The sequence below is a fragment of the Dermacentor albipictus genome, chromosome 1, assembly GCF_038994185.2.
Source record: "Dermacentor albipictus isolate Rhodes 1998 colony chromosome 1, USDA_Dalb.pri_finalv2, whole genome shotgun sequence".
Taxonomy (NCBI): Eukaryota; Metazoa; Arthropoda; class Arachnida; order Ixodida; family Ixodidae; genus Dermacentor; species Dermacentor albipictus.
The window spans coordinates 307,426,190-307,570,368 of NC_091821.1; the positions used below are offsets into that span (position 1 = coordinate 307,426,190).

General features: G+C 46.4%; 3 protein-coding genes across 6 annotated transcripts; 2 read left to right on the top strand and 1 right to left on the bottom strand.

Moving 5' to 3' along the window:
• The first annotated feature begins 3,648 nt into the window (after positions 1 to 3,648).
• On the top strand, positions 3,649 to 18,476 carry LOC135907255 (zinc finger matrin-type protein 2). The gene is made up of 6 exons (XM_065438951.2): positions 3,649 to 3,908; positions 4,046 to 4,123; positions 4,182 to 4,319; positions 12,515 to 12,659; positions 14,342 to 14,487; positions 18,288 to 18,476. The coding sequence occupies exons 2-6, from the start codon at positions 4,109 to 4,111 to the stop codon at positions 18,420 to 18,422; spliced, it is 579 nt and encodes a 192-aa protein (XP_065295023.1). The 5' UTR covers positions 3,649 to 3,908; positions 4,046 to 4,108; the 3' UTR covers positions 18,423 to 18,476.
• A 1,064-nt stretch (positions 18,477 to 19,540) lies between these two features.
• LOC135907253 (mitochondrial outer membrane protein SLC25A46-like) lies at positions 19,541 to 67,482 on the top strand. Of its 3 annotated transcripts, XR_010565947.2 has the most exons (11): positions 19,541 to 20,057; positions 20,224 to 20,266; positions 20,392 to 20,449; positions 20,518 to 20,595; positions 21,148 to 21,248; positions 21,308 to 21,364; positions 26,270 to 26,606; positions 37,284 to 37,390; positions 39,332 to 39,373; positions 39,459 to 39,554; positions 66,616 to 66,753. XR_010565947.2 is itself a non-coding variant. In XM_065438948.2 (10 exons), exons 1-9 carry the CDS (start codon positions 19,856 to 19,858, stop codon positions 39,348 to 39,350), a joined length of 1,002 nt encoding a protein of 333 aa, XP_065295020.1. In that variant the 5' UTR covers positions 19,541 to 19,855; the 3' UTR covers positions 39,351 to 39,373; positions 66,616 to 66,738. The 3 variants fall into 3 exon arrangements, 2 of the variants coding, with proteins under 2 accessions (XP_065295020.1, XP_065295019.1); XM_065438948.2 differs by lacking the exon at positions 39,459 to 39,554 and having other exon boundaries at positions 66,616 to 66,738; XM_065438947.2 differs by lacking the exons at positions 39,332 to 39,373; positions 39,459 to 39,554 and having other exon boundaries at positions 19,542 to 20,057; positions 66,616 to 67,482.
• On the bottom strand, positions 67,285 to 103,590 carry Rlb1. Of its 2 annotated transcripts, XM_065438949.2 has the most exons (8): positions 103,278 to 103,589; positions 103,109 to 103,197; positions 102,922 to 102,988; positions 102,054 to 102,125; positions 87,542 to 87,939; positions 81,710 to 81,796; positions 68,928 to 69,208; positions 67,285 to 67,394 (listed from the first exon to the last, which is right to left on the bottom strand). In XM_065438949.2, exons 1-8 carry the CDS (start codon positions 103,302 to 103,304, stop codon positions 67,312 to 67,314), a joined length of 1,104 nt encoding a protein of 367 aa, XP_065295021.2. In that variant the 5' UTR covers positions 103,305 to 103,589; the 3' UTR covers positions 67,285 to 67,311. The 2 variants fall into 2 exon arrangements, with proteins under 2 accessions (XP_065295021.2, XP_065295022.2); XM_065438950.2 differs by lacking the exon at positions 102,054 to 102,125 and having other exon boundaries at positions 103,278 to 103,590.
• Positions 103,591 to 144,179: the final 40,589 nt, after the last annotated feature.

Consider the following 144,179-nt stretch of genomic DNA (forward strand, 5'->3'; position numbering starts at 1 on the left):
AGGTATAGTGCAAGAGCGGAGGCGGTAGAAGGACAGCCAGGCGCCACACAGCCAGATGCGACAAATGCCACTGAGGAACACACCCCGCAAGCGGGGGAGCGTGAGACGCGGCTGAGAGCTGTACAGCCATATGACGCGGAGACGGAGGAGCGGAGAGCCGTGGCAGTGCCGCGACAGCGGGACTAGGCACGGCGAGGGCGGAGTGGACGGTAGCGTCGAGAGCTACCGCAGCTGTGCTGCGCGGAGGAAATGGGCTAGAGGATAGGCGACAACACGTGATCCGGCTTTGGAGGACAAAGGGAGAGCAGAGCTCGCGCCGTGCGCTGGCTCTGGCTACGTAGCTGGTTACGGCGAGGTACGACGGCGACGTAAAACGCTTGAATGGGCGCCAAAGTGCTGCACTCTAAAGAAAAGCGGCGCGGTAGCTTAGTTAGTGGCTACATAGTGGATATAGCGTTGCGCTGCTAAACTCGAGCTCATAGTCCTAAACCAGGTCGCGGAGGAGGAGGAGGAGGAGGAAAAACTTTATTTGCTCTAATTTATTAGAAATTTGCGGTGGCAGATGTGGTCGGCCGTCTTCACGGTCTTATTCCCCATCTGCGCAGGGTCGACGCCCCTATTCCAGGGCACCACTGAGGGTGGCTACTCGGTGAGCGTGCCTTTTTTACTAGTCCATGCTGGACTTTCGGGTCGCTGCTGGAGAGCACCCTCTCACAGTGCTCCGCACTCGGGTCTTTTATTTGAAGGAATTGTTGATTCTGAACGCATTCTCATGTAATGTGGTATAGGTGGGCTTGGCGCCGCACCAGGGGCAAATGTCTCTATACTGGGTTGGAAACATCTTGCTTAGTGTGCTTAGATTTGGGTATGTTCCTGTTTGCAGCCTCCTCCAAGAGGTTGCTTCATGCTGATTTAGGCTGTTGTGGGGTGGAGGGTATTTGATTCGGACCCCCTTATAGTAATTCAGAATGTCTGAGTAGCTTGGGTTGACTGGTATTGGTTCCTCATGGTCGGTGAATTCGATGGAAACGAATTGAAAAAAACAAACAAAAAAACTTGTGTACTTCTGTTTAGGGGCACGTTAAAGAGCCCCAGGTGGTGAGAACTGAACAGGGTGCCTCATAAGCATATCGCCGGACCTTCGGCTTTTTTCTAGGGGTGTAAACGAAAGAAATTATTCTTGCGTCTGATTTCTGAGAAAAACAAGTTACGCTTATCTTATATTTCATACCTAAATGTAATGCCGTTCCCGTCTGTACGTCCACTAAACTATATCTGTATTATAAACGGCTGCTTTCAGTTATCCGGTGCACTATCATAAGGAAAATAAAGAAGCATTCAAAGGAACGGCATGCCTCACATACACGTAGAGGTATTTGTAGATCTTGTGTGTTCGCTGAAGAAGATAAGTGTGGTACTACATTGGGCACCCAGTTTTAACGGGCTGCAGTCTTGCAGACATGGTGATACTCAAAAAAAAAATTTCCTTGCCTGAACCAAGTTTGCAGATGTACAGGATGTCCCAAAACGGGGTGTTTATATTGAACGACTGCTGTTAAGAATGACGAGCTGCAAGGCAAGATTGCCACCCAGTTACGACTGGGGGACAAGACGCGCATCCCCCACTCACCGTCGCTGCAGCTAGGAGGCGTTCGAAGAAGCGGCCTTTGTGCTGAAAACCGCCTCCTTCCACCAGCCCCATCGACATTGTGACGGAACGAGTTCGGTGTGCGAACAATGGTTCCGGAGTTCTCCAGCGCGGACCTGATCTGATACGCATGAACAAGCTGCCGCGGGAAAGCCGTATTTTGGTGCTTCCCATGCCTCGGCCAGACGCAAAACAACGAGCTACCTACGATTGGCACCGATACTTCCCGGAACGGCACCCCTCCAACGCCATCGTGTGTGCCTTTGTGTACGTAAACTGTTCTGCGGAGGGGCGGCGGGTTGGCGATGAGTAAACGAACAGTCGCCGCCTCGTATGGCCGGCGGACCGATTGTATGAAAACTGTTGTTGTGCGAATGCTGGACACACTTCTCTTGAGCGGTCATGTTAGACTGATACACTTCCCTCGTGCAGTCATGTTGGACTGACACTCTTTTTCTCAAGCAGTCATGTTAGACTGATTTAATTTCTGTAAATAAACCCTTATTCCTCGTTCTCGATGAGAAGCAGTTCTTCACTTCATCAACGTCCTCAGCGTAAATAAGTTGGACGACGGCATGGGCCAGCTACCTTCGAATTCATGCCGTACTCCAATCTTGGCAAAGGACCACGGGCGATAGGGATTGAGCCCCCAATCCTGACACTGCTAAGAACTTGTTCAGCAGAACCGATTAGCACTCGCGCGTTGATTCTCTCAGGAACTGGTGTGCCTCTGCGCAACAGCCACGACTCTCCACTGAATGATTGTGCTGCGCAGCACAATCAGTCAGAATAAGCCTCTTCACGTGCATCGGAATTAAAGTGCTGTTATTTGTTAGATTCGAACGCAAACGGCTTTTCAATAATTTTTAATAGTTTTAATAGTAAATTCTGAAGTCGAATATGATCTGAATAGCAAATACCATCTGATTATACTGTATTTTTCTACTTCATATCGACTGCTGGCACGTTAAAGGAGATCACCGGGCCACGGAGATTACTGTGGTAAATACTTCCCGGTCCCCCCGATTCAGTCTGAGTACATAGGAAATATCTTGTCCATAACACTGATGTTAGGGACAAGATATCCAAGACACCAACCTCCAATAATTGCTTTGGTTCCTTTTCTCGGAAAGTCGATTGGTTCACTTGGGGCTGGTGCAGCTTTTAAAAGATACACGTCGGGAGTTCTGACTTCTTAATTATCTCTCTCTCTCTCTATCTATATATATATATATATATATATATATATATATATATATATATATATATATATATATATATATATATATATATATATATATATATATATATATTGTGTGTGTGTGTATACCCTTAGATTTACCCAGAAGTGCATTGGCCTTCTGCCTCTCTTCAGGCCACGCAGTTAATGAACCTGGTTTATTTCACTATAATATTGTTTTCTTTGATCGTTGCCCCTGGTCAATATTCCATCAACAAGAAGCGCGCTTCCAATGACACGATATCAATAAAATTTTCTTGCATAGCTTCATGTTGCAGATAGGCGGCTTCTGTGCCAATAATTACGTGTTACCTTTAGAAAACAATTTTAAAAATAGCAGTTCACTTCGCTAAATCTACAATTGGTGCTGGCCGACAAGAGTCGTGGGCGCACCAATGCGAGCAAAACCATAAGAAAGCTTACTATAGAGACTTTCTGCAAGAAAAAGTGGACGTCGGCAAGCGTCCGCGTAACGAACGCGCGCTCGCTAGCAGACGATGCACTTGACAACGAAATCAAAATTGAAGACACGTTGAATAACCCATACCTCAAATATTTATACGTAGCAAAAAAGGTGTCAATATAGATGTGCAATGGAAATAAAGCACTATTATAAGAGCGTATGCGCGCAACCGGTCTCAGGGCTTGCAGCAAAATGACGTTGAATATGCCGCAAAGCGCATCTCCGCCCCAATCCAGTTCGCTCGCAGCGCCCTCGCAAAAATTTTCTACATGCGGCGCCTCAGCGGGAAAGCGCCAACAGGGCCGTTGGGCTCACTCGACCTCTAATTTCGTCTTTATCCAGCGCTTGTTTTAGTTCTCGGAAAGTCGATTGGTTCACTTGGCACAGAACACCTTGTGGAAAATATTCTCTGTGAGTTGTGCTAGACGAGCATGCTGACGAGGGATATTTAACTTGCCCGCTCCAACCTTTCTGTTACTGCCGCATTCCTCGGGCAACTTCGGTGTGTTCGTGAACGTTGCACCGTGCAAACTGCGCGCTGAGACCGAACATAAAAGGTATGTACTTTAAGTACTTCATTTTTGGATAGTATGTATTTAGTGTACTGTAATAGATCTAATGTCATGTACTGCGAAACATTCGATTGTTCTATGTACTGAGCATTGCTGAAATCACTTCAATGCTATTTACGCAGTCGCCAAACGTGGTACAAGAACAGTGATCATCTGCTCGCACGGTGTGGAGCAACGCCCGACCGATGGCTAGTTTGCCTGTTAGTTTTCGGTTGCTGGCAGATACGAACGCATGTGCTAACATAAGGTTCTGTGCAGAGGCCGGCGGATCACCGGAGGAAATGGGACCGCGAGGAGTACGAGAAGCTCGCCGAGGAGCGGCTTCGACTCGAAGACGAGGACGAGGAGCCGTTGGCCCCTGTGAAACGAGACACGCTCAAGCCCAGAGACTATAAGGTCACTGTTGTGTGCAAAATTTCGCATCATTTAGGCTTTTGGCTATGTGCAGTTACTTTGAAGCCACGGCGAAGCGTATGGCGTCTGCCTGTAGAATCTTTCTAAAATAAATTTTGCCGGCAGTTCGACCCTATTGGCTGGCTTCGACCAGGCCGCGACGAGCTACTTAGTGTAACGTGTCATTATTTGGCATGTTTTATTGGCGCCTCCAGAACACCTAAGGTGCATCGGGGATACGAAGACTTGAACCTGGGCTGGTCCGTTGGTTGAGGGCACGACGAAGCGGGTCGTCGCGAGCAGCCGATCATGTGTGCGAAAACCATCCGGCATGTTCCGGCCTTGGCGGCCCCAACGCACTGACCTCCTTGGATTTAGCTTTGATCTCCCTCACTGCTCCCTAGGTGCCCTCAAGACGCTCCGCCGCCCTCTTGATTATAATCTCGTGCTCTCGTGAGGCCCCCGTTTGACGATATTATTTACAAAGTACCGGCAAATATTTCTTTAGGCGACTTTGCCTGCATTAGTAAGGTGAAGCCAATGAGAACAAACTGCTGGCAAAATATTCAAGCAACTCTTCCGGCTGCTGCCAGAATATCCACAAACTTTTCGATATGGCATCAAGTCGGAGTTTGTGTACTGGTGCTACAAGACACTTAACAAGCTTTCGTTCAAATGTTGCAAAAGTAAAACATTTTTTAAAGTGGCAATTGACGCACGCATGGTTGCAGAAGTAATGACACGTGCAAGAAGTATGCAAACGAGGCAGAAGGAAAAACATAATACAGGTCTTGAAAAGATAAAACTATAAAGGAGTGAGATGCAAAATTAGAAAGAGATGGGAGTCACACAAGGCAGAACATCATGTGGCAAGTACGGAGTGTGTTTTCAAGTCATAAAGGGACCCTACAACATTTTTGTGACTGCCATCTGTAGTACTAGAGTGTGTTTGTAGTGTGTGTTTATTAAGGAATACTGGACACGAACACAAAAACTTCTAAATGTTTGTATGCAGGAACTGAAGGTATTCATTGTCAAAGTTCAAAATCCGAGCAGATGATGGAGGAAGCTTCCCCTTTTGCGGTTCACTTCCCTAGTGACCTTACTGGTTGCTTCCAATCACTGTGCGCCTCTTATGTGAATATCCTGGAAGTCTCACCTCATGGTGGCTTTTACACATCTCCTTTCGATGGCTTTGTTTCCATGGTTACAACGAACCACGTGTGAACTGTGGCGTGGGCGTACAAAGGAATGTGCGGCAGTGTCTGCAATTCTTCTTGCATGGTGGTTCATATGCAATTACCACAGCCCAGAAGGTATTATGCTGACATCGAGAGCATTCATGTTGAGGTCTGTGGTGCAAACCATTGGATAGCACCCCTACTGTCAAGTTGCAATCAGTTTCAAAAATATAGTATTCAGGGGTGTAAATCCTTTTTATTTATTTATTTACTTATTTATTTATTCAGAAAGCCACAGCGCAATAATATGGGAATTATTGTAGAAGGGGAAAACAAAGGTAGTACAGGTAGTACACTGCAGCACAAAGAAAGAATGTAACGCTATGATTAAAGATAATGCAACATTCACTATGCATTCACACTAAGAAAGGTGGATACAAAAGCTACTGTTGGGCAGACAAAGTTCCAATGTTACATGATACCTAATTTAAAAAAAATTCAGCAAGAGCACCGCCAAAGCAAGTCGGCGACATGGAGGCAATCTCTTTTGGCAGGCCATTCCATTCATGGAGTGTTTTCGGAAAAAAATAATGTTTGTAAATGTTGATTCGACACTTATATTCTTGCACCTTTAGGGAGTGATCAATGTGGGTAGACTTGTAGGTAGGATGAAGTATAGATGTTTCTTTCCTTAGACCTGTTGCGTCTGCAAAAATTTTGTGGAATAGCTTTAGGTGCATGAATTTCCATCTTTCTTGCAAAAGGGGCCATCCTAAATTGATTCTTATGTCAGAGGAGCTTTGGATAAAGTCATAGTTCAAGGAGACAGATGTGCTGAACACTTTTGGATGTGCTCTAATTCGGCAATATATGTTTTTGTCAGGGTCCTAAGCGGAGCATCCACATTCTGATATAGTGCGCACGTTTGAAAAGTAAATAGTTTCTTTTAAAGGGGCCCTAAACCACTCTTTACCATAAAGAGGAGAAATGCATTTGAAGTTAAAATAGGCTATTTCAGAAATACTTTGCTGCACAAAGTACTTCAGTGCATTCAGCAAAAGCAGAGTTATTGGCAAGCGGAGCGGGGCATGCCCGCAACGCTCTGCCTTCTAAATGTCACCATGGTGTGTAGTTCAAATTTGCTTTTCGATGTTAATATGGACGGCACTATTTCCTATCTTGGTGCCTACGATGTGCCAAACGTAAGCCAAACACGATTGTCGTCGCCCAAATGACTCGATATGTGTTAACGTTTCCTGATTCGTCAACGGTAGCTCTGCACAGTGTTTCGTATCTTCGAGCACCTCGACAGACCGGGCACAACAATGCCAAAAACAAAATGCAGTGTGAGCTGTGCTTGTTCCATTGAGCCCATCGCCACGCTCCATCCGTGAAGTGAGCGTGTTTTGATCTGTTGTGGCGAAAAGTCCGAACACGAAGCTTCCTCCAGAAAAACAGTGCTTCATGTTGCCTATAAGCAGTGTGTCAGCACGGAACGAAAGCAAAAGTGGAAAAAGAAAAGTGAAAAAAATAATGTTTGACCAGAACGAAAACGTAACCGAAACGTTATTTATTAGTTTGTTTCAGAGTGAAACTGAAATATTTTTGATTGGTTTAAGTTCTAAGAGAAAGTCAGCAATCCGAAACAACTGACGTCAGGCAATGTCAGAATTAGCGCATATCTCAGGAGTCCGCATAAATGCGTATCTTGGGCAGGGATAGTGCGAGCGATAGCTGGTCAAGCACTTCACTAATCTAAGCCTGCCACTCGGTACACTTGCAGATCGGTATCGTAGCAAAACCCAGGGCTTGCGCGCTGAAGAGCTTATTGTTTCACTTTCATGGGTACAACACTTTGTTACTGAAGTTTTATTGTTCATTTATGTTCGTTTTATCAGAACAGTGATCTCCCATTTCGGCGAGTACACTCAATGACCTGCTGCTTCTGAGATCGTGCTCGGTGCCTTGTCTCAAGGCACCGAGCACGATTTCAAAATTCATAATTCACTTATTGAGAAAATTAAATACTATGTTGCTTCGAAAATTTTTACATGCAAACCAAAGCCACTACGAACCATTATGGATAATTCTTTTTCATTCCAGAGCAGAACCGAAGCGGAGCAATTTTAGTGGAAACTAAAACCAGAACAAAAAGCATTTCATTCCGATACCCTGCCTATAATGTTCTGAAAGCTCGATCATTTCTATACTCTTAGCATCTACGAGGTGGCTGGCAAGTGAAGTACAACTTTGCTTCTTTAGATTGCATTCATCACAACCGTGGCTCAAAACGTGTGGTCGCCCTGCTGCACGCAGGTGAACTGATGGGTGCTAGCAGACGACATGTGGCATGCACTGTTTCGCAGATGCGCTTAGTTTTCGCCGCTTCCCATACATGACATTGTGTGGACCGTGAGCCATGTGCTTGCGTGTTCCTCTAACACTGGATTGACCTGTATAGCTGGTGTCTTCGATTCCTTCGGGTCTCAGTGTTCCCTCATTGGGCTCAGTAGTGGGCAGCTGGCATAGCTACGAAATTACATTTATGGCTTTTTAATCATTTCGCCAACTGCCTGATTACCCTCTTTTCAAAAGAGGCTGCACCAATGACTCCCTGAAACATTTAGGCCAGACCAAGGAGATATACCAGAAGTACTATGTCCTAATTTGTCAAAATCCTGAAATAGCTGCAAAAACATTATCACCATTTGTTGTTGCGAAGTGTCTTACTGAGAAACTAGGTCTCAGCTACAAGGTCATGAAAATGGCCAGCGGTGATCTGCTGCTCCAAGTCCATGACAAGAATCAGTCTGAGAAACTGTCCGGGCTTGTTGAACTTGATAACACCCCTGTCCCAGTAAACCTGCACCATTCTCTGGACAGTACGCGTAAAGTCCCATCTGAGCAAGACTTACTAGACTGGAGTGAAAACGGAGCTCCTTGAGGGCTGGAAGGAACAGCACATGACAAATGTTCAAAGAATCAAGATCAGGCGAAATGACAAAGAGATCCCAACAAAACGCCCAATTTTGATGTTCTGCGCAAGTACTCTGCCCGAATATATTGAAACAGGCTATGTGAAAGTCCAACTTAGACACTACCTTCCCAACCCACGGTGCTGCTTAAGTGCCAGTGATTTTTCACAGCTCCGAGAGGTACTGGTTCCGTACCCCACGTGCAGTGTGTGCATTGCAGCATCATCCTGCTGACAACTGTGCTGGGACACAGCACTGTGCTACCTGCGACAGTGACCACCCCGTGCACTCCTGATCATGTCCTTCTTGGAAGAGGAAAAGGAAATAAATTATGTTGAAGATTAAAGAGATCATTTCCTTTCAGGAAGTGCGAAAGCACATTTCCTTTCGTTATACCATAGGGTATGCTGGTGCGGCGCATAAGAGGGCAATGCCGCAGCAGACTCCGGCATCGGCCTGGCCCACAAAGAGTGTGGCCGAGGCAGTGCCACCAGCCCCCCAGGCGACATCGGCCAGTGCTGGAATGCTGTCTCTGAAGGAGGGGCCCATCAACTTTTGGGTTGGTGACCTCCAAGGCCCTGCTTTTCGAGGCAAGGCCTAACAGCCCGCTCGCATCAGCTTAAGTCCAGCGGCTCCTAGGAGTCGATGGACACAATTTCAAGCCAGGTGGCACACCCAGCACCTCAAGAGTGGCGCGATTCTTGTGAATGCTCCAAGAAACACAAACCCTGGATTACAGGGCTTGGAGATGCTCCGTAAGCCAACTTGACTCCTCTTCACACACAGCGCAAAAACATTAACAACATGGATACACAAGTATTACACTGAAACATGAGAGGTCTTATCCTCAACCTCTATGAGATTAAAGAACTTCTACACATATACAATCCAAAGGTGCTGTGTGTTCAGGAGACGCACCTAAAATCAACATAAGGAAACTTCCTCAAGCAATATGCCATCTTCAAAAAAGACAGCAACGATGCACTCGCCTCGTCGGGCGGCGTTGCAGTAATAGTGGACAAAGGTGTTGCTTCCTTAAACTACCCTTGAGGCAGTTGCAGTCTGAGCAGTGCTCTTTCAGAAGTTGGTCACCGTAAGTTCTCTATACATCCCTCCAAACTATCAGGTTTCCAGAACAGACGTTTTATGGTTTATCGCTGAACTTCCTGAACCATGTATTGTTGTTGGAGATCTAAATGCACAAAGCACTCCGTGAGGTGACTCTCGTTGCAATGTGATAGGGTGCCTAATTGAAAACTTGCTCTTCTCCACATGTGAGTGCTTGCTAAGCAGAAAAGAGCACACTTTCTACAGCAAGGTAGACAAAGCGTACTCGTCTATAAATATCGCATCAAGTACACTCGTGCCATATCTGGAGTGGAACGTCATCAAGAACCCACCCACTGTAGTGTCTCAGCAGCTGTGGTGTTGTGCTGCTAAGCACAAGGTCACGGGATCAAATCCTGGCTACGGTGGATGTGTTTTGATGAAGGTAAAATGCAAAAATGCCTGTGTCTCATGCATTGGGGGCATGTTAAAGATCCCTTGGCGGTCAGAATTAATCCGGAATCCTCCACTATGGCGTGCCTCATAATAAGATCGTAGATTTGGCACATAAAATCCCAGAAATAAATTCAATTCATCAAGAACCTTTACGGGAGCCACCACTTGCCTATCGTTTTAATGTTAACAAAAAGTGATGAAACCTCTCCTCGTGTTCCCCAGTAGAAAGTTGACTCTGCTGACTGGAAAGGATACAGAGAGCTCACGCACCTAACCTGGGGCGACATTCGTGCACTGAACATTGATGACGCACTGGAATGTAGTGTCCATATGCATCCCAGAAGCACAAGGATTGCATTCCACGTGACATGTTCCTGGTGGAATGATGATTGTAGGGAAGCATGAAGGAAGCAAGATAGGGCTTGGGGTCACCTTTGTGACTCTCCGACCATGGAAAATCTAATAAACTTTAAGAAAACAAATACTGAGGGTAGAATAATGTACCGCCGTGCCAAGAGGGAAAGCTGGAGAAATACACGTCAGATGAAAGAAAAGCCTGGAACAAATTAAATAGCTAGCAAAGCCACCCTCTAGCATTAACAAACACCCAGGGAAATGCTCCTGAAGACCTGGCTGATTTTCTAGGTGCTCACTTTGAGTGTATTTCCAGTTCAGCCCATTACACACACATTTTTACGCTACCAGCGGCAAGTAGAGCGATTCCCACTGGATTGGAAAATAACAAAGAATGAATCATACAGCTGTCCATTTAACATGGTGGAGTTTCAGGCCTCACTGAATTGTTGTAACAAGTCGGCACCAGGAAGAGACGGAATAGCTTATGACATGATCAAACACCTTGCACCCTAATACCCACAAAACACTTCTGTCGCTACTTAACTTCATATTCCGTGGTAGTTGCATCCCGGCTGCTTGGAAAGAGGCAAGAATAATTCCTATTCTCGAAGAAGGAAAGGACCCGACATCGGCCAGCAGTTGTAGGCCTGTAGCTCTAACAAGTTGCCTGTGCAAACTCTGAGAAAATGACTAACCAGCACCTTATTCATTTTCTCGAAAGCAAGGAAACTCTAGGTCCCTTACAGTGCGGTTTCAGGAAAGGTAGATCCACAACAGATCACCTTGTCTGCATCAAGACAAATGTATAATGTGATGTCTTTGTGCATAAAAATCTTTCGTTACATGTATTTTTATATATGGAGAAAGCGTACGACACCACTTGGCATGTTGAAGTTTTGGAATCCTTTGCGATCTGGCTGGAATGGGTGTTCGAGACAACTTGCTGACCGTGATTCAAAGTTCTCTCTTGAACTGCGCATTCCGTGTTCAAATTGGTGACGTCCTATCTCATCCATTTATGCAGCAGACCGGTGTACCGCAAGGTGATGTGCCGAGCTGTGCTCAAATTTGTTGTAAAAATGAACTCTCTCCATACTGCCATACCTCGCACAAGGTTTTATTTTGTGTATGTGGATGACGTGCAAATTGGTTACAAATATTCTAATCTTGCTATCTGCGAGCAACAGGTGCAGCTTGGCCTAAACAAACTGTGTTCACTTTCTACTTGGACTGAAAGTGGCTACATCAGTCAGCTTCTGTTTCCTTCATGCTGTTACCTTGGTTTTGTAACCAGGCTGCTTTGCATAGAAGCATTGGTTCCTTCCTCAGTGCTGCCAATTCTTTCACTCATGGGCAAATGTGCTTCATATGGATGTAACAAGAGATCAGAGAAAAATATGCATGTCCCATGCACCGTGTCAAACAGTAGATGCATAGCTTCTCAATCACTTCTTTCACACCTTCAATACTGAGACCCTGTTGGCCTTGCGATGCATGTGGAATTGCAAGTGTAGGCGAATGTATGGAGGAGTATGAAACATAATACTTGACATTTAATGTGTCGGCACCCCTTGTGCAGACATGATCAGTTGCACCTCTTTATCGAGATGTTCGTAAATGTCCTTTGGGGTCACATCGAGCTATGTGAACACCGTGTTTAAACATATATACCAGCGCCACTGTGCAGGTGCCTTCTCTCGGAACTTCTTGCTAATGTCAAAGCTGTTCTTTGTGTTAGTATTCTCTGTGCATCTCGGCTCTGTGACAGACCCCTCACTAGATCTACTCAGCGAGACACTGGCACCAAAACTGAGAAAAGTGGCAAAGCAGCTAAGTCCACATGCTACACGCAAGCGTCAGTAATGTGATAACATTATCATAATTGGCCCGCACATGCCTTCGATTCCACTACTTGCAGGATCGGCCTGCATTACAAATTGCATTAAAATGCTTGCAAAAGCACGTACCGTACGCTGGTATCAGGATCAGCCCGCAAAGTCACACGTTTGATTATACTGCCCTTGGGACCAGCCCAATTTACTTGCTGAGGCACATCACACCCCAAACCCCGATGAGGTAGGAAAAGAAAGACTGTGAAGCTGCATAGTCTTATGCCACATACATTCATCTTTGTCCTAAATGAATACTGTGCAGCTCTGATGCAATTCTTCTAATATTTCAGGTTGACCTTGACTCGAAGCTTGGAAAGACGTGTGTCATAACAAAAACAACACCAGCTTCCCAAGCTGGGGGGTACTACTGCAATGTCTGTGACTGTGTGGTCAAAGACTCCATCAACTTCCTGGACCACATCAATGGCAAAAAACGTAAGTGAAGACCAGTTGCTAAAATGGTGTAATAGATGCAACAGTGGGGCTCTATTCTATATTTGTTGTTGAGGTAAACCACCCACATCTTCATTGAAGGACAAAATGTAAATTTCTCCACAATATTCTTTAAGAATCTTGTAGTGTTCGATGCCTTTCAATGCTCAAGACTGCCATGCTGCTAGCATTTCAGAAGTGACACTGATGTGCCGGAAGCTATGCCCATGCTAGCTCCATGCCATGGTCATTGCTCAACATCAAACAGTCCAGAATTTAAGCATTAATATCTGAAAAATCTTGCACCAAAGTGAACTTAATAAGTACCTAGTGTGCAAAAAACTGCAAATGGATATAACATCAGGAGAATGAGCAGCACATTTGCATTCATGTACACCCATGTTTGTTTTAGGCAGGTGCACCCAAAAGTGCCAATCACTCTGCTAGTGAGCACTTCTCTCTGTTGGCAGTGCTATACCCATGTTCACAGGATATTTTCATGTAGCGGCATGTACTTGTCAGTGGCGACATAGTGTGTGTGGTCAAGCTGTCTGCATTGCCTTTGCCAAATTCTTTCCATGTGAGTTAGCTTCTGCATTTGTTTTATTTTCCTCTTTATAGCAAATCTTAGAAGTATGCGTTAACCCATTTTTTTTTTTGCCTTGATTTGCTATATGGCTGCTTTTAGCTTACACTTTGCATGTTCCCTACATTTCTTTAATTCCGCTGATGTGTGGAATTGCCACAGTTTTTGTGGAGCTAATTCTAACATAATGTTGACAACCACTGCAGCATTGACTTTCAGCCTTTTTCTGTCTGCTAACAGGTTTATATAAATATCAATTATAGTCAGTAGCATAATTCTGCTTCTGCACGTGCAATATGTGGAATAGTGGAGGTAATTTGTATGACAAATTTCATCTGAAATTAGCTGACAGTTTTGTATCATTATTTTTTATTTTGGCATGCTTCCACATCTCAATCTTCTATTGTACAAAGCCATTTGGTTCTAAAATATTTCTGCTATGTTTTGTGTCTCGACTTGACTTATTTTTCAGCGCAGTTCGTAATCCATCTGCCCCATTTCATTAATTGAGTGGAACAGGACATGGTGTGAGTGAGCAATGTGACAGTAATGTTAGCAAAAGATGATAAATCTTAAGAGTGCTGCTCAAACAGTTCATTACCTTGCTAGAGGAACCAACACAGCTAGCTCAAGTGTCGGTCTAATTGAGGAGGCACGAGTGTGGTCTTTGCTTTCTCAAATGAGCAGATGCATAGACGATATGGATGCTGATTGTAACAGTGTATATTATGACCGTAAAGTACTTCATAAAGTGCAATGACCTAGGAGTATCATAGGCTGCAACTATGCACTATTAGCATATGATCTAAACAATATCTTTTTTTTTTTAACTTTGAAAGTATAATTGCAGTTTACTGGGCAAGTTGTACATGTATGTCTACCTGAGATAACTAAAGGCATAACTGTAATGTTGTTAGAAGTTTTGTGTTGAAAAAAATAAAAGGGGCTGTACAAGTAACTAGTACAGTTGAAAAGTGCTGTAATTTAAGAACTGCTATGACCGAGATAGAAACTACATTTTGCACGGACTCACTGGGGAACATGTACAGTGTTGTGTTGGTGAGAATATGCTTGTCTGCATCATTGGCGTCATTTGCAGACCAGCGTAACCTGGGCATGTCCATGCGTGTTGAGCGCTCAACCCTGGATCAGGTCAAGCAGAGGTTTGAGGTCAACAAAAAGAAACTTGAAGAGAAGAAGAAAGACTATGACTTTGAGCAGCGTATGCAAGAGCTTCGAGAAGAGGTAGAGAGACGTATTATACCACTTTTCAGGTGCCTGTTTATGGATTGCAGTGGTCTTAGGTATCAATGGCCATTGAAGTTGAGCATGTGATGAGTTTTACTTTGCTCTAAAGAGCCATCACAGGAGTGTGGACACAAAATTCCCATGGTTGTAAGGGCTGTAGCATATTCTTGTCAGGTATACAAGTATTGCACGCATGAAACATGGCAGATGAAAAATTGACATTTCAGTATTGAAATCCAGAAACTTGAGCTGAGTGACAATGGCAGATTTATCATAATTTACGTCATCGTAGCCGAACATCAGGTCATTCACAAATGCAAAAAGTTGGGGAACTGCTCATGCTGTACTTCGAGAAAATTTGTGAAAGTATAACTGTCCCTGTTGGATGCTTTGTGTACTATGATTCATTTGTGTGTGTGTTTTATAATAGTACCTTCCAGGCCTGTTGATCAGTACTCGTTTGTCTGACATGATTATTGTCTATGTTAGGCCTGCCCATTACGGTTCATTCCTAAGCACCGATTGTGGTGCATCGAACCACCGACTCCTACGTGAGCCATGTGCCAGTACAGAAAGACATATTTTGAAGTAGATGCATTGTTTTATTTGATTTGCTGTACAGCCTACTAAGACTTTGCACCATAGCAACAAGCTTGCACATTATTTCACTCGCCAGACTCGGACCGACCAGTGAGTCAGAACTCCATATTCTAGAACTTCCCTCCACTTAATACTCCACCATGACTCAAGAAAGTTAATGGCAGTGGTGTCCCTTGACAAAAGTGGTCACTGCACTTTCTATGACACTCCACGTCAATTCTTAAAAAGCGTAGAGGCGTCTTTGGTTGAATGGTGGCACTGTACTCAACTCATTGGAGAGAAGGGACATCTTCAGGTCAAGGATTGTTTGAGAATACAGGGGTGAATAAACTGAGGTGAGGCCAAGTGAAGTTTGAGTCTGAGTGAACCGAGCTGAGCCCGAAAGGTGTGATAATACCCAACTCTGGATTGGGTTAAGCAGAGGTTCGAGGTCAACAAAATGTGTCTGAGTGGATCGAGGCGAGTATGATTAGGTGTGAATCTGAGCCTGTGTGAGTGCGTGTGAGTGGCCTGTGTGAGTCGAGGCGAATCTGATCGACTGCGAGTCTCTGAGTTTAACACTCCTGAATCACATGTGATCACAAAACTACATCTGAGGATGACTTCAAATTATTTTCAGCGAATCTAACAGTGTGTCCATGAGCGGTGTTAATTAGAAACAGTGATCCTGAATTAGTAGATGTGAACAGTGGACTTTTGTCCAAAATAATAATCATAAATAAATAAAATCACAATTGTAAGGTGTCAGGACATAAAGTGAATTGTGCAAGTCTATCTTAGTGAAATATCAGTTAGGTGTCTGTAGCTTGTAATCTGGTTGGTATTGAGTTTGCTCATTGCGCTTAAGTACAACTTCTTCTGTGGCTAAAATTCATAGGCTGGCATACTCAAGAGTACACTCACTCATACTCAACACCTTAGCAGTGTAAACAAAGAAGGATATTAGTAGAAACAGCAGTGCAAGTGAGTGAGGGGACATGAATACGAATGTGATTGACCGTCAGTGAATGTGAGCAAATGCAAATATGAATGCAAGTGGCTCATACAGTAGAACCTCATTGATATGATCCCATTTCATAAAATTTCCCATCACCAACGTTCATAATCAAGAACACAAAGAGTGACCCAATTCAATCATGCTTCTTTTACTGGTTAATACGTTCCCGAAAAACATGACCTTTTGGCAAGAACGTTGAGTACATCGCCAAACTGCAGTCGTATGGTATGTTTTCTGGCGGCAAAACGTTACGGGGCACGTGTGATCAAGAGAAGTAGGCGCCCGCCACAGCAGCTTCTCCACAGCACTCGTCTGCCTGTGTCACATGAAAATGCCAGCATGCACTGTTTTCTCTTCTGGTGCCAGCAGATCTTCTCATGGGTAATCGCATGTTGCATCTGCAACTGGCGCCGCCAACCTTATTTGTCTTTTTACTGAATGTATGGATGAGGTTATACTGTACATGAAAGTACAAGAGCAAGTGAGTGTAAAGGGATGGTGTGAATATGTTCCAGTGGAAGTCGGAGCAAGCGTGAATGCCGATCAGTGTGAGTACACATGAATGAGTCAATGGTGCTTTGCGTGAATGGATGTGATTGTAGCCCTTGTGAGTGCCAATGGCAGCTGGTTGCGAATGATGGCTTGACTGCTCCGAACTCATTTGTGAATCTAAGTGAATGAGTGCTGTTGAGTTAGAGCCCAGATGAGCAGAATCTTGGCGAGCGCGGCTCTAGAAATTTGGCGAGTTTGAGTGAACCCAGCTAAGTAGAATTCTGTTTAGTCTGAGTGGAATTTTTGGTGAATCTGAACCTAAGTGAGCCCTAAGCAAGAAATATATTTTGTCCGTGATTCTAAGTGAGTTCTGTTTATCTTACGGACCAAGGCTGTTAAACAGATCTCACCCAGACTGGCTTGCAAGTTTTATTTTTAACTTAGGGCTGATTAAGACTGGAAATCACCGAATTCTAGTCATCAGTGCCTGCTTAGACTCTGATTCACCAAAATTCTACTCAATTTGGCTCACTTGAACTTGGAATCAAAATTTTTACACAGCTGGGTTGACTTGGACTCGGATACACTAAAGTGCTACTCAGCTGGGCTTACTTGGACTCGTCTCTGTGTTCTATAACGTTCCACCTCTTAGCACTCCACCTTGACTTGATAAAGTGGATGGCAGGGCTGCTAAGTCTGCTGCCGCCGCACACAGGGCCAAGTACTGCACCCATGGGAGGCTGCGAGACAGTCTGTGTCGCTAAGCGTGAAAATGCATTAACAAAGGGGACAAGAATAAACTGTTACTTTTATTTCTGTTCTCATCACTCTTATGCTGGTTTCTTACGTAAAATAATGTGGCACCCCAATAGGCCCAGCATTATATGCTACTAAATTTCAATTTACTTTTGGCAGTGATGTGCCCGGGAAGTGGCATTTGGCACATGCCAAGAGCGTGCCTCTAGCTTAAGTTGTGCTACGTTTTTGACAACCCTGCATGTTCAGTAACCTTGTGAGAATTTTCAACTGTCAGTCCCAACACAAGCTGATCAAATTGAAACTGATGTATTGTGTTTGTGCGTTGCAGCTGAACATAAATTAGGAACAAACTAGAAGGCATCTCCAGCCAGTCATTGAATCTTCCTCCTAGCCACGTTAGCCTCTGTCGCAGCTGTCTAGAGCTCTGTAGCCTTGTGCTGTAAAGAAAGTGTAATTGCACAGCAACTACTAGGTTTAAGATATAGTACTCGAAAATATTTGGTTTGTAGGATCATGTTGCTTTGCTTGAGCTCCAGGACTATCTCTAGAACCTGCCCTTAAATATGCATGATTCTTCCTTCAGCAGCAGATTTACTATACCTGCCATTTCTTGCTAATTTTTATGTGAAGTTCACGAATTTGGGCTCATTCTTTAAGTATGTTGCATCAACTATTAAAAAAAAAATAAAACATGTGGAAAGATGGGATGGTGCAAGATTGGGGAAAAAAAAGCAGCAGTGATATCTGTACCACCTTCTGTTGGCACAAGACAATTGTATACGGCAAGCATAGCTTCCTATATGCCTACGCACTTTTCAGTGTCTGTGCAAAAGCCCCAGAGTAGCAGTCTAACCTGCTTTCTTTCTCACCGACTTCACAAATGTTTGTCTGTAGGCCTGTGTAACAATGCTCAACTAAAAGAAAAAAAAAATGTATCCTACGACTGCAGGAAGAGAAGCTGCGAGAGTATCGCCGTGAAAAACGCAAGGAACGAAAGCGAAAGCACCAGGAGTCCTCGGAGGACGTCGACCCCGACATGGCTGCCACCATGGGCTTCTCGGGGTTTGGTTCGTCAAAGAAGTAATTGAGCACACGTACACTTACAAAATAAAAGAAAAAATTTTTACTGCTCACATGACCACTGATCTCTGCAATGGGAAATATACTGAATGTGTACAAATCGCACGACAGTGCTCCGAGGTTGTAGGCTAACAGGTAAATGACTGAAGAGCCGTTAACACAGCTGGTTAGGGTTGTTGGCTGTGGGAACAATGCAAACAGCCTCTCGTAACATGATGCACTAACAGGACGGTCGGTGACGGCGCAACGCTTCAGTCTAATCAGCTGCAGGATTTTCTTTTGGCTTCCACCATGACGAGTAAAGTACTGACGGCCGAAGCGGTCACGTCCAGAATAGGATGCTCAGCGCCATGGCGATGCAGCATCCAGCAACCCACGGGCTTTTGCGCTCGCCTGCGAAACAAATTACCGTCAGTATATCGCGTCGAATTCAAACTTTGCACTCATCAGACTTATTCGTGCGTACTAACCTATGCGGGCACACTTCCAGAACACGCCAAGTAGCCTGTGCCGGTACAAATGAAAATAATAGTAAAGTTCGCGTTATTATATCATAAGCAGTTCCTAAGTGTAGGTCGTACCCTTCTTTATTCCTGTCTAGGAGGCTCGGGTAGATGGAACGAATATATGCGCAAGTGCATATTAGCAATAGTACCACTGTCAGCAGGCTTTGGAAGTTGAAGAGCGCAGACTGAAAAGAACAGTGGCACATCAGTAATGTCACAGTACCAAAAAAAATAATAATAACGACACTCCAACTCTGCGTTGCGCTCGCAACCTTACCATTGCATGCCAAAAAATTCTAGCAAGCTTCACTGACAAATTTTCTAAACTTCGCTGGACTTTCGACACCTCACCGTAACTGTCTACGGGACGCGCTGCGTGCACCACATTGGCGTTGACCACATCTACACTTCACACCCTTCACACCTCGCATTTTACGGCTACGGCCGTTATTTGACTTGGCTCTTATTGACCTAGCACCGGCAGGTATAAAACATTATAGCATTATACTAACTAAAATAACGCATTGAATTTACAAAATAGTTAGAAAATAAAGTAATGCAAGTAACTGTGTGCTGCAAGCATACTTAAATCATGCTTAAATCGGAGGAGACGTTTCTTGTAGGCGCCAATCAATCCACGAGCATCCATAGCATAATCCATCAGCAGTCCGAATATAAGGGAGACATGGGGAGACCTGCGGCGTAAAGCCAAGCAGCTTATGGGCATCGGATGCTTTCGGTTGTAGTGGTCGCTGGTTTGCGGCTTACGTTTTGCGCTCAGTAGAGTAGCCCTCACTGCAGTGACGTGTATCTTATCGGTGCGTGTTTCTCAAAAATTTTTACTGGCGAAGTTAACAGAGGCGCTCTGCTCATGACCTGACGGGAGCGGTCGACGGCGGTGCCACGGGCAGTGCTTATACGCGGCTTCAAAATGCAGCCAGATCCTCAGCGAACCCAGAGGCTACTGTCTGGGACTTCCTCAAGCGACTATGCTCGAGACGGGGAGTTGCTGCGCCCTATACCGGAGTTGACTGTGGGACCGAGCATACGCGCGCGAACGCACTATGACTACCCGCAGATAGCTCCTTCGCCTCGGGGAGATGGAGACCGGCCAACTCCTCCGAAGGAACCAGGTGAGTGACAGAAAGACCTCTGAGCTCTGTCGAGCTTCTCGTTGCACGTCCGCAACGCAAGTGCAGTGGGAAAAGTATGCGACCAATGGACGTTGCTGCATCGTTTTTTTTTTTTTCGCATTCATTCTGACTCGCCTTCGTAATGAGAACGGTATCCCCATTCCAGAGCCCGTCCAGCCGCACTCCGAAGTGGCCTTGCGATTAGGGAGGTACTGCTGAATACCATGCTATTATCTGCAAACACACGTGTGATTTAGTTCTAGGCGTGCATGGTTCACAAAACAAAGTCGCCTTGTGAGGTCACGTCTGAAATCGGAATTTTATTGCATTTCAGCATTCTTCTTGACAACTTGGTGGCGCAGCCATGCATAGTGCTGAGAAGACAATGCCAGGTGACATGGTCGCCACTATTAGACCTTTCACCGGTGAACTAAGTTTATTCATTTTTTTATAAGTGCAGGTGCATAGGACTGCCAGCAAGTACCATTTGACACCATGGACGCTGTTTCCTATCATTGCGAGGTTGCAGCAGAGACAGGTAACGCTTGTGTTGCAAGTATTTCAGACATTATATTAGGCATGGCAGATTGGAAAACGGCGAAAAGCCGTGACTTGTTGCTGTACCTTGTAACTGAGGTGGCGAAGTGACTATGTGACCATACTATGCTCCTATATCCATATGATACATCTGTGGTTAGGCAATCGTGATCATTTCAGAAGCAGTGAGTGATTTGTCTTGCAGCACTTGATGCTTGACATGGCTCACCAGGGCTCTTATGTGGAGTTTTGTTTGCCACAGACTGTCTGCGGCAAACATTCACCCGTGAACAGTCATACGGACGCACTTCAATCCTTGTGGCAGAGTGCCAAGTGGAGCCAATTACATGTCAGATGGTTGAGGCTCAGGATGAACATCACTTTGATTTTAAATGTCGGTCTGCTGAGTGTGTTCGCAATATTTGAAGAGCTGTGGATGATGTAGCATAAGCAGCACAAGTCGTCTGTTGATGTGACAATTATTTTAGTATGTCATCATTTGTTTCATTATATTCCTTGACTTACAGCTGTGTCGTGTGTTCTAACTACACAGGGCCTGATCACCCTCTGGAAAGGTGCACCAAGCATGTTTATTGTACGTGGCATCGTTGTGGTGGTGGAGACTGTCCTCGCTGAAACAACGTCACTTCCTCGGTGAGTGTTTTATTGGAAAGTCTACCTCATGACTGAAACGTTTTTTTTTTCTTTTCCAGTGAGCTCACATCGCACAGCTCTCTTCGTCAGCTTTGGCAGCATCTACTTCTCAAAAGGTATTTGTTCCAAAACTTCAAAGCAGAAAAATATTGACATAGACTGAACATAGGTGATGCTTGTGCGTCAGTAGTGCTTTTTTTTTTTTTTTGACCTTAACGGCTTCGATTTAAAGAAGTATCTAGCATTCATATTAGCAGTGCTGCCGAAGCACCTTTCATTTTGCTGACATGCACAGAACAAAAAATGTTGTCCAACAGTTAACAGCTTGGCTAAATGGGACTTGCGACTATGCTTATGTGGACACAAAAATATAGGAGCTGGATGTGCAGCATGCAAAACAGCTTTTTCTTTTGTTAGTGGTCAAGGGAAGCATAAAACATACATAAAGAATACAGGTTTTTCTTGTGTTGAGTGATGCATATACTGAAGCTTTGTTTGGCTTTGCAACATTTTAATTACAAAACGTTAAACATAACATTGCCATTATCAAGCATTGCTGTCAACTGATAGCTGTGCTGCTTATTTTTTTTTTTCAGCTGCAGTTGTGTGTATTTTGTTTGGAGGATCCTCCTGACCAAATTGGACATTGTGTGTGTTGTGCAAAAAGACAAGAAAGAAAAAAATATTTATTATGCATGTCATTTGATTTTACACTTACTGTGCCATTTCCAGGTTTGTGACCGTGTTCACACCATTGTTCTGACCATTGTTGATATGGCTAGTGCAGTTTTGTTTTAAAATTACATTCATACCAAACAAAACACTTCATTTATGAAACAAGGTAAATGCACAAAAGTGCCATGCCACGTAAAGAGCATGCAAGTTTAAAGAATGTGGCATGCTCATTTCACATTCTCAGCAGTTTTGTGATCACATGCTCGATAAACGATCATTAAAAGGATTGCATGGTCGTTTTAATCTTGGAAAAAGGTTTACATGCCAAAGGTTCATTTCAGTCCTTGCAAAAAAAATCATCATTTATGTGCAATTAATGAAATGTCAAATGTGTTTGTGATCGATAAATGATGCGTAAAGTGGCAAAGGACATTAAAATTAGGGTTGCCAACATTCGATTGGGCAAAGTTAGGACAGCAGTGGGTGGGTAAGGTGGCGACAACCAATTCTGTAAGTGCCAGGAGCCGCAATTTTGTTGTACAGGAGCCGAAATTGTGTATGTGCAACAAAGTTTAAAAATTTTTTGCAGTCCTACCATGTGTCGATTTGAACATTGGCAGGTGCAGTAGTTGATTGGCTAGCACGGCTACCAATAGAGATAGAGCTACTAGGGCTATTTCTTTTTAACCTGCACTTCGTGCAGGCTCATGCAGACTATTGTAGTGCCAGGCAGAGGTTATGACGTTGTGCGCTGCACTTGGCTGACTGGACTGTAGCCAATCAGAGCAGACTGTGCACATTCTCTATAGGTAGAAAGAAAGCGCATGACTTCGTACCTGCTGGCTGCGTATATGCCCTTGCCCGAAATGTCAATGTACAAGTTTCCTATCGGCAACAAATCTATACAAACATCGGCTAAATACATTACACATGTGCAGCGCATAAGACTATGCATATAATACAGTGCGTAGTCTCAGACAAGCTGCACCATGCATCAGTAAGATAATTTTATCTTCTTGGAAGATTAGCGCACCTTCCTCTGTGACACACAGTCACGCCAGCACTATGCTGCTGTCCCTGCAGCGAACATTCACTATCGTCACCATATCAGTGCCAACAGTCAGACAAAATGACGCCATACATTTGCAACACCAGGCCGTCTGCCTGTCGTCTGCTGCCTACATGTGCAGTCATCGAAACTGTAGTGTAGAAAGTGTAGTTTTCGTGCTACACTATTGCTATAAAACATAGCTTTGTGTAGGTGCATGGAGCTACTTTTTCTACACAAATAAAAAAACAAGGCGACTTCCTACTCTTGCTATATACTGATGTATCTAGCGTGCTAAAAAAAAAAAGAAAAGAAAAGCCCTTCTGTGACTGGTTCGGGCCTACAGCAGAAATAAAACTGCAACAAAAATCAAACTGCCTTTATGTTTATGGTGATGCAATAGATGCAATATTTTCACTTTGACTTGGTCAGTGACTGCAATTTCTTCATCATCATGTTACCTGACCAGACAAACTTTCGTCCAACTCCTGACTGCTAGAATATAAAACAGAGGAATGTGTGACTGAGCTGTCAGGCATCATAAGAAGGAAATCTGATTTATTGTTTTTCAGTGGAAAAACAAAAGTTTGGACATTTACTTAAATGTTGGGACTGTCCGCTAAATTGGGTGGTTGTTAACCCTAATCATAGTGTGTGTTTGCCTTGATAAGGTGGAAGCTTGGGCGAGTTGGTGATTCGATACTGACATGTGTGCACAGCACAAAAGATGAGAACTGAAGGAAGAACACAACACAGGCGCTGTGTTGTTACTGGGTCGTTGTTGGGCTAGTTGGTGTTTGCTTACCAACATAATGTAGTGCGAAGGCACAGTCACAAACAACAGACACAGAATACATCACAGGCGCTCACCTTGTGTCTCTTCTTTGTAATTGTGCCTTTGCGCAACATTATGTTGGTAAGCAAACACCAACTATCCCAACAACAACCCAGTCAAAAAAAAATTTGCTCAAGCCAGTTGGACATCTCCAATTGAAATCAATTGGGTATTTATAATTGTGTTTTGGGAAACCCATTGGAAAAATCCAACAGGTCCAGTTGGACCAACTGGCATTTTTGAACACAATTGGACCCAATTGCTCTTTGAATTAGACTTGCGACCTAGTTGGCACATGCCTTGGAAAAACAAACTGTGCTGAAAATGGGGTCAAAAAAGAACACGACAGCACACTGTTGTGTGTCTTCTTGTTTGCAGCCCAGACTTGCTGCAGCTTATGTAACAGTGCAGATGAGCATTGTTTTCCCGCCATGACTTTGTATGGAAGAGCGTGAGCACTATTTTGCAAGTAGCCTATCACTCAATGGTGCTTTTGGCATTGGAGGCATTCTATATTATTCCCCATTTAAATATTCAGAGATGAGCCTTTGCGCTAGAACATCTGTAGTATCATATGATGCAAGTTTCACTCACTTTCGGTGCCCTGCTGTCCGACTTGTTTGAAGAAATGAAACAGAAAATTTTTTTCGTCACCTTTGTGCCCATGCCTCAAATATGTTTGCAAGCAGCAAGGTCAGCCTGTGCATCTCTTATCCACAAAGGAGCTCCTCAGTGGTGCACTCTGTGTGCGCAACTGGTTACAGGCACAAAGCAAGGACTGGTCATTCTGCAGAGAATGGCAAAGTCATCATTCTTAGAAAGAAAAATGTACTGTTGCTTGAGAAAAAAGTTTGAATGCTTGTTGATTCTTTCCTTCAATAAAGTGTTTCTCTCTCTCTGCTTTCGTAATTGCTATGTGCCCGTCATAGGCATACATGCCAGGGGGAGCAGCAATGTGGATGAACTTGTGTGTTCACTTCAAAGATGCCTCAACACTGGTTGTGAACGAAGCTAAGGCCCCCAAGATTTCTGCAATCTTACTAGATACAATAGCTTGTTGGCTTGCGTTTCTTCTATTATATCTTTTTATTTGCTTGAGTTGCCTTGTGGCATAAGATCAGTATGAAACTAAATATATGCATGCAGATCCGTTTCATAGAGATACCACAATAGTGACTAATAAAATATGTTGTCCATAATCCATCATTCATAGTCTTCAGCTTGATTACTGTTCAATTTCACACATTTAAGTAGACTTTCGTGCCTCCTGAATTGGACTGTCTTTATTGCCCACTAGCCAGTGTGTACCCTGCACGAGAGGCGAAATGTCCAAGTAAATTGCCCTAATGCTCGCTATTGTAAATACTGTAATCATTGTAAATAGGCCGTTTGTACTTTCTGGCTCCCTATTCTGCGGTTTCTCCAATTCTCTTCCCTCTTCATTGCACCATCCCCCTTCCTGGCCAATGTTCAGGTGTGAGCCATCGACGGTGTGGCCAACAAAATTATTTATCTTCAACCAGCACAAGTGTAGACAGTTTTTTCCCGATCAGACTCAAGCTGATTTGGATGGGGGCACTTTTCACCTATTTGTTTTTGGGGCGACGGCAAATTCGTTTGTCCATGTGCATTGGAGAGGGGATCGGCCCCATGGCAACGCCCCCCTCCCTTCTGACCGCCAGTAGCTCTTGACTTGCTATCGCATTCATGCTTACCCTTTCATCCATGTCGCTCTTTCTAAGCCCACCTCCTGAAACTTTCTGTTCTGTGGAGAAGGAGACGGAAGGGTTCCAACGCCCCCCTGGCTACGCCAATGCCTGCTGTGGTGGCATAGTGGCTTTGGCACTATGCTGCTAAACACGAGGTCGTGGGTTCAAATTTTAACAGGGGAAAAATGCAAAGATGCCCATTTAACGTGCATGTTAAAGAAGCCCAGGTGATCAAAATGAATCCGAATTCTCCCACTACGACGTGCCTCATAATCATATTGTGGTTGTGGCATGTACAACCCCAGAATGTAATTTTTAATGTCTGTTTGCAAAACTTTCAATGCAATTTCTTTAAATGGGAGAAATTGTGACAATACTTGCATACTTAGAATTGGGAGCACATTAAGAAACCCACGATAATCAAAATTAATCTGGAGCCCTTCACTACAGTGTACGTCATTATCCACTGTGCAGTTTTGGAACGTTAAACCCTACAATTTATAACAGTCTTGGTGGTCCACTGGTGATGGAAAGATGGTGGTAAAGTATTATGTGCTGTGTTCATTTATATTTCAAAGACTACATGAGTACTTCCATATTGTATAAGAATGATGTATGCTTGCCACTGATCAGGTCAGCTGATTGTACACTAAGGATTGGCTTCCCTTCGAGCCAAGTAGATGGATGGAGCAAGTGTGTTTGCCTCTCTCTGACTTCTACCTGGAATGTCCCGTGTCTACCTGCTATACAACAGTGTGGCCGTGGCTGTGGCAACGCCCTTCAGCTGTGCTAGTCTGGTGGAGGTGGTTCAGTGCGAGGCGGCCAGCGAACGACCAGGCTTGTTCGACTGCTTGCGTGAGGGTCTGATGCGCTTGCTGCCACGAGGAGGACCCAAGCGTGGTCGAATGCTGCCCCTGTGGCGCCTCCTGGGGGCATCGGTGGCACATGGCCTCGCCCACTACCTCCTCACTACTATGGTGCGATGGGCTGCGCTGCAGCTGCTGCGCATGCACCGGCACAGGCAGCACCAACAGGTTCTGCTGCTGCGGCAGCAGGCTGGCATTGTGCACGGCCCCATGGGTGATGCTCTGGTGAGCCACATTTTTTTTTCAGCAACATGCTTATGGGCACACATACAATGAGCTGTGTTTTCATCCTGGTAGTAACATTAGAAAAAAGATTTCTCACTTATTGCTGCTTTGTTTTTATTTATATGTTACAACAAGATCACATTCTTTAAATTCATATTGTTCAGTAAAACTCTAGGCAACTTGGCTTTGTAGCTTTCCTTATTCTACTGCAAAAAGCAGATAACCGCCATTGTAGGAAAGTGCATCTTGACATTGGAAAAACAAGCTGCTACAGAGAATCTGATTCCATTACCTTTCGGCAACACTTCGCCAGCAGCTGCAGAGTTTCCCGAACCATAGCAGCACCTCGCCTACACCCACTGCAATCGAGGGCTGTGATGTAGTGCACCATGAAGTAGTAAACAATGTGCAGTGTATTGCGGTTCAATTGAACAGACCTATTGAATGATGAGAACCAGAAAGTGCAATCTTGTTGCAAATATTAAGCAACAATAAAGCAGTGGCAAGTGCAAAACCGTTAAAATTTTTTAGAATTACACAGTTTGCTGTATTTGTGGAGCTATAAGAAAATGACAGTGTTGTTGAAGAACCACAATAAAGGTACTCGTTGCATATTGTTACGAAGAGTTGCGAAGAAATGGTTTTATTTACAGGCGAGGGACGATGATCGTAGCGTGATCGTAGCGCAGCCCGGCGTCTCAAACTCCTCGTTCTCTTCATCTTCTCTTCTCTCTTCTTGTCCGTGCCTTTCGTATCCTTTACGTTTCCCCGCAAGCAGACGAAGCCCGTGGGGCGAGTCAGGATGGACAAGCAGGGTAGAAAGGCTTCAGGCGAGCAATATGAGTCAGCTGAGTTCTGCTTGATTGCCGACCATTGCACAGGAGGCGAGCTATGACGTAAGTGAGTTCGCTCAGTTGGTGCACAACTACAAATGGGCCTGAATATTGTGACAAGAACTTTTGGCACAATCCACGCTTGCGTTGCAGTGTCCAAAGAAGGACCAAGTCGCCTTTTTCCAACGATACTTGTACATGACGGTCGTCGTATCGCTCTTTCGAGCGACTTTGCGAGGCCAGAGTACGAAGACGAGCTATTCGACGGGTTTCTTCGGCGACGCACAATGTCTTCAATACAGAATCGTCACTGTGCAGTACAAAGGGTAAGAAAGTGTCCAGAGGGCTTCGCGGTAACCTTGCATACAGGAGATGAAATGGGCGTAAGTGATGAACGGAAGCACGTCATCCCAGTTCTTATGATTGGAGGAGACTTACATGGCAAGCATGTTAGTCAGCGTTCTGTTTGTCCTTTCAACGAGGCCATTGGTCTGTGGATGATACGGCGTGGAATGACGGAACTGTGAAGTGCACAAACGAAGTAACTCTTCAATGGCATCAGCTGTGAACTGGCGACCACGGTCGCTGATGATGACACGTGGTGGGCCATGACGAAGGACCACGGAACGCAGCAGGAAGACCGCCATGCAAGCAGCAGTGGAAGACGGAATGGCTGCAGTTTCTGCATACCGTGTGAGATGGTCTACACAGACAATTATCCAACGGTATCTTGTTGTTAGATAATGGGAATGGACCCAACAGGTCAATGCCTACTTGCTCGAATGGTGTACTGGGCAGTGTCAATGGCCGAAGGGGACCCGGGGCTCCGGTGGTCGGTCGCTTGTGACGTTGGCACGTTTCACAACTAGCGACATAGCGCTTGGTTGTTTCGTACATCTTGGGCCAGTAAAAGCGCTCCTGCGTGCGGTGCAGCGTTCGTACGAAGCTGAAATGGCCGGATGTCACATCGTCATGCATGGCGCGTAGAACATCTGTGCGGAGACTCGGAGACAACAAGCAGGAAACGCGCTCCATGCCCATAGTAATTAGTTTTGTAGAGCAATTTATCACGAACAGTAAAGCAACCGCTGCCTTTAGAAGTACGGGTGGCGACAAAAAGCGGATCGAGGATAACATCATTTCGTTGTTCTCGCTGAAAGTCTGCCACGTCAGGGAACGTAGAAGTAACAGCAGCGAGACAGTCGTTAAAATTCTCAGCATCGCAGTCGGTAGTCGCCAGAGGAATCCGAGAGAGGCAGTCTGCGTCAGCGTGATGACGGACACTCTTGTACGATACCACAAAGTCGTATTTCTGAAGGCGCAGCGCCCAGCGTGCGAGGCGACCAGAGGGATCACGCAAACCGACCAGCCAGCATAAAGAATGATGGTCGGTGATAATCTTGAATGGTCTACCATAAAGATAACACCGAAACTTTTGTATGGTGAAAACTGCTGCCAGGCATTCCTGTTCCGTAACCGTATAATTGCGTTCAGGTTTGCTCAGGCAACGGCTGGCATATGCGACATGTTCTGCGCCGCTGTGACGTTGTACAAGCACCACTCCTATCTTGATTCTACTAGCATCAGTATGAACTTCAGTCGGGCAAGATGGATCGAAGTGACGCAAGAGATGTGCTGACGTTAGTATAAACTTCAGTTGAGAGAATGATGCGTCACACTCTGGTGTCCAATTGAAGGATGCATTTTGTCGCAAGATACTTGTCAATGGGTAAACGATGTCGGCAAACCGAGGAACAAAACGACAAAAATACGAACATAGGCCAATGAATGAGCGGAGTTCTCGTGCTGACTGCGGTGTTTTGAAGGAGCTCACCGCTTCAATTTTACGAGGATCGGGTCTGACACCATCCTTGTCGACTAAGTGTCCCAGGACCAGTGTTTGACGTTCGCCGAACCGACACTTTTTTTAGTTTAGAACCAGTCCAGCTTTCTCAATGCAGTCGAGAATGAGGCTGAGGCGTTCGTTATGTTCTTCAAACGTGCGGCCAAAGATTACAACATCATCGAGGTAAGACATACATATCTCCCACTTTAGACCACGTAATACTGTGTCCATGAATCTTTCAAAGGTAGCAGGAGCATTGCAAAGGCCAAAAGGCATAACATTAAATTCGAGTAGGCCATCTGAAGTCACGAAAGCAGTCTTTTCCTTGTCGGCAGGGTCCATAGGTATTTGCCAATACCCCGATCGCAAATCAAGTGTTGAGAAGTAAGAAGCAGCGTGTAAGCAATCAATGACGTAATCGATTCGCGGTAGTGGATAGACATCCTTCTTCGTCACTGCGTTTAGATGTTTGTAATCCACGCAGAATCTCCAGGAGCCATCTTTTTTCGGACCAGGATTACTGGGGCTGCCCATGGACTAGACAACTCTTGAACGACACCTTTGTTCATCTCCTTACTTGCTCTGCAATAACTTTGCGCTCGGACGATGACACTTGGTAGGGCTTCTGGTGGATGGGGTGTGCTGAGCCGGTATCTATTCTGTGACGAGCACGGCACGACGGTAAATGAAGGGGTGCATCTCCATGTGTGAAGTCGAATGCAGCCTCATGCCTGGCAAGGACCCGTACTAGTGCTTGCCGTTCCGATGTACTGAGAGCCTTGCTAATCATGCCAAGCATTAGCTCTTCAGAATGGCGATTATCGCAAGGAGAGCAAGCTGTAGAGACGTCTGTAGTTAGTGCCGCTATTGAGCTACATGCGGCTTTATCGAAGAGAGCGATTTTCATACCCTGAGGAAGGACAACCGGCGTGGCGGAACAGTTCAGCGCCCACAATGTAGCGACTCCTTTCGTCATGCACACGACAAAGCAGAGCACAAGTATATCTTTTTTAGCACAGTTTATGCGGAGAGGCCTAACTACAACGTCAACACAGTCAGCATCAACAGTAGTTGCCGAAACACGAACGGGCATCAGGCATCATGATGGTGCAATCACTTCATCAAGAAAACTGAGTGTGTCTGTGTCCCTGTCTTCACCAGCCGAGCTTTGTTCAGAATGTGCTGATGTAAATAACTTGTTCAATGATATTTCGCCACAACCACAGTCCACGGAAGCGCCGCACTGTTCAAGAAAATCGATACCAAGAATAACATTGTGCGAACAACGAGAAAGAACAAGGAATTCCGACACAAACACTTTCCCAGCCAACAAAACACTCGCCGCACAAACACCAAAGGGATGAAGCCACTCGCCGCCTACTCCACGAAAGGTAATACCGTCGTTCCAAGAAAACATAACTTTGTGGCCTAGACGTTTTTTGAAAGCGAGGCTCATCACAGACACAGTTGCCCCAGTATCAACTAACGCCATGGTCGGTATTCCGTCAATCGAGACATTCACTTTGTTTTTGTACATCACAACAGGCAGAGCTATTTCTTGCAAAGACCGTCTGGCGACCACACCTCCATTGGCTGTGGATGCTAGTTTCCCGGCGGTGGTGAGGAAGAACGGCGCCGAGGGGACGGAGAGCGACGGGGACGGCTATTTGGTGGCGTCAAACTCCACTCAGATGCTGGCGAATTGCTGCATCTGGTCTCGTGTGAGAAGTGATCCCTTGGAAGCAAATCGGTCGTCTGCCAGTCATGTGAAGTGCGGGTTCTGGGTGGCGAGAACATCGATGGTGTCCTACGTGATTGACGAGCTTGGCGACAATACCGAGCTACATGGCCTGTGGAACGACACTTGTAGCACACGGGAGGGTCGCGGTTCACAGTGTCTTCCTCGAAACGAATGGTAGACGGCTGCGGGCCTCGTTCTCTTCGCCTTTCGTATCCGCTACAATATTTAACCTGTTCACTGCAGTGGTAACTGATTAATTTAACTCAAATTAATTCTTCTTCACATTATATGCTCTGATCGTCATTGGTTTCATTTGCCAGGAAGCGAGGATCAGGATACTGCCGTCGTAGTAGCCTGAACAGTGCCTTTGTTTGGGTGCAAGTCTCCCATGCATTGGTTTATTTCTAGACTTAAATATGGTATTCGAAACTGTTCAATGCACTATTTTACTCAAGAAGCTAGAAATGTATGGTGTACAAGGAGTGGCTCTAAAACTGTGCAGCACCTATTAAATTGCTACCAATATCTCTCTATTAATTCTTTATTGTCGAATAAATTGATGATAAATCAGAGAGCACGGCAAGGCTCTGTCTTAGAGCCTTTGCGGTTTCTAACTCATGGTAATGATATAACAAAAATACCTGATTGCCCTGATATAGTGATGAACACAGATGATACCAATGTCTTTGTTAGCAGAGTGAAAATGTGGTGTTTAGAAAATAGTGCCAATGTTGGAATTACGAGTAGCATATACCAAATTTGTACCTTCAGGAACTGTCAAAATGGTTACACATGAGCGGCTTCAGCTTGAATACAAAACAAGACTAAATTTATTATTTTTGAACCAGCTGCAACAAAAAATTGCAGTGCTTATTAGCTTAACGTGTGAAGGCTGCTTATTGGAACAGGTCAGTGAACAGAAATTTTTAGGTGTGTGATTTAGAGATGACTTTTCTTGAAAAGCACATTAATAATCTGGCAACTGATCTATCTCGAATTACAGGCAGCATATATAAAATACACAAACTAATACCTGTATGGCTAAAACAAATGTTAGTTCGCTCTTTTATTTCAGAATTAGCTGCATAACCCTTGCATGGGGAACAAGCACGTCACCTATGGAAAGCTAATTCTTCTTTTAAAGAAAATATTGCGTATATTACATTTGAATATGACACTGCAAATGCACGATGTATAAATGCAGCCACACTTTCCAATGTTCAAGATGCCCCAGGTTCATCATTTCAAGTTATAACCAGGGATTTACAAAAATGCCCTCTATGACATGTCTACTCACAGTTCAACCACATAGCCGACTCATCAGCCTAGACGAAGAATGTCAGCTGTACATTTATTCAGCTTTTGCTCTAGACACATACATCATTGTGTGTTCAGTTGCATGCACTGTATATAGGGGGCCAGGGCCAAGTCGGGCAATATATTGCCTTTAGCTATGGCCTTCTCTTAGACTTTGTCTGGGAGTCAAATAATGAGCAGAAAAAAAAAGTGAGGCATTGCATAGATGTTCCAGTGTGTGTATTGATTTTGGCTCCCACTTGTTAGTGCAAATGCCGTTGCAGGGATATGTGCTATGTAATATTGCTTCAGAGGTTGCTATGCATTGTAAATCAAACATGTGGCGTCGAGGCTTTTTAAAGCTAGCAAGCTGTCGATTCTTAAAGGGATCCCAAAAAGATTTTGATTTTGAACAAACATACTGAGTTATGGTAGGTGCTTCCGATCATAAAGCGTTGCATTTAAGCTTTCTGCGTAAAGCGCGTAATTTATTATGAAGTTCAAAAGATGTTCATTGCTTCTGATCACACCGGCGCCGCTTGCCTGAGTTTCCAGCCGCCCCCTCCTAGTTGACATAGTTAGCCCAATTGATGTCAACTGGGCAGCTACAAGCACTTCCGACACACTGCAAGTGTCTGCTTTTGTTGCAGTGTTGTCCGTGTTGACGTGAGCTGTGCGGTTAGTGTTGGTCTCGAGCTTGCTTTTCGCAAGCACAAAGGATCGAATGTTGTGGGTTGTAAATCTAGTAATCGACAACATGTCAAGCTGTGACATCGTGTTTCTCTGCAAGGCAACTTGCAAGCGGAGTGGCTGCAGCGCATTGGGCTGTCGATCCAATCGTGGCCAGCATCTGTGCTCATGTGGCTATCACTTCATGGCGGAGGATTACTACCATAATATAGAGATTTAGCATGTACGATGTTTGGGTAAACACAAGCGCAAGGGAACTGTGCCTGGTCGTTATGCCGGATGAGCAGAGGCACAAACATGAAGAGCCTGCATGGCGCAGCAACCTGGTTCCACAGATCTCCACTAGACAAACACAGAGCTAATATAGCAGTAACCAAGTCTATTCTACTTAGCTGCTGGGGTAAATTTTTGGCAGGAGTGTCATCATGAACATGTTGTCTCTTTAAATGCTTAAAATGTCTTGCACTTCGTTACAGCAATAGTGGCTATGTGTTTGGCTGGTTAAGCTCTGCACCACCAGGTTGCTGCACCGTGCAGGCTGCTCATGTTTATGCTAAAGCCCCTTTGTCACAGTGGTATTGTTATGGAGGGGCTTTATTTTATGCCTCCATCCATCCATCGAAACACCCAGCTCGCTTGTGGATACCGGAATACCAGACATGCTCAGTTATGCGACAGAATGCTCGCTAACTCATGCTGTTCTTATAGCTCTTGCGGGGTATGTACAGCCAGGTGGCTAGTGGAGCCGTTGGAGAGCGTTCGCGCGCAGGCTCCAACACAACTGGGAGTAGACAGCACGACATCACATCATGACGTAGCGAACGAGTTGAGGAAAAAAAAAAACATGTCTAACGAGGAGGGTAACTTGTAATCGTCTGTAGCTCTCTTAATATGAGACACTTCACTTAAATTTTAGCACGAATTATTTACTGTAGCTGCCCCCTACCTGTCTACAAAATTTATCGAAGCCATTTCAGGGACACTTTGAAAATCAAGTTTTTGTATGAGGCAGTAAATTTGATAGTGCTGCCACATGATGAGTGGCCCAGCATATGTGAGAAAATAAACTACAAGGACGACAACTTGTTCTCAGCATTGTGTGCCCATGCACTCTCTTCTCATAGGTTTTAATGCAAAAGCCCTGAAAGTGGCTGATACCACAGTATTTTTTGAAAAATCTCTAGCCCTATAAACTGGCTCAAACATTCTGTATATGAGGTCACGGGAAAGGTGCTTCCTGATGAAGCTGCCTACAGGCAGCCACACATAGTCTTGCAAGGAGCTACATATGGCTGGCAAGTTGTGGTTCTCCGTCCCTGTGTTAAGCTATGGTACCCGAGTATTGCAAGAGTTTAACATAAAAGATAACATGCAGCAGCCCTGATCACTTTGAATAACTAAAGCAGCAGATAACCTGCACTCAGATGGAAATTGTGAATTGTGTAGCACTATGTGGCATTTTTGAATATCTGTACTTGTTGAATGAGTACTTCTGACCTCCATCAAAGCACATTCTCTGTGAAAAAAGAGGGAACTCAAGCCTACTGTGTAAAGATAATAGCCAAGTCATAAGAGGAAGCTTTAGGCCAGGGGCTCCTATCTAAATACCTATCCCATGCATTTAGATAGGAGAAATTGTTTTATGCGAAGCATATCACGAGAGCTCAACCCAGCTCCTCAGGCGCGGCGGTGTCGCCTTCAATGACCTTTGACCCCATGCCATACCACGTGACACCGTGACGTCACGACAGGGGAGAAACGAGGCTCCAACTCGCGCCGTCGCTCAACTCTCGCAAGATGGGCTGGGTGGGAATCGAACCAGGGTCTCCGGAGTGTGAGACGGAGACGCTACCACTGAGCCACGAGTACGATGCTTCAAAGCGGTACAAAAGCGCCTCTAGTGAATGCGGTGTTGCCTTAGAAACGAGCTGTTTCTAAGGCTCAGGCGTGCGTCGCTTGCTCAGGCGCACATTTCGTTGCCGCGCCGAACGCTGCGTTGCTCGACGCTCACCGCGTCCAATGCGGGGCGCGTAGTCGCTGGCGGGTCGACGGGAACGCTGTCGCGTTCCACTCTTGAAGGCGAAGCAGAGTAACGCATGAGTTGTTTCTTCGTCTAGCCGAACCAAATATAGCCAAGCAACAGCAGTTCACCAGGCTAAACAGTGGTTCAACAATTAAAATAAAGGCTAGTATGCTTCGCATCCTGGGCTTAACCTTAGCTAAGCCACAGCCATCTTTTTCTCGGCATCTAGTGCACCAAATTTCATGAGGTTTGTTGCATTTAAAAGCACAAGTTAAAATGTAGTGACTATTGGCTGCAAATTCTTTATTTAAGTCAAAAACTTTTTAATAAAAATTGGCAAAAATCGAAAATTTTTGGAATACTATATACAATGAAGTTTACAGCTCTGTAACACAACAATGAAAAACGATATCGCAGTTTTGTAAAATCGCACCTAATAGTACAAAATTCGTTTTATACATGGCTCTCAGAAAAACCACTACTATGTAAGTACTGTTACGTTTGACCGGCGGGGGCTGGCGATCTTCGGGGAAGCAACCGTCAGAAAGGCGCCACCATGTCTGCTGTGAGGGCTCGCTTTGAAAGGACGGCAATACGTCAGTTCCCAGCCCATCGGCGCAACCATGGCTGTGGTGGCGGCTCGTTTTGTAAGGAGGACAATGCGCCGAGTCAACAGGACATCGGCGCCACTGTGGCTGCGGCGGCGGAGCACGTATCGTTAGTGTGTGCGCCGTTCCCGGCACGGTCTGTTTGGAGCAGGGGAGCTGCTGGAAGATATTTTGTGGTGCCATATCATGCAGCTTAGAAGTTGTCAGTCAATGGACAGACGCGGCGGCTGCTGTCTGCAGAGTCGACTCTGGGATCAAGAGACGCCTGCTGGGGGCAGCACCGTGTCTGTGAGAACCCACTCACCTTAGTGCGGTCAGTGCAACCTGTGCGGAAGTGAGTGGGTAAACCCTCCCCCTCAAAGGCAGGTCGGCTGCAATGACTTTGGATGCTCCGTTTGGTCGAACAGCCATTTTCCTTCAGTTAGGGATCTAGGGAGGACAGAGTGTTTATAAGCAGCTATGTTGTGGCTGCTGAGTGTGTTTCCTCTTTCAGTCATGTTAGACTGATGAACTGTAACGTTGTAATGTAGGTACTCTAAATAAATCACGTATTCCTTGTTCTCTATGAGAACAAGTCTCTCCCTTCAACAATGTCCTCAGCGTCGATAAGTTGGACGATGGCATGGGCCAGCTACCATCTATTTCATGCCTGGCCCCAACCATTAGAGTAGAACTTTTGTAAAGCCCTTGTGAACAATGTAAGAAATTCACGCAAGATATAAATTGACCTATCACATTTATCCGCTTTCGATGCTCTCACGGATGCAGTTTACAGACCTGCGATATTTGTTTCTGGTGCAGAGCTACGAATTTGTAAACTTCATTCTTTTACTTTTTCGAACTTTTGAATTTAAAAAAATTTTTTTGAAATGATTCAGGTCCTAAATCAAAATTCTGCTAGCAACAGTCACTAGAATTTAACTTTCTCTTTCAAAAGCAACAAATTTCATCAAAATTGGCCCTGTGGTTATCTCATCAAAGCGTTTTTGCGTTTTATATGTATTGGAATACGCGGTATCGGAGTTGGGCCCGAGCTAAAGCTTACTCTTAATTGAGCTCATGGAGAGCACTAGAAGTTTACGAGAGACTGCATGTGTGGCTGATTTTCCATGGGCACGCTAGATGATACTACAGTCTCTTTGTTGCTGCAAGTGAAAAAAATAAATTATACTTCACAAATTTGCCATGACTTCAGAAGTTCTGCATTTGGCGAATTTTGTACTGGGACTAGTGGTCCAAATTGTTTTTCGATTTAACAATGCTGTTGAGCTGAACATTTGCTGAAGCACCTACATGGTCCTTCAAAAGGCTGCGTCTTTTATTTATCTTTGATATTCACTGTAAAACCTACTAAGCAAATGTGACTTACCCTTACCTTTACACTAAACATGCTTTTGGTGCACATGCATGAATAAATAGAGCAATTGGTTGACTCTAATCGGTGGCCACATCTGGGTTATGCTGTTGGCCAAAGTAGAAGCAACAGACCTCGAATCATGTGAGCCCAGAGCTTTTGCAGCTCTTATAAGCTGTTCATTACTGTTGTGCATTTATGCTAAGTCAGCAACATTGGGTCTGTTTTTTACGAATGCTTGAGCAGTGTACACACAATTATCAAACCGAAACTTTTGTGGTTGCAGGAACTACCGTCAGAAGGTGCCTCATTTCTCCAAGAAATGGTAGCATCACTCATTGGTTCACTTGTGGCAGATGTGCTGCTCTTCCCTTTTGAAACTGTTCTCCACAGGTGAGCAGCAGCTGCTTCCACTTTCTCATTTCAAGTTATTGGTGTCTCTAAAAGACCAAACAATAAATTATTTTGAGGCTTTTGAATCACCAATCTGATATGCCTGGGTAGAGTAACCAGCTTGACTTTCTGCATCATCAAACCTGTGCAGTCATGTGGGTGGAGTCGTCGAATTTGCCATAAGTAGAGGCCCAATACGTACACAGCAAAAGCACACATAAAGATGCTTGGGATGAACAGGCGCTGCTCTGTTTTGCAGGTGTGGGTGTCTCTGGAGGCGTCTGCACTTGCAATCAGGCCAGCGATTTCTGTGCTGCCGTACAGCTGAATTCTCAATCCGACTCCATGCACATTGGCTTAGAAGCTGCTACTGTGGTTGTAGTAGATGAACAATATGCACCGAGTGAAGTGGCACAAATAGTAGGTTGTTTGATGCAACACAGAATGGGCCTCAAAAGCTTTTTTTTTTTTTTTGCTGACGTTATGATCTAGCCACGAGATGAAAAAGCCTAGTGAGTATGTGACCATGTTAAACTGTTGCAAATGAAATGCTTAATTTCTTTACCTGCCATGGCAGCCAAGGGTATCCTGCTGCTGAGCACAAGGTTGTAGGCTTGATTACTCGTCGCATTCCAGTGGAGCAAAATGCCAAAACATTTGTGCACCATAATTTTGGTGCAGGTTAAATGAACGCCAGGTCAGAATTAAGCCAGAGGCCCCCAGACTACATCATCTCTTGTGGACCACAAGCTGGTTTGGAACATTATCGTATTTACTTGTGTAAAGGCTGCACATTCTTTTTCTTTTCTTTCAGATTTTTTTACTGGATGCAGCCCTTGCATGAGGCTGGCTTATAGCTATACTCACCGAAGCCACAAACGGCACGCATACTTATGCAAAATAACGTAACCACTGACAGCTGACCATAAACACATTTATGGTCGCTGACAAATTTTTCAAACTTGAGAAAATGTCTAAATAATTGGCAATCCAGAAAAAAAAAAAAAAATTGATGTGGTGGTAAAGCTGATTTCATTGTTTTTTGGAGTGCCAGTGCAGCATAAAATTCATTTACAGATTCTCGCTCAGTGTTGTGCTACACTGAAATAAAAATTGACATTTCATGACAGCCGATCGAGGCTGTAGGTACATTTTGTGTTCAGCCATTGCGCAGCCCGGCGTGCGTCACAGGTAGTCGTGAAACATAAATACTGCACATGTGGCGTTGAGTCCGCGACATTGTTAGTTTTGGCCAAGCTGCTCAAAATTAGTTGGGAGTTCTTTATTGGCTTTATACCTGTGTGGGCAAGCTTACACTATTACATCCAGTAAATGCACACGTGAACTTGGTAAGGGTTTGCGGTACGTGCCGGCTGATCACCCGTGGACCCAAACTTCTCAACACATACATGGCTGTCAGTCTAACCCAGTGCATGTGATCTCATGCCCGATGGCTGATATAGTCTGCTGGTACAAAATTTTTAATGGCAAATTTCCCACAATGACTTGCCTCCAACAACACCTGCCAGCTAGGCCTAACCATGCAGCACCACTTCATCGGTGTCATCTGCCAAAATTGTGGTTCGGTGCTGAGTGAGGGATGTGGTGATGTTAATGCCATCGCCAGAAAGGCAACTACAGTCAACGACTGATTTTCTGGACGCCCAATTTTTCAGACACCTTCTTGACACCGCCACAATAACCCATAGAGTCAGTGTATGGGGAACATGCAATGAACTGGTGGCGCCGCAGTGCGGAAGCAAGTAAAAGCATCTTGTATGCTTAGTGAAGCAGCAGGCCCATGAGTTGAGCCGTGTCAGGTTGTCAGTGGAGCTTTGCAATGTCGCGTATGAATTTCTGCATTGTAAACTGTGCTAATAGCTACAGGATCTGCCCACTTGGAACTAAGTTTTTCAGTTTTCCGGCCCGACCATGTTTCAGAGACAAGTGGGAAGGCTGAATTCGCAGTGTATGCTGTGTGAAGTAAGTAATCGTGGACATCTACAAACTGCATGCTATCGCTAGTTCGCTGTGAATTTACGCTCCATACAGGTTAATATTTTTACAGTCAAGACGGAACCGAATGGCAGCCGGCAAAGTGGTCACGAGTCTGCAGTCTACATTTTGTAGGCGGAAAACCATTGGCGGATCCAGCTTCTCCCTCGTACGCTCCTGTTCTTCCATTGACCTACCACAAAACTGCACGCATGTTTTTAGGCATAGACCATTGACTACATATGGGTACCCTAGTGCAAACTGACAAATTGACAGGTACATAAGAAGAGGCATCAGTCAGTTGGGTGCAATTCAGGAAAAAGATACGCTACATGCTACGTATCAGCAGACTGCACAGTTCATAAAGGCGAACAGTAAGGAAGGAGCCCCGGAAGCATGGCACAATGCATCAGGGACTGCGTGAATTTTCGCATTTACTCCACCACTACTGCTTTGGTCCCTTGACAGCTCTGCGCATAAAAGTGAAGACGTGCCACACTTGTGTTGTGCTACGTGATGGCTTAGATACCATGTGCAAAGCTGGCACCTAACGTTAACGCTATAGTAATCGTGTGCTAAGAAATATTGGCGTAGTTTCAGTTGCTACACAGCCAGATGCGTGTCGAGTCCGTTTAGCAGGTACAGATGACACTTCATGGCGCCAGACCGAGACCAAAACAGAAAATCAGAAACAGCATGCTTCACCTTTATTACTCAAGCACTCAAGCCGCCCGAGCAACTTTCACAAACAACTAAACTACAGCACAGAAAGCTTCGCACAACTGCTGCGGCATCATTAATTGCAGCACCGTTTGGAGATTGTACGTTTTGCTTGCACCTATTGCACTCGGTTGTCAGATACCTTTAAGATCTGTTACACCACATGTCGGACGCAAGTGTCATCGTTTACTCGGTAATAAGCAGAAAAAATAAGAATGCAACTAACCTGGATGGTGACTGCGTGTGCTTCCAGGTTTACATTGGCCTGTGGCACGCATCGCCCTTTCAGAACATTCAGTTGCACGTCCGCGCTTTCTTCTGTCACGTTGAAAACATGATGGCTTCAGTATAATTTTTGTCCTTTCTCGTCGTTTGAGGCCCTAAAACATACTACACTCTTGAAACCTACTCGTTTTATCACACCTGTCGCCATTGCACACATGCACTTTTATGCAATGCCGGCGTAGCAGATGGAGAGACAGCAGTTCGTAGCACGCAGGTGGAAACTGAAGTGGCCATTTGTGGTACTGACGCACTGAATTGTGAAGTGAAGCATACTGTTGTAGTTCTGTTACATAATACTGGAGGGCGCCACAGGTGACCCTTGGTTGTATATATTCTGGCGACTAATCGAATAAAGAAACCTTAGTTTGGCTGACATTGTTGTGCTAACTTGGGCTGAAGCCTGCTCGCCTGTGCCAGTCGTAGGTACAATAGATGGCCACATGAGTCAACAGGATGACTTGAATAAATTTGAAGATGAGCTTTTTTAGGCTTTAGCACAGCTCAGAAAGAGCAAAAAGGAAGGTGGAAGGGGTAATGAAAAGGAACGGAAAACAGAGTGAGCACAAACTTCCAACTGGTGGTTTATTTTGCGACACAGAAGGCTACTTATTTTATTTTATTTATTTGAACATACTGCTATCCTCACATTTGAGGCTGTTGCAGGAAAGGGGCAGGATACATATTCAACAGAACACAGATCAAGTAGGTGCGGACATAGATAATTTTGGGTGATCAAGGCAGTACATATGCACTCTATATTCATTATACAATTTCTATAAAAGGAGTGGGGAAAAATAGTAGTAAACGCCATGTTGGAAGGTTTAGCACACAGAAGAAGAACAAAGAAAGAAAATGTAAATATATTGGATGTGCAATGCGCAAGAGACAAGATTCAGCAGGTATCTATATCAGGGCAGAATACAAGACACTGAGAAGTGAATCGGAATGCCATTGTACGACGCAGCTCACCTATGTGCAGATCGCAGCTACAGAGCATTGTTTGATAACTTGGCGATAAAAGTTTCGAGTGATGTGCAGGTGACAACGTCATCAGGTAACATGTCCCATTCACGGATTGCATTTGGAAAAAAAGGAGTACCTGAGTATGTCGTTGTGAAATCTGTATTCTGTTAAGTGCTTGGTGTGTTTCGTTTGAGAAGTATGTCTATCTGTCCGTAGTAAGTAGTCACTCGCATTGATTTTCATACTGCCATTAAGAAGGAAAAGAAACTTATGATAAAGTAGTCGAGCTCGATTTTGTATAGTGGGAAGTTCAGCTTGCCTTAATAGTTCTGTGGGGGAGTCAAGACGGCGATACTTATTAAAAATAAATCTAATCAGTTTTCTTTGTATGCTCTCCAGTTTTGCTCTATACTGTTTACGGAAGGGAAACCAATATACTATTCCATAATCCAGTATAGAGCGAACTAGTGACAGGTATGCTAAGCGTTTAGTATCTATTGATGCGGATCTAAGCGAGCGTGGCACCACCATGGCAACCTCAGTCTCAAGGTCAGCCAGAGAACACTGAATAAAAAGAAATTAAAAAACCCCAAAAGATGAGTCTGCTTCAGCCAGCAGAATTTCTACCAGCGGCAGGAAAGCCAACCATCCCGTGGAAGCAGTGGCATAGGCTCCTTGAAAATTATCTGCTGGCCTCACGGAACAATACCCACCCAACTGCTCGCTGCAAAGTGCTCTTTTACTGTTTGGGCGTGGAAGGGCAGCATATTTTCTACGCATGGCCGGAAGCAGAGGTGTCAGTTTCGACAAGAAAAGAGCAAGACACGGTCATGAGCAGTCTGGATGAATTTGACTTCGCCATGGCAAAGCTTGAAGCTTACTTCGTTGCTACAACTAATGTCATTGTCAAGCGACAATGGTTCCGCCAGCGAGCTCAGCTGCCGGGGGAATCGGTGGATTCATTCTTCACAAGCCTTCGTGAGTTGTCTGTTACATGCGAATTCGGTACGCAGGTAGACGAATTGATTCGAGATCAACTCATGGAAAAGATGACCCACTGCCAGCTACGGGAGTGACCACTGCTAGAGGGTTCTACTCTGACGCTGCAACGTGCACTCAACATTACCAGAACCATTGAGGCAACGGCACAATACTCATTGTAACTTGAAAGTATGGATGTGCATGCAGTAGAGCGCCATGCATCATCAGCTATGACACTGGAACGTTTGGCAGCCTTTAGAGCGGTGCCACACCAGCCACCACCCTCCTCTAGAGTTTGTTCTCGCTGCGACTCTTCGAGGCACATTGCAAGTTCTTCAGTGTGCAGAGCCAGAACGAGGACGTGCAACAAGTGTGGTAAACTCGGTCATTTCGAGCGTATGTGCAGAACTAAATTAGAGGACAGGCAACCTTTGGCTATCCGAGAAGTCACGGACGAAGAGGGAATTCAAGTCATGACAGTTGTCCACTTTGGCCAACGGCATACAATAGGAGTACACATCAACGTGCAAGCACACGCTATAACTGTTTCGCTGCTGCTGGGCGCTAGTTCTGCAGTCTCAATTCTGTCTGCAACTACACAAGAAGCTCAAGCTGTCTACGCCATTGCAGTCATCTTCGGCTACTCTCTTCAATTTTTTTACACAACCGTATCAGCATACAGGGACGTTTCGTCGCTCCGGTGGTTTTCCGCAACCACCAGGAAGACATGCACTTTCATGTCGTACCTGAAGGAACAGACGTCCTGGGGCTGGACGATCATTGCCCTGCATCTGTAAATTGACGTTTTACACTGATTTTGCACATTCGTTCAATGGGATGCTGTGTTTAGCTAAAAACTTCGTTTGTATGGTCTGAGTTCGTGAAGGCATACCTCCGGTTGTTGCGGAATTGCGACGATTGCCATTGTCTGCGAGGGACCAGGTATCTGAGGAACTGAAGCGTCTTGAATGCAAAAGTATCATTGAATAGATCGATAACTTTGAGTGGGTGTTGCTGTTTGTTGTGCGAAAGGCGGCTTAATACGCTTGTGCGTTGATTATGTTAACCTAATAAGGTGATTGTCGTCGAGAAGTTCCTGCTGCCTCACACTGAAGAGCTCCTCAGTAAGCTGCATGGCACAAGGTACTTTTTGAGACTGGATTTAGCTGCAGCCTATCGCCAAGTTGCCTGGTGCCAAAAAAGCCGAGATTTAACAGCGTTTATTGCATACCGAGGACTGTACCGATTCAAATGTGTTTGTTTCGGTGTCACTTCAGCACCGTCAGCTTTCCAAAAAATGATTACTACTATTTTGCAAACTTGCAGAAACACCTTCTGCTACATTGATGACATAATTGTTCTTGGTAATCAGCCTGACAAACATAAAGAAAACCTCTAAGAAGTTTTGGGCTACATCAGCAAGAACAGGCTGAAGGGAATGTGTGAGTGTATGTTCAGTGTGACTGAACTTTCATTCCTCGGCCATATCGTGAGTGATAAGGGTGTGCGGCCATTGCAAAGCAACATTGATGAAATGGAGAATGCATCTGCGCCGAAGGACAAGGCCACGTTACGCTCCTTCATTAGAATAACGGTCTACTACGCTAAGTTCATTTCATTATACGCCGAGTTGATCGAGCCCCTCCATGAGTTGCTGTGAAAGAACTCAGAGTTCAAGTGGGATTAAAAGTGTCAATGTTGTTGTGAAGAAGTGCAGCATTTCTTATCGGGCATGTGCTTGCAGCTGTTTGATCCTGCCCTGGAGACAATCGTTACAACTGGTGCCTCCGCAATCGGTTTCTGAGCAGTACTACAGCAGTGGGATGGTCAAGACTTGTTTTCTGTTGCCTTTGCTTCCAGCAGACTGACAGAAATGGGAAAGAAGTACTCGACTGGCAATCTTGAAGCTTTAGCACGTGTATGGGCGTGCGAACATTGGCATGTGTACTTATGGAACCGTCCATTTACCTTGCGCAGTTACCACCAGGCCCTGGTGACTTTTGACCACTAAGGGATTGGGTTGCAAACCCTTAAGAATTGCAACATGGCATGCGCGGCTGCTTGATTATATCTACACAATAGAATTTAACGAGGGCACTGAAATCATTGTGGCTGATGCACTGTCAAGACTGCCTCAAGTTACATGCGCGGCAAACCTGGAGCCAGAAGGGTCTGACGACGTAATATGCATCGTTTCGTCATGCATAACTCATGAAGAATTCATTGCTGACCCTTCGCAGAATCCGATGCTGCAGGACATAATCCAGTGGATCATGACATCATGGCCGTCAAGTAGGGATCTGCCTCCTGGTGCAGTCTCTTTTCATAATATTCGACAGGAGCTGTTTGTCGCAGAAGGGCGTCTTCTACGTTGTGAGCGATTTGTTGTTCCCGTAGCGTTAACAGGACGCCTCCTGGAAGCAGCCCACGAGTCGCACCTCGCTATTTTACGGATGAAACAACGATTGCGGCGGAAGTATTTGTGTCCAGGAATGGATTGACAAGTAGAACAGCTGATTCAGTCTTGTGCTGTCGGCGCAACCATTAGTGCCCCCGTTACAACCGGTAGAATTCCTTTCGCAGTGGAAGAAAATGGGCATTGATATAGTCGAGCCATTCGCTCATGCATCTGCAGTTGCACGTTTTGCAATAACGCTAATTGGCTGCTTTAGTAAATGGCCAGAAGTCTGTTTCATTGCTAGTGTCACGTCCTTTAACATTGTGCTATCACTTTTGCGGGGTGTATTCAGCAGGGAAGGCTACCCGGAAGAACTTGTGAGTGACCTTGAACCTCAATTCACATCAGCTGAGTATAAACGACACCTGCAAGACAGAGGCATCAAGCATGCCTTTTCGATCGCCTACCGTCCCCAAGCCAACGGACAGATTGAACAATTTAACCGGGTGCTAAAAGATTGCGTCCAAGTGTGTTTGCAGGAAAGGTGGTCCTTAACCCTTTCAGACGCCACTTTATCCCATTGATTGAAAACTTGCTTTCACCACATCTCTTGCATCTTCTGAATCATAGAAAATGTACAGCTACAGAAAAGATCAAGAATTTTTAAATGTTTAGCGAGTTTTGTCAAGTTTACAAAATTTTGACTCCATGCGAAAACTTGTTACAGGAGCATCAAATATGAGAAGATATGCTATTGTGTTTTTAAGAGCTTGAAAAGCGCTTATCCAGCCACTTGAAAATTATGCCTGGTGCATGACATTGTGCAAAACAATGAAAGAAGTGAACCCGCTACGTACAACATACTGACACAGAGTAAAAACACCCAACCATCTACCTTCCCACTCATTTTGCTAAAACATGCTGCACATTATTCAAAATTGCAGCACAGTTCCGATAATAAGTGTTTCAAAATGTATGAAACACATTTTAAATACCATTACTTTCATCTGTGCTCTTGCTATTGATGCACTGTGCTACTGTGCACAATTGTGTAGACAGCATCTTAAAGGGTCAAGGGATGTCATCCCGGAGTACCTTGGTGTACGCTGGGGCACCCCACATGCGACAGCAGATGAAAAACTTGCTGTGCTGCTGCATGGTCATCATCCAAGAATGAAGCTGGATTTGGTCGTCGAAGCTCCTGGTGCTCGGCCCTTCCGGAGGCCAGACATAGAGCTGCAAGTGCTGTGTTGTGGAGTGACCGAACGTCAGCAGGCAAGCAAGCAGTACACGGAAAGGCGGCGAGTCGCCAAACGTGCGGTACTTTGACTGGGACAGCAAGTACGGGTCAGGTTGCCAGGGCATATTCCCAGAGGCGCTGTAAGATATTCACAACCCTTGACTATAGTTAGGCAGCGGCACCAAGACCCCTACAAACTGGAGGATGGCCACACGTGGAATTGTGAACAGTTAGTGCCATATCCTGTGGCGCATGATATGCAGTCTCTTCCTGCTGCCATCGCAAGCTTTCAGTTTTGTAATACACAAGGCTTCTCGGAGCCGCCACAGATAACAGGACTGTCAAGAACAGAGAACAGCACAGTTCAGACATCACCAACAAGGAATTAACCACCAGCAGCTCTGCACCGTTCAACACCAGACAAAAGGCCACCTGCGTGGTCTGCAGATTATCAAATGAAATTATGTCATTTTCTAACCTAATTGATCCATCAATCGCGGCTTATTTCTAGATGGGGGGATGTTGTAGCTATGTTACGTAATAGTGGAAGGTGCCACAGGTGACCCTTGGTTATATATATTACTGCCACTAATCGAATAAGGGGACTTTCATTTGGCTGACATTGTTATGCTAACTTGGACTGAAGGCTGCCCCGCATGTGCCAGCCGGAGATACAACACATACCAAGAGTGGGAAGAGGCAATGGTCACAGGACACAGTATGTATTCCTTAATTATACACGCGTGCACCCGTCTTCTTCTGTCACAGTACGAGCGCCGATACGCCTAGTAATTGTACTGGCAGGCCTTCAGAGTTATTTCAGACGTGCCTGTTACGATTTGAGCCCTTGGGGGGCAGTAAAATACATTCTTTCATTTTTTTGGACTGCTCGATCTTTGGGAAGTTTTCGCGCCTTCAAGGGAGTCCAAAAAATGGACGTTGAGTGTAATGCCATCTAGCAATGTAATGCTTGTATCTTTTTTTCAAAGTTCTCACACTCTAAAGTGGGTTGTGAGCCTTACATGAATAAATACTCCAAATTCCAGAGTCTAGTTTCAATTTATCTTATGTGAAAAAGTATTCCAAAAGCCAGGGGAACTCATACTTCAATGTGTTGTTATCACTGGCCTTACTCAACAATAAAATATAAAAAAAAACAGACGTTTTGCTACCTATGCGGGTGGCATCGTCAGTACGTAAATGGCAACAAATGCGAAAATACATCCTATTTATGTATGATACTGCTGTAAACATCCGGCAGGGAGCCACAGTTAGAAGTGCACGCAGATTAATTGCGATGGATAAACCATGATTCCACAAATTTTCTTGGGCCCCATCGGTGTTCCCGTGCTAACGTGGCTACATTATCAAAATCGAACATGTCTTTTTGTTAAGCAATGATCCACCAGTTCCGTCTTTGCACGTGTGGCATGGGTGGCTTTTGTAGCATCCCTTAAGTGTTCCTTGAGTCGAGTGCGACGTCGCTGCCCCGTCTCGCCAATGTAGCTGGCACCACAGTCCAAGCAGTCAACCTTGTAGACAACACCACTTTGTTCGTCCGGATGTGTGCGGTCCTTTGGCTTCGGGAACATGTTTGCAAATGTGTACGAGGGTTTGAACACAGTTCAAACACCCAAAGGCCATAAAGCCCTGCGCACTGCGTCTGATACACCGCGGGCATACGTAATGCACACAAAGGAAGCCGACCTTTCGGCCTTGCCCTCGCAAGGTCTCTGCATGCGGCGTCGCGTATTGTTGATGAATTGCTGAAGGTAACTCTGTTTATGCAAAAGAGCAACAACATTAGTTAATTCTTGCTCCCTCAATGTTTGCGTTGACGACAGTGCATCGCAACGAGACAGGAGCGTATGTACCACGGCATGTTTGTGTACTGTAGGATGGTGAGAGTCAAAACTCTGCATACTCCCGCTATCGCAAGATTTGCAATATATGGTTGTCTCCACTGAACCTCCTTTGCTCCGACGTACCAGCACATCTAGAAAGGCTAGACTGCCATTATTTTCTGTCTCGCATGTAAATTGAATGGCATGATGGATGGCATTAAGCGCCTCATGCGTGGCATGCAGGTTATTCTTTTCGACAATGACAAAAGCGCCATCTGCATGGCGACAGTACATTTTGACAGGGAAGGGCAAGAACATCATCACAGCCATTTCCACGTGTTGCATTAACAAATCAGCCACGATTACAGAAACAGGACTGCTCATCGGGGCGCCCTCTATCTGGTGAAATATGGCTCTGACCGTTCAGCAGAAGTGGAGTTATTGGCAAACGTCCCCTATGCAGTGCTTCTTCTTCTTCTTCAATGACTTACACTGCGAAGGCTACGGTGGAGTTGGGTATGCCCACAATGCTCTGCCTACTGAACGTCACCGTTCATTTGACTTTGAATGCTCAGGTAGATGACACTACTACGAGTTTTGGCACCTATGACGTGCCAAATGTGGTTGTCCTTGGCAAGCTGCAGTGCACTCAGTCAGTGGACTCGTCGCAGCTACATGCAACTGTAGTGCATGTGTGCAGTGTTTCCTTTGCGCACAACAGGGCTTGAGCGCACGCCCATGCTCATAGGCTTCAGTTTGGGCACGCTACATGGTGCAAACCGGCTTTGTTCTGCACCAGCTTGACCGACTGATAGTAGCCACATATAACTTGTGAATTTTGAAGTGCTATCAATACCTGGTTCGAGGCTAGTTGAGTGTTCAGAACTAGTCGAAATTAACAAGACATGACAGCTACGACACCGATAAGCAGGGTGGCCAAAGTTTACTTCCTACGCGGGCTGCCGCGGCTGCGCATGAGCAGACAATAGTTGGCTTCTGCCGGCAGCCTAGCATGGTGCTCTTTGGCCACACCTGGCCCTTGCGCCATTAAACGTAAAATATTCATTCATTCATTCATTCTTCCAGAAGTATGCAATTATTAATGAAATTCAAAAGCAGTTTTTTGCTTAATTCAGCCTGCTTATTAATCTGCGTCTCTATAGACTACACATAACAGTAAGAAGAAGTGCACTGATCCAAACACCCTTCTTGATTGATGTCAGCTACTGGCCAATAGCAGCTGTGTATGGGAATCTGCTATATTACGAAATAAAGCACCCAGAAAAGAGTTAAGAGCAGGCTTCTGTTGAAAAGAGAGCATTTGAGAAAAGGTGACTTCATGCTCTGCTTGTGAGCTCCACACTCCACGCACGATTGCAGAATTTGGCTGAGATGTTCACAGCAGCGTATGCTATCCACGGACTGTTTTTTTCATGAAGCCGGAGGGGTGATTCAGGACCCCTTTAGCATCGCACAAGTAGGCTGAGCTGGGTCTTTCAATGCATCTTCTGCAGCCTTTCATACATTTATCTTTACTAACAATCACTTTTCAAAATTTTCATTGCTCGTTTTCTTGTGAGACATCAGCAACGACACTTAAACTCTGTAGATTTGTGCACTGGAGTAAAGGGCAGCGTTGTAATGCAATAACACCCTGCACACAAGATTGTGGTTTCTCAATGCTGTAGTGCAGTGGTTCTCAAATGGGGGTCTGCTGAGCCTTTTTGGGAATCCACGAAACTGATGCCCGATTTTTTTTCTTTTGCGGGTGTGGTTACTGCAAGCCTTTAGACATACTGGTTGGCGATTGCAGAAATGTCTCCCCTTGATTGAGTTAAATTCTGGGGTTTTATGTGTCAAAACTATTATATGATTATGATTATATATTGCTACATGCATATTGCAGGTTTCTTTTTTTGGACAATGCGCACAGGTGCTGCAACAAAGATGAGCTGCTTCCAAGTCTCGAGCTGTCAGCTGAACTGGCCAGCGCTGCAGTTGTTTTTGTAAATGCAATTTGCAAATAGTCTTTAGTGTTCAATCCATTGTTCGTGTAACATTTTGGTGGAGGTTGGTGTTCCCCACCTTCCCCACGGAACTCCGCAGCACCCATCTTTCCACCATGGCTCCCAGTAACACCTCGTCTGCATCTACACCTGCGGCTCCAGCAACAACGTACGTCACGTTTATCAATCCCCGCGACCCTGGCATATTCTCTGGACAAGCTAATGTTGGCATTGAGGATGGACTCAGCATGTATGAGCGTGTTAGCCAGAACAACCTCTGGGACCCTACCATAATGCTCAGAAATGTAATATTCTACTTGGGCGGAACACTGCATGTCTAGCTGCGATGCTTTCGAGGACAAACTTCGCAACCTCCTTGGAAACCCGACTGGCTGCAAGAAGAGAGCTTGCTATCTGAGTGCAGTATTCCACTGAATCGCATGTCTCGTACATACCAAACGTTTATTTGGAAAGTAAACGAGAAAATGGCCGTGGTTGACAAAGTAGTTCACGTACTCTAAGGGATCGCAGACAACGCCTTCAACTTGTCGATCTACAATGTTTCCACAGTTGACGTCATTGTCAAGGAATGCCACCGCTTCAAGCTGGCCAAAAGCCGCTGCATCATTCCACAGTTATCCCGTCCCCCCAAACATGGCGGTGACATCATCTTGTGTCCACCTTACCAATACACCCCCCTTCAACGAGAATGTGACACTGATCACGCGAGCTTGAAGCTGCCAGTCCAGCCCCGATCATCCACGCCCACTTGACCATGCCACTGACCTATCAGCACCAGCAATCTCCCTCATCCAGGTAGTTGTGCGGCTAGAATTTGCCAACCTTGCTTTTACTGCTGCCTGCCCTGTCTGCCAACCTGACAGACTGATGCCGACAGCTGTGCCTCGCAACAACCTGTATTGTCCTCTCAGATTTCGCAACCCTTCTGAGTGGAGAACTTCTGATGACAAGCCGATCTGTTTCCGTTGCCACTGAAGTGTTCCTGATAGTGTGCACAGTGTTTCGGTTGCAGAAGACAGACAAGCACTCGTCTACTCGTTTCGTACGGTAAGCACGCATGTTTTTAGTATTTCGAAACACACGACGATAAGAAGCCCGGAGGGAGCACTAGCTCTGTGCCTGGTGGGTTGCATGGGATTCCTTTCATGTTGCATCAGCCAAAAAGGTGGTTGCCAGATTTCACTGAAGAAAACAAACAAACAAATGCACACGCGCACAAATGCGCGTGTGCATTTGTGCGCGCATCAACGAGAAGCTATCAACAAGCTATCAACGAGAAGGAAGGGGATTAACCGAGGGGCCCTCTAACAAGTGTGTGCGTGCGCGCGCACACACACACACACACACTTAGAAATTCAGTGCTTCCCGTGCACCTAAAGAATGTGCAAATGTGGCAGGAAAAACCACAAGAAGCTATCAACGAGAAGGAAGGGGATTAACCGAGGGGCCCTTCGCATGCGAAGCGTGCGGGTTCGGTCCCCACCTGCGGCAAGCTGTTTTAACGCGATAGCGTTAAGGAGCTCGTGTCGCAGAAAAGCCGGTGTCGTCGGCGTCCGCGGCGTTGGCCGTGAGCGATAAATCACGGCAGGCACTTCATAAATAAAAAGCAACTTCCAAGATGGGCTGGGTGGGAATCGAACCAGGGTCTCCGGAGTGTGAGACGGAGACGCTACCACTCAGCCACGAGTTCGATGCTTCCAAGCGGTACAAACGCGCCTCTAGTGAATGCGGTGTTGCCTTCGAAACGAGCCGTGGAAAGTTATACGGCGGTGTATATCGGTAATTATGAACATGTAACTTACAGAAGTCGCAATTACACGAGTAGCGAAGTGCGTTTCCGCTGCTGTTAGATATGGAGCTGTTTCCTGCGATTACTTCGAGTTCCCCAGACCACATCGGATCGCAGCACAGCTAATTGAGGAATGCCGAAGCAGGAAAGCACATTCCAGAGGAGCGGCCGAGCAAACAAGTTTAAGGCAACAAGTTCACGTGCCAACAAGTTCGTGCGCCGCCGGGATTAGCAGGTGGGCCTCCGACAATGGAGCATGAGCAGCCCTCCCCTTCTCCTCGTTAGAAGTGCATTGCCAGTCTGCGAGGCAAGACCGCAGAAAGCCGCCAGGTGTGACACCGCGACACGGGCGGCTACCATTGGCTGAAAGTGGCGTCATCGGAGCGGACTCTCCATTGGTCAAACATGACGTGACTTACAGTGCGCGAGGGGTTTATAAGAAGCCTTCCAGAGAGACCTGAGCATTCTGGGATATGCCCTGATTCCCTGATTCACCTCTCTCGAACTTCTTGCCGCGGGCCGCAGCGTCCGAGTTGCTGCTGGCCCGTAATGACAGTACGTCTGTTACCTGACGCTCACCTCCTTGTAAATAATGTAGAATAAATCCTCCCAAGTTTGGGCTTCCATCCCGAAGTCCGTCCTTCAACCCCTACATCTGGTTGGCAGCGGTAGGATCGCCTCCGAATGCATCAGCTGGTGGCAGCGCTACGGATAAACCTTCGTCAAGAGAGATCCTAAGGAACCGGGAAGAGCGAAGAAGAGAGAGCCTTCGTCGAAAGAGGTCCGAAGAAACTGGGAGTTGCGAAGAAGGAGCGAGCCTTCGACCCAGGGAGTCCGGAGGAACCGGGAGCAGCGGACGAATGAACCGGATGGCAGGGTGCTGCAACCGTAAGTGAGCGCGTGGTTTTTTTCCTTATGATTCGCCAGACTCAAAGGTTGTGTGTTCAATTTTGATAGTTCTGGGAATCGGGAGTTTGTTGCATTGTGTCTTTGCACAAATTAATTAAGGAAAACAGTTTTAACCACCTGTCGGGGCAGCTGCCATGGATCTTAGAAGGTTGACGAGGTTAGATTTGTTGTTGGTGTGCGACGATTTGGGAGTTGAGGCGGACGAACGGATGGAAACGCCAGCTATCATAAAGGCGATTAATGATAGTGGCAATGATGACAAAAGCATTGAGCTTGCTTGGGAAGTGATACAGGAGCCACGGGAGCGTGTGCGTCGTGTACGTTTGCGGGAGCGTCGTGAACTTAAGAGTGAGAGTAAGCGTGAACAACGCGAGAAGGAACGGAAGCATGAGCTTCAAGAACTTACTTTTAGGTGTCAGCGTCACGAACGTGAGAAGGCACGCGAACGTGAGAATCAACGTAAGCTTGAGCGAGAGCAAAAGTATGAGAGAGAGAAGGCAGCACTGATCAAAGAGATACAGTATTGTGATCAGTTATTGGCACAGAGACAACGGCTGTCTGAGAATTCTGTAGGTAGTACAGAGCGAAAGAATGAGCAAGTGTCTAGTGGTTTTTCGCCAGAAGCCGACGAAAAGAGTAGTGCCTGTGAGATTAGCTGCAGATTCATAAGTGAAGGGAAAAGGCTAGCTGCTAACGATGCCTTAGTGGCAATAGAGGCCGTTAAAGGCCAGAGTGAGAGCGACGAGGTGCTGTGCCAACAGATGACTGTGGAGACAGCTAGGCCAGCTGCGAACAAATTGGCACAGTTACCGCGTGTGTGCGTCGCTGGTAAGGTTAGCGAGGTTGCTAGCGAGGAAATGGGTACTGTTGACACGACAGACGCGGGCACCCATGTAGAGCCAGATGTGCGTGCAGAAGTGAAGTGCGAGCTGAGCGGTGCAGTTGAGGGTAATTCTCAGGATTGCGAGCTGCGTAGCTCAAGAGAATACAACTGCATTGTTCAGGGATCGGTGCGGCTCTCCGCCAGTCTAGATGGCCTAGATAGGGATGATTCAGTTGTTAATCATTCGGACTGTGCGCGTGAGACAGCGATCGATACCGACGGGCTGTGTGCCGATGCACAGCGTGAGCTGGGTAATGTAGCAGAGGGCAGTTCGCAAGAGTGCGAGTTGTCTAACTCGAGTAAAGCCTGCTGCATTGTGCCAGAGTCGGTTGAGCTGTCCGCCAGTCGAGGCAGAGAGAATGTTGATTTAAAGGAAAATCACTGACTGTGCGGGTAAGAGACCGATCCGGGCCGATGAAATGTGTACCGGCCAGCACGAGGCACGAGAAGGCGACATGAAAACGAGTGCAAGGAGAAAGCGCCGTAAAAAGAAGCGCGGTAAAGACCGAAAGACGGTAATTAATGTAGCGCCGCCAAAGATGGCGAGAAACCCAAATGGGCAGGGCGCTAGAAGAAGAAAGGTGCGGTCGTCATTGACGATGTTGACGCATCCAAAACAAGCGAGCCACCGGTCAAAGGGGGACCGCGAAGAATGTTCTGCACGGACGCGGACAAAGGGCACGAGGCTGTTAAACTCCTCGTCGTTCCGTAGTTCTTTTCATAGCTCAGCGTGCAGTTCGAAGAAACGCAAGGTGGCAAGACGAGACCAGATGGGGAGTAGCGACGCGGTCAATCGAGTTCGTGTTGAAAGCGGGGCGGGAGGACGCAAATTGGCAGGAGACCGTAACGTCTTGGGGGAGCTGATAGTGAATCAGCCCTTTTGTTGTCTCTCGGCAGCCAGAGTAGCTTTCAAACCACGCCCACCGCGGGTTCGACTCAAAGTATGAGTCAGACGTAAGCGTTTGGAAAGGGAGGCCAAGAGAGCTTCCGTAGAAATGAAGTGTTTTGTTTATTTTGAGCGTCGGAATGTTTTCGCGATTTGAGACTAGGATTTCTTTCAATATGTAAGGTTTGAGCTTTGTTTATGTTTTCGTTCGAGAAGCTCAAGATTTGAAAGATGTGTTTTAAGTAAACATGTAGTCTTGCGAGATGCTCATTAATAAGTAGATAGGCTTTTTTTTGTGTATGTGTGTGTGTGAGTAACCTGAGGGTCAAGGTTATTGTTGAGAGGCCTATCGTAACGCGCGTGTGTTTTACTTAACCTTCTTTCTTTTTAAGTTTTGAATTTTCTAAGGTTAAGCGCGTAGATTTTCAGTGAGTGCATGAGTTGCACTGAGAGGCGTTTTTAGTTCCATTAGCGCATGTCCTGTGTGGACGGAAGGAAGCAGATTTATGACGGGGTTGCTCGTTTGTGTTGAGGGCAGCCGTATTCTGACTTCTCTGATAAGTATGCGTGGAGAGAGTTAGTAGAAGACGCATCATTTTAAGGGTTCTGCGGAGTGTGTAAGTCCCGCGAGTTTAATTGTTCGTTTATGTCACGTGTCCTGTAGGACTTTCAGGAAAGAAACGTGAGTAAGCGTAATGAAAAGTTTGCCTACAACGCAAGTACGTGTTTTGTTTAGTGACCACAAGGCTAGTGCGCTTGTGATTACGTACTTGTGAGGTTGACCAGATTGTTCAGTGGCACCATTACGTGCGATAAGTACGCCACTGCGATAGATTGGAAACATGCTGTTCGTGTGGTTAGGCCACTTAAGTTATGTTTGGCTGTTTTCATTTGTTGTTTGCATCGTCAACGACCCTTTTGTTTTGCAACAACAATAGTACTCTGGTCTTGTCGGCAATCGAGGAGAAATGGATAGCTGTTTGGAGGGGTGGTTGGAACTGTTTGGTCAAAATTGGGGGAACTAAAAGATCAGGGTTGATTTTGACTCGGTAATAGCCTGGCGAGTCAGGGGTTGTTGTGCCATTACCACAAGCCCGGATCCCGAATCTGCAAGATGCAGAATCTATCCTGCGAGCGCCATAATTCTCCCTTCACAAGTCAAGATGCTGCGCCTTCGTGCGGGAGAAGCCTCGGCGGAGCAGCGTGTTTTGACGTGTCCGCGTGTGCCCGACGGCCCGGCGCCGCACCTCCCTTGCCGGGAGGTCACCGCGCGCGCGAACTTTGAACCGAGTGGCCAGCGCGGTCGCTGGTTGGACCCCTCGGACGACCGTCGTGTGCTGACTTTGTATTGGGCCGTTTGAGTGACAATGGGCCTCGGGGATTATAAAAGCAGCGACACGCCGCTCGAAAACAGGATCTGCCGACCCCACCGGGAGAGAGTGTCGCTCCCGACTGGGGTGAGATGTGTAACGCGTTTTCGCCGGACGTCGTCGTGCGAGAACAGTCGCGTTTGTTGTGAGCACTCGGCCCCAGTGCCGACCCGTTCATGTCCTGTATGATAACCTGTATATAATGTATAAAGTCCCTTTTGTTATTCTCATCGACGCCAGGCTCGGAGTCTTCGCTACCAACGCTCTGTCACGAAACGGGTGACGAGCACTACGGGACCACAAAGCCGTAATCGTGGTGCAGCGGTACAAGTTCGTAATACTGGCGGCACCGGTTGGATGTCGTAATACTGGTGGCACCGGTTGGAAGTTCGTAATACTGGTACCACCGGTTGGAAGTTCGTAACACTGGATGGCAGCTACGGGATTGACCGGCATCAGCTACCTCGGCGCGGTGAGTGCCTGAAGTTTACCTCAAACACCAGACTTTCTCTGACACAGGTTATAGTAGCTCAGGGATTGACTTGGTGTTGCATTGTGTTTAACCTTGTGTGTTTCAAGCCTAGTAAGAGTGTTTTGAAAACCAGGGGATGCTGAGGGGGTAAACAGGGCAGTGTGTGAAATACTTGCATATGTCTTACTAGTAGTGTTATAGTAGCGTACGGCAGGTATATTCAAAAAGGGTAAACAGCAGGAGGACAGTGTGAACGATGGAGAAGTACAAGGTGAAGGAACTTCTCGAAATTTGTGAGGAGTTGGGCATTGAGTTGGGCTCAACCAAAAGAAAGAATGCGATCCTTGAGGTCATGAGGACTGGGGACGTAACGGCTGAGGAAGCCGCTGAGGCCTTGGCGGGTATCAATGAACGTCGGGAAAGGGAGGAGAAGGAACGTTGCGAGCAGGAAAGGAGAGAACAGCAACGTCGCGAGGAGGAAAAGGAGGAAAGGAGAGAACAGCAACGTCGCGAGGAGGAAAAGGAGGAAAGGAGAGAACAGCAACGTCGCGAGGAGGAAAAGGAGGAAAGGAGAGAGATTCGTGAGCACGAGCTTAAAATGAAAGAGTTGGAGACCCGAAATAGCTCGCCAGCGCCTAGTCTCACTTCTAACGTTCCAAGAATACGCGATCAACTTCCACCCTTTGTCGTCGGAGAGGATATGGCCAAATACCTCGTGAAATTTGAGCACGTGTGCGAACGGAATAGCATTGAGCGATCCCTCTGGGCACAGAATCTGTTAGCGTTGCTTCCTGGGGAGGCATCAGACGTAATAACTTGCTTATCGAAAGAGGCGTTTGAGAGCTACAGTGATGTGAAGGAAGCGCTACTGCGGAAGTACAAATTGTCGCCCGAAGCTTTCCGGCAGAGGTTCCGGTATGCAAAAAAGGGTAAGGAGTCGAATGTTGACTTCGCGTTTCGTCTAAAAGCCGACTTGGTGGAATGGCTGAAGGGCGAAGAGGTTTTCGACGACCGCGACAAAATTGTCGAATGCATCGCGTTGGAGCAGTTCTACCGTTGCATTGATGAGGATGTCCGGCTCTGGCTGCAAGATAGGCTAAAGGAGGTTAAGCTAAACAAGGCAGCAGAGTTAGCGGAAGAGTATTACACCCGCCGCAGCTTGCACAGCAAGGCGGTGCGCGTAGAAAAAGCTGATAGAAGAGATGTGTTTTCCGGGAAGTCCGACGAACGGAAGCAAATCACGCGTCGCGAGTTTCGGAAAGATGAGTCTCTTACCAAAGAAACTGTAAGGGAAGGACAGAATGCATCTCAGAATGCTAACGATGGTCCCAAGCAGCGAAACGATACGACGCGTTCTTTTGAAAAACGGAAGCCGTTAACTTGCTACAATTGCAAAAAGCAAGGGCACATCGCAGTGAGCTGCCCGGAGAAAATTGCTTTTGCGACAATACGGGAAACTAACAAAAACATACGACTATTGGAGCCATATATGCGGGAAATTAAGGTAAACGGCAAGAAGTGCCGAGCACTTCGAGACTCGGCAGCAACTATGGACGTTGTTCACCCGTCTTTCGTCTCCTCGAGTGATTTTACGGGAGAATGCGCTTGGATACGGCAAGTGGCCGAGGAGGAGAGTGTCTGTTTACCGATCGCAACGGTTACCATTGAAGGAGAGTTTGGGAAACTTAACACAGAAGCCGCTGTGTCTGCCGCCCTCCCGGAGCATTTTCCCTACCTCTTCTCAAATAGCTCGGAGCAGCTGCTGAAGGATCAGGGCAAATCATTCTTTGCCGACGTGGCGTACATGGCCCTCACGCGATCCAAAGCGCGCCAGCTGTCGAGGGAACTTGACTTTGAGTCGGTGAGCGAACAGCGGTGCGGCACACGGACTGATCAGGGTAACTTGAGTGGCGAGCAGGCACGGGAGAGGCAGAGCTCGGAGGCTGGCCTAGACGAGCGGGTCCTGGAAGTGAGAGGGAGTGACGCGTGCAGTGCTAGGCGCGATATAGACTCGACGCCGCAATTAGGCGACGCGGGCTCCACACTCGCTCCGGTTTCCGCCAGCTGGCAGGAGCAGGCTGCAGTTGAAAGGGAAACTCGGATTCGCGAACAACAGGAAGATTGTTCACTAGCCGATCTGAGGAAGAGCGTCAAACGGGGAGTGAAAGAAAAGGGGGTTTCATTTGGCAAGGAATCTGGCTTATTGTACCGCCGCTACACGGATAAGCAGGGTCGCAAATATAAGCAGCTTCGGATTCCGCGAAAATATCGCCGGGAAAAATGAATGACCTCATTTGCTTCCTCAGAAGTATGTTTTCGGTCCAAGCGATTTCAAGGGGACCATTCTAGTTGTCATTATTAGTGATGATTAATAATTGTTTCTATTTTGTTGTGTTGTTGATTTGAAAACTGATTGTTTGAGCCTTGTGTGCTAGATCGTACACCTGCCTCTTGTTGCAGCGGGAGAAAAAAAAAGGGGAAAACAATTTAGTTAGGTTGATTTGAATTATGGCCTTGTCTGGTGTTTGACGGGAGACAGAGGGCACTTGTTCGTGTTGGGTGTTGCCTTTTGCCGGTCGGTTTTGCAAGCTGCAGAACGACCAAGCGGGACCAGTGGCGAGAAGCAAGGTCTTAGGAACGACCCGAGCGGAGCTGGTCAAGGTGCCTTGGCGACGACGTGGTGAGCAGAGCTCCTGTCCTGGCGAGTCGGACCTGGGCACGTGAGGTTACCTGGCGTCCCGACACTGGACGTGAACTTGGACGAGCCTGACGAACGTGCGCGCCTGGCATCCGAGCCACGTGGAGGCAGCTCGTCTTCCCGGCGCCTTATCTGAGGGCGGGGATGCTGTTGTGCCATTACCACAAGCCCGGATCCCGAATCTGCAAGATGCAGAATCTATCCTGCGAGCGCCATAATTCTCCCTTCACAAGTCAAGATGCTGCGCCTTCGTGCGGGAGAAGCCTCGGCGGAGCAGCGTGTTTTGACGTGTCCGCGTGTGCCCGACGGCCCGGCGCCGCACCTCCCTTGCCGGGAGGTCACCGCGCGCGCGAACTTTGAACCGAGTGGCCAGCGCGGTCGCTGGTTGGACCCCTCGGACGACCGTCGTGTGCTGACTTTGTATTGGGCCGTTTGAGTGACAATGGGCCTCGGGGATTATAAAAGCAGCGACACGCCGCTCGAAAACAGGATCTGCCGACCCCACCGGGAGAGAGTGTCGCTCCCGACTGGGGTGAGATGTGTAACGCGTTTTCGCCGGACGTCGTCGTGCGAGAACAGTCGCGTTTGTTGTGAGCACTCGGCCCCAGTGCCGACCCGTTCATGTCCTGTATTATAACCTGTATATAATGTATAAAGTCCCTTTTGTTATTCTCATCGACGCCAGGCTCGGAGTCTTCGCTACCAACGCTCTGTCACGAAACGGGTGACGAGCACTACGGGACCACAAAGCCGTAATCGTGGTGCAGCGGTACAAGTTCGTAATACTGGCGGCACCGGTTGGATGTCGTAATACTGGTGGCACCGGTTGGAAGTTCGTAATACTGGTACCACCGGTTGGAAGTTCGTAACAGGGTGAAGAGCCTGCACTTACGCGTGGTGCAGCGCTGTGTTGTTTGGTTTGTTTGACGTATGTTCTCCAGGGTCCAGGATCCCGAGGGTTGTCAAACGAGGCTCGACCCCAGTACCCTGCAGCTTCTTTCAGCGTTCCTCATGGCCAGCGAATTGAGTTCACCGGCCATTCAGAACAACCGGGGCGAGGACGAGCTGTTAGATATGGAGCTGTTTCCTGCGATTACTTCGAGTTCCCCAGACCACATCGGATCGCAGCACAGCTAATTGAGGAATGCCGAAGCAGGAAAGCACATTCCAGAGGAGCGGCCGAGCAAACAAGTTTAAGGCAACAAGTTCACGTGCCAACAAGTTCGTGCGCCGCCGGGATTAGCAGGTGGGCCTCCGACAATGGAGCATGAGCAGCCCTCCCCTTCTCCTCGTTAGAAGTGCATTGCCAGTCTGCGAGGCAAGACCGCAGAAAGCCGCCAGGTGTGACACCGCGACACGGGCGGCTACCATTGGCTTACTAAGTGGTGTCATCGGAGCGGACTCTCCCATTGGTCAAACATGACGTGACTTACAGTGCGCGAGGGGTTTATAAGAAGCCTTCCAGAGAGACCTGAGCATTCTGGGATATGCCCTGATTCCCTGATTCACCTCTCTCGAACTTCTTGCCGCGGGCCGCAGCGTCCGAGTTGCTGCTGGCCCGTAATGTCTGTACAAATGTTACTTGTCGCTCACCTCCTTGTATATAATGTAGAATAAATCCTCCCAAGTTTGTGGTTTTCATCCCGAAGTCCGTCCCCCAACCCCTACACTGCATTTCTTCTGCGCTTTCCGCACACGCAGAGCCATCTTGCGGCAAACACAGAAGACCCCCTCCTCTCCATGTACGGCGCTGCTCCGACAGGAGGTGCGCCACGCGCGCATTGGGACCGGTGCCAGGCGCGTCGCACCCCGACTCCCTCTCCCCTGACGACGCTTCGCCGTGCTCCCACACGGCTTGCAGAATCAAGCGCCGTTCCTTTCTTTAGATTACTATCTATCTCTCTGCCCGTGCCGATCACGACGTTTCGCTGGCGTGCATCATTTCCCCCTCCGTGATACCGAGTTCTTTGGTTCGCTCCGCTTGCTCAGGCGCACGTTTCGTTGCTGCGCCGAACGCTGCGTTGCTCGACCATATGGCTCGACGCTCACCGCGTCCGATGCGGGGCGCCTCGTAAGTGATGGCTGCCCTGTAGCCCATTGTCTTACACCCCTTGGTGGGTCGACGGGAACGCTGTCGCGTTCCACTCTTGAAGGCGAAGCTTAAGCGTCCTCCAATTTTTTTCATCCATTTTCATTGCCATTAATTTATTGTTTCTTTATTTTCATTTATTAAGCACAAGTAATCTCCCCTATGTTGTCCTTGGTGTCAGTGTTTGTTGGCTTCTTATGATATGACTAATAAAAAAAAAAATTCGGGCCCCTCAGTTAATCCCCTTCCTTCTCATTTATAACATAACAAGGGTCTCTAATTTGGCAACATTGATGCCTTCAGGTGGCATGTGTGGGTTTATCGACCAGTCGCCTTCACTCGAAAAGATCACGTTCTCATGACGCCTGCGGCAGAAAGGACTTTCCATGTCCGCCGCCAAGGTCTGCAAGTGGTGGTGCTGGCTAACACTCCCAGGGTTCTACTAGGAAACATAAATACCCAACAAAGTGGATGGGGAAACGGCGCCGCAGTAGCTCAATTGGTAGAGCATTGTAACAAGCTATAAGCGAGTTCCGTACGTACATGCATAACCTCAGCAACAACCATGACTGCCAATCGCGGAGGCCCTGTGTTGCACCATTATTTTCCCTCTTGCCAGCTACGTCTCCAAGCTGCAGCGACAGGTGGCACTGCAGTAGACTGGCGTGCTCCAGCACCTCCGGCAGTCATCGCAAAAAGAGGCACGCTTTTGCCGCCTGGTGACACACTACCCTATTCCAGTACACCATATTGTATGTCTCCTACCTCTGATGTTCCTGTAGAAGACACTCGTCCCGCTCACTTGCCATCACCTCAGTGCCTCTGTACGCGTTGCCCCAGGCACACTGGTATTCATCGCCAACCATTTATAGACCTTCCTGGATGGAAAACTATACTGTGCAGCTTCTGGATGTGGCCACACTTAATTATTTTCATCATGTGAAAATACTCCATTGACGCTCCCAACTAACCAGAACTTACTTGATGTTCACGTCGACAGTGTCCCTTCGACAGCGTTGACTGATACTGGAGCCCTGCGGCGCGATCGGAGATAGTTGTTTGAAATGCATATTCAGTTTGTGTTCAGTTTTGCCTCACGCTATTGGCCTACGCCAATCGCATGAAGCAAAACCAAACAGAAACTGAACGCGCGTTTCGAAAAACGATCGCGCCCCAGGTGTTCATAATGAGTGCTAACGTTCGTCGTTGACTGAAGAAGGTTCTCATGCCTGGTACTACATGAGCCGCAAGCTTCGCCGATGGCAGCACTGTTGCCGTCACTGGAATGTGTACTGCCTGTATAAGGATCGCCGGTTGCCATGTTCCAGTTCTTTTTACAGTGTTGACCAATTGCCCCTATGACCTTACCCTCAGACTAAACGTTTTACTGCGCATTCTGCTCTGATTGACTGTTCTGCTGGTTCCTCTTGCCTCGAACTTCCTCTTCTCCCACATGTTCGTGATGAACTCCCGAACAATTTGAGTACGACCACGTTCGTCCATCTGCTGCCTAAAGCTTTGACTTCCATCAATTTGTGATCATCTTTCCCTGTGCATGAAGGTAATTATGTTGTCACGCCTGTTCCCTATGTACTTTTGATGCGCAACGTCAGCGTGCCCCACTCCGTCGTAACAGTTGCCGATAACCAGACAAGCCGCCCCTTCATCAACTTTGGCCTGACAAAGCAAGTTCTGCCCCAAGAAATATTGTTGCCATGCTGTGCGCTATAGCAGATAACCATGTCAAAACTTCATCAGTAGACATCTGCTCCGATTATTTAGCAAGTCCGCAGGATGCAATTTGCCTCGATGCGACATTTAGTCCCATGATTGCTGCAGCCCTGTTGCCTGAACAAGCAGCAGCTCTATGCCGCCTTTTGGTTTCCTACTGCGACATCTTCGACCTTAATGATCGACAATTGGATCAGACTTGTAAAGCATCACATAAATACTGGTGATGCTAGTCCCATTCATCACTGACCATATTGAGTTTCTACATCAGAGCGCAAGATTATTCAAGGTGAAGTGAACGAGATGCTTGCAAAAAGGCATTGCTGAACCCGCGTCGAGCCCTTGGGCATCGCCTGTTATGCTTGTTAAAAAGGAAGAAGGCACATGACGTTTTTGCATAGATTATAGTCACCTTCGTCCTGCAGTGGACATAGAACGAGCTGATGATGACGATAGTAATCTAAATTAGGTTACCAAAAAGGACGTCTACCCCTTGCTGCGCATTGACACCCTCGATTGTCTCTATGGTGCCAACTACTTTACATCAGTTTCGTTATTGGCAGATTTTGTGAACGAAGAGGGCCAAGAGAAGACTGCATTCGTCACCCCCTGATGGCTTATATCAATTCAAAGTTATGCCGTTCGGCCTATGCAACGTTGCAGCAACACTTGAATGTACAATGGACTCTTTGCTTCAAAGGTTCAAATGGTCAACATACCTTTCCTACCTAAACAATGTTCTCTTATTTTCCCCTACATTTGAGACACACCCAGAGTGCTTATTAGCTATTCTTCAAGTCTTCCGCAAGGCTGGGCTCCAATTGGATTCACAGAAGTGCCACATCGGTTCCCAGCAGATTATACAGTGCTGAGCCACCTTATCAAAGCTTCCGGTATTCAACCAGATCTGGAGAAGGTTTGTGCTCTCACATCTTTTCCTGTACCTCAGTGTCAAAGTTGTCTGAAGTTTTGTAGGACTATGCTCCTACTTCCGACGATTCGTGAAAGATTCCGCAGCCATTGCCGGACCACTTACTGATCTTCTGAAGAAAGATGCGCTGTTTACGTGGGGTCCAGCTCAAGCTGCCACTTTTGCTCACCTCACCACCATTCTCATCACGCCACCTATACTGGCCCACTTTGACCTGTCCTCTTCTGTAGCTACAAAAATTCATACTGATGCCTGTGGTACCAGTGCTTGTGTTACACATTATCACGATACACGATATCATTACTCCGGGTTATTAATTATAACCACCTCACCTGAGTTTCTTTAACACGGGTGGTTTTGCATTTTGCCCCCATTGAAATGCAGCCGCCGTGGCAGGGATTCCATTCCCCAACCTCGGGCTTAGCAATGCAACACCAAAGCCACTACGCCACCACGGCGGGTACGTTTCCCCTCCTCTATGATATGGCTGTGAAGCTGTTGTTGCAGTCTTGTATGACATATGCATGAGCATTAGAGATGGGTCACTCGGGAGTGAGTGGAATCTTTGAGCCGCTCTTTTTAAAGAGCGAGTGAGCCATTATTCAGTAAAACTGACGGTTGGTTTTATTGGAGAGAGGAAGGCGGTTGTCTCATTCAGTGGGCTGTGCTGAACCGTTCTGTCAGAGCCAGGTCTTCTGTTGGGTGCGACTTTCGCGCCATTTATTAGCGGTGCGAGAAAGCAACAGCCCTCCCACCTTTCCTTGCGAGAGTCGCAACCACTCCCTTGCCTTCATCTTACAGGTGGGTCACTCAGGAACGGGCTGGATTTTTGAGCCACTCCTTTTAAAGAACGAGTGAGCCATGGTTCAATAAAAGTGAGCAGCGTTTCTTTTGGAGAGAGGAAGCCGGTTCACTCTCGTTCAGCGAGCCATGCTGAACTGTTCCATTAGAGCTGGGTCTTCTGTTGGGTGCGACTTCCGCAGCTTCTATTAGCGGTGCAAGAAAGACACTGCTTTCTTGTTCTTCCTTGCAAGAGTTGTAACCACCCCCTTGCTTTTGGCTGTCTTTTAGCTGCTCTTTTTGAAGAATGAGTGAGCTGTAGTTCAATAAAAGTGAGCGGCAGTTCTTTTGGAGAGAGGAAGCCGGGTCTTCTTCTGGGTTTTGTGGTTTCGTTTTCTTGCCGATGAGTGGTCGCCAGCATGGGCAGATTTGGGCTACTTGTACTTGCTTGCTGTATTTGGTGTGTGCAGCAGTCCCTTTGGTTTTGTGTGCCTCCTATATTGTGGCACCCGATGCAACCGAAAGCAGAAGTTTTGGCAAAGGATGGCGCCTTTCGTTACCTGCTGCTGTTCGAATGATGTCTGAAGACTCTCGACAATTGCACATCGTGCGCTGGTACAACAACAACGCAAAGACGGAAGTTTTCTATGTCTTTTAAAACAGGTAAACGTACAGTTTACGTCCTGCTCTTCATTTGTCCTAATTAGTGTAGTCATGAAAATTTCGCCCATGTCATCCACTTCTGTGCATTTTCTGAGCCTGTATCATTAGCATGTCAATAAAACGAAGCCAGTGATCTGTTGTGTTGTAATATGACTTCTTTTTTCTTTTTGGTCCTGGCGCATGATGGCATAATCGCAAGTATCGTACGTGCACTCAAAAAAAAAAAAACTCTATAGGTTGTGGCAGGAAAGGGGGCGGAGGCGCCACACAGCATAACACAGGTTAGATTTAAGTGAACTGGTGAGCCGTTCGGAGCCGCTCATTGAAGTGGGCCATTTTGCCCATTTCTAGCATGCGTGCTTTTTCCAGGCTTGCATATTTGAAAAGCAAATACAATAACGGGTTAAATGAGGCTGCAGATATACAACTCTGGTTAAGCGTGACTGCGCCACGCATTGACAAGCTGTCCAGATTGAATTGATGCGGCACTTTTCTTTGCCCATTCTTTGCCACGCAGCAATAAAAGACACCTGTTTCAGCTTGTGCTCTGTTAATTTATACCTCCCCCTCCCACTACAAGGGGTCCCCCATCACTTCCGCTGGCACACAAGGGGTCCCCGACACATCCATGGCCGAGAACCACTGCCGTAGTGCTTGTGCCTGGGTCCTCTATGAAGTGCAGCACTCCCTTGTTGCTGAGTCTTCATGAAAGCGCTCCCAGTAGGGCTTCTGAAAAGCTGAAAAAAATCTAACAATTTCTTGCCACCAACATTTGAAGTGGCCCTCACTAGAAGCACCAGTTCAATTCATCAGCCAGCATCTGGTGTAGCGATGAGGAAACAACTATGTATTGAGTGCTAGGGTTTGCCTGTCTGCACATGTGTATCTACAAGGCTGCTGCGTGACATGACTGCAGGCATTCCACTGTAGTTTCTGCCAAGTTTGATTGCTCAAAGCCGCGCTGCCTGTTATAGCTCGTCCCATCAATAAGCTAACCAGTTAGATGTAATTTGTTGCTGAAAAAAGTAGTTTAATTATGGTAATTGAGTTACTGAGTAAAAAGTGTGTGAACAATTACATGTAGTTTGTTACTTATGAGTCTTCTGTATCAAAACACTGTGTCAGTCTGCTGCTGCTGCTTGTGTGTTGCGTGTGAAGGTGAACCTTTGGTAATGCAGTGCACATGTGCCCCACGATAGGCATGTGCTCGACGAAAACTTCTAAAATGTGCCTTGTCAGTATTCTTGCCCGTCAATGTCTACCCATGGCAGGTAGTCTTGTGACATATTTGCTGAAAAGTTTACACACTTCGTAGTTGGCAGAATGATAAACAGTTTGCTGGAGAAGTTCATTTTACGACATGCCTGGTTGTAGCATGTGTAGCTCTTTGCTTGGAACGTCTTTAACATTGCCAGTGTAAAGGTGATTTTCGACACCCAGCCACTTTGCAGCGGCTGTCAAGCATATTTTTAGCCCTTTGAGGAGTGACATAAATATAAGTTCACTGGAAGAGTTTGTGTTCCCAGACAGTGACATAGCTCCTTAAAGAACCTGCTCACTGCCTCTTGCAGGCTCTACTTACAGGGAACTCGAACAATTGTTGACAACCTGGACACGGGTTGTTCAGTGACGGCCATTATCTCCCAGTATCAAGGGCCTGTGGACTGCTTCCGGTGCATAGTAGCCGAGGAAGGTGCGGCAGGCCTCTACAAAGGGTTCGGGGCTCTGCAGCTGCAATACATGCTCCAGGGAGCCCTGCTCAAGCTGACACAAATGCTGTGCCAGGAGTTCTGCCCACACGTCCTCTAATGTCATCATGTGGCTTTTCCTGCACAGCCATCTTTGTTTTCAAGCACTTGTGGCTAGATGGAGCGGCATTGCCCTTGACAGCTAAATTCATCCGTGCCAGTGTACCACCTTGCTTTCCTTGCCTAGACAGGCATGCACAAGTAATATGGGAGTCGTGCCGTTGTGCACAAAACTAGCACCGCTTCGAAATTACATGACAACAAGCGCATCAGCCTGGATTTACCCTCCCATGCACAGATTGCTAGAAAAATTTTCACTTTTCAGCTTATACAATTGGGCTAACAGATGTATAGCTGCATCTTGAAAATGAAGTGTAATAGAGTTTTAAAAAAAAAGCTGTTCTGCAATGGACAAATAGTATGCATGTAAAACGGAGCTTTACGAACACAACTGCACGGTACCAACAGCTAGGAAGTGGTGAAGTCTGGGCATTACTTTCGATGAATTTTATTATTAACTCAGCTGAAGGTGATTTTTTTCCCTTGAAATGGTACCACTGCCTTCTGGGCTTGTCTCTTGGCTGCCCATGAAGGATGCAGGTCTGGTGGCACACATGGAAAGGAAAGCAAGGAGGGAGTTATACAATAATGAACTATGAAAACAATAATAAATGCTGCTGTAGGAAACAATGACTGTTCTTTTGTGGCTCAACCTATGAATCATTCATACTGGCAACTAACAGTGCATAAAAAAGGGACACACAAAGCACTGGTTCCTTCAAAGTGGTTTTTCTTTGTCAGAGGGCACATACATATAACTCACTAAAAATACAACATTTTATTTATTTCATATACCTCAGAGGCTCCAGAAGGAGTATTGCATGAGGAGGGCGGTACAGGTAACGATCTACATCAGGGTTTAAGTTTTCTAGCTTTAGGGAACTTCTCCCTCTTCACCAATGTGCTTATAGTAAGTACATAGGCTTGCCATGAGTGTCGCAATAAATTAACTGAATGGCTACACAGCGTATCACGTAAAAATCTAGAATAAAAAGTGTGCAAATTACTGGATCATTTCAACAGGGTAATCGGTATGTGTGCCTATGTGCCACATACTTCAACCAGCCTCAAGATGCCTATTATGCATTTCGGCTTCCATTACGCTATACTTGTAGTTGGAAAGTGCCTTCAGTTAACTTCTCGTGGGGTTGAAGCTTGCATGGTTTAAAGGTAACCATATTTTTATATTGTTAGCCTATCATGTGCCTTAAATATATTTAAATAAAATTTCACCAAGAAGTCTTAATATGGTAGCCATGTGAGCGAGATAATAGCCAAAGTAGCATTGCATGAGCATGTAATTTGCTGTGTTTTCTTTTAATCTCAAAGGCCATCGCTCTTGACTGGGCAGGAAATATAAACTTCCGTTAATTTCACTATGCTTTACTGCATAACACATCTGTATTGTGGCGAAGCTGACTTTAGCATTAGATTTCTTTTTTGTTTAGAAACTCATTTCATTTCCACTTGCCCTGCATGTTTGTTGCAATGTGCCATTTATGCGCCCAATATAATGATTCATGAAAAACAAGAGTCAACCAGGCAGACTCCACTAAATTCGGAAGTGGCCCTCAGCTTGCAAAGCTTCAGATTTGATTCCCGCTTGTGTTACAAACCATCCTTGTAAGCACAAATTAAAAACTCAGCACGGACACCGTGGGCATGAAAGTAGCACAGTGGCGAATCTTGCACACTGCTACCACGCGGGTCCCTCACAAGATGTACCAAATGTGGATGTGGCATGCATTGGCTTCATTAAATCGATAATAAAATGCAAAATTTCTTGTTGGCAATAAATGGGAGAAAAATGGGTTTCCACATTTTCTGGTTCTGCTCACGGATCCCTAAAATGAATTTGGAGAAACAGTTCGAGAGCCCCAGATCTACATCATGCACATAAAGGCCTTTTCATGGGTCTGAGTGCTTGCATATCGCTCATCAAGTGTATCCCTCAAATCAGCTGAGATAATGTCCCTTGTTTTGTGTGCTGTTATTTGCTGATCATGAATACTCGACTAGCATGAATTTCTGCTCTAAATACGAGAAGCAGCCATGACCACTGGCCATGCACTCACCCAATTCCTTTAAACTGTCACTGGGACGTTTGCCAGTTGACACAGGGGCTTTTCTGAAGGCCTGTGGCTGCCCACTGTTCCCATCAGCAGGGCTGAATGCTGTGCTATGCTGGTGTTTGCCAGTAGGAGGTGACGTTTTGCCAAAGTTGTTCTTCCAAGGAGGCAGCCCTTGCTTCGTGCTAGGGCTGAAGGGCGACTTCAGTGCGTGCTCATCTTTTCCGTCATCATCACGGCCAGTCTTTTCGGCTGGCCAGAAGAATGGGTCGCCAGCTGCAAACTTCCTGCATGCGAAACAACAGCAAAACGGTCGCAGAGGGAGTTTCTCACACATTTGAAAGAAGTTTTATACAGCAGAATGGCAATAAGATAACTTGAATAGCGCAAAAAAACATGAGGACAAGAGAAGACAATGAAGACACAGTGCTACTAACAACTGAATTTTTGTTGCACATGGATGCCACATATATACAATCGTACAACTGGAAGAAAAAAGTCACTGTCGCACATAGATTTCTTTCCGGTGAAATCATTCACCACAGGCCGCTACCACGATAAGAACATGATTTCTTTTTTTTGAGAGTGACAAGGATGGGCAGTATACACAGTTATCCTTTCTGATCATTTTGAATGTCTCGATCTCCCTAGTGACTTGATTGGGGTTCCTAGATATCGTTTGTGATTTGTCAAACAAGGGTTTACAGCCACAATGCGAGCAGTGTGTGGCTAGATGACTAGTCTTTATCCGATTGTTGACATTGTGTCTGTCAGCATTTGCAAGGAGTAGTCAGCTATGTTTAGGCGCAAAAATTGGTTTTCGAAGCTTCTGTGTACCAGGTGATCACACGATTTTGATTTTAGAAGAACGTTTTTAAAACAAAGATTAATGATGCGCTGCTTAACTAGTTCAGAATGCGCTGACGAGAATGGTAAAATGACTTTCTTCCCTTGGGGCTCATAGCACCAACACACATGACTCTTTAAAAAAAAACAAGTGCAAGATCTGGATATGGAACTATTAGCAGGCTCTTCACACAACAAAAGAGGTTGGAGGCACTCGCGAAAAATTGAACCAACAGCAGACATGGCAGAAGCCAAGCATTCATTGTCACATTGTAAAAATACTAGATAATCATTGACATAACTAAAGACTTTTGCAACCATTGATCCTTTCAGACTAGTGCACAGAATCCTATCGCAATGAGCAAGGAATAGGTCGCTTAACAGAGGCGTGAGGCAGGATCCAATGCATACGCTGTAGGGGTTGGAGGACGGGACTTCGGGATGAAAGCCAAACTTGGGAGGGATTTTATTCTACATTCTATACAGGGAGGTGAGCGTCAGGTAACAGACGTACTGTCATTACGGGCCGGCAGCAACTCGGACGCTGCGGCCCGCGGCAAAACGTTCGAGAGAGGTGAATCAGGGAATCAGGGCATGTCCCAGAATGCTCAGGTCTCTCTGGAAGGCTTCTTATAAACCCTTCGAGCACTGTAAGTCACGTCATGTTTCACCAATGGGAGAGTCCGCTCCGATGACGCCACTTTCAGCCAATGGTAGCCGCCCGTGTCGCGGTGTCACACCTGGCGGCTTTCTGCGGTCTTGCCTTGCAGACTGGCAATGCACTTCTAACGAGGAGAAGGGGAGGGCTGCTCATGCTCCATTGTCGGATGCCCACCTGCTAATCCCGGCGGCGCACGAACTTGTTGGCACGTGAACTTGTTGCCTTAAACTTGTTTGCTCGGCCGCTCCTCTGGAATGCGCTTTCCTGCTTCTGCATTCCTCAATTAGCTGTGCTGCAATCCGATGTGGTCTGAGGAACTCGAAGTAATCGCAGGAAACAGCTCCATATCTAACAGCTCGTCCTCGCCCCGGTTGTTCTGAATGGCCGGTGAACTCAATTCGCTGGCCATGAGGAACGCTGAAAGAAGCTGCAGGGTACTGGGGTCGAGCCTCGTTTGACAACCCTCGGGATCCTGGGCCCTGGAGAACATACGTCAAACAAACCAAACGCAGCGCTGCACCACGCGTAAGCGCAGGCTCTTCACCCCTGACTCGCCAGGCTATTACTGAGTCAAAATGAACCCTGATCTTTTATTTCCCCAATTTTGACAAAACAGTTCCAACCACCCTTCCAAACAGCTATCCATTTCTCCTCGATTGCCCACAAGACCAGACTATTATTGTTGTTGCAAAACAAAAGGGTCGTTGACGATGCAAACAACAAATGAAAACAGCCGACCATAACTTAAGTGGCCTAACTACACGAACAGCATGTTTCCAATCTATCGCAGTGGCGTACTTATCGCACGTATTGGTGCCACTGAACAATCTGGTCAACCTCACAAGTACGTAATCACAAGCGCACTAGCCTTGTGGTCACTAAACAAAATGCGTACTTGCGTTGTAGGCAAACTTTTCATTTACGCTTACTCACGTTTCTTCCCTGAAAGTCCTACAGGACACGTGACGTAAATGAACATTTACACTTGCGGGACTTAAACACTCCGCAGAATCCTTAAAATAATGCGTCTTTTAATAACTCGTTCCAGGCACGCTCACTAAAGAAGTCAGAATACGGCTGCCCTCAACACACACTAGCAACCCAGTCATAAAGTCTGCTTCCCTCCGTCCACACAGGACACGCGCTAATGGAACTAAGAACGCTTCTCAGTGCAAATCATGCACTCACTGAAAGTATACGCGCTTAACCTTAGAAAATTCAACACTTAAAAAGAAAGGAGGTTAAATAACACACGCGCTTTACCATAGGCCTTTCGACGATAACCTTGACCTTCAGGTTACTCACACACACAAAAAAGAAAGCCTATTTACTCATTAATGAGCATCTCGCGAGACTACAGGTTTACTTAAAACGCATCTTTCAAATCTCGGAGCTTCTCAAACGAAAACACAAACAAAGCTCATACGTTTACATATTGAAAGAAATCTCAGTCTCAAATCGCGAAAACTTTCCGATGCTCAAAAATAAAAACAACACACTTCATTTCTACGGAAGGGCTCTTGGCCTCCCGTTTCAAACGTTTTTGACTGACTCATACTTTGAGTCGAACCCGGGGTGGGCGTGGTCTGAAAGCTACTCTGGCTGCCGGGGAACAACAAAAGGACTGACTAACTATCAGCTCCCCCAAGACGTTACGCTCTCCTGCCAATTTGCGTCCTCGCGCCCCGCTTTCAACACAAACTCGATTGACCGCGTCGCTACTCCCCACCTGGTCTCGTCCTGCCACCTTGCGTTTCTTCGAACTGCACGCTGAGCTGTGAAAAGAACTACGGAACGACGAGGAGCTTAACTGCCTCGTGCCCTTTGTCCGCGTCCGTGCAGAACATTCTTCGCGGTCCCCTTTTGACCTGTGGCTCGCTCGTTTTGGATGCGTCAACATCGTCAGTGACGACCGCACCTTTCTTCTCCTCGCGCCCTGCCCATTTGGGTTTCTCGCCATCTTTGGCGGCGCTACATTAATTACCGTCTTTCGGTCTTTACCGCGCTTCTTTTTACGGCGCTTTCTCTTTGCACACGCTTTCATGTCGCCTCGTGCCTCGTGCTGGCCGGTACACATTTCGTCAGCCCGGATCGGTCTCTTACCCGCACAGTCTGAGTGATTTACATTTAAATCTACTCTCACTTTGCCTCGACTGGCGGACAGCCCAACCGACTCTGGAACAATGCAGCAGGCTTTACTCGAGTTAGACAACTCGCACTCTTGCGAACTGCCCTCTACTACATTGCCCAGCTCACGCTGTGCATCGGCACACAGCCCGTCGGTATCGATCGCTGTCTCACGCGCACAGTCCGAATGATTAACAACTGAATCATCCCTATCTAGGCCATCTAGACTGGCGGAGAGCCGCACCGATCCCTGAACAATGCAGTTGTTCTCTCGTGGACTACGGAGCTCGCCATCCCGAGAACTACTCTCAACTGCATCGTCCAGCTCGCACTTCATTTCTGCACGCACATCTGGCTCTACATGTGTGCTCGCTTCTGTCTGGTCAGCAGTACCCTTTTCTTCGCTAGCAACCTCGCTAACATTACCAGCGACGCACACACGCGGTGACTGTGCCAAATGGTTCGCAGCTGGCCTAGCTGTCTCTACAGTCATCTGTTGGCACAGCACCTCGTCGCTCTCCTTGCGGCCTTTAACGGCCTCTGTTGCCACTAAGGCATCGTTAGCAGCTAGCCTTTTCCCTTCACTTATTAATCGGCAGTCAATCTCACAGGCACTACTCTTTTCGTCGGCTTCTGGCGAAAATCTAGACACTTCCTCATTCTTTCGCTCTGTACTACCTACAGAATTCTCAGACAGCCGTTGTCTCTGTGCCAATAACTGATCACAATGCTGTATCTCCTTGATCAGTGCTGCCTTTTCTCTCTGATACTTCTGCTCACGCTCAAGCTTACGTTCCTGATACTCGCGTTCGCGTTCATTCTCACGTCCGTGACGCTCACACCTAAGAGTAAGTTCTTGAAGCTCATGCTTCCGTTCATTCTCGCGTTCTTCACGCTGACGCTCACTCCTAAGTTCACGACGCTCCCGCAAACGTACACGACGCACACGCTCCCGTGGCTCCTGTATCACCTCCCAAGCAAGCTCAATGCTTTTGTCATCATTGCCACTATCATTAATCGCCTTTATGATAGCTGGCGTTTCCATCCGTTCGTCCGCCTCAACTCCCAAATCGTCGCACACCAACAACAAGTCTAACCTCGTCAACCTTCTAAGATCCATGGCAGCTGCCCCGACAGGTGGTTAAAACTGTTTTCCTTAATTAATTTGTGCAAACACACAATGCAACAAATTCCCGATTCCCAGAACTATCAAAATTGAACACACAACCTTTGAGTCTGGCGAATCATAAGGAAAAAAACCACGCGCTCACTTACGGTTGCAGCACCCTGCCATCCGGTTCACTTGTCCGCTGTTCCCGGTTCCTCCGGACACCCTGGGTCGAAGGTTCGCTCCTTCTTCGCTACTCCCAGTTTCTTCGGACCTCTTTCGACGAAGGCTCTCTCTTCTTCGTTCTTCCCGGTTCCTTATGATCTTTCTCGACGAAGGTTGATCCGTAGCGCTGCCACCAGCTGATGCATTCGGAGGCGATCCCACCGCTGCCACCAGATGTAGGGGTTGGAGGACGGGACTTCGGGATGAAAGCCAAACTTGGGAGGGATTTTATTCTACATTCTATACAGGGAGGTGAGCGTCAGGTAACAGACGTACTGTCATTACGGGCCAGCAGCAACTCGGACGCTGCGGCCCGCGGCAAAACGTTCGAGAGAGGTGAATCAGGGAATCAGGGCATGTCCCAGAATGCTCAGGTCTCTCTGGAAGGCTTCTTATAAACCCTTCGAGCACTGTAAGTCACGTCATGTTTCACCAATGGGAGAGTCCGCTCCGATGACGCCACTTTCAGCCAATGGTAGCCGCCCGTGTCGCGGTGTCACACCTGGCGGCTTTCTGCGGTCTTGCCTTGCAGACTGGCAATGCACTTCTAACGAGGAGAAGGGGAGGGCTGCTCATGCTCCATTGTCGGATGCCCACCTGCTAATCCCGGCGGCGCACGAACTTGTTGGCACGTGAACTTGTTGCCTTAAACTTGTTTGCTCGGCCGCTCCTCTGGAATGCGCTTTCCTGCTTCTGCATTCCTCAATTAGCTGTGCTGCAATCCGATGTGGTCTGAGGAACTCGAAGTAATCGCAGGAAACAGCTCCATATCTAACAACGCCTTCTCTCTATCAAGAAACGTTGAGTCACTCCAAGCAGCGAACATCGAAGACAAGTAAAGCTTTACAAGTTCTAAAAGCTGGTTAGCGGTTAAACCGACTTCATTCTGGAAGCCCACTACGCTGTGGTTGTCAATGCCGCCTTCCACGCATTGAAGTAGCTCCTTTTGAGGTAATAAGTAAAACAAATCTTTAATGTCTAGAGAGAAGGCAGAAAAGCTCATGTGAGTGTTGTCTTTTAAAAATTCTATCACTTGCTCAGAGCTGCCGATTCTAAAAAGGTCGTTGACAGCTAAACTTTGAGCTTCACCTGTAAAAAGCAAGCTACCGATTCTTGCCAGCAGCCCTTTTCTGATACAACACGGAACGGACACTCATCTTCGTGCATTTTCACAGAAAAGAACATTTGCAATCACAGTCCCTTTGTCTTGTGTAATTAGATGCCTGCACTTTGTCGTAATCCATCAATTATGACACCAAGCACACTTTGGCATGTTTGTCACATGGCAAATTAGCATGGGTGTAGCACATGGCCTGGAGAAGAAAATCATCAATCATGAACCACAATTATTCTAAACAAAAGGCACTGAGGTCTATGCGAGCATATTGTACTGGTGTTGTACTGACCACAAAGTTACAATGGCAGTATATTTGTTAAAGGTGCCAATTATTTTGAGGTTTAAGCACATTAATTTCACAGGTCAATCAGCATATTGCTTATCTTTGTGTACTGCAGTTTTTAATGTGCCACAAACAATTTTGATACCCCTAGTTTGTACCTTAAAATGTTTGTTCCAGAAAGTTATTCAAGGATGCACTGTGAAAAGCTGTTCACATCTAGCTGCAACTGATAACTGCATTTTATGGGGGATCATTCTTTTAGTAATCCAAAGAAATGGAACTAGGAGTGAACAAAAGACTGCAACGCAAGTGCATGTCCTTCCTAGTTGCTGTGCACAATAAACATTCCATGCAGCATCAGCAGAGTGCAGCTAAGGCATCGGAACTAGAATGGTGCTATAGAACGACTTATGGATGATTGCATTTCTTCCATTGGCAGAAAATACTCATGGTCTTGAGTGCCATAGATGAGAGTCTGCGGTAAGTTTTTTCCTAACCCTTACTACCTACTCTATGTTCTTTCATGCCATTACCAACTATTGAACTTGAATGCCTGGCAAAGCTATGATGTTGTGTTGACATTAGTGCAACTCCGAATGAGTTAGAAAAGTAAAAAAAAAAGGAGACAGTAGGGCGTTACACTTCCATTTATCATATTGCGACGGGGATAAGACCAGCCAAACAAAAGAGAAAAGTATTTACGTCATATATACAGAAAGCCGAGATGGCAATGGCGGAACAACAACCACACAAGTGCTTCTTAGATGGTCATCTTCATCCCCTCGCTGGCACCTTCTACAATGTACGGAAGTGGCTTGTAACATATGACCCCTGCTGGTGGGCGCACCGTCTCGGTGCCTAGGGAAAGGAAGGGCTGTTGTCAGAGAAGTAGGGTTTCAAACGGGCGATGTGCATGATATCACTAGGTGGTATGGATGATGACAAGCTACCGTCCACTGGGGTGATCTAGTATGCGTCTTCACTGAGCTGGCGCAGAACATTATGGGGGCCAGAGTAGTGAGACAGAAGCTTCGAAGATGGACCCACATGGTGGGACGGCATCCAAGTAAGGACCAAAGAGCCTGGAGAGAAGTGAACAGGTCTGTTCTGGCTGTCATAGCAGGCCTTTTCGGATATATGCGAGGCAGAGAGACGATCCTATGTAATTTGGTGAGCTGTCCGAGACCAAGCAGTAGCATCGTGGGCATATTCTGTAGAAATGTAGGTATCCGATGGCAGGAGAGTCTCAAAGGGCAGCATTGGGTGGCGGCCAAGCAACAGGTAGAATGGAGGAAAGCCGGCAGTGTCATGGCGGGATGACTTCTATGCGAACGTCACAAGAGGCAAATTGCTGTCCCAATAATAATGATCTGTGAAAACCTATATAGAGAGCATCTTGATCAGCGTGTGATCAAGACACTCGGTAAGTCCATTTGTTTGCAGATGGTAGGCTGTGGTTAGCTTGCGACATATGGAACACGAACGAAGGATGTTGTCAATGACTTCAGAAAGAAATGAAACATTGCACTTGGTCAGCAGCTGTCATGGCACTTGATGGAGAATGACATTGTGAAGCAGAAAGTCTGCAACGTCAGTGGCACAGCTTGTCGGTAGTGCCCGGGTGATGGCATGTCGTATGGCGTTGTCAATTGCTACGGCAATCCACTTGTTTCTAGTAAAAGAAGTCGGAAATGGTCTAACCAGATCGAGTAGAATGGGACAGTTGAGATTTCGCTAGGCTGAAGTGGACCAGCGAGCAACAAGGACAGGCATTTGTGGCACTGGCAGGACTCGCAACCAGCAACGTACCGACATACAGAACAGTAAAGGTCTGGCCAGAAAAACCGCCGCCACACCCAGTCGTATGTACATGACATTCCGAGATGTCCAGCGGTTGGGGCATTGTGTAGTTGTTGGAGTTAGTACTGCGTCCGTAGAGAATACCATCACGGAGGGCAAACAACTGGAGAGATGGGGTCAAAGTGTTGAGAGCATAGATGATGGATTATGGAGCGCAAGTCTGCATCATTGAGCTGTGCCTTCTGGATATCGCTAAAGTCGAAGATGGCGAGGACACATGCGTTGGCATCATGGGCAGCAGAGTCTGGAGGATCTAAGGGATGACAGGAGAGGCAGTCGGCATCCTGGTGCATTCGGCCGGACTTGTAAATTACATCAAAAGTATACCCCTGAAGCTTCAATGCCCAGCAACCAAGTCGTCCAGTGGGGTCTTTAAGGGAGGAAAACCAGCATAGCGCATGGTGGTTTGTGATGACCGAAAACATGCGGTCAAACAAGCATGGTCGAAATTTTGTGACTGCCCAAACCAAAGCGAGGCATTCCCGCTCAGTTGTCGAAGACTTGCACTCTGAAGGGGAGAGGAGTTGACTGGCATAGGTGGTGTGGTCTTGTCTTTGTTGCTTCTGGGCAAGGACAGCGCGGATGCCGTGTATGCTGGCATTGATGCAAACTTCAGTGGCTGTGGATGGATTAAGATGGGCCAAGATGAGCAGTGGGGGGGGGTGATAAGTAAGCTAGTGAGTGTGCAAGAGACATCGGCTTGTTCAGGACTTCACAAAAATAGTACATCTTTCTTCAGGAGCTGCACTAAGGGACGGGCAATGTTGATTAAATTCTTAAAGCATTAAAAATGAGAACATAGGCTGACAAAGCTTCGGATGTCTTTGGCCGAACGTGGCACTGACCAATTTCTGACAACATGAGTTTTGTTGGGATCAGGCTGTATGCCATGGACACTGACAAGGTGGCCTAGCACAGTGATTTCACGACGGCCAAAACTGCATTTTGATGAGTTTAGCTGTAGGCCTGCTTGCCTGAAAGCATAAAGAACTACCGACAGGTGTGTAAGGTGGCTCTCAAATGTCGGCAAGAAAACTATGACATCATCTGGATAACAAAGGCATGCGGACCACTTGTAGCTCCATCATCCTTTCAAATGTTGCTGGGGCATTACACAAGCCTAATGGCATCACATTAATATTCAAAAAGTCCATCCGGTGTGACAATTCAGGTCTTTTTGTGGTCCAGGTCATCTACAGAAATCTGCCAGTATCCTGACCGTAGGTCAATGAAGGAGAAGTAGGTAGACTCGAGGAGACCATTGAGGGCGTCATCGATTCACGGCAGATGGTAGACATCCCTTCAAGTGACTGTTCAAGTGACGGTAATCTACGCAGAAGCACCAGCTGCAATCCTTCTTCTTTACTAAAACAACCAGTGATGCCCAGGGACTGCAGGTAGGTCCAATGACATCTTTAGCGAGCATTGTTTCAACCTTACACTGAATCACTTGCTGTTCAACATGGGACACATGGTAACAACATCTTCTGCAGGGGCTGGCATCTCCAGTATGGATATGGTGAGTGAGGGCAGATGTCTGGCCCAAAGGGTGGTCATCAAGTCAAAGATGTCGCGATAAGGCATCAACATGTGCCGATGTCGGCAGCCTATGCTGAAACGAGGTCGGGTGCGATCATCTTTGCAATATCATGATCGACTGTACGGTCTGAGGTGGGGAATGCAGTGGGGAGCGAAGTATCACCGGTAACTAATGCGGAAACGGCATACTCTTTGATAGAAGAGACGTTGGCCACAGACATGCCATTTAGAATAAGCTGCGTGCACCAGCTGAAGTTCAAGATGGGAAGGGATGCGCGGTTATTAGTAATGGTGAGAATGGTATGAGAACAGTGACAGTACTGGCCAATAAAGTCAACAATGGGAGTCAACATGTAATCACTATCGGGAATAGAAGGGAGAGACATTAGGTCCACATATGTAACGAATTGAGGTTCCAGGTGGATGTAATCCACAGAACACAAACCCGGTTGATGGGTGGTTGGAATGTCATAGTAGCAAGGTAAGTCAAGCTAAAGCAAGCCAGTTCCACAATCAAGGGTGGAGTGCGCAGATAGAAAGTCCGTGCATAGGATGAGTTGACGGGAGCAATGCTCGAGCACAGCAACTAATACAGTTGTACAGCAGCCGGCAATACTTATTGGTGCTGAGCACATACCAAGGATGGGAAATGTTCCGCCGTTAGTGACTTGGATGAGATGTAACGTGGGTAGCATGATGACCTTCGTAAGTTGCGACGAAACTTCAAATGCATCACTGAGATATGTGACCCCGTGTAAACAAGAGAAGCGACAAGTGTACCGTCCACTTTAACATCAATTAAGTTGCATCTAGTCGGCAATGTGGTCAGAGGATTTCGCAAGCAAGTCGTCAGTGCAGCTTTACTTCCGGGAGTTGCACCGTCTAGTTTTCCAGGGGTAGGAGTCCTATTCGAGATGGAGGGCGGCAAAATTGTGTGGAGCGAGATGATGGGTGATGAGATAACGGTGAACGGGACTGGGGACCACGCGGAGATGATGAACAATGGTATGACATGGTCGGAGTGTCATCACCATTAGCCTGAGGTGACTCACGGTAAGGCTGGAAGTGGTCAAGATCGGTCTCAGGGTGACGGTTAGAAGGATAGGGCACATGAGGCCAAAGCCACCAGTTATGGCAAAAGCAGGCGACATGACCAATCCGATGGCAATTAAAGCAAATGGGCTGGTTTTCAGCAGTCCTTCACTCGGCCAGATTATGGGGACGTAGCCTCTGGCCTCGGACATGTGAAATTGGGAAACGGTCAGTTCGGTGGGAGGGAGCGACAGCACACAGAGTCTAGGCCAACATTGGATAGCTCCTGATGAACGACTGCTTGGACAAGTAGAGCTGGTGGAGCTGGACTCACAAGCATGGGAGCATGGGAAGCAGGAGACATCGCCTCAAATTCGTGCCGTATGATCTTCGTTACATGTTCCATGGTTAGCGGCAGCTGTTGTGCAGATATGTCTTCGCAAGACGATGTTGCTGCCATGTGGGGAAGTCGAGTGAACTGATGAGCTTTTGACATTTTCAAAATGCTTGCTCTCCTGAATGATGGGATCGACCGTGTCACAATCCTTGCAGATTATCAGATTGAACGTAGCATTCGCTATCCCTTTTAAGACGTGCCCAACTTTTTCGAACTCTGCTGTACCATCATTCACTTTGTGGCAAAGGGCCAGCACATCCTGTATGTAAGACAGGTAGGATTCCATTTATGTTTGGGCACATGATGCTAGCTCCTTTGCCGCAATCTTTCAACCAAGAGACTTGCCAAACAGAGCATGCATCTTTTCGTTGCAGGTATCCCAGCTTCCGATTTCCTCTCTGTGATTCTGCAACCACACCCTTGCTGTCCCTTGACGATAAAATAGGATGTTGGCCAACATACCATTCATCCATATCAACCCATTGGTTGTTCTTACTTGCGCACTCGTAGATGAATCACTCTTCAATGTCGATGTCATCAGTCAAATGTGACTAGGTCTCTTGGTTGGGCTATGACAACCATTGATGTTGCCACTGTTGCAGTGGGAACCGTCTCTTCTGTCGTTGTGGGAAGAGCCAGGTGTCGGCCGCTGCGGAGCTCCATTGTATCGAGTTGATACCCCGCAACTCGACCAAAAACGTGACAGGGATAGGACTAGGCAAAACAACGGGGAAAATGTATTTATGTAATATATAACAGAAAGAAGCCGAGATGGCAGAACAACAATCACACGCGTGCTTCTTCGATCGTCATCTTCATCCCCTTGCTGGCACCTTCTTCAATCTACAAGAATAGCTTGCAGCAATGTGATGCCTCTAAAATAGTTTTATGCTCCGTGAACAGCAACAAGTCACAAAAACAAAAGGCACAGCTCATTTCAGACACAACGAACCAAGAAAAGCAATTCCTTGCTTGATAAAGGGAAGAGATGGAAGTATAGCACCCTACCTGTCGCCTGTTTTTTTTTTCAACTTTTTTTTTTGCACTCATTCTGAGTTTTGCTAATATCAGTGCAATGCCATGAAACACTACCACACCCACTACCTGTCCTGGCAAAGCACAACAGTTTTTGCTTCTGGACATACTTAACTATCGGCATGCAACCTTGCAACTTTGGCTCTTAGATTTGATCTGCTATAGGGGTACTTACAAACGCTTGTCATCTTTTAGCCACAACCAATCCTGCACCATTGCGCTGCATTTTCATGCCTTCATGGTGCTGAGGTCAACAACACAGAAAAATTTATTTTCTGGCTACTTCATACACACATGCACGCACACAATGTATGTATGTACACAATGTGCATGTGTACACACACAGTCACATTACTATATATATGACGAAAACTATCGAGTTTAATTTAGTGGAAGCAGACAGTTCCCGTCCGACACCTTCACTGAGAGTGCATCTTCGTCGTCGGCAGCTTCTGTAGAAGCAGCAAACCCACTACACAGCCAACTGTTATGCTCGTGACAATATATATAAATTGTTCACAGGATTGCAGGACTAAGAGTAATCAGTTTCAAACAAACCTGGGCGGCGATTCTTTGTTGGACACTTTCTCTGCTGCCATCTTAATGAAAAGCTTCTGCACTCTGTCAGGGCTCTGAACTGGAAGGCTGAAACACAAGGCAGACTGCATTTGTAGACTCACGTGCAGCGAACACTCTACTATGGATAGCTTACATGCCACATGACGGATACTACTCCGAATTGTTGCTATTATTAGATTCACCCAGGACTGTGCGAATATTTTAAACTTTCGAATAACAAATAAAACAGTCACTATATATAAATGCGAATATTTTTCAAATCGTTTTCAAATATTTTAGAACATCAACGAGGAGCCAAGCTTTACTGGCTGTACAGCAGTCATTTGCACTCTTTGAAAAGTCCTATCTATGCAAACAAACTGCTTGTTGTATTCTGATGCTCCATTTATGCTATAACAAACAATCCTTTTGCTAATGGTGTAAATATTTGATGCGAACACATAATTTTATTAACGCGATAGTGTTCAAGGCCCCCGTGTTGCAAAAAATCAGCTGAAGGCATCAGCGTCCAGTGTCCAGCGTCGGACACCATTTCGTCAAAAAGATTTTCGAACCACCCAAACCCAGGCTCTCCATGTGGCACAAGGAAGTTACTGAATTGAATTTCTCAAGCTAAAATATGTAGAAAAGTCGTAAAGTACAACTTACACACAACCTATAGACATGATAGTATTGGATTGTAATTTGAATATACGAGAAAACATACGTAGTTCTATCACGCGAAAACTCAAACTCCTTTTCCAGCATTTCTATCCTTCATAGACCGGCCACGGCATCTGCCATTTGCTTGTGCTGGCACGCAAATATTTTGGAGGCCACAAAGCGGTGCGCCCGTTTCCTTGAAACGCTTCCAGATGGTGCTCACCTCCGCTGCATTGCGGCCCACGCAAGAAGCTCCATATCTACCAGAAAGCCCACCTTCGTGTGCAGTGTTCACCGCGAGCGTTTCCCAGTAAACATTACGGTTACATACGCTGCAGTTGCCGGGAAGCCTGAGAAACAGTCAGGGATCTTTTAATGCTACCGCGTTCCACTCTTAAAGGCAAAGCTTAAAGGGACACTAAAGAGAAAAATGACTTCTTCTGCACCAGTAAATTACCTTTCTACAACACTAAAAACACCACTCCTAGCACAATAAGACGCTTGGTAAGCCAGAAAAAGTGCACGAACGAAAGACGGGTGGCGACGCCTCCTTGAATTCCCCGCAGCTGGTCGCTGTGAGGTCATAGATTTTGATGGCATCTTCTAGGGCCTACTTACTTATACAGCGGTACACATTGACTACATTGTGTTCTAAAGGAACCAAATATTAAACATAGCAAGTTTCCGGAACCTTTACTCAGTCAATATGGCCCAAATGCGAAAACATACTTTGGAATTCCTGACGTCATACTGACGTACCGGCGTTGGGGTTTCGGCGCGAAAATTAAATACTGATACTTTGACCTTCATTTTCTCATCTCATAATCAAACTACTATTTTGAAGTGACTGCCTGCAGGGTCCTCAAACAATGCTTTATTAGTCTAAACTGATTGTTTCGCTTTAGTGTCCCTTTAAGCATCCTCCAAATATTTAATAGTGAAGATGGGTGTTCCTTATTTGAAAACTCTCCGGCATTTGTTTGATTCGTTTCTGGCACTGTTTGATTCCTATTTAGTTTGGTCTCAAAGATTACCATTCGCACACCGCCATATACATCAATGCCAAGCTTGTGAGGTTGGAACATGGTCAACATGAACTTCTTTTGCAGAATCGTTCGACTGTTGGGCCAGTTAGTGCATCATGAGTTCAGCACTATGCATTGAATTTTATACTGACTGCTGTATAATGTAGGTCTTCATTATCATCATCACCACCACCATCAGCCCACTTTATGTCCACTGCTGGACGAAGGCCTCTCCCTGCAATCTCCAATACCCATGTCCTGTGCCAACCAATTCCAACTAGCGCTCGCAAATTTCCTAATTTCATAGCTCCACCTAGTCTTCTGCCGTCCTCGACTGCATTTCCCTTCTCTAGGTATCCATTCTGTAACCCTAATGGTCCAACGGTTATCTAACCAGTCCATTACATGACCTGCCCAGCTCCATTTTTTTCTCTTAATGTCAATTAGAATATATCATCTATACCCGTTTGCTCTCTGATCCAAACTGTTCTCTTCCTGTCTCTTGACGTTATGCCAAGCAATCTTTCTTCCATCGTTCTTTGCGCGATCCTTAACTTGTTCACAGGCTTCTTTGTCAGTCTCCAAGTCTGTCCCATATTTCAGCAGTGGTAAAATGCACTGATTGTACACCTTCCTTTTCAATGATAATGGTAAGCTTCCAGTCAGGAGCTGATAATGTCTGCCGTATGTGATCCAACGCATTTTTATTCTTCTATGAATTTCCTTCTCACGATCAGGGTTCCCTGTGGTTATTTGACCTAGGTAAACATACTCTTCACAGACTCTAGAGGCTGACTGGCGATCCTGAACGCTTGTTCATTTGCCTGGCTATTCATCACCTTTGTCTTCTGCATATTAATCTTCAGCCCAACTCTTAGACTCGCTGATATGGTCCTCAATCATTTGTTCTAACTTGTCTGCATTGTTGCTGATAGAACAACGTCATCTGCAAACCGAAGGTTGCTGATATATTCGCCGTCAATCCTTACTCCTAAGCCTTCCAGTTTAATAGCCTGAACATTTTTTCCAAGCACACAGTGAATAGCATTGGAGAGATTGTGTCTCCCTGTCTGACCCCTTTTTTATAGGTACCTTCCTGCTTTTCTTTTGTAGAATTAAGCTAGCTGTAGAACCTCTAGATATTTTCCAAAATATTTACGTAAGCATTCTGTATGCCTTGATTACGTAATCCCTCTATGACTGCTGGTATCTCTACTGAATCAAATGCCTTTTCGTAATCTATGAAAGCCATATAGAGAGGCTTATTGTACTCTGTGGATTTCTCGATAACCTGAATAATCACACGGATGTGACCCATTGTACAGTATCCCTTCCTAAAGCCAGCCTGTTCCCTTGGTTGACTAAAGTCCAGTGTTGCCCTTATTCTATTAGAGATTATTTTGGTAAATATTTTATATAATACTGGGAGAAGCTAATAGGCCTATAATTTTTCAATTCTTTAACATCTCACTTTTTGTGGATTAGCATAATTTTTGCATTCTTCCAGTTTTCTGGAACCCTTGCAGTCAATAGACACTTTGTATAAAGAGCCGCCAGTTTTTGAAGCATTATGTCTCCTCCATCTTTGATTAAATCGACTGTTATTCCATCTTCTTCTGCCACTCTTCCTCATTTCATGTCTTGCAAGGCCCTTCTGACCTCATCACTAGCTATAGGAGGAGTTTTTGTATCCTGTTCATTACTGTTTCTAATTGAAGTATCCTGATTCCTCTGGATATTGTACAGGTCAGTGTAGAATTCTTCTGCTTCTTTTACTATATCTTCCAGATTGCTGATGATATTAGCCTGCTTATCTTTCAGTGCGTACATCTTGGTTTGTCCTATGCCAAGTTTCTTTCTCACTGATTCCAGGCTGCATCCATTTTTTACGGCTTCTTCAGTCTTTGTCACATTATAGTTTCGAATATCACTTATTTTCACCTTGGTGATCAGTTTTAACAGTTATGCAAATTCTATCTTATCTTGAGTTGGACACTTTCATTCTTTGTTGTTTCTTTATTAGGTCCTTTGTTACTTGAGAGAGCTTGCCTACTGGTTGCCTTGGTGCCTTGCCTCCTACTTCAATTGCTTCCTCTAAAGCCAGCCTAGTTACGGTTTCATTCATTAGCTCTAGGTCATCATCATCTCTTTGTTCTAAGGCTGCATATCTGTTTGCAAGTACCAGCCTGAATTTGTCTGCTTTTACCCTTACTGCCTCTAGGTTGACCTGTTTCTTCTTGACCAATTTTGCTTTTTTTCTCTTCAAATTGAGGTGAATCCTAGCCCTCACTAATTTATGATCACTGCACTTTACCCTACCTATCACTTCTACATCGTGCACTATGCTAGGATCAGCAGAAAATATGAAGTCAATTTCATAATTACAATTACCTAATCAAATATCAGTAACAAAAAATTAATGTCAGATACTGCACTGTACTGAAAACAATATGCACAAGGTTTTCTTTGAGTAACGCATTGCTCTTTTCTTCAATCCTGGTGCATGTAACTAATTGGGACACCCAGCATTCATTTGTGACCTTTGCATGCAACTGACGATGTTTCCATCCCTAATAAATGTAAATTATTAGAAATATATATATTTTGAGTCGTTACCATTGTGCAATGGAAAGAGAAGCAATACTGAGACACACAACATTCATGTGCATTTCCCACGCCACTGATAAAAGACTCTGCCGAAGGGGTCACTGAAGTCTATAGGTTTTTTTCATGGCCAATAAAGCACGCAAACCAATTTGAAGCATGGTGAACACACAGCAACATTTTCATTCTCTTAAGTATAGGCTATCCATACTTTTAGAAATAATTTTTAATTCACTGCCTACATCTCTTTCAAAGATATAATAAACTTTGTCCTGTGTGTATACTTAAATATATTGTATATGTGCATGGTGTTCACAGTGAAAGTTTAAAACAATGTTGAAGTGAGAAAATATGGATAAGGCAGCTGCTGCTAATGGATTCTAATGCGTGTATCCTCCTATTGTCAGGATTTGCAGAAATAAAGCGCAATATGAATTAAAATCCTGCATGTCTGCTCCAACAATGATGCAGTAAGCTAGTAGCCCCAGTAAAATTTCAGGTCAAAAGGTCGAGGAAAGTCAAAATAAACTTCAAATGGAGTGGTTGATAAAGCTCTGGTAATGGCACTTTACATGTGTCTGGTGGGGGGGGGGGTGGCTTTGGCATCGCCCGGGATGGGGGATAACTCTGGAGGGGGCTTGGGTCCCAGACCCCCCGTAGTCGGCACCTATGGTAATTGTAATGTCTATGGAGCTAACTAACCCAACAATGAGAGGTGCAACCTGCCTTCAGCGTGACCTTCTGCCCTTGCTCAGCTGCCCTCACAGATCTACCGCACCTCTTGTGAAGTTGTTCCACAGTGTGCTGATCAAGGCTGCACTTAAGCCACCCACTTTCTACCATCGGTGGCCCTATGGTTCCCATCATAGATCCCTCTTGGGCTTCATCAAACACAGCAAAGTATATGTGCATATATAACACACATGCTTCACATGTTTTATGCTGCAGGGAGGCAGACTTTTAAATAAATGAACAAAAGAGAAAACACTAACTCAGTTTAGACCGGTAAAGTATTCTTTCAAGACTCTATTTTCATTCATTTGGCAGAATAATATTGCTTGCTAACAGAGAAAGTGAAGGTGAATATGCATTTCTTAATATTTTGCTCCCAAACCATGGCATCAGAACATCAGTGTGAAGTCCTGGATTTCAAAGTACCTCACAAGTTTAAGCCACACTGTGCACAAAATATTCACAAAACTTGCCAAGTTGAATGCTTTGTTACATTGGAATGCAATGCACACCCTGTTTGTCAAAGAACTATTACCTAGTCCCAAAGAGATGCAGTTGTCAAAATCCATGACAATAAAGAGAGCTAACGCAGGAGCGTAAGGGTGGTTTCGCCACCTGTATATCGTTTTTCGTGTTATTTCTGGTTTACCAGGCTTCTGTCCATACTAATACTGACCTTTCTCCTAATGCAGAAGTGCAATTTACCAGGCCACCTATATTATTACCCATGTATAGTGTTCCTTTAAACACTGCCATGCATATAATGGTTTTGATGAGCACGCACAGTGAAGAAGACCTTTAGACCTACCCTTTGGATTGTTTGTCTGGTTTTTCCTTGGACATAATTTTGCCAGCTCCCTGCAAGACTTTCTTTTTCAACTCGGGTTTGGAGGCACATGTGGATACAACCTTGGCACCCTGAGGCACTGCTTTAGTTCTCATCGTTGGCTTAGTGGTGTTCCTGTCTTCAGGTTCAAAATGTTTCTCACATTCTTCTTTAGCTTCAATCACAGATGGTGTGACTGGTGTTTCCAATTCATTAGAAAAAAGAAAACACTTTTCCTTGCGTTTGTCCCAGGCATCGTAGATCTTCGGCAGCCACTCTTTCCAGTCAGTGTTGGCACCCCTGAACTCCTGAATGACTTTCTGCACCCCCGGACGGTCTATCAGACGTGCCATGGCACGTTCCTCTGGAGTGGAGTCAGACTGCAGACAAATGGCGTGATGTTGACTACATGGCATTAGCTCTCAATGAAGAACAGTTTCTATTTCCTTGGTAAATGTCAGTAGCAGACAGCACATGTAGTTCACCACAAGTGCTGTGAAAAAACCACAATGTAACTGCAAATCTAGTCACTGGATTATTACTTTGCTGGTGCTGTGTCAAAAGACTCATTATTGAATTCTCTTTTGTGTGCAATGACAACATGATACTGTCAGAGCAATGTAAGAATTTTTTTTATTACAAGAAAATGTGTTAAGTGAGTTGAAAACATAAAGAGATGTCAAGGCATGGCCCCTACCAGTGCTTAAATACTGATACATGCATATTGCGTGTTTCTTGTGGCCAATGCATGCGCGTGCCCCGACGAAAACGACGAACACTCTCTGGCTCTCGAGTGTCGACTGAACTGGCCAGCGCTGCATTATTCTTTGTAAATATACTTTGTAAATAGTCTCCAGTCTTAATCTTTTGTTTGCGTAACCTTTTGGTGGAGGGTGCCGTTCCCTATCCTTGACACGGAGCTTCGCAGCGGCCACACCGTCCTGCTTTCCGCCATGGCTCCCGGTGACAACACCTCGCCTCCCTGTACTCCTGCGACCCCAACAACATACGTTACGGTTACCAATCCCAGCGATCCTGGCATATTCTCCGGCCAAGATAATGTCGATGATGAGGACTGGCTCAGCTTGTATGAGCGTGTTATCCGAAACCACTGGGACCCTACCATTATGCTAGCGAATGTCCTATTCTACTTGGGTGGAGCTCCTCGTGTCTGGTGCCGGACACACGAGCACGAGATCTCTAGCTGGGTGCTTTCAAAGATAAGCTCAGCAACCTCTTTGGAAATCCCACCGGTCGGCAGCTGGCTGCTAGAAAATAGCTTGCTACCTGAGTTCAGTCTTCTACTGAATCGTATGTCTCGTACATACAAGACGTGCTCGCTCTTTGCCGGAAAGTCGACGAAAAATGGCCGAGTTTGACATTTTTGACAGGTCATTTGGCAGCAGCGGCAGCTGGACGTGAACTCGTCTCTCACGAACGCTACTTCCATTTTTCAGCTATCTGCCATTGTTTCTGCGCCTGTCGTCCTGGCTTTCCTGGTGCTTGTCAAGATTCCAAATCAGTGTGCCTCCGTCACCAGCCAGTATTCTGCTGCTCAGCGCATGCCCAGACGCATCTACACCAGGCGTGCAATTGACTGACCTACGACGTCACCGGGATCTCGGCGCCACCCTGGGCCATAAAAGCGGTGGCCTCACAGTGAAACGAGTCATTTGGCAGCAGCGGCAGCTGGACGTGAACTTGTCTCTCACGAACGCTACTTCCATTTTTCAGCTATCTGCCATTGTTTCTGCGCCTGTCGTCCTGGCTTTCCTGGTGCTTGTCAAGATTCCAAATCAGTGTGCCTCCGTCACCAGCCAGTATTCTGCTGCTCAGCGCATGCCCAGACGCATCTACACCAGGCGTGCAATTGACTGACCTACGACGTCACCGGGATCTCGGCGCCACCCTGGGCCATAAAAGCGGTGGCCTCACAGTGAAACGAGTCATTTGGCAGCAGCGGCAGCTGGACGTGAACTTGTCTCTCACGAACGCTACTTCCATTTTTCAGCTATCTGCCATTGTTTCGGCGCCTGTCGTCCTGGCTTTCCTGGTGCTTGTCAAGATTCCAAATCAGTGTGCCTCCGTCACCAGCCAGTATTCTGCTGCTCAGCGCATGCCCAGACGCATCTACACCAGGCGTGCAATTGACTGACCTACGACGTCACCGGGATCTCGGCGCCACCCTGGGCCATAAAAGCGGTGGCCTCACAGTGAAACGAGTCATTTGGCAGCAGCGGCAGCTGGACGTGAACTCGTCTCTCACGAACGCTACTTCCATTTTTCAGGTTGGTGTAACAACCCTATTCCGTAAACCCGAGGTCTATTTTCTGAAGAGCGCTCTCGCTGCTGCTGCTGCCATTTTGCATTTTTGCATTTTGCATTTGTTGGTCTATGCGTTCGTACTATCCGTGTTATTCTGTTCTTTTTTTGCGTATGCTTGTTGCTGCCAACGGAACTGTTCTTGATCGCGCATACATCATGTTACGCTGCTGCGCGTGTTGACAGCTTATTGCTGACGGCTGTCCTTCAATACGCTGCTCCGAGTGTGATTTTGTCTTTCATCTCGGACCCTGTAGTGGCGTTTCGGAGGATACACACAAATCGAAACAAGGAAACGCACATAAATCCTGGAAGTGTGAGTCATGCAAGGGTGGCAGCAAATCCCATATTGCACGTGAAGAACAGCCGTCCGATCGAGAGCTAATCACTCGGCTTCTTGCAATGGAAAGTAAGATTGACTCTCTCCTGGCCTTGTCTGCCAAGCTTGAGCCTCTCGAATCATCCGTCCAACTACTCTCTGATAAGTTTGACGACTCTCAAACACGCCTTCTTGCCCAAGAAAAGTTAACCAAGGAAGTTACGAAGCGAGTTGAACAGCTCGAGAAGGGGGAAGGGGCCAGCGAAATTGCACAGCTCAATCTGGATATACATAATCTAGAGTGGCGCAGTTGTCGTCTGAACATTGAATTTCACGGCATCGCGGAGTCTGATGACGAAGACTTGATGAAGAAGGTTAACGACATAGGTACGACACTGGAGCTTAAGCCACTGTGCTCGAGTGACATAACAGCCATTCACAGGCTTCCTGCTAAGCCGGGTAAAACACGGGGCGTAATTGTTAGCTTCGCAAAATCAGAAATTCGCGACGCTTGGCTGGAAAAAAGGAAGGCGTTACGAGACGCTAATACCAACATGTTTATCTGTGAAAATCTGACTCGTTTCTCTCGTACTCTTCTGGCAAGTGCAAAATGCTGGGCGAAGGAATCTGGCTACGCGTTCGTTTGGCACACGAATGGAAAAGTACTTGTAAGAAAAAAGACCGGCGCACGTGCAATTGTTGTCCGTGATAAGGACGATCTTGCAAACCTGAAATGATAGCATAGTCCTCTGCTATACTTGCATGAAAGCGCCACACCATTCATGTCAGATATCGCTTATCATACTGTGCAGCTGAAGGATGAGCAAAATCTTTCAATATTTCATTTGAACTGCCAAAGCTTGCGAAATAAATTTGATGAGGTTACCTTATTTTTATCGAGCCTAAACCATGAATTCGATTTCATTTGCTTTAGTGAGACATGGTTCACACCGGATGACTGTTTTTTACTACCTGGATATGACTGTGTGTCAGCCTGTCGTTCATTGAAGCGTGGAGGTGGCGTTGCCCTGTATGTCCGTTCGGATCTGCCTTACCAAATTCCACCAAATTATAATATTGTGAACGAAAATTTAGAATGTGTTTTTATTCACTGCTTCAACATAATTCTTGCTGTCGTGTACCGCCCGCCATCTGGGTGTATAAGTAAATTTATGCAGTTTGCAGAAGAAGTATTTGTGCGCAGTATTGAAATCAACCGTGAATGTGTTTTTGTCGGCGACTTTAATATAGATGCTTCTGAAAATAATGCTACCTTCTTGCATTTCAGAGAACTTTTCGAATCGTATGGTTGTACAAATGTAATTAACGAGCCTACCCGTGTCACCTCAAGTACTGAAACAATATTAGACCTGTGCATTACAAGCTTTTGCCCTGATGAAGTGAAGTCAGGTGTAATCACTTGTGACCTTACCGATCATTTACCAATTTACTGTCTAATACCATCGAAACAAAAGCGTACATTAGTAAAAGAAACACTGGTTAGAGACTACTCGGAACAAAACATGTTAAAGTTTAAAGAACTCATGGAACAACAGAAATGGGATAGTGTCATAAAAGAAAACGATCCAAATGTTGCTTATAATGTCTTTCTGAAGTGTTTTTCTTCTGCCTACAATGCCTCCTTTCCGCTAAAAGCCCCTAAAAAACACAAAAAAACAAGAAAACCTTGGATATCACATGAATTATACACCAGAATTAAACAAAGGCAGAGACTTTTACAGAAGTTTTTAGACACGAGATGTGAAGGTGATCTTCAAATATTTAAGAAAGTGAGGAACAAATTAAGTGCTGATATCAAAAAAGCAAAACGAGATTTCTACATGAAAAAATTTTCTGAAATTGTGGGAAATTCTCGTCTTGTATGGAAAGCGATCCGGGATATTACAGGAAAGACACGTTCGCCAAAACGTGTTTTGTATGAAAGTGAGTTCATGAGTGACATTGAGGTCGCAAACTTGTTTAACGAACATTTTATTAATGTGGGTGCTTCGGCAGATGACCGCGCCAAAATGCCTTGTGAACATTTTGTGAAAACACATTGTCAAAATACTATATTTATGTCACCCACTGATCAATATGAGATAACTGATATCATATTGGCTTTGAAAAACGATTGTGCCGCTGGAGCTGACGATATTAAAGCTAGACCACTGAAAGCTGTCGCGCCGATGGTAAGCATCCCGCTTATGCACATTCTCAACCTTATTCTTTCAACCGCAGTGTTCCCAGACGCAATGAAGCTAGCCCGTGTTGTCGTAATACATAAAGGTGGTTCCGTTAAAGACAAGAACAATTACAGACCAATATCAGTGCTTCCTATCTTTGCAAAGATAGCGGAGAACATAATACATAAAAGACTTTCTGGCTTTCTGACGGCAAACAATATCATAGTAAGCGAACAATTCGGGTTTAGAAAAAACAAGTCGTCTGAAAGTGCCCTTCTTGAAATAAAGGAGCACATACTAGACAACATCGAAAGGAAAATAGTTACCCTGGGAATATTTCTGGATTTTAGAAAAGCTTTTGACTGTGTCCAACACGATGTGCTCTTAAAGAAATTGCCATTGTATGGAATACGGGGTAAAGCTTGGTCTTTGATAAAAAGCTACTTAACTTCGAGAGCTCAATTCACATGCATAAATGGCGTAAATTCGGACTTAAAAGTTGTAAAATTTGGCGTACCACAGGGATCATTACTAGGACCAACGTTATTTTTATTATACATTAACGATATTGTAAACATTAACAAAAATACAAAGTCAATTTTATACGCAGACGATACGAATGTATTCTTCACAGGTGCTCATGAAAGAGAGGTATTTCATCGAGCTAACGAATGGCTAACAGGTCTGGATTTGTGGCTTCAATCTAACAGACTTCGATTAAACATCAGCAAAACGAAATACTTACTCTTCCGGCCGCGAGGACACCACCCGACTATAAACTTGGATTTAAAATTTCAAAACGTTACCATCGAACAATCTGTATCAGTTAGATTTTTGGGGGTGACATTTCAAGAAAACCTCTCATGGACGCCTCACGTTGACAAGCTCTGAAGTGAGCTAGGGCGAGCTGTTGGAATCTTAAATAAAGTGAGATATTATATCCCGTCCGCGGTGAAAAGGCAGATATACTACGCGCTATTTCATTCCCGGCTACGTTACTGTTTCTTAGTATGGTCAACAACGACTAAGACCAACCTAGACAGTCTTTTTTGTTTGCAAAAGCGAGCGGTGCGTGCAATCGGAAATTTAGAACTTTCTGAAGACACTACACCCTTTTTTAAATCTAATAAAATACTGCCTATTCATAAATTGTATAAATACAACTTGGCCCTGGAAATATTGCATCAGCACCAAACAACACCTATTCAAACCAAATATCAAGCGAAACCTGGTCCGTACTGCCTACGAAAGAATTTAATACCCAGGCCACGTTCTCGTACAAAATATGGCGATCAAAAACTAAGCTTTATGATACCAGACCTTCTCAACGAATATCCGGAAATTGCTGAAGCGCTCGTTACTGCTACCTCAGTGCACATTTTCAGAAAAATGCTCAAAAATGTTTTCCTTAACACAGACTAAAAATCCTGCCGGTCTGATCCCAGTTGGTTTCCTCTTACTCTGTGTCTTGGCTTTTCATTGTTAAAGTCTGATATATTTTCTGTACTAGGACGATAGTTGCGACACACCTGTACAATGTATCTAATTATATGTGTATTTATGTTATTGATGTGTATATGTATTTATGTTATTATGTTATTTTATTATGTTATTGATTTATGTTATTGATAAGGAACACTTATTGATGTTTAAGTTCTACCGTGTTCCAAATTGAGCCTATTGTAGTGAATACTTTTGTTATTATTGTTCTTGTGTGACTGCTGCTGCCAAGGGTGGCGAGGCCCAGTCAGGCACGTTCAGTGCCTTTTGTCGCGTCCCCCAAGGCATTTCTGTAAGGAATGTCTTGAATAAATGAATAAAGAAAGAAAGTCGGCCACATACTTAAAGGCATCGCGGACGACGCGTCCAACTTGTTGGTCTTCAACAATGTGTCCATCATCAACGTCACTGTCAAGGGATGCCGCCACTTTGAGCTCGCCAAAAGCCGCCACGTCATTCCACAGTTCTCCTGGCTCCCTAACACGGCTGCGACGTCGTCTTGCATCGGCCTTACTGCTTCACCGCCCTTATATGAGCACGTCACACGTATTGTTCGCCGCAAGCTCGAGGCTACAAGTCCTGCGATATTCCATCAACGCCCACTTGACCCCACCATTGATCAACCAGCCCCAGCGGTCTCTCTCATTCAGACAGTTGTGCGGCAAGAATTTGCCAACCTAGGTTTTCCTGCTGCCTGCTCCATCTCCCGACCTGATGCCCGACCGGTGCCGACTACTACGCTTCACGGCAATCTGTATTCCCCTCCCAGAAACCGTAACCCTACCATGTGGAGAACTCTGGACGACAAGCCCATTTGCTTCCGTTGCCTCCGCATTGGCCACGTCGCTCGCCACTGCCACACCTCCTGGACGTCGCCGTATTCAAGCTTCTTTTCCGGTCTCCTCGTTCATATGCCGACCCACGCCGTTACTCGCCTCATCATATGCCTCCTACCTCTGACGTATCCATCGATGTCAGTCGTTCTGCTCGCTCACTGTCACCTCAGCGCCATCGGTCCCTGTTGCCCCAGCCACACCGCTATTCATCACCGACCAATTATGGACCCTCCTGGACGGAAAATAGACCATGCAGTTCCTGGGGGTAGTGCTGCATTAACTTCGTCGTGTAGAAATCCTCCACTGACGCTCTCAACGAACCAGAACTTACTTGATGTTCATGTCGACATTGTCCCTTTGACGGCGTTAATAGATACTGGAGTTCAGGCGTCCATAACGAGTTATAACCTCCATCGTCGACTGAGGAAGGTTCTCACGCCTCCTACTACTCGAGCCGTATGCGTGGCCGATGGCAGCACTGTTAACGTCACCGGAATGTGTACTTCCTGTACAAGTATCGCCAACCGCCATGTTCCTGTTCTTTTTGTGCTGACCAATTGTCCCCATGACCTAATCCTTGGACTCGACTTTCGGCGCATTCAGCTTTGATTGACTGTTCTGCCGGTACCCTTTGCCTCGAACTTCTTCTACTCGCGCATATTTGTGCCGAACTGCCGAACAACTTTAGTACGACCGCCTTCATCTGCCTGCCGCATAAAGCCTTGACTTTCGTCGATTTGGTATCGTCTTTTCCTGTGCCCGATGGTGATTACATCGCCACACCTGTCCTTTCGATGTGTAATATCACTGTGCCCCACTCCATCGTCACCGTCGCCGATAACCGGACATGCCTCCCCGTCGTCAATTTTGGCCTGACAAAGGATGTTCTACCCAAAGGCATATCGGTTGCAATGCTCTGTGCTATCAGAAATGACCACGTCACAATGTTTTCTGTAGACGTCTGCTCCAATTCCTCACCATGTCCACAGGATGCTATTTGCCCTGATGCAACATTTCGGCCTATGATTGCTGCGGACCTATTTACAAGCAGCAGCTCTGTATCACCTTTTGGTTTCCTACGACGACATCTCCAACCTCAGCATGCCAATTGGGCCAAACGCCACACCTGTTCCTGATGTCCTTTCAATGTGTAATATCACTGTGCCCCACTCCATCATCACCGTCGCTGATAACCGGACATGCCTCCCGGTCGTCAATTTTGGCCTGACAAAGGAAGTTCTACCCAAAGGCATATCGGTTGCAATGCTCTGTGCTATCGGAAATGACTATGTCACAATGCTTTCCATAGACGTCTGCTCCAATTCCTCACCATGTCCATGGGATGCTATTTGCCCTGACGCAACATTTCGGTCTATGATTGCTGTGGACCTATTTACAAGCAGCAGCTCTGTATCGCCTTTTGGTTTCCTATGATGACATCTCGATAACGCTTCACCTCAGCAATTGCCGATTGGGCCAGACTTCAATTGTTAAAGGGACCCTGAAACGATTTTCTACAAACGTGCCTAGTCATTAGAGTAGGTCATAATTAATGATCAGAAGGACCTTCTGATCATTAATTGACGCATCTAAGTGCTCTGCGTAAAGCGTGTAATTTATTCAAAGGTTTTAAAAATGCACATCGCTGCCAATCGTAGCACACTGTGCGGCAGAATTTTAAGCCGCCCCTACCCATATGACGCAAATCACCCATATGACGTTAGTCGGGCGAACTACCTGATTGGCTGACCAGGGCGTGTGATCGATAATTTTTCCAACTTTATGGTAAAAAATTGATGTTCGTAATAATTGGAATGTTAGTTAATTTGTTTTTATAAAAAGAAAGTAACATAAAGGGAATACACAGGAACAATTTTTCAGTACACTTAAGCACTTCTGGCACACAGTAAGTGTCATCTGCTTGTGTTACAACGTGCTCCGTCTTTGACGAGAGCTCTGCCGTCAGTGTCGGTGTGTTTTTTCGCGAGCGCTATGATTTGACTTTGTTGCTTTGTGGACTGCAAACGTAGCAACTGGCAATATGTCAAGCTGCGACATCGTGTGCCTTTGCAAGCCAGTAGATGAGCGGGCTGGCTGCAGCGCATCGGAGTGCCGCTATTCCACTGGCGCCAGGATTTGCGCGATTGCGGCCGTCATTTTACACCGGAAGATTACTAACGCAATAGCGTTTCGCGAGTTCGGTATTAGGGTAAACGCAAGCGCAAGGGGACAGGGCCTGGCTGTGTCCCCTTGCATGTCGTTTCCTGTGATGAACAGAAGCGCAAATGTGAATAGTCTGCATGGTGCAAGCCATCTGGTGTCAGAGTTCAACCAGACACAGTAGCAGTAACAAAATGTATTCTTCTTTGCTGCTGGTGTAAATTTTTCGCAGGAGTGTAATCGTTAACATGTTGTTTTTGTAAATGTTTAAAATGTTTTAAACTTGGTTAGAGCAATATTAGCTCTTTCTTTGGCTGGTTAAGCTCTGCGCCAATGGGTAGCTGGACCGTGGAAACCGATCAGGCAGCTCAGGTATGTCTCCGCTAAAGTTCCTTCATCAGCTTGAGCCTATGCCTCCATCGTTCCGTCGAAACGTTCAGCTAGTGTGTGGTTACCGGAATACCAGACACTTCGGGCGCTGCGACAAAATGCTTGCAATGCACACTGCTTCGATAGCTCTCGCTTGGGGTTGACGCCCAAGTGGCTAGCGGAGAGGTTTCGCACGGGCGGTTTCGAAACAACCATAAGTGGACGATGTGACGTCGCATCGTGACACAGAACCAGTGAAGGCGGAGCTTAGCCTCGATCGCTCGGCGAATGAGTTGAGCAGGAAAAGCATGGCTAGGGAGGAGGGTAACTTGTAATCGCTTACAGCTCCATTAATACGTAACGCTTCACTTAAACTGTAGTGCTAATGTTCTACTTAAGCAGTACCCTACGCATCTACAAAATTTGTCCGAGCCGTTTTAGGGGCCCTTTAAGCATCACATAAATACCGATGATGCCAGTCCTATTCATCGCCGGCCATATAGAGTTTCTGCTTCAGAGCGTAAGGTTACTCAAGATGAAGTGAACGAGATGCTTGCTAAAGGCATTGTTGAGCCTTCGTCGAGCCCTTAGGTGTCACCCGTGATGCTTGTTAAAAAGAAAGATGGCACATGGCGTTTCTGCGTAGATTATCGTCATCTAAACCGCATTACCAAGAAAGCTGTTTACCTCGTCTCGCATTGACGACACCCTCGATTGTCTCCACAGTGCCAACTACTTTTCATCAATAGACCTGCGGTCTGGTTATTGGCAGATTTCTGTAGATGAAAAAGACCAAGAGAAGACTGCGTTCATCACTCCTGATGGTCTATATCAATTCAAAGTTATGCCATTCGGTCTATGCAACGCCCCAGCTACATTCGAATGTATGATGGACTCTTTGCTTCAAAGGTTCAAATGGTCAACATGCCTCTACTACCTAGCCGACATTCCCGTATTTTCACCTACATTTGAGACACACCTTGAGTGCTTATCAGCTGTTCTTCAAGTCTTCAGCGAGGCTGGGCTCCAACTAAATTCCTCGAAGTGTCACTTCGATCGCCGGCAGATTACAATGCTGGGCCACCTTATCAACGCTTCCGATGTTCAACTAGACCCGGAGAAAATTCGTGCTGTCACGTCTTTTCCTGTACCTCAGTCTATCAAAGACGTCCGAAGTTTTGTAGGACTCTGCTCCTACTTCCGACGCTTCTTTAACGACATCGCAGCAATTGCCCGACTACTTACTGATCTTCTGAATAAGGACGTGCCGTTTATGTGGGGCCCTGCACAAACTGCCGCGTTTGCCCACCTCACCAACATTCTCACCACGCCACCTATACTAGCGCACTTTGACCTGTACTCTCCTACAGAGGTGCGAACTGATCCCAATGGTCACGGTATTGGAGCCGTCTTAGCCCAGTGCCAACAGGGTCAAGATTGCGTTATCGTGTACGCTAGCCGCCTCTTCACAGCAGCGGAGCGCAACTATTTGATTACAGATCGTGAATGCCTGGCTCTCGTCTGGGCGGTTTCCAAATTGTGCCCGCACTTGCATGGCATGCACTTCTTTGTAATCACGGACCACCACGTGCTCTGCTGGCTTTCCTCACTCAACGATCCTACCGGCCGGCTTGGTTGCTGGGCACTGCGGCTGGAAGAATATTCCCATGCAGTATTGTACAAGTCGGGCCGGTTACATCAAGATGCAGACTGTTTATCACGCTATCCAGTGGACAAACTATCCGCCGACCCTGACCCCGATACCGAGGCTCGCGTTTTCCCTATTTCTTAGCTGCTACATTGCTGCTACACATTGCCGACGAGCAACGCCGTGATGCCATTTTGCGCGGCATCGTTGATGGCTTGGAATCTTTGCCTTCTGATTCGTCCCTTCACCTGTTTGTTCTCCAGGATGGTGTATTATACCGCCACAATGTACGCCCCGACAATCCTGCCCTACTCCTCGTCATTCCTAAGCACCTCCGGTCAGCTGTTCTCCAAGAACTTCATGATTTACCAACGGCAGGTCACCTTGGCGTCTCCCGCACCTACGACCGGATTCGCCGACGCTTCTTTTGGCCAGGCCTTGTCTGCTCCGTCCGGAAATACGTTGCGGCGTGTGAAAAATGACAGTGCCGAAAAACACCATCGACGCTCCCTGCCAGGTGCCTTCAGCCGCTTGACATTCCTTGGGAGCCGTTCTTTTGCGTTGGCTTGGACTTACTTGGCCCTTTCCCTCTATCCACACCAGGCAACAAGTGGGTCGCCGTGGCGACAGATTACACCATGCGCTACTCCATCACCAGAGAGCTTCCAACAAGCTGCACCGCAAATGTCGCGGATTTTCTTTCACACGACATGATTCTGCAGCATGATGCTCCAGACCAACTGCTCACAGACCGTGGTCAGATATTTCTTTCTCAAGTCATCGCCGACATCCTGCACTCGAGCTCCACCAAGCACAAGCTGACTACATTTAACATCCACAGACCAATGGCCTCACTGAGCATCTGAATCGTACCCTAACATACATGCTTGCAAAGTATGTCTCGTCCGACCATACTGATTGGGACCTTGCCCCAACCATATGTCACTTTTTCTTATAATTCTTTGCGTCATGACACTGCCCGTTATTCCTCGTTTTTTCTGCTGTTCGGCTGAGAACCCACATTGTCACTGGACGCATCCCTTCTATCCGCCGCAGCAGAGACCAGCGAGTATGCATTTGACACCATCACCAGGGCAGCCCAAGCACGCGAAATTGCCCGCGCTCGGCTCCTCACCTCTCAAGAGAAGCAACGGCGCTTGTACGATCTTCAACACAGATGTCCACTTTTTGCCTGGACCTCTGGTACTCCTGTGGTCCCAGACTGGTCACGTTGGCCTGTCAGAAAAACTCCTGCCTCGGTACACAGGCCCATATCGAGTTCTGTGGGCTGTGACTCTATAGTTACCTACGAAATCGCCCCAGTTAGTACCAGTGCCTCATCTGCCCCAAATTCCGCTGACGTTGTGCACGTCGCACACCTCAAGCCATAATACTCTCCAGTTATCATCGATATTTAGATGCCCTGGTACGGTGCTTCTGCTGCCGGGGGTAATGATATATGCATATTGCGTGTTTCTTGTGGCCGATGCAAGCGTGCGCCCCGACGAAGATGACGAACGCTCTCTGGCTCTCAAGCTGTCGGCTAAACTGGCCAGCGCTGCATTATCCTTTGTAAACACACTTTGTAAATAGTCTCGAGTCTTAATCCTTTGTTCACGTAACAATATATATATATATATATTTTAAAGAGTAGTTAAGCCACTAAATTTGTGCAGGACAAAAACAGTGCAGTGAAGTTAATTAAAATGTTGTCCAAGTTGCTGGGAGAATTTTTTCTAAAATGAGCGCACACAGTACCCTAAACAACCGGGTACTCTGGGAATGGCATGCCCATGGATGTGAAGTTATGTTCATACTCATGTCAACGCACAGCACTTTGTCACCTGCCTGTGCAGCTGCAAGATGCCACATGTAAGCTACAGTTTGTCGTCACATTGGTGCCTGGCACGAAAATAACCTGCCCTAAATATTTTCACGTCTGCAAAACCCTTGGAATGGCTGTAAACAGTTGTCGCAATTAGCAGCTGTTTCATTAGAGCAACAATATGTCATGAACAAGTGCACATGCACTGTGTGAGCATTGTATACACAAACTACTGAAAGACAAGTAATATCATTATTCAAAAGACTAGCGCAAAATAGCAGGGACAAAGACAGAGAAGACGACAGGACGAGCGCTCGTCCTGTCGTCTTCTCTGTCTTTGTCCCTGCTATTTTGCGCTAGTCTTTTGAATAATGATGACACACCAACTAGCCCAGCTTTCTGCCTTGATCACAAGTAATATATCATATACAAAACTATGCAAGTCAATGTAACAAATGCTAAATGTAGGCTGCACAATATTCAGCATGAATTTTGTGTACTGCAACTTACTACTACTTCTCTGGGACTGAGAGATGACACAAGGATATTGAAGTGGGCAAGATGGCACATCACTGAAGCTTGAAAGATCGAGAGCAACAAAGTCGAGAGCAGACGCACACTACTTTGTCTCACAATAAAAAGCTTTCCTGGCTGCGTTACAAACTAATAAGTACACCTCTCGCTAGCAATGAATAATATAAAATGATGCTGCCAGGCTTCTTGCACATTTAGTGATCAGAACTTGAATGCAACACATATCACTATGAAATCTTGTATACGTAATTTACAGGCCTGTGATGAAGACAAATCTTAGCTAAAGCACTAGCTGTTATCAGTACCAGAAAAAAGTGGTTATTATTCGTTGATCACATATGTTTTGGTTAGCCAAGTGCGACATGGGATCCAAGGAAACTCTGCAATCGATTATTTTTAAACCTTTAATGGGGGCCATCACCAGTGTACATGTATATGCTCCCTCTCAGCAGGCAGGAACACTTGATTTCACGTACACATTGATGCACCAGCAGAAAATAAAAAGCTTCTTACCCAGTCCAATGTCTATGGCAGCTTCTTAGCCAAATGAATAACGAACGAGCACTAAGTCAACAAAATTTAAATTGTAAAGGATTTTGAATAGTGCAAGTACGTGAGAACAAGAAAGGAAAGACGGAGAGCTTGTCTCACGTAGTGCTCTATCTTTCCTTGTGTTCTTCTCACATACTCGCGCTATTCAAAATCCTTTACCATTGTATACCAACAGGCCCAAATTACTGCGGTTGTGAATAATTTGCACACAACCACAAATATTGCTGGCAGGTTCTTTCTTACCCGAACAAGCACATTCTTCCATGGCTCTTCAGCAGCTAATGCTTGACGTGCGATGGTGGTCAGGTCAACTTTCTGAAACACTCGTTGAATTAGTTATGCAAAGTCAGCTGCTGGTCTAACTTTCATTTGCACAAACAAATACTTTTATTTCCTTAAAGACCCCCATTTTCGGGTGTATTACATAAGGGGTAGGGTTCCCATTGGAATGCTTCCTGACGAGCAAGCGCATACTTGGAGATCCATTGACAAGTTTAGGCGAAGCTCACACGTACACTACCAAACTCACTATATTGCACGTTCACGCAGCACATTCTGCGAAACATGTATTACTAGTTTTCTCGTCGAAGCGAAACCGCAAGCGATAAAACAAGATGTCTTTGCACAGCAACACAGGGCAGAACACGTTGTCGTCTGCTGAGGAGCAACCACAAATGTGGCCACCTGCGCCGAGGCACCCCAGCGCCTCGTCGCAGATGAGCTTCAGTGCATACACCCTATACTGTTAGCTACTGGGGTATAAATCACGCAATCGTTGGCGAACAAGAGAACATGACATGATACATTTGTCAGCAAATCAATAATACAAGTTAGGAATAGGAGTGGTCCAAGTATTGTCCCTTGCGGAACACCTGATGTTACAGTAAGGTAAACTGTCGGAGGAGTGGTTATTTTATTGACAACAGCTGGATTGTGACCGATTCGCAAATAATTCCGTTATCCATGCGATAACGTTTAGATGAAAGTCAAGTTGGGAAAAACTTTACGAGTAGTCGAGTTTGCGGTGCTTTTTCGAATACTTTGGCAAAGTCCAAAAAGATGGCATCAGTAAGTTTGATGATTGTCAAGCGACAGTAACTAATTTGCTTACCTTCAGGTAATTAACTTGATCTTTCCAACGGACACCCTTCTGCCTCCTTTTATGTGCGTCCGGACCCCTACGGTAAACAAGTGAAGGGTTAGAGACCAACCGCACATGCAAACGACCCAACATTAGCAACCACCGTCAACATGAGCTCGCGAAATATTTTGCTCTGATGCAACAACTAATTCCTTACTTGGAATTTTCGAGCTTCCTTATCTCTGAAGTCATTTTCCTAATCAAAAAGACTCTCTCTGTCTTCAGCAACCGGCGAAGCACCACCACCTGAGCAAAGATACATTTCGTCGCATGGAGAGAGACGACGACGGAGAAAAGACAAGGGCCTAGATGTTCACTGCGCTCACCAAGTTGTTCACAGCAACTTTCTCCATCGTTTACTTCATTTGCAGACATCAAACGCAGCTCTCGTCAATACGTTAGCCAGCTACACGAAGAACGGCTGTTCACGATGTTTACTAGCAGCCATGTGGATGCATTTAGCAACCGTCTGCACGTTTTTTTGGAATCCCCGAGAGAGCTGGCTTCTCTACAATGATCAAAGCAGTCGTTTTCTCTGTCTTTGTCCCTGCTTAATGCGCTAGTCTTTTGAAGAATGTTCTCTACAATGCAGCGGACTTTTAGTTCCACGTTTTTCCGTTTCACTCATAGAGTTTCTAAATAAATATCCTAGAGGGAAATGTGGCGCTAGTGTCTATGGGGGTTCTCATGAGCGTTGCCTCAACCTACATGCATAGAGTTACTATACTGTTACTACTTGTTCTACTAACTCTATGCCTACATGCATAGAGTTTCTCACTACATTACCTAGAGGGAAATCTGGCGCTGCTGCGCTGTGGTATGCATGGGAATGCCGGTATATTGTGGATTCGGATTGGCATCGTTCTCATAGAGACAGGACACCTTGGCGTTAGGCGTACCCGGTGGTTCTAACGGGTACGTTGCGTTCACCCAAATAGCCAACTTATTACTGATTTGGCTTGGCTCCCGTTGGATTTTTAAAAGGCGGCGGTAGTGCGCTTTAGACATTTCTTGAATTTCTTGTGAGCGTCTGTGCAATAAGGTGTAACCTTTCTCTATGGTGAAAACTTTACGAGGTGTTTCTGCGTTGTATGTTCGATTTAAGTGGTCTTCGCTGCCGTGGTTAGTTAGTTTGGCTGGTTAGTACATGTGCAAACGGTCTTTTGTGATGTTCTGGAGTTGTGGAAGGTCGTCGCCCCTATTGCAAGTACTTGCGTTGTCGCGACATCATTCGAACACTATACGATCAGAGCAGAAACAAGTGCTGTAACCTACCCCGGTTATTGTGTAGGCGTCAGCTCTCGAAGTATTGGTGAATGCACGGTGGGAGCCCGTTTTATCTGCGGATGCGTGCTTGCACCAACTCTGACGAAACTCTGATCATTCGGGACCTATGAAAGCAGTGCTGTGTTGTTTTTGTTCCCTGCTTAGTTCGCCTGTTTACATACTCGCCTGAATGTGTGCTATTGTGGTTTTTAAGTTTTCCCCCGTGGGTCTGTACCAGATACCTCGCATTCAGCTGCTTGTCACCTGTGGTCGTTTATAACTTTGCTGCAGAATTTTGTCCTTAAGTCGAATAAACTTTGGAAGGAAATCGTGAAGCTTTACTCCCGGAAAGCGCTTGTACGTCCATAGAATTTACAGTTCAAATGCAACACATATCCTCATTTAAATTTTAGAAGAATTTATAGTTTCCGTAAATTGAAATTGCAGATAAACAGAATTCAATAAATTGAAGATTTCTATATGCACACCAAATAAGTTCTGCAAAGTAAAACGGTTTGTTACATTAAAGTTCAATATATGGAGGTCTAATTGTACAAAATTGATTGATATAGGGGTTGATTGGATACAGGGTGTGCATAAATTCACACGCCTGGTTCCGTAGTCAGTTGTTACGTGCCGCTCTACTTGAGCAATAAACAAAGCAACAATGTTAATGTTTTCGAACTGTTCATATATCGGGAGCACACCAAGAAGGTGATCTAAAACCTCCAGGCATATGGTGACTTTCTGTTCCAAAAGAAAAAAAAGTAATAGTAATAATGTGTACAGTGGCATAGCAGAGTAAACAAACAAAAAAGCTGTCTTTTTCAGACAATGCTACATTTTTTTTTCCTAATTACAGCAGCTGTGCAAGGTGTTCTAGACCACTTAGGATATTTGAAAATTCAGTGTGATGGGCCAGTCTGTTTCCCTTAGTGCTATAATGGCCTCATATTCTTGCGAAGTTAATCATATGACTCCTGTATCCTTACTACATTGAACTCCTGAAATGTTTTATTCCGGCCACTGCTCCTCATCCACCATGCTGCTTCTGCTTAATAGTTCTCAAGGCAATTATATTGCCCTCCTCTCCCTATTATTCAGGCAGAGAAACAGATCCACATGGCCATCACAAACTAATTATCACTTGCACATGCCCTGACGTTCAAAACATTGCAGTTTAGCTGGAAGCTAGAATCAAGCTAGAAGCTAAAGGGAAGCTAGAATTAGCACTAGTGAAATGTGAAGGTTGTTAGCAAAAGTGCCCACAGTGTGTGAGGTCACAGTTTATGCGAAGATAAAAGTTTTGAGAAAAATTGTATAAATTTTGCAGTTGATATTGTTGTTTTATTAATGCTGCTCTTGCTTTGGTTATCCTTTTTTTTAGTCACCATATGTGTTAAATGTCACAGCATTTGATATTATAGCATTGACATATATCAGTGGGGTGGGGGGTCCTCATCTGGATAGTTCATTTCTAATGCATACACTTTGCATGGCTTGTTCGCGTTGCCAACACCTACTGTATTACTTTGCTATTAAAACCTTCACAATTGTTTTTCACACATAAATAAAACAAGCAGTCTAAAAATGTTCCTTTGTCTCATGCAATATAGCGCTCCTCTCAACTAAAGCTGTATGTTCTCGAGACACAAGTTGGCAGCTACATGTTAGCTGCAAAACCGCTTAAATTTGCAACAATATTGAATATATTGAGACAAAAAAGCTATCTTGGTGAACATAATGCTGCAGATGCTGACCAGCACATGAGTAGTGCTTCTTTTATTACAAACATTTAATCACATTGCAGAGAGTGTGTACCACTTAAATCACAATCATTTTATTGAGATATTTTTGTGTCATTTGCATGTGGCAGAAGCAGGAAATAGTAAGCTGACTCTGCCTTAAAGCAAACATATGCATGAGAGAGCGCTTAAAGCATTACTTGTTCAAACCGAGGCTTTGGTGTCTAGATTTCACGACGAAGAGAGTAAAATGTGAGGTCACTTACCCTGTATTCTGAAACCATCTATGACTGGAAGCTTCATTCCACTGAGATGAGCGCAGTGCCACCCCTTGACTGAAGACGACGCTGTGTTTCACAGTAATTGACATGAAGTTTAATTAAAGCTAAGCAACCGCCTGTGTCAAGGAGTGGGGCTGCTGTGCATTTGAATCCAGGTGGAGGGTTGAGTGGAGAATACAGAAGTTAGTCATCTTTACCGATCCTTGAGCCTCTTAAGAGATTTCCTACAACATTTAAGCTCAGCCTATCTGTTTTCTTACAGCATGGTTATTACAGGTGGTACAAAACATTCCATTGTACAGTTTCTATAATTCTTTGGGAAAACATACATCACCTCACTAAACAGGAATAGGCTCAATAGGTTCACTGGTATCATCTATAGTGTTTCCATCCAAGACCTATTGCTATTACAAGGCATTGCAGACATTCAGTGACGTAGCCAGAAATTCATTTCAGGGAAGGATTCTCCACTGGCCACTACCACTCCCCCATCACCTCTCTCTCTCGCACTATATAAATGTGTGGAGGGTTTTACATCACACCAAGACAAACTCCTAGCACTCCCCAGACAGGAATGCTTTAGCAATGAGGATGCACATTTTTACGTTGCCAGAACTTTGTTTAACTTCTGACAAAAGTTTTTCATTGCTAAGACTACGCCTAAAATTATGCTATCATCCTTGTGCTGTTTTTAAAAATGACTATATTAAAAATAACATTTTGTTTACAAATTGATGTATTTATATAATGTATATTATGACCTTGTTGGTACATTACTTAGGAAAGTGAACTGTGCTAAAAACATGACAGCGCTCTGTCTTGTGTCTTCTTGTTTGCAGCCCAGACTTGTTGCAGCCCAAGTAACAGTGAAGGTCAGCGTTATTTTCTTACCAGATTTGCTAGTGAGTGGTTCAGCCATGGCTGTGTATGGAAGAGAGCGGGCACTATTTTGCAAGTCGCCTATTACTTAATTGCAGGCATTATGGGCATGCTTCCCTGACACCTGCCTATTCTAAAGACTGCAAAGCAGCAAGCACAGCACATGCTATGACAGGGTAGGTGAATCTCAGCTAAGGCAACTGGCCACAGCTATCTGGTGTTGAGCGATCGAGCAGTGATGAGACAATCCCCCTATGTTCCACAATTTTTCACTTCATTCTTGATGCCCTTAATGCGTGTCACCACCCTAGCCCCCTTACTGTATCATCCTCCCCACTCCCTGGAGCTCTCTGAAACTCTTTTCAGCTAATCACTGTCCCACTTTTCAACATTCACGGGGTTGTTGAATGACACAGCATTCTATAACATTCCTATATTTATGTTTCTGTGTAGACATCGAAGCCATTCACCTAGCTCCCATAGTTTGTTGTGGCGGCTTCTTAGCTTCCCTGGTCCAGCACCCCGTCCTTGATATAGATTGCCGCGCGCAAATCAGCATTCTGTAGGCCTTTCTTTCTTGTCCCGTTTTCTCTCCATTTTTTCATTCTTAGCAGTGTGTACAAACTAGCCTGAGAGCAAGCTCTTCTGAAGTTTATTAGCATAATGAAAGTTAGAGTCAATGGAAAGTAAAAGAAGAAAGAAGGTGGGGGGAGTGTTTTTTATGAGTTTTCTAAACAAGCAAGTTGATATAAGTAAGTTGTATAATAGCAAGCACCAAGTATGAAAGAATAAAAAACACATTTGCACATGTCGTCTGACGAAATTTACTGTGCTTTTACAGAAATGAAAATCATTGAAAAGGAAGTAAGTGTTTACGTTGAGATACGAGCACGTAATCTGTAAGCCTCGTAAGCTTATGTCAAGTAAAACAACATGAAATCCTGAGAGATTGAGCTTCTTAAGTACACGTGTTATAATAGGAACACCAACCTTCTTCAGTATGATAAAAGCACTGTAGATCAAGGTTCTCCACGTAGTGGAAACATTGTTAAATCTGTTAAGATGTGAATGTGGGCAAGTTGGTAACAAAGTTCTAACTTGCTAAAGCACATTACTGTCCTCATCGAACTAATGACTATAGTTTCTTGTACATGTGTCTTGATCACATTCAGCACAACATTATGCATTTTTAGCTTTCTTTAATACATTCTGTAGCCCCTCAATGGATTCAAGATGCTAGAAACCTATGTTGAACTACAAAGTGCTTGCCATTAAAAAAGACAAGAAGTCAGTTCCTGTGTTAGAAATATTTATTAGTTAGAGAAAGGCTAAAATCATTAGCCATGTCTTGAAGTTTTCATCCTACTCATTTTACAGTTGAAGCTAGCTTGCTTCTCAGGTTACTTGTGCTTAGAATTAAAGCACAACAAACAGATGAATGGCTTGCCGGGGCGTTATTCACAGAAAGTGGTCACTTTTCTCACTCTCGCCATAGTGTTTGGGCTACTGCTGGTACTGTTGGCCGCATAGCAGCCAGTGCAGAGCCACTGAGTGTCGTGTGCCGATGTGCCAGTTTTTCTTAGCATGTGGACACTTCTCCCACGGGTTTCTTCGATGTTGTCTTGACGAGGGCCGAACAGTGAATGAGCCAGTTCATCTTGAAATTTTATAATTGGCATAGAGTTTCCTTCAAGCATGCCACGAATGTTCCATGCATTTATGATGACACATCCAACAAGCAACTCAACAGCTACCTTTCTGTACCACTTGAGTCCTTTTCTAAGGAAGTTGTGGTATAACGTCATTTGGTCACTATAGTCGACGCCCTTTTTTGCTGCATTGTAATCGAGACCGGCCTGATGTTTCATGATTGGTGCACCGTCCCTTGTTTTCTTCCCACTGTCCACCAAAGTTGCTTCATATTTGGCGACAGATGTGAGTATCAGAACAGGCCTCTTGTCCATCCACTTCAGTGCCTTCACTCCATTTTTGGACTGAAGTTCGGTAACACTGCCATTTGCAACCTTTACTTCAGTGAGATCTTTTGGCAGCCCTTTCCTCACTGAGCGAACTGTGCCACGAATGAAAGTGTCTTCCTTCAGAAGGCGAAAAGTGAGCGGCAAGCTCATGTAGAAGTTGTCTACGGACAGCGGGCACACAACTTCCTTGTAATTTTGCAGGAGTTTCAAGCATACATCTTCGGCATGTCCGATGCCAATTGTTCAGTCACACTTTCCGGCATATACATCAACCTTTAGCCTGTAACCGACTTTGGTACATGCCTTGAACAGCCTGACTCTGTAAGAACGAAAGTCTGCCACACCATGGCACTATTGTTTCATCTATCACAACCTCCTTTCCTGGCTCAAGCACAGTGGCAAAAATTTTGGTTCAATTTCTCTACCAGAGGATGGATCTTAAAGACATGATCCTGCAACTCTGCAACCAGTTAATTGTCCGCAAAATGCCGGAACCTCAAAAGTAGGGAGAAGGCGGTCACGGCTCATATTTTGATGAATGAGTTCAACACCATACAGGTTACTTTTTGCCCAGTAGTGACTCGGATAGGAAGATGGACGAGATTAATACAAATTGGTATTCCAACAAATGCTTTCGTTTGTTGGAGATTGGTTTCCATCCAATTTTTCAACTTTGATTTAGATTTGGGAGTAGGAAGACGGAGGAGACCAATACAAATCAGTATTCGAATAAATGCTTTAATTTCTTTGGCATTGGTTTCCGTCCAATTTTTCAAGCGTGATTTAGATTTAGGAGTAGTTGACTTCAACACTTGTGTGAACCTGTTTGTTTCATTGACCATCATTTGCCAAATGTCATCCGTAATAAACAGTGAACATAAAGATGGGTCATAACGGCTAGATGGCAACTGAATAATAGTGGGCGGCCTAGAGTACGTGTGGTGTCACACTAAGCGAAGTGGTTGTTGCCGGTGTCCATTTCTCTAGAGATGGGCTGAGAGAAATGAGAGCATTGTATCTTGAATCATTCACCTCAGAATCATCAGTCAGGTCTGACTCTCCATTCGACATGCTGGCTGAGGTCTGTGATGGTTCGTAAACACTATCTTTGTCACTGATTTCACTGTCCACTGCTGAACATCTGACACTGAAGCACTTGACTCATCTGCTGGTGATCGCGAAGTTGCTGGTGCATTCTTCTGGCCCAAAACTAAGTTTATTTGTTTCCTCTGCATTGTGCTTTTTTTTTTCATCCGTAAGGGGCATGAGGATCTATTATTTTAGACACGCTGAAAAGTTTGGGAGTAGCAAGAAAAATGCAGGTACTTATTCCAATGGCACGTATTTCAAAGGCTGCTGCGAAAGTTTGCAAGAAACCCAACTGAGAAATGCGCCGCCACTCCACTCTCCGAAACAAACATGCCACCCCATGTCCAATGCAATAAAAATATATATTAGTTGCAATTTCAAACCTCAGATGGCAACACAAGAGCGAGAATTCTTGCGTGTGGGTCACTGGTGAGTCACGCCACACACAGCATAAAAACGTTTTCGTTGAGTGCATCGTGGATTGCCAGTGGGTCATAGCATTTAACATCAGACAAGTAGTCTACTGGCTATCTATAATCTCACACAACAAAAATCGCACCTCTGAGTTAAAGTGTCATAATGTTATTGCAGCAGCAAGCAGAAGAATGCCCGTCACTTTGCTGCTGCATAGGAGCACAGGCTGTGCTGTGATGGCACTCAGAGTGACACCTTAGATTCAAGGCAGCATCAGTTATTTGTTGAATCTGTTGCTGCAGTGAACTAATTAAAGTTTAGAGAAATAATGAAAAATACAACCCGAATGTCTGGGTGCTCTTGTTTTACTTCGCACTGTAGCAAGAGAGATGAATTTCCGTTTCGTCTCCTTTTCCCGACGTTTGCACGCGCGCAGAGAACGAAACTATACGTCATTGTCTACATGTGTTCCAGCATTGCGATCATGAATGCTCTTTTATCCTCTCGCGTTTGCCTCAGTGCTGGGGCACTGACTTATACCGCTAATCACGTGTTCTCGTGTAGAGCGCGCACTATCGTCCGCTACAGGAAACGAGACAAGCGCAACAGCTCGCGCGACACCGTCACCGGAAGTGTGCCGGTGACGGTGAAAAAAAGAAGACGGCAGGGTATACCCGCCGCGACCCCTCGGCTCCGGTATGGGAGAACGCAGTGAAGGAAATTTGCTTACACAGGCGAAACGGGGAATGTCGAGAGAGTGTTTATATAGGCGGCGATGCTCGCCTCCTGAAATCATGCGTTCGCGGCACTTCACTCATTCTCTATCTGCTGTTAATGAACCAATTTGAAAAATGCTTGCGGTAGAACACTTCTTAGAGGGCACGTAACAACTTTCAGTGTATAACCAAAATTTGTTATGTAGCCTGTGAGGGGCCCTTTAAAACAAACTCGGTAAAAATCGGGTGTACTGTGGGATGTTGTTACAGCTGCGTCGAGCTTCACAGCCCTCTACACAAGCATTGCTGTGAAGCCTGTGGCAGAAATAGAGTTTTATTCAATCAAAGGACTGCATAGAGCGCGCTCTCGTGTTGTGCTACGTGAATTAAACCATTCGTTTCCTGCCTGCACAAACGTTTGCATCTCGAGTGGATTTCAAGCACACCGTATAATAACGTGCAGTTCCGTCGTGCTTCGCAGCACTATACACAAGCACTGCCGTAAAGCTAGTGGCAAAAGTACGATTTCATGAAACCAGATCAATGCATATACCTCGCTATTTTGGTGCGCTGCGTGAATGGAAACATTGCTTGCCTGCCTGCACAAACGTTTGCATCTCGAGTTAATATCAAACAAGTCATATAATATGTGCAGTTTCGTCGAGCGCTTCACCGCACTACATGCAAGCATTGCCGTAAAGCCTGTAGTATAAATAGGGTTTCATGAAGTCAAATTAATGCGCAAACCTCGCACTTGTGGTGTACAAGGTAAACAAAGAATTCGTTGCCATGTCTCCGCAGTAGTTGGTCACGTTGATTTGTGTGAGCATATTGGTTCATGTGCCCCATCTACCTCTGTGATGAGAAAATAAGCAAGAATATCAGCTGCTATGTGTCGATGCATATGCTTTTTATTACAAGGTGTAGGAGCAGTACATCTTACTGCATGAGTAAACCACTCATGGAAACAGTACGTTCCTTGAACATTGTTGCTATTTAATAGCCTAGGAAGCGCACTATATTGGAACTTGCAATTTTTTTTCTGTTCGCAAAATTCAATAACTCGATGCTTTTTCTAAAAGCAAAAAATTATAAATTTCGCAATGATACGTATGCTGCGTCAGTAAGTTAAGTAGGCAGCACATAATTAGGCTAAACCAGAGGAATATCCGCAGGTAGGGATTTATACAAATGTACAAAGTATTTTAAAAAAATGTTTTCTCAAATGTTTTCTGTGTGGAGTAAGGAGTTGCATGTGCGTCCAGCGCTGATTTCCAGCGCTTAATTTTTGTTGAACCTTGATGTAACAAAGACGTAACACTCAGCACTCTATTTTGTTACATCAATTTTTTTTTTACAATGGAACACTGCATTCTACTATAGGTGCCGATGCGCCCCAAAATTTTGGCCCCTCAAGGAAGTCACTGTTCTCTAAGTTTCGCCCGAAACTTAGATATCGCTACTTCCAATTGACACTCGTGAAACCAGCAGCCACGTCGGCTTGCCGCCTTTACACCGGCCGCAAATTACTTTTAAAAAATGTGGCACGCACGGGCCGTGTATATGCACTCTGCTGCGCGCGGACAGCCATATGCACGGGCACGGCCAGGCAAGAGACGTCGCGCGCTCTCTGACCCTAGCGCGCACTTGATCACGGGACGTGGACAGCGCGCATAAAGCTGCCATCCTTCTCGGCTCGCAATCGCACCCTTTCATTCGCAATTAGCCCCAGCATGTGGGATGCAACGGAGCACATATGGTCCGTGTACTTTCGAAATTCAGCTACGACACTTGTGCATAGGTTGGAAATTAAGCTTCTCGCCAAGTGACTACTGCATAAATGATCATAGAGCTAGCGAAGAACGATACGCCTTAATGATGCAGCGTGCCGCGCGGGATCCATGTGTGCAGCGTGCCAGTGGATGGGTGCGTGTTTGGGAAATTAGGGGGTTTCGACCCATCCACATGCAGATAATTTACATAATACCTTTCTCCATAGTGTATTATTGCGATAGCAATTTTTGGACACCCTAAGCGAATTTTCGCCATCGCCCTGATGTTTGGTTTAATAATACACTATGGAGAAAGGTATTATGTAAATTATCTGTGGATGGGTCGAAACCCCCTAATTTCCCAAACACGCACCCATCCACTAGCTGGCACGCTGCTCACATGGATCCCGCGCGGCACGCTGCATCATTAAGGCGTATCGTTCTTCGCTAGCTCTATGATCATTTATGCAGTAGTCACTTGGCGAGAAGCTTAATTTCCAACCTATGCGCAAGTGTCGTAGCTGAATTTCGAAAGTACACGGACCATATATATGTTGGCAAAATAATCGGAACTCACTATTTAGACTCGCCAAAATTATAATTAGCTGCTCACTTGAACTCATAAGAATATACTACTCAGCCGAGCTCACTCGGGCTCAAACTCGCCAAAATACTGCTCAGCTGGGCTCACTCAGACTCATGGGATGATCTCAGGGAGTTGACTCATCAGTGAGTTTGCCAGCGTATGATGTGTGCTGAACCACAAACCTGGCTTTCTTGAATAAAAACAGTTGGTTGCTGCAGCATATGGATGCACATAAGTGTAATTCAGAGAGCGCGGCATTGTAAAGGCTGCCACAGTTACCATGCCATGCTGCAGCTCATTTCAATCATGTCAAATGCAATACCCCTGCCAGCTTTTAGTCAGTCGATCAAATGTGATTGCTATTTATCTCATCACGACACCTCATTTTCCTGCCTAAGGCTTTGGGTGAATTTTCCTTGGCATCCATTTTCTTACTCTAACAGGTTACCAGTTATCTGTTGCCTATACGAAATTTGAAGTTGTGCACATGTCATGTGGACTCCATGCCAAACTCGTAGTACTGCATGCGTTTTTGCAGTTAGGTCTAGAGTTACAGAATCGCATGTGGGAGTTACTTTAGTTAGCAGCTGTAGCTTTGGAACAAACACGTGCATGAGAGTGTGCTTAAGTGTTACCTGTCAAGACTGGGAGCACCAAGGCAACTTGTGCAGTAAAGGCATGGGCAGTACGAGCCCACAGATTTTACTAAGTGTGGCTGAGGTGATGCGTCTAGATTTCACTATGAAGAGAGCCAAATAAAAGGTTGCCTATCCATCATACCTATTCTGGAGCCTTTTCTTGAGCTTTTCGAAAACATTAAGCTCAGCGTGTACACTTTATCACAGCATAATTATTACATGTGATATAAAACATTGTATTGTGCAGTTTCTCCAACTCTTCGTGAAGGCATCTATCCATACATTAAACAGGAATAGGCTCAATGTTGACATATCTCCACAGTAGGATCTCCAGGACCTCGTACTGTCACAATGCATCACAGACATTATTTAAGTGAACTCCAGAAGTGAAGCTCTTCGTTAACATTGGCTAAAATTGTATTTTTATATAGCAAAGTGATCATGCATAAATCTGTATGTCATGACAGAACACTTTGTTTCTCACGGACTTTAGTTTACAATTGTTTTCAAGATCAGGAAAATTGTGCAGTGTGCTAGTTGGTTCAACATACTTAACACTGTTGTGCGGAGTGACGAAGGGACAGGACTTGAGCGAGAAAACAATAGACACCTGAGCACAAACTATCAACTGGTGATTATCACAAGGCAATGATTCTGCTGAAAAGTAGGAACCAAAGGAAAAGACAAGTCGTGGAAGCATACAACTTCAAGGTGGACCCACAGGGCTCATGTGTCAGCCCGCCGTCTATTTCACTCAGCAATAAAGAGATTAGCATAATCACTGACAATAGAGGGTGTAGGTAGACCGGGAAGAGGACTCCTGTGCATGCGTGTAGGCTTTATGTACGCTTCACTTGCAGAAAAATAAACCAGTTCATAGTTTGCGCTCAGGTGTCATGTGTTCGTTTTCTCGCTCAAATCCTGACCCTTCATCGCTCTGCGCAACAGTGTTAAGTTTTCAGGTTGTTCACTATGTGATGTAGGAAGGGTAAAATTGATGGGAAATCCCAATATTCTCGGGCATATCGCGAAAAATATGGCCCAAGTCAAGTGTCAATTTAGGCTTCACTGTCCCCTTATATAGGGCAAATAGTAATAGTTTGAATTCTATGGACGCTGGTTGCTTTTTCCGACTTAACCTAGGCAGTGCTCAGCTCTCAGTTGAAAGGAACAGGTAAACAGGAGGACTTGCCACATAAGCAGAAGGTAGCACTCCAGACTTAAGCTTAATATACTGCGTGCTTCCACAGCCCTAGGGGGCTAGCCTGTAAGTGTTGACTAAGTGGACTGTCCATTCCAGTACACGCTGAATGAATAGAGCACGAGAGCCCATGGTGATGATTGCCTTTTGCTCTACCAGCTTATAGCTCTACCTAATCAGTGTGTGCTGAAACAGTCCACTTAGTGGATCCTTACAGAATCCTTCCCTAGACTGATGTTTATGTTGGTAGGTTGCAAGTATTGCATTTTTTTTCCTTTGATGTGGGCAGTTCCCACATATGGATGCAATTTAACATATTGTATTCATATTGCCTTTGGTCTATACTTATCTAATTCATGCTTATAACCAGGCCTACAAGCTCTTGTCCTGCATATTTATATAGCCTTCTCATTGGAGAATGGAGTCATTTTCCATTATACCGTCAAGCACTTGAAGTAGACACTGCAATAACCCCAAGGGAGGGGGTACAGTAACGCAAAAACCTTACTGGGCTTGTGGTGCTGCTGAAGGATGCACACGTACCATTTATGCTAAAATTCCCAGCAGACATTCCAAAGTTTGTACGAGTTCGACTTTAGCTGGCTAAACTGAATGATTCATATTGAAGGCAATTCTTGTAACATTTGGTCAAACTGAATGAAACTGGACAGCACAATTAGCTGTGTTCATCTACCATTTATACGACTGCTGCCCCGAGCATTTTGCCTGTTACTTTGCCTTTCGTTTCTGTACTATCAAGTTCAAGTACACATGTGCTTTATCACTGTACAAGTAGAATGGCTTCAAGGCTTTTCCTGGGAATTCAACAGTCACTATTTATTCCTATAAACCTTCCTGCATGTGAAGGCAAAAGAAACTTATTAATTCATGCTGGAAGTATAAAAAGACAGGTATTTGCACAGAAAATGTTTATTTTGAGCACCGAGGTTCTTGCTGATGTAGATATGGTGCTGGCTCCCTCCTTGCCCGAAGCATGTGCTTGCTGTACACAGCACCAGATGATGGCTTCCTAGGTCAAAAGATCAAAGTGAAATAAGAGGCATTTTGTTTTAGCCCCGGAAAGAAAAAGCAGGATTGAGACATTAACATGTATAAAAAATACTTGCCTAAAGAAAAATTAATACACAAGCAAATTCACTAAAGAGGTTCACTTTCAAGAGCGAAAGTATGGTTACGATGAAAATTACAAGGAAGCTTCACTGCTCATTGAGGTTTCGGTTCAGTAGTTGTTGAGCCACGACGGTTAGCATGCTACATCTTGCATATTATGTTTTGTAGAACAATATTGCACTTTGAACAATGTAGTGCCTATTTAAATGAACTGACAAGGAACGCTGAAACTCCAGGCTAGTTTGGTCTGCACAAGATATGATACAGACACTGTACTGCATTCATTTAGTGTTTTTGTCACTGATCTCGTGCACAAAGGTCATTCACACCTATCCTACATGAAATGCAGTTACTTCTTTGAAGCTTCATCTAGTCCTTGAATTTGCTGCATGCTTATGTCTAAGGGAGTTCGTTTGGTTCCTGTTAATGTAGTACATCTAAGCAACTGTTATCAAATGCCCATAGTGTTCCCTTGCATGTACAAAACATTTTTGGCCCTTTCAATGCACAATACTCATTACATTTGACACTTGGGACTCGTGCAAGGCGCCATTTAGTATTATATGCTTGTCCACATCTGATAATACTTTCATAGCTGGGTCATTCCCATGCCAAATGCCTTGGTTATTACTGTGACCATCTCACACTTTTCCTTTAGAATCTTCTTGTCCATATTTAAGGAAGCACCCCACGACACAATGTCTCCATCCTAGTGGTGCTATGGAGTTAACTTATGTGCTAGTTGTAGCAGATGACGTCAACCGAAGGCCACTGAAGATAATACTGTCGGCGACAATTCCTTTTGCACAAAAAATGCAAACAATACAGAATAGTCAAAATGTAGTTATCTGGCAAGACTGGCTGCATCCATCATCTTTGTTTGGCGCAATTCTGAGGTGGCTCCATGTTACAAGACGCTTGGCGATTATTGCCATGTGACTGTTTCGGACTCTATAAAACACAAGAATTGCCTTACTCCGGCCTTTCTCTTTGTGCAGCGGCCAAGGTTATTATTCGTCCAATCGCACAGTGTCCTGTTCGTGTTTCCATAGACTAAATTCTTCACCACATTGTTTTTGCGGTATTTCGTGAGTGACCTATGAACTCATCTTGGGGTGGGACTTCTTATCTTTGGCGTTTGCTTCTATCTCTTGTCGTCAGCACCTCACACAACTGGATGATGCCACTGGCAATTCTCTTCCTAACCACGAAGAATGCATTCGTCTCGTCACCTCTTCCGATTACGTTCTTTGGCCACCTAGAGAAAAGATTATAGGTGTCAACTCCTGTAACATTGTGGATGGCGGTGTATTCATTCTACCCTATGACCATACCCTATCTCGAGCAATTCTGATTACCCCTGGCCTTATTCGCTTCTCTGAGGGGTCTGCATTGCTTACTGCAATAAACTAAATCGAACCCCAACTGTTGCCTCGTGGATCAACTGTCACTTGAGCTCTTGACACTCATGTCGTTGCAATTGTCACGAAGACAGCTCAGTGTGTTCTTGCGTCTGTTACCGTGCGCTGAACAAAATCGTGCGCAAAGATGTTCACCGCGTGTCACGGATGGATGATGCACTAGATTCACTCCACGGTGCTGAGTATTTTTCTAGCCTTGACTTTAGACCAGGCTACTGGCAAATACTGATGTCCAAATCCGACAAAGCAAAAACGACATTTGCTACCCCTGTTGGGCTCTACGAGTTCAGTGCGATGCCTTTTGGACTCTGCAATGTGCCTGCCACATTCGAACGCATGATCGATAAGTCTTGTGTGGCTTGAAATGGAAAACCTGTCTGTGCTATCTCGACGACATTGTGTTTTCAACCATGTTCTCACAACATTTGCAACATCTTGATGAAGTCCTTGCCTGTCTTGCAAATGCTGATTTGCAGCTCAACACACGCACACGCGCGTGTGCGCGCACACACACACACACACACACACACACACACACACACACACACACACACACACACACACACACACACACACACACACACACACACACACACACACACACACACACACACACACACACACACACACACACACACACACACACACACACACACACACACACACACACACACACAAATGCAGTTTGGCCAGCAAGGCCATCAAGTTCTGGGGCACATAGTCTGCAAAGAAGGTATTCGTCCGGACCCCGAGAAGCTTACTGCCATCCTCGAATTTTGTGTCCACTACGTCAAAAAGACATGCACAGTTTTCTTGGACTTGCTTCTTCCGGCACTTCATATGCAACTTCGCTACACTTACGTCCCCGCTCCATCAACTCCTCCCCAGTAATGCACCCTTTGTTTCGTCCGACGAATGTGAACATGCTTTCCTGCTTTTGCAACATGCCCTGACGTCAGACCCAGTACTGCGCCACTTTGATCCAACCGCGCCCACCATCTTTCACACCGACGCTAGCAGTCAGTCTCGGTGCCATTCTACTACAATGCGACAACACATTCCGCGAACGAGTAATTGCTTAGGCTAGTCGTGCACTAACCAGTGCAGAAAATTACTACACCATAACCAAGCAGGAGTGCTTTGCTGTTGGGCCGTGCAAAAATTTCACCCATGTCTTCATGGCCGCCATTTCACAGTCGTTACCGTCCATAACACACTGTGCTGGCTTTCATCGCTAAAGAATTTATCAGGTCACCTGGGTTGCTGTGTGCTTCACCTACAGGAGTACGATTTCAATGTCACCTACAGGGCTGCAAAGAAGCATCAAGACACCAATGCTCTCTCTTGCTACCCTCTGCCGAATCATGACGATTCACCATAACCTTTCCGTGATTGTGTACGTCCTGAGTCCTCTTCATCGGCTTTACCCATTGTAGCCCTCGAATGGCTAAGACACAACAGCCCATCTGTCCTTGTGTCCCACTAACGCATCGACCCATACTGCTGAACTATTCTCCAACGCATGGAAGATTCTTCGTCACCTCTAAACGCCTGACTTCGTCGACAACTTAATCAATTCAAGCTGCACAATGGGGTTTTACATCGCAACATTTATCACATCGATGGCAACAAATGGGTCCCGGTCATACCATGTTCTCTGCAATGTGAGGTCCACCTTTCCACCTTGAGGAAAGTGTCTGCGTTCACCCGGTGAACGCAGCGCAAGCGTTAGGTTCACTCAAACGTCACGTCCGGGACGCCACATCCGGTCTTTGTTTTTTCACGTCCGTGATGTCACATTCGGCCTTTTTGGCGGCATAATATGGCATATGGCAGGCTCGGAGTGCACGAAGCGGTGGATCGCTTATTTTTCGGGCTTTTGCTTCTCGTAAGTATACTTCGTCTTTGCGTTTGATGTGCATCTACTACGCGTAGCTAATCTTTCGACTGCATGATGCCATATATAGGTGTTCTGTGATGATACTTTATAGCCAGGTTCCTCACGAGCTTTTGTGATGCATTGCAGGGACCGCCACACCGGCCAGCCAGTGCTACAGTGTCCTAATGCAGAGAACGTATATTACACGGAACTGCGCTCCTTCAGAGTTATTTAGAGTCTTTGTCAGAAGCACGTAACAGTAACATTACTTGGTTACGGTGCTGCTACATGGCAGAGTATTTGAATGGCAGATGTCCCGAGTGCGGCATGTAAGTACGTACGTACGCGCGCTTGTTTAGCCTAAATAAGAGTTTCTATTGTTCCCCAATGGAAATGCACATTCCTGATGCATGGTTCAGATCTGCCGGCTAAGGGCGGTAGTGAATAAAGTCACCAAATTGCGGCCTCGTTGCGGTCTCGCATTGCGGCCTCATTGCACGGTCGGGAAAAATTGCTTTAGAACCAAAATTTCGCTGCGCTGTCAGTAGCCATTCACTGATAAGCTTTCTCCGCAGCGTAATGCTCAGTGCAGATGTGATGGGGGTTGTGTGTGCGGTCGGTGTGTGACCGATATTCCTGAACGCAGTGTCATTCAGCGATGTGCACAGCTGTGGCTGATTGTAGAATGTGGGCTGTGACAGGAGTGATGGGGACCATGCTCCTGCCTCGGCCAAGGTTGCAGCGATTTCAGAGCTGCAGGGAGCGCCCAGGCAGAACCTAATCTCGGCCCTATGCTGCAGCTCCAGCTTCTTGAGACGGGCACGTGGTAGTGCCACGAGTGGGAGGACGTACCGCAGGCGTGAGGTGGCTACTGCATGGTACAGCCGCAGAGCCCACCTAGTGGTGCAGCTCTGTCCTCGGGCAACAAGCTGGGAGACTGCCTTGTGGACCCGGAGGACCTGGACATGCAGGGTCTTGACAGCAGGCAGCCAGGTCAGCCATGTGATGAACGTGTAGCCCCGGGTACGTCACTGCCGGGCTTCAAGGTTGCCTTCCAGTTGCAGCTGTGCAGCGGGCGGTTGCTCTTGGGTGGAGCAGCATGGCCTCCGTCTTCCTTGCCGAGATGGCAAGTCCAATGCAGCTCAGGTAAGCAGCGGCGGTGTCGAGGGCTCTTTGCAGAGCCGAGCGCGCACTGCTGTGGCTGTGTGGTGGATTTCGCACACATAGGGCGATGTGGTCCGCGTTGATGGAGGTATTCACGTGGTTGTGGGGGTCAGTCTGCAGGACAGCAGGCAGTCGGGCCAGGTTGAACAGGAAAGGGCTCACCACTGATCCTTGTGGGACGCCCTCTACCAAATAGGTCCAGGGCCTGCTGAACGACTGGATAGGGCAGGCCGTCAAAGGCCCCCTTCATGCCGATAAGCACCAGGAGCACGGCGTCACCGCAGGCCTTGGCCTCTTCCAGCGTGGAGACCACGTCCACGATGGAGTCCGCACTGCATCAGCTCCGCCGGAAGCCTATCTGCTAATCGGCCAGAAAGCAATGGCCTCCATCAGCTTGCAAGCAGCAGAGGTGAGTGAGACTGGCCGATAGGAGCTCACGTTTTTCAGCCGGCCTTCAGGATGGGGGCCACGTAGGCTGTGCGCCATGACTCCGGCACCTGCCCTGACTGCCAGATGTTTAAGCAGTCAAGCAGGTGCAGCTGCTCGCTGGCGGCCAGGTTGCGAAGCATTTGGGTTCCTGGTGCACTGGGCTCCTGGTGCACTGCGATGCTTGGAGCTCGTGCAGTGTCAGCGGGTCCTGGTAGATAGCCATAACCTGGCTCGATGGCCACCCTGGGTGGTGAGAGAGAAGGGAAGACGGAAAGGCAGGGAGGTTAACCAGGCTGAGTCCAGTTTGCTACCCTACACGTGGGGAGGGGAATGGGGAGTGAAAGAGAAAGAGAGAGAACTTAAGTGTAGGATGTCTATAGTCAGGCACTCAAGTCTGTTGCCCTCAGGCAGCGAAAAAGCGCTCGGACTGCTTTCTGGGCCAATGAACTGTGAGGCCAGGCTCCCAAGACTGGATGACAGGCCATTTACAGAAGCGAAGACCCTGTGTGGTGGTTGTGCAGGCAGCTAGGCAGGCTGACGGAAGGCTGCCCTACCTTCAGGATGGCTGCAGTGCGTGGTACAGCCAGCGCAAACTGGTTGGCGAGGAGCTCCGCAAGGGCCTCTTCGCTGATGCTCAGCGTGATGGCCACGGCGAGGACAGGTTGTAGGCTTCCTCTCCTGCTGGTGAGGGATTTGAGCAGTCTCCAAGCCAGGGGTCCCCTGGACCTGCCCTCGATGGCAGAGCAGAGGCTCCTCCTGCGCCGGGCTTGGCATCTGCAGCGGGCATCTGCACGTCTGTACTCGGTCCAATGCTCTGCCTTGCCCGTACGGATTGCTCCACGCTCCATACGGCGCCTGGAGGCACGAATGTTGAGCAGGTGGAGGTCCGGAGAGGGGGTATCTGGTTGGGTAGAGCACTGAACGGTGGCAGCCTGAGCACAATCCACGATGGCGCTCAGGAAGTCACGGCCATCGTCCAACTTGCTGCAGTGCTTCCGGAACAGGGACCAGTCTGTGACGTAAGTTCTTGACCTAGGCCTTCTCCCAGACCTGGGGCTGATCACAATAGGGAAGTGGTCAGACCCCCATTTGTCCGAAGTTGTGGCCCAGGAGTAGGAGCACTGCTCAGTGTTGAGGGAGAGGTCAATGGCCGTGCGAGCTCTGCGGTAGACCTAGGTGGGCTCCCTGGTGTTCCAAGGTCAGCAGGCCAGCTCAGCTGATGGCATCTGTGAGGCCTTTGCCTCAGCGGGTGCAGCTGCGGCTTCCCCAATCCGTGTGGTGTGCGTTGAAGTCACTGCACAGGACTGTATGCCCACCAAGGCGAACACCCAGCTGGATGAGGCTGGAGGGATCCCACGGCTTTCCTGGACGGATGCAGATGCTCGCCACAGCCGTGTCCTGGCTGCCAAGGCGTACCACAACGGCGCATGACTCCAAGGGGCCACCGGCGATGTCAGCAACAGGTAGAACAGCACGCGCCAGGGTGCTGCGGACATAGATTGCCGTGCGTGGCTTTCCTGGCTTATGGACTCCATCTAGGCAGGGTGCCGCAGTGCAACTGCGTGTGGCACAGGTGGTGGCACCCGAGTAGTCGGGAAGCCGTAGGTTCTTGGCCACGGCATATGTCTCCAGCAGTGCGAGTACCGTATAGTGCGGAACATAGGTTGAGGTTTTTTCCCAAAAATATTACTAAAAGTTCACCCCTTGACTCATGTTGAATTCCAATGGCGGAGTCGGAGCACGCTTTTCTGCTCGTTTCGGAGCAAGTTTGTTCCAATGACAGAGTGAGGGCGGGAGTAAGGTGTTCCAATGAGAGAGTCGGAGTGGATTCAGAGCGGGAGTCACTCCGTGGAGCAGAAAAAGATGCTCCGCCAAAATCGGCGGAGCGGACCGGAACTCTGCGTGACGTATTTCCTTTACCACGTTTGTCTGCTGGAGGGCGCCACCGGTCACGGCTCGCGAGGAAGCAAAAGCTGCTGCACGCTTGGCGAGATATCCATTCCGCACTTTTAAAAAAACCACAGGTGAACGGCGCTGAAGAGGCAAATGACCGGTGCGCTGGTGCTGGGAGCAAACAGCGCAATGAAATGATAACACGCAAGGTATCCTGGGTAACTCGACAGAAGTTCCGCTTCCGCCTTGCTCCGGCGGCGCAGGTTGTGTTCCGCTCGCGGATTTGGAGGCGTTGCTCTACGCCAGAGTCTAGTGCTCGCTCGCGGAGTCCGTCGGGCACTCCGACTCCGCCATTGGAATTCAACATTACATACCGGCCCTTGGCACAGCATGAATAGTCGTCTGGCAGCATGTAGGAGCGCAGACCTTTCGGCATCCACATTGTTATCGCCCCCTTGGTGACCGACGCGGCCCAACTCGCGGGCGCTGCGCGGTTCTTTATTCTGACGAAGTTCTTTATTCTATGGCGCAGTGCACTCGGAGCTCAAAGACAGGGTGGCGGATTTTGTCCGCGAGCATCGCGCCAGATCTTTGCCAGTCACAGCAGAACTCATCTGCATCAAAGCTATTGAGATCGCCCGAGAATCCGGACTGCCCAAGGAACAATTCAAGGGCTCCATTTATTGGGTTCGTCGCTTCATGCAACGCAAGGGATTCGCACTTCGACAGCGCAAATCAATCTGGCAGAAGCAGCCAGAGGCATACGAGGACAAGTTGGTCGAATTCCAGCGCTATGTTATCCGTCTCCGGCAGCAGCATGGCTACATGTTGGTACAGATCGGCAACGCTGATGAAATGCCGGTGTGGTTCGACATGCCGTCGCTCACCAGTGTGCGAACGCGGCACAAAAGAAGTCGAGCTTCTTTCTACGGGGAACGAGCATTCACGGTGATGCTCGCGTGTACTGCAGATGGCAGAAAGCTGCCCCCATACATAATATTCAAGAGGAAGACGCTGCCGAAAGAGGCTTTCCCACGGGATGTCGTTCGCGTGAATGAAAAGGGCTACATGGACGAGGCCCTCATGCTCAATTGGATTAAGACCGTCTGGAATCGGCAACCAGGGGTACTCTTGCGGTGTCCGAGCATGCTCGTCTTGGATGCCTTTCGCGGGCACTTGACCGCAGGATTGAAGCTGGCACTCCGCGACGGGAGGACGGAACTCGCCGTCATTCCGGGAGTCATGACGTCAACACTTCAGCCACTGGACGTTGTGCTCAACAAGCCTGTTAAAGACCGTGTCCGTGAACAATATAATCAGTGGATGGCCGGCGACAACATGATGACCCCAACCGGCCAGCTGCGCAGGCCGCCTCTCGTCACTGTGGCCACATGGGTGTCGCAGGTTGTGCTCGCTGCCCGACGATACGGTGGTGTGGGCATTCAAGAAGTGTTGCAAAATTTTTTGCATAAGCCAGGAACGCACACAGGAGTCCAAAGAACTTTGTCACCAGGAGAAAAAGTTACAGCACAGTGGGTCGAGTCGTAACGAAACTTGCGAGCGTCCTGGGAGACGTCGGTGTTAAGCGGGGCGAGGCGTCTGCACTCTGCGAGGCGAGACACAAACTGTTCCAAGAAAGGAACTGATGGGGGTACAGGAGTCGAAAGGAATGATACATCAAGAATGAAACTTGGTGAACAGCCATAGATGAAGAAAAAATGTTAAAATCCAGTGGTACGTTGCGTAGCCATGTTATAGGCGAATGTCATGAACGACAGGATTGCATCCCCGTTCGTGTGGCCAGGGTAGATGTACAGTCGCATGCAATATGACTTGCAACACTCTTGTTCGTTGTTGAAGGGGCTCCACGGCTGCGCAGCAGCTCTGACATTCGAAATAGCAGTTTAATAGACACCACTAATTGAAGCTGTGTTTCGGTCTGGAACTTACCATGTGTCTGCACAGCCGTACAGCCTTGGAACCCCTTCGACCACGGGCACCGGTGTTGCAATTCATATTGCACGTGACTGTACATCGCAGTCATCAAGCTGTTGGTCTGCGGATGGTAACTGGAAGTCGTCTTGCGAATTGTGTTAGAGGCGCACAGAACTTCGGTAAGGATAGAAGAGAGGAAGACTGCTGCGGTCACTGAGGAGAACGCGCGGAGCGCTGCGGTGTAAGATAATGTTGTGTAGAAAGAAATCGGCGACTTCAGCAGCAGTCCAGGATGGTAGAGATGCTGTCTCCGCATAGCGTGTTGGATGGTCTATGGCCGTTGCAATCCAACGATTTCCATGTGAGGTCATGGGAAGAGGACCGTACAAGTCTATTCCAACTACTTCAAAAGGCGAAGCGGGACAAGGCAGAGGTTGTAAAGAGCCAGAAGGAGCTGTTGGGTTTGCTTTGACAATGAACGCAGGGTGCAGCATACTTCACAACGGCTGAAGATGGGCCAGGCCAGGAGCAGCAACTTCATATTCTGTTGTAAGTCTTGTGGTAGCCTAGAGGACCAGTCGTCGCATGATCGTGAAAGGCTTCAAGCACCTCACATTGCAGAGAACATGGTATGACCGGGACCCATTTGTTGCCATCGATGTGATAAATGTTGCGATGTAAAATCCCATTGTGCAGCTTGAATTGATTAAGTTGTCGACGAAGTCAGGCGTTTGGAGGTGACGAAGAATCTTCCATGCGTTGGAGAATAGTTCAGCAGTATGGGTCGATGCGTTAGTGGGACACAAGGACAGATGGGCTGTTGTGTCTTAGCCATTCGAGGGCTACAATGGGTAAAGCCGATGAAGAGGACTCAGGATGTACACAATCGCGGAGAGGTTATGGTGAATCGTCATGATTCGGCAGAGGGTAGCAAGAGAGAGCATTGGTGTCTTGATGCTTCTTTGCAGCCCTGTAGGTGACATTGAAATCGTACTCCTGTAGGTGAAGCACACAGCAACTCAGGTGACCTGATAAATTCTTTAGCGATGAAAGCCAGCACATTGTGTTATGGTCGGTAACAACTGTGAAATGGCGGCCATGAAGACATGGGTGAAATTTTTGCACGGCCCAACAGCAAAGCACTCCTGCTTGGTTATGGTGTAGTAATTTTCTGCACTGGTTAGTGCACGACTAGCCTAAGCAATTACTCGTTCGCGGAATGTGTTGTCGCATTGTAGTAGAATGGCACCGAGACTGACTGCTAGCGTCGGTGTGAAAGATGGTAGGCGCGGTTGGATCAAAGTGGCGCAGTACTGGGTCTGACGTCAGGGCATGTTGCAAAAGCAGGAAAGCATGTTCACATTCGTCGGACGAAACAAAGGGTGCATTACTGGGGAGGAGTTGATGGAGCGGGGACGTAAGTGTAGCGAAGTTGCATATGAAGTGCCGGAAGAAGCAAGTCCAAGAAAACTGTGCATGTCTTTTTGACGCAGTGGACACAAAATTCGAGGATGGCAGTAAGCTTCTCGGGGTCCGGACGAATACCTTCTTTGCAGACTATGTGCCCCAGAACTTTGATGGCCTTGCTGGCCAAACTGCATTTGTGTGTGTGTGTGTGTGTGTGTGCGTGTGTTGAGCTGCAAACCAGCATTTGCAAGACAGGCAAGGACTTCATCAAGATGTTGCAAATGTTGTGAGAACATGGTTGAAAACACAATGTCGTCGAGATAGCACAGACAGGTTTTCCATTTCTAGCCACACAAGACTTATCGATCATGCGTTCGAATGTGGCAGGCACATTGCAGAGTCCAAAAGGCATCGCACTGAACTCGTAGAGCCCATCAGGGGTAGCAAATGTCGTTTTTGCTTTGTCGGATTTGGACATCGGTATTTGCCAGCAGCCTGGTCTAAAGTCAAGGCTAGAAAAATACTCAGCACCGTGGAGTGAATCTAGTGCATCATCCATCCGTGACACGGGGTGAACATCTTTGCGCACGATTTTGTTCAGCGCACGGTAACAGACGCAAGAACACACTGAGCTGTCTTCGTGACAATTGCAACGACATGAGTGTCAACAGCTCAAGTGACAGTTGATCCACGAGGCAACAGTTGGGGTTCGATTTGGTTTATTGCAGTAAGCAATGCAGACCCCTCAGAGAAGCGAATAAGGCCAGGGGTAATCAGAATTGCTCGAGATAGGGTATGGTCATAGGGTAGAATGAATACGCCGCCATCCACAATGTTACAGGAGTTGACACCTATAATCTTTTCTCTAGGTGGCCAAAGAACGTAATCGGAAGAGGTGACGAGACGAATGCATTCTTCGTGGTTAGGAAGAGAATTGCCAGTGGCATCATCCAGTTGTGTGAGGCGCTGACGACAAGAGTTAGAAGCAAACGCCAAAGATAAGAAGTCCCACCCCAAGATGAGTTCATGGGTCACTCACGAAATACCGCAAAAACAATGTGGTGAAGAATTTAGTCTATGGACACACGAACAGGACACGGTGCGATTGGACGAATAATAATCTTGGCCGCTACACAAAGAGAAAGGCCGGAGTAAGGCATTTCTTGTGTTTTATAGAGTCCCAAACAGTCACATGGCAATAATCGCCAAGCGTCTTGTAACATGGAGCCACCTCAGAATTGCGCCAAACAAAGATGATGGATGCAGCCAGTCTTGCCAGATAACTACATTTTGACTATTCTGTATTGTTTGCATTTTTTGTGTAAAAGGAATTGTCGCAGAGAGTTTTATCTTCAGTGGCCTTCAGTTGACGTCATCTGCTACAACTAGCACATAAGTTAACTCCATAGCACCACTAGGATGGAGACATTGTGTCGTGGGGTGCTTCCTTAAAAGTGGACAAGAAGATTCTAAAGGAAAAGTGTGAGATGGTCACAGTAATAACCAAGGCATTTGGCATGGGAATGACCCAGCTATGAAAGTATTATCAGATGTGGACAAGCATATAATACTAAATGGCGCCTTGCACGAGTCCCAAGTGTCAAATGTAATGAGTATTGTGCATTGAAAGGGCCAAAAATGTTTTGTACATGCAAGGGAACACTATGGGCATTTGATAACAGTTGCTTAGATGTACTACATTAACAGGAACCAAACGAACTCCCTTAGACATAAGCATGCAGCAAATTCAAGGACTAGATGAAGCTTCAAAGAAGTAACTGCATTTCATGTAGGATAGGTGTGAATTACCTTTGTGCACGAGATCAGTGACAAAAACACTAAATGAATGCAGTACAGTGTCTGTATCATATCTTGTGCAGACCAAACTAGCCTGGAGTTTCAGCGTTGCTTGTCAGTTCATTTAAATAGGCACTACATTGTTCAAAGTGCAATATTGTTCTACAAAACATAATATGCAAGATGTAGCATGCTAACCGTCGTGGCTCAACAACTACTGAACCGAAACCTCAATGAGCAGTGAAGCTTCCTTGTAATTTTCATCGTAACCATACTTTCGCTCTTGAAAGTGAACCTCTTTAGTGAATTTGCTTGTGTATTAATTTTTCTTTAGGCAAGTATTTTTTATACATGTTAATGTCTCAATCCTGCTTTTTCTTTCCGGGGCTAAAACAAAATGCCTCTTATTTCACTTTGATCTTTTGACCTAGGAAGCCATCATCTGGTGCTGTGTACAGCAAGCACATGCTTCGGGCAAGGAGGGAGCCAGCACCATATCTACATCAGCAAGAACCTCGGAGCTCAAAATAAACATTTTCTGTGCAAATACCTGTCTTTTTATACTTCCAGCATGAATTAATAAGTTTCTTTTGCCTTCATATGCAGGAAGGTTTATAGGAATAAATAGTGACTGTTGAATGCCCAGGAAAAGCCTTGAAGCCATTCTACTTGTACAGTGATAAAGTACATGTGTACTTGAACTTGATAGTACAGAAACGAAAGGCAAAGTAACAGGCAAAATGCTCGGGGCAGCAGTCGTATAAATGGTAGATGAACACAGCTAATTGTGCTGTCCAGTTTCATTCAGTTTGACCAAATGTTGCAAGAATTGCCTTCAATATGAATCATTCAGTTTAGCCAGCTAAAGTCGAACTCGTACAAACTTTGGAATGTCTGCTGGGAATTTTAGCATAAATGGTATGTGTGCATCCTTCAGCAGCACCACAAGCCCAGTAAGGTTTTTGCGTTACTGTCCCCCCTCCCTTGGGATTATTGCAGTGTCTACTTCAAGTGCTTGAGGGTATAATGGAAGATGACTCCATTCTCCAATGAGAAGGCTATATAAATATGCAGGACAAGAGCTTGTAGGCCTGGTTATAAGCATGAATTAGATATGTATAGACCAAAGGCAATATGAATACAATATGTTAAATTGCATCCATATGTGGGAACTGCCCACATCAAAGGAAAGAAAGTGCAATACTTGCAACCTACCAACATAAACATCAGTCTAGGGAAGGATTCTGTAAGGATCCACTAAGTGGACTGTTTCAGCACACACTGATTAGGTAGAGCTATAAGCTGGTAGAGCAAGTGGCAATCATCACCATGGGCTCTCGTGCTCTGTTCATTCAGCGTGTACTGGAATGGACAGTCCACTTAGTCAACACTTACAGACTAGCCCCCTAGGGCTGTGGAAGCACGCAGTATATTAAGCTTAAGTCTGGAGTGCTACCTTCTGCTTATGTGGCAAGTCCTCCTGTTTACCTGTTCCTTTCAACTGAGAGCTGAGCACTGCCTAGGTTAAGTCAGAAAAAGCAACCAGCGTCCATAGAATTCAAACTATTACTATTTGCCCTATATAAGGGGACAGTGAAGCCTAAAATGACACTTGACTTGGGCCATATTTTTCGCGATATGCCCGAGAATATTGGGATTTCCCATCAATTTTACCCTTCCTACATCACATAGTGAACAACCTGAAAACTTAACACTGTTGCGCAGGGCGATGAAGGGTCAGGATTTGAGCGAGAAAACAACACATGACACCTGAGCGCAAACTATGAACTGGTTTATTTTTCTGCAAGTGAAGCGTACGTAAAGCCTACACGCATGCACAGGAGTCCTCTTCCCGGTCTCCCTACACCCTCTATTGTCAGTGATTATGGTGATCTCTTTATTGCTGAGTGAAATAGACGGCGGGCTGACACATGAGCCCTGTGGGTCCACTTTGAGGTTTTATGCTTCCACGACTTGTCTTTTCCTTTGGTTCCTACTTTTCAGCAGAATCATTGCCTTGTGATAATCACCAGTTGATAGTTTGTGCTCAGGTGTCTATTGTTTTCTCGCTCAAGTCCTGTCCCTTTGTCACTCCGCACAACAGTGTTAAGTATGTTGAACCAACTAGCACACTGCACAATTTTCCTGATCTTGAAAACAATTGTAAACTAAGGTCCGTGAGAAACAAAGTGTTCTGTCATGACATACAGATTTATGCATGATCACTTTGCTATATAAAAATACAATTTTAGCCAATGTTAACGAAGAGCTTCACTTCTGGAGTTCACTTAAATAATGTCTGTGATGCATTGTGACAGTACGAGGTCCTGGAGATCCTACTGTGGAGATATGTCAACATTGAGCCTATTCCTGTTTAATGTATGGATAGATGCCTTCACGAAGAGTTGGAGAAACTGCACAATACAATGTTTTATATCACATGTAATAATTATGCTGTGATAAAGTGTACACACTGAGCTTAATGTTTTAGAAAAGCTCAAGAAAAGGCTCCAGAATAGGTATGATGGATAGGCAACCTTTTATTTGGCTCTCTTCATAGTGAAATCTAGACGCATCACCTCAGCCACACTTAGTAAAATCTGTGGGCTCGTACTGCCCATGCCTTTACTGCACAAGTTGCCTTGGCGCTCCCAGTCTTGACAGGTAACACTTAAGCACACTCTCATGCACGTGTTTGTTCCAAAGCTACAGCTGCTAACTAAAGTAACTCCCACATGCGATTCTGTAACTCTAGACCTAACTGCAAAAACGCATGCAGTACTACGAGTTTGGCATGGAGTCCACATGACATGTGCACAACTTCAAATTTCGTATAGGCAACAGATAACTGGTAACCTGTTAGAGTAACAAAATGGATGCCAAGGAAAATTCACCCAAAGCCTTAGGCAGGAAAATGAGGTGTTGTGATGAGATAAATAGCAATCACATTTGATCGACTGACTAAAAGCTGGCAGGGGTATTGCATTTGACATGATTGAAATGAGCTGCAGCATGGCATGGTAACTGTGGCAGCCTTTACAATGCCGCGCTCTCTGAATTACACTTATGTGCATCCATATGCTGCAGCGACCAACTGTTTTTATTCAAGAAAGCCAGGTTTGTGGTTCAGCACACATCATACGCTGGCAAACTCACTGATGAGTCAACTCCCTGAGATCATCCCATGAGTCTGAGTGAGCCCAGCTGAGCAATATTTTGGCGAGTTTGAGCCCGAGTGAGCTCGGCTGAGTAGTATATTCTTATGAGTTCAAGTGAGCAGCTAATTATAATTTTGGCGAGTCTAAATAGTGAGTTCCGATTATTTTGCCAACATATATATGGTCCGTGTACTTTCGAAATTCAGCTACGACACTTGCGCATAGGTTGGAAATTAAGCTTCTCGCCAAGTGACTACTGCATAAATGATCATAGAGCTAGCGAAGAACGATACGCCTATTGATGCAGCGTGCCGCGCGGGATCCATGTGTGCAGCGTGCCAGTGGATGGGTGCGTGTTTGGGAAATTAGGGGGTTTCGACCCATCCACAGATAATTTACATAATACCTTTCTCCATAGTGTATTATTGCGATAGCAATTTTTGGACACCCTAAGCGAATTTTCGCCATCGCCCTGATGTTTGGTTTAAAGTCCAAGTGTGACAAAAATTATAGTGCTCCGTTGCATCCCACATGCTGGGGTTAATTGCGAATGAAAGGGTGCGATTGTGAGCCGAGAAAGATGGCAGCTTTATGCGCGCTGTCCACGTCCCGTGATCAAGTGCGCGCTAGGGTCAGAGAGCGCGCGACGTCTCTTGCCTGGCCGTGCCCGTGCATATGGCTGTCCGCGCGCAGCAGAGTGCATATATACACGGCCCGCGCGTGCCACATTTTTTAAAAGTAATTTGGGGCCGGTGTAAAGGCGGCAAGCCGACGTGGCTGCTGGTTTCACGAGTGTCAATTGGAAGTAGCGATATCTAAGTTTCGGGCGAAACTTAGAGAACAGTGACTTCCTTAGAGGGGCCAAAATTTTGGGGCGCATGAGCGGCACGTATAGAAGAATGCAGTGTTCCATTGTAAAAAAAAAAATTGATGTAACAAAATAGAGTGCTGAGTGTTACGTCTTTGTTACATCAAGGTTCAACAAAAATTAAGCGCTGGAAATCAGCGCTGGACGCACATGCAACTCCTTACTCCACAATGAAAACATTTGAGAAAACATTTTTTTAAATACTTTGTACATTTGTATAAATACCTGCGGATATTCCTCTGGTTTAGCCTAATTATGTGCTGCCTACTTAACTTACTGACGCAGCATACGTATCATTGCGAAATTTATAATTTTTTGCTTTTAGAAAAAGCATCGAGTTATTGAATTTTGCGAACAGAAAAAAAATGCAACTTCCAATATAGCGCGCTTCCTAGGCTATTAAATAGCTACAATGTTCAAGGAACGTACTGTTTCCATGAGTGGTTTACTCATGCAGTAAGATGTACTGCTCCTACTCCTTGTAATAAAAAGCATATGCATCGACACATAGCAGCTGATATTCTTGCTTATTTTCTCATCACAGAGGTAGATGGGGCACATGAACCAATATGCCCACACAAATCAACGTGACAAACTACTGCGGAGACATGGCAACGAATTGTTTGTTTACCTTGTACACCACAAGTGCGAGGTTTGCGCATTAATTTGACTTCATGAAACCCTATTTATACTACAGGCTTTACGGCAATGCTTGCATGCAGTGCGGTGAAGCGCTCGACGAAACTGCACATATTATATGATTTGTTTGATATTAACTCGAGATGCAAACGTTTGTTCAGGCAAGCAAGCAATGTTTCCATTCACGCAGCGCACCAAAATAGCGAGGTATATGCATTGATCTGGTTTCATGACATCGTACTTTTGCCACTAGCTTTACGGCAGTGCTTGTGTATAGTGCTGCGAAGCACGACGGAACTGCACGTTATTATATACGGTGTGCTTGAAATCCACTCGAGATGCAAACGTTTGTGCAGGCAGGAAACGAATGATTTAATTCACGTAGCACAACACGAGAGCGCGCTCTATGCAGTCCTTTGATTGAATAAAACTCTATTTCTGCCACAGGCTTCACAGCAATGCTTGTGTAGAGGGCTGTGAAGCTCGACGCAGCTGTAACAACATCCCACAGTACACCCGATTTTTACCGAGTTTCTTTTAAAGGGCCCCTCACAGGCTACATAACAAATTTTGGTTATACACTGAAAGTTGTTACGTGCCCTCTAAGAAGTGTTCTACCGCAAGCATTTTTCAAATTGGTTCATTAACAGCAGATAGAGAATGAGTGAAGTGCCGCGAACGCATGATTTCAGGAGGCGAGCGTCGCCGTCTATATAAACACTCTCTCGACATTCCCCGTTTCGCCTGTGTAAGCAAATTTCCTTCACTGCGTTCTCCCATACCGGAGCCGAGGGGTCGCGGCGGGTATACCCTGCCGTCTTCTTTTTTTCACCGTCACCGGCACACTTCCAGTGACGGTGTCGCGCGAGCTGTTGCGCTTGTCTCGTTTCCTGTAGCGGACGATAGTGCGCGCTCTACACGAGAACACGTGATTAGCGGTATAAGTCAGTGCCCCAGCACTGAGGCAAACGCGAGAGGATAAAAGAGCATTCATGGTCGCAATGCTGGAACACATGTAGACAATGACGTATAGTTTCGTTCTCTGCGCGCGTGCAAACGTCGGGAAAAGGAGACGAAACGGAAATTCATCTCTCTTGCTACAGTGTGAAGTAAAACAAAAGCACCCAGACATTCGGGTTGTATTTTTCATTATTTCTCTAAACTTTAATTAGTTCACTGCAGCAACAGATTCAACAAATAACTGATGCTGCCTTGAATCTAAGTCACGTGTCACTCTGAGTGCCATCACAGCACAGCCTGTGCTCCTATGCAGCAGCAAAGTTACGGGCATTCATCTGCTTGCTGCTGCGATAACATTATGACACTTTAACTCAGAGGTACGATTTTTGTTGTGTGAGATTATAGATAGCCAGTAGACTACTTGTCTGATGTTAAATGCTATGACCCACTGGCAATCCACGATGCACTCAACGAAAACGTTTTTATGCTGTGTGTGGCGTGACTCACCAGTGACCCACACTCAAGAATTCTTGCTCTTGTGTTGCCATCTGAGGTTTGAAATTGCAACTAATATATATTTTTATTGCATTGGAGATGGGGTGGCATGTTTGTTTTGGAGAGTGGAGTGGCGGCGCATTTCTCAGTTGGGTTTCTTGCAAACTTTCGCAGCAGTCTTTGAAATACGTGCCATTGGAATAAGTACCTGCATTTTTCTTGCTACTCCCAAACTTTTCAGCATGTCTAATAGATAGATCCTCATGCCCCTTACGGATGAAAAAAAAAGCACAATGCAGAGGAAACAAATAAACTTAGTTTTGGGCCAGAAGAATGCAACAGCAACTTCGCGATCACCAGCAGATGAGTCAAGTGCTTCAGTGTCAGATGTTCAGCAGTGGACAGTGAAATCAGTGACAAAGATAGTGTTTACGAACCATCACAGACCTCAGCCAGCATGTCGAATGGAGAGTCAGACCTGACTGATGATTCTGAGGTGAATGATTCAGGATACAATGCTCTCATTTCTCTCAGCCCATCTCTAGAGAAATGGACACCGGCAACAACCACTTCGCCTAGTGTGACACCACACGTACTCTAGGCCGCCCACTATCATTCAGTTGCCATCTAGCCGTTATGCCCCATCTTTATGTTCACTGTTTATTACGGATGACATTTGGCAAATGATGGTCAATGAAACAAACAGGTTCACACAAGTGTTGAAGTCAACTACTCCTAAATCTAAATCACGCTTGAAAAATTGGACGGAAACCAATGCCAAAGAAATTAAAGCATTTATTCGAATACTGATTTGTATTGGTCTCCTCCGTCTTCCTACTCCCAAATCTAAATCAAAGTTGAAAAATTGGATGGAAACCTATCTCCAACAAACGAAAGCATTTGTTGGAATACCAATTTGTATTAATCTCGTCCATCTTCCTATCCGAGTCACTACTGGGCAAAAAGTAACCTGTATAGTGCTGAACTCATTCGTCAAAATATGAGCCGTGACCGCCTTTTCCCTACTTTTGAGGTTCCGGCATTTTGCGGACAATTAACTGGTTGCAGAGTTGCAGGATCATGTCTTTAAGATCCATCGTCTGGTAGAGAAATTGAACCAAAATTTTTGCCACTGTGCTTGAGCCAGGAAAGGAGGTTGTGATAGATGAAACAATAGTGCCATGGCGTGGCAGACTTTCGTTCTTACAGAGTCAGGCTGTTCAAGGCATGTACCAAAGACGGTTACAGGCTAAAGGTTGATGTATATGCCGGAAAGTGTGACTGAACAATTGGCATCGGACACGCCAAAGATGTATGCTTGAAACTCCTGCAAAATTACAAGGAAGTTGTGTGCCCGCTGTCCGTAGACAACTTCTACATGAGCTTGCCGCTCACTTTTCGCCTTCTGAAGGAAGACACTTTCATTCGTGGCACAGTTCGCTCAGTGAGGAAAGGGCTGCCAAAAGATCTCACTGAAGTAAAGGTTGCAAATGGCAGTGTTACCGAACTTCAGTCCAAAAATGGAGTGAAGGCACTGAAGTGGATGGACAAGAGGCCTGTTCTGATACTCACATCTGTCGCCAAATATGAAGCAACTTTGGTGGACAGTGGGAAGAAAACAAGGGACGGTGCACCAATCATGAAACATCAGGCCGGTCTCGATTACAATGTAGCAAAAAAGGGCGTCGACTATAGTGACCAAATGACGTTATACCACAACTTCCTTAGAAAAGGACTCAAGTGGTACAGAAAGGTAGCTGTTGAGTTGCTTGTTGGATGTGTCATCATAAATGCATGGAACATTCGTGGCATGCTTGAAGGAAACTCTATGCCAATTATAAAATTTCAAGATGAACTGGCTCATTCACTGTTCGGCCCTCGTCAAGACAACATCGAAGAAACCCGTGGGAGAAGTGTCCACATGCTAAGAAAAACTGGCACATCGGCACACGACACTCAGTGGCTCTGCACTGGCTGCTATGCGGCCAACAGTACCAGCAGTAGCCCAAACACTATGGCGAGAGTGAGAAAAGTGACCACTTTCTGTGAATAACGCCCCGGCAAGCCATTCATCTGTTTGTTGTGCTTTAATTCTAAGCACAAGTAACCTGAGAAGCAAGCTAGCTTCAACTGTAAAATGAGTAGGATGAAAACTTCAAGACATGGCTAATGATTTTAGCCTTTCTCTAACTAATAAATATTTCTAACACAGGAACTGACTTCTTGTCTTTTTTAATGGCAAGCACTTTGTAGTTCAACATAGGTTTCTAGCATCTTGAATCCATTGAGGGGCTACAGAATGTATTAAAGAAAGCTAAAAATGCATAATGTTGTGCTGAATGTGATCAAGACACATGTACAAGAAACTATAGTCATTAGTTCGATGAGGACAGTAATGTGCTTTAGCAAGTTAGAACTTTGTTACCAACTTGCCCACATTCACATCTTAACAGATTTAACAATGTTTCCACTACGTGGAGAACCTTGATCTACAGTGCTTTTATCATACTGAAGAAGCTTGGTGTTCCTATTATAACACGTGTGCTTAAGAAGCTCAATCTCTCAGGATTTCATGTTGTTTTACTTGACATAAGCTTACGAGGCTTACAGATTATGTGCTCGTATCTCAACGTAAACACTTACATCCTTTTCAATGATTTTCATTTCTGTAAAAGCACAGTAAATTTCGTCAGACGAGATGTGCAAATGTGTTTTTTATTCTTTCATACTTGGTGCTTGCTATTATACAACTTACTTATATCAACTTGCTTGTTTAGAAAACTCATAAAAAACACTCCCCCCACCTTCTTTCTTCTTTTACTTTCCATTGACTCTAACTTTCATTATGCTAATAAACTTCAGAAGAGCTTGCTCTCAGGCTAGTTTGTACACACTGCTAAGAATGAAAAAATGGAGAGAAAACGGGACAAGAAAGAAAGGCCTACAGAATGCTGATTTGCGCGCGGCAATCTATATCAAGGACGGGGTGCTGGACCAGGGAAGCTAAGAAGCCGCCACAACAAACTATGGGAGCTAGGTGAATGGCTTCGATGTCCACACAGAAACATAAATATAGGAATGTTATAGAATGCTGTGTCATTCAACAACCCCGTGAATGTTGAAAAGTGGGACAGTGATTAGCTGAAAAGGGTTTCAGAGAGCTCCAGGAAGTGGGGAGGATGATACAGTAAGAGGGCTAGGGTGGTGACACGCATTAAGGGCATCAAGAATGAAGTGAAAAATTGTGGAACATAGGGGGATTGTCTCATCACTGCTCGATCGCTCAACACCAGATAGCTGTGGCCAGTTGCCTTAGCTGAGATTCACCTACCCTGTATAGGGGTATTACTCAGGCTCGCGCGTGCGCACCTGACCCTTCTCTGGATCGCACAGCGCCGGCGGAGCGGCAGTCGCTCCCTAGCACTTTCGCAGCAGCCCTAGCAGTAAGAGCTGTGACCCCTAACCCGCGGTTCGCAGTGAGTTGCGACCACGGCGGGTTCAGGCCAGTGGGGACAGGGTGAGTCTCGACCTAAGGTGTTTATTCACCTTGGTGTACAATGATTCCAACAGACAACAACAGCCACAACACATACAAATACAACACAAAACACAACCGCAGCGGCGGAGCATTCCGCACGTCTGGGGTGAAACAAACCGCACAATGTGGGAACCACAAAAGAGGCTGATAAGAGTTCAGCTCACCCAAAGTGGAACCGCGCTCGGGCCCTGGGGCGGTGAGTCGCACACAAAGGCCGGGCGCACAGGGGACGGCGTGCGGCGGTCTCAGCGGCGGATTTGAGATGCGGCCTTTCGCAAGCTCTTCCACTGTGAGACCAAGATGCGTCCGGGGGAATAGCGCTTCTCCCGAGCGGCGGAAAGGAGGCTCCCCGGTTCCAAGAAAGGGAAAGGAGGGAACGGGGTGCCTTGGCTGCAGCGTCGCGGCCAGGCGCGAAGAGCAGCGGGAGTGGCGAAGGTGCCCTCTCCACGCTACCCTCCGCGAGCGAGCACGTGATTATCGCGTGATAACCGCGTGGCCCCTCCGGAGATATCGGGATGCGCGTGCGATCCCCACATCCCCCCCTCCTTAAAATAACCCTTTAGCCGCTAAGAGGCCGCCGTCACCTGAGGCTTTCCTGCGAGAGGGACATGCTACTCCGACAGCAACACGGTTTGAGTCCATCCATGTTGGTGAGGGAGCAGCTCTAGCTGCAGAGCGTCGTTGTCGCCGTGTAGGTGGTCGCGAGCCAGGCCGGAACGTTGAAGGATGGTACGGAGCAGCTTGACAGCAGCGGGATGCAGCAGGAGGCAAGAAGGCTGCTGGGTCCGGGTCACCTTGCGTCTCGGCGGCGTCACCTGCCCAGTCGGACGTGCCGGGTCCGTGGTGGCGAAAGGGTCCCTGGATTTTTCTCGGCTGCCTCGATTACGCTGACGCGATCCCCGAACCAGCCTCGAGATGGCGCAGGACAGCTCTCTTTTGATGTTCCCGGGGTTCGTTGTCCTCTGGTATTGGCGCACCCTCGCGGGTGTCGGCACGCAAGATCGGCAAAGGCGCGTCGACCCGCCCCGACGATGGCTTGCACCTCGCTGCGCAGCAGGGGTCCACTCTGTCCTTGCGGGAGAAGTGTACGCTCGGCCTTGAGGCTGGATGCTTGGTTGCGGGGCTTGCAACTCGGTCGCGGAGCTGTGCGGTGCGGTTCGGCGAATTCTGCGCCGCTGCGACCATTCCGGACCGGAAGTCGTCCGCTGCACCTCTCACCTCGCTGTTAGCCGCCGGAGGATGTTTTCTCGCCGCCTGTTGCCTGCACTGCGCTGCTGACTGCTTGCGGCCTGCTCGTCCCCACCAGGAGTGGAGATGGTCTTTCCTTTTTGCTTGGTGGTTGTTTCACGGCTCCCGACGGGCGGTCTGCTGCTGCGACAATTCTGTTAGCCCCTCTCGCTTCTTCCAAAGAGAAAGCGCGTGCTCGCTCTGGAAGCCTGCATGCTAGACATCGGAGGAGCATTCCGTCCGATATCGTGCACAATAAAATAGCCTCCGCGAACCGGACAGAGTTAGTTCTGCCGAGATCGCAAGTTATAGTGCCGCACCGGGCTCGAACGTCGAGCCGTGCCACCCGATGCCGCTGCCTGCGGGCGCGGGAGAGCATTCTCCTCGGGCCACTCGTTCCCTCTGTCATAGTAGGGTTTGAGATCGCAGACATGCACCGGTCGGCTGATCGGTCTTAGCTTCAAGTCCGCCAGCCTGTACACGAGCGAAGAGACAGTCTCTCGCACCCGGTACGGTCCTGTCCATTTCGGCGCCAGAGAAGCTGAGAATTTCTTACTGGCGTCGCTCAGGACGTGATTCCGTCTCAACACCAGGTCGCCCACTTTGTAGTGAACTTCCCGATGAGAGCGGTCGTACTGCGCTTTCTGCTCGGCACGTGCAGTGCTCAGGTTCCGTCGCGCTTTTCGTAAAGCCTCCGTTACCTTCGCGCGCAGCCCAGTCGCATAATCGGCGCGTGCCGACGAAACAACCAGTTCCGTGCTGCTTCGTTCCTGTAGAGTAAGTTCTACCGGATTCAACAGCTCCCTCCCAAGGTTGAGGGTGGCGGGTGTATACCCAGTCGATCGGTTCACTGTCGACCTGATCGCAAATCCAATTTCAGGAAGACAAGCGTCCCACTCATTGTGCGTCCCCGCAAATGCAACTAGCATGTGCTTGATGTTGCGGTTCACACGCTCAGTGGGATTCGCCTGGGCATGGTACGTGGTTGTTCTCCTGTGCTTAATGCCGAGAGCTGCACAAGAGTCCACGAAGAGTTTGGCAGTGAAGTAGGACGCATTGTCCGTTATCAGCTGCTCAGGATAGCCAAATCGTGTAAACACCTCGATCAGCTTTCCCATGATCACGCGTGCCGTCAGCTTCCGCAGGGGGAACAATTCCGCCCACTTGCTGAAATGGTCTGTGACTACGAGAAGGAATCGGTTCCCGCTCGGTGTCCTTGGGTAAGGCCTCATGACGTCACATGCCGCAATTTGCCACGGTGTTCGGCTATTGATCGGCTGCATGAGCCCGGGTGGGCGTCCACCACGCGGCTTCACGCTTTGGCACACGTTGCACGAGCGGGCGTAGCGCATCACCTCCCGCTTCATTCCAGGCCAGGTAGCAAAGCGGCACAACTTCAGATAAGTCTTAGGGCCACTTGCATGCCCGGCCAGGCACGTATCGTGAAAGTAGCGTAAAAGTGCTCCTCTCAGCGTGTGTGGAATCACCGCTTTGAAGGACTCGTGTGTATCCTTCTCCGCGGGAATGTATCTCAGCAGGACGCCGTCAGAGTCTAGCAGGTAGGAATCCAACGCGCTCACAGCATTACCAGCTGTTTCAGAGCGCCGCGCACCCACAGCAATACCAGCTGCGTCCATGTGCGCCGCGGCCGCGCCGCCGGGCTCCCGGAGCCCCTCAAACACTTTCTTACAAAACGGATCCTCCCGCTGTGCCTCTAACAGCTCCTTTCTGCCGAACACGCTCCCCACTGAACTGACGCAGTCCAAGTGGTTCACGCTTTCGTCCTGAGAAGGAGGTTCATCCGCCCTTCCTTCGGGACCAGCGCCGTCGAGCATTGTAGCAGTTACTCTGCTCTTAGGCTGAGTCACTGAGGGGTCACGATGGGTATTAATATTACCCCTCCTGACAACCTCAATCGTCGCAGCGGTTAGTCCGCTCTCAAGCTAAGTTTTGGGCGAGGTGAGTTGAGTAGTAATATCACTCTTCTCACAGTCAACGGGCGCGCGCGAAAGTGCGTCCGCCACAACGTTGTTCTTTCCTCTCCTGCAGCGAACGGTAAAATCGTATCGCTGCAGGAGAAGTGCCCATCGCGCGAGCCGGCCGCTCGGCTCTCCTAAGCGCCTAAGCCAAGTTAGTGCCATATGATCGGTCTCAATTATGAATGGGACTCCATCAATATAGTAGTCAAACTTTTTGAGAGCGAAAATGATCGCCAGACATTCATTTTCTGTCACGGAGTAATTTTTCTCTGCGGGAGTCAAAGAGCGGCTGGCAAAAGCTACCGGGCGCAAACTACCTTCGTGCTGTTGGAGCAAAACCGCTCCTAGGCCAAGGTCGCTGGCGTCCGTATGAATGACAAATTCTTTGTTCAAATCTGGTAGCCTTAACTCGGTGGTTTCCACGAGCGCGTTTACGAGGTTGCGCAGTGCCTCCTCTTGCTCGGGACCCCACCTCCACTGCTCACCTTTCCTCAACAGCATTGTCAAGGGGGCTTGCAGTGCAGCGCAGTTTGGGATGAACTGTCGATAGAAATTCGCCAGCCCCAAAAAGCGTCTCAGTCCGCCTATGTCTTCCGGTGACGGGTAGTTCAATAATGCCTGAACCTTGTCATCACACGGTAGAAGGCGTCCGTTATCCAGTTTAAACCCCAGTAGCGTTACTCGGGTTGCCGCAATCTGGGTCTTGGTCGGGTTTAGCGTTATCCCCGCAGACCTCAGACGCTCCAACACGTCCCTGAGATGGCGTAAGTGCCCATCAAAGGTACGCGAGTATACCACAACATCGTCCAGGTAAGCAAGAGCGTGGTGCCACCTTGCGTCACCCAAGACACGGTCCATCAGGCGCTGGTAAGTCGCAGGCGCACCGACAAGTCCGAATGGCATACGGGTAAACTGGAAAAGTCCCCTGTGACACGTGAAGGCAGTCTTCTCTCGGTCACAGGGATCTACCTCCACCTGAAAGTATCCTCTGCTTGCATCGAGCGTAGTGAAGTACTTCGCTCCGCCAACGTTGGATACGATCGAGGGAATGCTAGGAAGCGGATATGCGTCCTTGCGTGTCACCCCGTTCAGGCGGCGATAGTCAACACAAAGGCGGGGCGTCCCATCCTTTTTAGCAACCAACACCACAGGAAAACCCCATGGGCTGTCCGATCTTTCAACAACGCCTGTATCGAGCAGTTCGTCCAGAGCGCTGTCTAGTGCTTTCCTCTTAGCCAAACTCACCGGCCGAGGATTACACTTCCACGGAGAGGCGTCGCCTGTCTCAATTTTGTGCCTGTATAGCGTAGTGCAACCAGGCCGCTCTGTGAATACGGCATCATATTCAGTCAGAAGCGCTGAGAGGCGAGCCTTTTCTTCCCCCGACAAACTGCTTGAGTCGTCCAGCAGCGGGTGGTATCGTTCGCCCCTCACTGCGGCACAGTCTGCCACCGCAGCGGGGGTTACGGGCTGTGCGGGAGGGGAGCAGTTCCCCTCCGCGCCTCTTTTCTCAGCGCGGTTGGCCGGACGGCATTTCGACCCGGCCGCAACCGTTCTGAGGGACCTTTTCGGGCAATCGTTTGGTCGGTCTGCGCGCGAAGCATCATCGAACGAAGTTGTCTCTGACGCTTTTTGAAATGAAACAAAAGGTTTCAGGGTGCCACATGCTCGCTCCCTATATCCTCCGTTGCAGACGTCAATAACAATGCCCGTCTTGGCGAGGAAATCTCTACCAAGAATTATAGGAACCGACAGGCCGGGAAGGTGAGCTAGGCGCTGTCGCCTCACCCGCTTCTCCCACCGCACCACAAGCCTAGCAGCACAGCTCGCGTGTGCCGTGCCGCTGGCAAGTCGGAAGGATTACTCTCTCTCAGTCGGATAGCGTTCCGACGGAGATGTTCACACACCTCGTCGCCAAATAGTGAAGCGCTTGCTCCTGTGTCTAACAGCGCAAAAAACCTGCGCCGGGCGACTGTAACCTCTATGAGCGGGACTGGCGTGTCGCTGGGCAATCCAAAACGACAAGCCAGCGGGGCAAGGAGTTCGTGTGTCTCACTTCGCACCGCTGTAACCGCCGCCGGCCATGCAGCATTGCTCACCGGCGGCCCCGCTCGTTTCCCGAAAGCGCGTGCTCTCGGTTCGCAGGCTGTCTGCAATCCCGGGCGTAGTGCCCCGGCTGGTTGCACCGATAACAGAGGAGAGCCGGCCTTTGACGGGCTTGGCGTCCAGTGCCTCGCGCCGTTTGACCGTTATTCCTCTGTATCGACTGCTCCCTTGCAGGCACGCTCTGCTCTCGCATCATCGAGCCGGCATATCGACCACGATTCTGCATACCTCGGCCATCGGCAGCGCATGCTGCACGCATGGCATAAGTGTACGGATCGAGAGCCCGGTCAGATAAGCCCCAACCGTTTCTCAGTTGTCCGTCACTGAAAGCAACCACACCATCTCCACCGGAACGAGTGCGAAAAGTGTCCCCGTTCCACGCGCATCGCGGCTCAAGTGCCCTCGACGCTGGGGGTGGAGGTCGATATGAGCGCAAGGCGAGTATGTCCGCCTGTATGCGCTTTGCCTCCGAGGCCAGCTCATCCAAATCCCTGAACTTGCTGCCTCTCAGGTACGCTGCGAAGGTGGGATGAGCTTGTCGTGTGACTCTCTCCACCTTATCGCACTTCGGAGCGGTAGGGTCAGCGGTACGATAAAGTTCGTCCATCGCCCTGACGTACTCGAGCAAGGATTCGT

Bases quoted from the DNA above. Each gene is read 5' to 3' on its own strand.
- LOC135907255 (XM_065438951.2), top strand. The intron at 12,660-14,341 runs GTAAGTGAAGAC...CGTCATTTGCAG, and splicing joins CCACATCAATGGCAAAAAAC to ACCAGCGTAACCTGGGCATG. The intron at 14,488-18,287 runs GTAGAGAGACGT...CTACGACTGCAG, and splicing joins TGCAAGAGCTTCGAGAAGAG to GAAGAGAAGCTGCGAGAGTA.
- LOC135907253 (XM_065438947.2), top strand. From the start codon at position 19,856: ATGCAGCCAGATCCTCAGCGAACCCAGAGGCTACTGTCTGGGACTTCC. The intron at 20,058-20,223 runs GTGAGTGACAGA...TCCCCATTCCAG, and splicing joins AACTCCTCCGAAGGAACCAG to AGCCCGTCCAGCCGCACTCC. The intron at 37,391-66,615 runs GTGAGCAGCAGC...TGCCTCTTGCAG, and splicing joins TTTGAAACTGTTCTCCACAG to GCTCTACTTACAGGGAACTC.
- Rlb1 (XM_065438949.2), bottom strand. From the start codon at position 103,304: ATGGAGAAAGTTGCTGTGAACAACTTG. The intron at 102,989-103,108 runs GTAAGGAATTAG...TGTTTACCGTAG, and splicing joins AGGAAGCTCGAAAATTCCAA to GGGTCCGGACGCACATAAAA. The intron at 102,126-102,921 runs GTAAGCAAATTA...CGAGTGTTTCAG, and splicing joins ATCAAGTTAATTACCTGAAG to AAAGTTGACCTGACCACCAT.